Genomic DNA, 144,179 nt, shown 5'->3' on the forward strand with positions numbered 1-144,179 from the left:
AGGTGGGATGTCCACAGTGGGTTGTACCAAATGTGTCAGATGCGATGATTAGAAAACGATTGTAATCGGAAGGATGCAAAGCACGCTTTATTTGTTTATTCCATTGCTCAGCTTCTCTTTAAATTCTTTCCACAAGACAAAGTGCCAGTTGTTATTCAGTTCTCTAAATTCTTGGGGTCATCTCTAAAATTAGAAAAGAAGGGCTTCCCTGGTGGCGCAGTGGTTGAGAGTCCGCCTGCCAATGCAGGGAACACGGGTTCGTGCCCTGGTCCGTGAAGATCCCACATGCCACACAGCGGCTGCACCCATGAGCCATGGCCACTGAGCCTGCGCATCCGGAGCCTGTGCTCCGCAACGGGAGAGGCCACAACAGTGAGAGGCCCATGTATCGCAAAATAATAATAATAATAATAAAAAAATTAGAAAAGAATATCAATATTAAATGTAGGATTAAGGATTAGAAAATATTTCAACATGCAATACATTGCTTCTGGGGTAGGTGTGCCATGCTATTCCAGCCCTAGTGAATAATTAATGCCTTGGACGATTCCTAACACCACGGGTTGCCAGGCCACCAGATAACGAAGCCAGTCCAGGATTTGTCCATATAAAAAGTGTGTTTAGAGGAGCTTCAAGATGGCGGAAGAGTAAGACATGGAGATCACCTTCTCCCCACAAATACATCAGAAATAGATATACATGTGGAACAACTCCTGCAGAACACCTACTGAATGCTGGCAGAAGACCTCAGACCTCCCAAAAGGCAAGAAACTCCCCACGTAGCTGGGTAGGGCAAAAGAAAAAAGAAAAAGCAGAGACAAAAGGATAGGGACGGAACCTGCACCAGTGGGAGGGAGCTGTGAAGGAGGAAAGGTCTCCACACACTAGGAGCTTCTTCACGGGCGGAGACTGCGGGAGGCGGAGGGGTGAGCTTCGAAGCCGCGGAGGAGAGCGCAGCAACAGGGGGTGAGGAGGGCAAAGCAGGAAGATTCCCGCACAGAGGATCGGTACCGACCGGCATTCACCAGCCCGAGAGGTTTGTCTGCTCACCCGCTGGGGCGGGCGGGGCTGCGTGCTGAGGCTCGGGCTTCGGAGGTCAGTGGGGTTGGCGGCGTGAACACAGCCTGAAGGGGCTAGTGCGCCATGGGTAGCCGGGAGGGAGTCCGGGAAAAAGTCTGGAGCTGCGGAAGAGGCAAGAGACTTTTTCTTTCCTCTTTGTTTCCTGGTGCGCGAGGAGAGGGGATTAAGAGCTCCGCTTAAGGGAGCTCCAGAGACGGGCGTGAGCCGCGGCTATCAGCGAGGACCTCAGAGATGGGCATGAGACACTAAGGCTGCTGCTGCCGCCACCAAGAAGCCTGTGTGCGAGTACAGGTCACTCTCCACACCTCCCTTTCGGGGAGCCTGTGCAGCCCGCCACTGCCAGGGTCCCGGGATCCAGGGACAACTCTCCCGGGAGGCCGCATGGTGCGCCTCAGGCTGGTGCAACATCATGCTGGGCTCTGCTGCCGCAGGCTCGCCCCGCATCCGTACCCCTCCATCCCCTCGGACTGAGTGAGCCAGAGCCCCCGAATCAGCTGCTCCCTTAACCCCGTCCTGTCTGAACGAAGAACAGATGCCCTCAGGCGACCTACGCACAGAGGCGGGTCCAAATCCAAAGCTGAACCCCAGGAGCTGTGTGAACAGAGAAAGGGAAATCCCTCCCAGCAGCCTCAGGAGCAGTGGATTAAATCTCCACAATCAACTTGATGTACCCTGCATCAGTGGAATGCCTGAATAGACAACGAATCATCCCAAATTGAGGAGGTGGACTTTGGGAGCAACGATATACATATATTTTCCCTTTTGCTCTTTTTGTGAGTGTGCCTGTGTATGCTTCTGTGTGTGAATTTGTATAGCTTTGCTTTTACCATTTGTCCTAGGGTTTGGTCTGTCCGTCTTCTTTTTTTTTTTTAGTATAGTTTTAGCACTTGTTATCATTGGTAGATTCGTTTTTTGGTTTGGTTGCTCTCTCCTTTTTTTATTACTTAATTTTTTAAAAAAATAATTTTTATTTTAATAACTTAAATTTAATTTCCTTTTATATTCTTTCTTTTTCTCCCTTTTATTCTGAGCCGTGTGGATGACAGGCTCTTGGTGCTCCAGCCAGGCATCAGGGCTGTGCCTCTCAGGTGGCAGAGCCAAGTTCAGGATATTCGTCCACAAAAGACCTACCAGCTCCACATAATATCAAACAGAGAAAATCTCCCAGAGGTCTCCATCTCAAGACCAGCACCCAGCTTCACTTAACGACCAGCATTATGGTGCTGGACACTCTATGCCACACAATTAGCAAGACAGAAACACAACCCCACCCATTAGCAGAGAGGCTGCCTAAAATCATAATAAGGTCACAGACACCCCAAAACACACCACCAGACATGGAACTGCCCACCAGAAAGACAAGATCCAGCCTCATCCACCAGAACACAGGCACTAGTGCCCTCCACCAGGAAGCCTACACAACCCACTGAACCAACCTTAGCCAGTGGGGGCAGACACCAAAAACAACAGGAACTACAAACCTGCAGCCTGCGAAAAGGAGACACTAAACACAGTAAGTTAAGCAAAATGAGAAGACAGAGAAACACACAGCAGACGAAGGAACAAGGTAAAAACCCACCAGACCTAGCAAATGAAGAGGAAATAGGCAGTCTACCTGAGAAAGAATTCAGAATAATGATAGTAAAGATGATCCAAAATCTTGGAAATACAATGGAGAAAATACAAGAAACGTTTAACAAGGACCTAGAAGAACTAAAGACCAAACAAATAGTGATGAACAACACAATAAATGAAATTAAAAATTCTCTAGGCCCTCTGACCCCCGTCCCCCACCGCGGCTGGTGGAGCAGGCGAAATTTGGTTGCTTGTTGGCCTTAACACATGCCTCCAAATTACAAAAGAAGATTTACTACTAGGTACACATAGGAAGAAGCAGGTGTTAATACCACTGGAACTTTGCCTAGCAAATTATTTACATAATCTGGGCAACAAAAGAATTGCTTCAGAGTTTTAGAGAAATATGTTTTGAGGAGCTTCAAGACGGTGGAAGAGTAAGACGTAGAGATCACCTTCCTCCCCACAAATACATCAGAAATACATATACATGTAGAGCAACTCCTACAGAACACCTACAGAATGCTGGCAGAAGACCTCAGACCTCCCAGAAGGCAAGAAGCTCCCCATGTACTTGGGTAGGGCAAAAGAAAAAAGAAAAAACAGAGACAAAGAATAGGGACGGGACCTGCACCAGTGGGAGGGAGCTGTGAAGGAGGAAAGGTTTCCACACACTAGGAAGCTCCTTCATGGACGGAGACTGCGGGTGGTGGAGGGGAAGCTTCAGAGCCACGGAGGACAGTGCAGCAACGGGGGTGCAGAGGGCAAAGTGGAGAGATTCCCGCACAGAGGATTGGTGCCAACCAGTACTCACCAGCCCAAGAGGCTTGTCTGCTCACCCACTGGGACGGGTGGGGGCTGGGAGCTGAGGCTCGGGCTTCGGAGGTCGGATTCCAGGGAGAGAACTGGGTTTGGCTGCCTGAACACAGCCTGAAGGGAGCTAGTGCGCCACAGCTAGCCAGGAGGGAGTCCGGGAAAAACTCTGGAGCTGCAGAAGAGGCAACAGACTTTTTCTTGCCTCTTTGTTTCCTGGTGCGTGAGGAGAGGGGATTAAGAGCACTGCTTAAAGGAGCTCCAGAGACGGGCATGAGCCGTGGCTATCAGCGCAGACCCCAGAGATGGGCATGGGATGCTAAGCCACCAAGAAGCCTGTGTGGCTGGTCAGTATCCACACCTCCCGTCCTGGGAGCCTGTGCAGCCCACCACTTCCAGGGTCCCGTGATCCAGGGACAACTTCCCTGGGAGGACGCACGGCGCGCCTCAGGCTGTTGCAACATCATGTTGGGCTCTGCTGCCGCAGGCTAGCCCGGCATTCCATACCCCTCCTTCCCCCCCGGCCTTAGTGAGCCACAGTCCCTGAATCAGCTGCTCCTTTAACCCCGTCCTGTCTGAGCGAAGAACAGATGTCCTCCTACGACCTACCCAAAGAGGCGGGTCCAAATCCAAAGCTGAATCCCAGGAGCTGTGTGAACAAAGAAGAGAAAGGGAAATCTCTCTCAGCAACCTCAGGAGCAGTGGATTAAAGCTCCACAATCAATTTGATGTACCTGCATCTGTGGAATACCTGAATAGACAACGAATCATCCTAAATTGTGTAGGTGCACTTTGGGAGCAATGATAAATATATTTTTCCCCCTTTATCTCTTTTTGTGAGTGAGTATGTGTATGCTTCTGTATGTGATTTTGTCTGTATAGCTTTGCATTTACCATTTGTCCTAGGGTTCCGCCTGTCGGTTTTTTCTTTCTTTTTTTTATTGCTTAAAATTTTTTTCTCAATAATATTTTCTATTTCAATAATTTTATTTTATTTTTTTTATCTTCTTCTTTCTTTCTTTCTTTCTTTTCTCACTTTTATTCTGAGCCATGTGGATGACAGGCTCTTGGTGCTCCAGCCAGGCATCAGGGCTGTGCCTCTCAGGTGGCAGAGCCAAGTTCAGGACACTGGTCCACAAGAGACCTCCCAGCTCTATGTACTATCAAACGGCGAAAATCTCCCAGAGATCTCCATCTCAATGCCAAGAACCAGCTCCACTCAATGACCAGCAAGCTCCAGTACTGGACACCCTTTGCCAAACTACTAGAAGATAGGAACACAAACTCATCCATTAGCACAGAGGCTGCCTAAAATCATAATAAGGCCACAGACACCACAAAACGCACCACCAGATGTGGACCTGCCCACCAGAAAGACAAAATCCAGCCTCATCCACCAGAACACAGGCACTAGTCCCCTCCATCAGGAAGCCTACACAACCCACTGAACCAACCTTAGCCACTGGGGACAGACACCAAAAACAATGGAACATACGAACCTGCAGCCTGTGAAAAGGAGACCCCAAACACAGTAAGTACAGCAAAATAAGAAGACAGAGAACCACACAGCAGATGAAGGAGCAAGGCAAAACCCCACCAGACCTAACAAATGAAGAGGAAATAGGCAGTCTACCTGAAAAAGAATTCAGAATAATGACAGTAAAGATGATCCAGAATCTTGGAAATAGAATAGTAAAGATGATCCAAAATTTTGGAAATACAAGAAACGTTTAACAACGACCTAGAAGAACCAAAGAGCAAACAAACAGAGATGAACAGCACAATAAATGAAATTAAAAATTCTCTAGAAGAGATCAATAGCAAAATAACTGAGGCAGAAGAATGGATAAGTGACCTGGAAGATAAAATAGTGGAAATAACTACTGCAGAGCAGAATAAAGAAAAAAGAATGAAAAGAACTGAGGACAGGCTCAGAGAATTCTGGGACAACATTAAACAAGGGAACATTCGATTTATAGGGGTCCCAGAGGAGAAGAGAAAAAGAAAGGGACTGAGAAAATATTTGAAGAGATTATACTTGAAACTTCCCTAACATGGGAAAGGAAATAGTTAATCAAGTCCAGGAAGCACAGAGAATCCCATACAGGATAAATCCAAGGAGAAACACGCCAAGATACATATTAATCAAACTATCAAAAATTAAATACAAAGAAGAAATATTAAAAGCAGAAAGGGAAACACAACAATAACACATAAGGGAAACCCCATAAGGTTAACAGCTGATTTTTCAGCAGGAACTCTGCAAGCCAGAAGGGAGTGGCAGGACATACTTAAAGTGATGAAGGAGAAAAACCTACAGCCAAGATTACTCTAACCATCAAGGATCTCATTCAGATTTGATGGAAATTAAACGATTTACAGACAAGCAAAAGCTAAGAGAATTCAGCACCACCAAACTAGCTTTACAACAAATGCTAAAGGAACCTCTCTAGGCAGGAAACACAAGAGAAGGAAAAGACCCACAATAACAAACCCAAAACAATTAAGAAAATGGGAATAGGAACATACATATCGATAATTACCTTAAATGTAAATGGATTAAATGCTCCCACCAAAAGACACAGACTGGCTGAATGGATACAAAAACAAGACCCTTATATATGCTGTCTACAAGAGACCCACTACAGACCTAGGGACACATACAGACTGAAAGTGAGGGGATGGAAAAAGATATTCCATGCAAATGGAAATCAAAAGAAAGCTGGAGTAGCAATTCTCATATCAGACAAAATAGACTTTAAACAAAGACTATTAGAAGAGACAAAGAAGGACACTACATAATGATCAAGGGATCGATACAAGAAGAAGATATAACAATTGTAAATATTTATGCACCCAACATAGGATCACATCAATACATAAGGCAAATACTAACAGCCATAAAAGGGGAAGTCGACAGTAACACAATTATAGTAGGGGACTTTAACACCCCACTTTCACCAATGGACAGATCATCCAAAATGAAAATAAATAAGGAAACACAAGCTTTAAACGATACATTCAATAAGATGGACTTAATTGATATTAATAGGACATTCCATCCAAAAACAACAGAATACACATTCTTACCAAGTGCGCATGGAACATTCTCCAGGATAGGTCATATGTTGGGCCACAAGTCAAGCCTTGGTAAATTTAAGAAAATTGAAATTGTATCAAGTATCTTTTCCAACCACAGTGGTATGAGACTAGATATCAATTACAGGAAAAAATCTGTAAGAAATACAAACACATGGCAGCTAAACAACACACTACTCAATAACTAAGAGATCACTGAAGAAATCAAAGAGGAAAGGAAAAAATACCTAGAAACAAATGACAATGAAAACACAACGACCCAAAAGCTATGGGATGCAGCAAAAGCAGTTCTAAGAGGGAAGTGTATAGCTATACAAGCCAACCTAAGAAACACGAAACATCTCAAATAAACAACCTAACCTTGCACCTAAAGAAATTAGAGAAAGAAGAACAAAAAACCCCCAAATTTAGCAGAAGGAAAGAAATCATAAAGATCAGATCAGAAATAAATGAAAAAGAAATGAAGGAAACGATAGCAAAGATCGATAAAACTAAAAGCTGGTTCTTTGAGAAGATAAACAAAATTGATAAACAATTAGCCACACTTATCAAGAAAAAAAGGGAGATGAGTCAAATCAATAGAATTAGAAGATTCAATGCAATCCCTATCAAACTACCACTGGCATTTTTCACAGAACTAGAACAAAAAATTTCGCAATTTGTATGGAAACACAAAAGACCCCGAATAGCCAAAGCAATCTTTAGAACGAAAAAAGGAGCTGGAGGAATAAGGCTCCCTGACTTCAGACTATATTACAAAGCAACAGTAATCAAGACAGTATGGTACTGGCACAAAAACAGAAAGATAGATCAGTGGAACAGGATAGAAAGCCCAGAGATAAACCCACGCACATATGGACACCTTATCTTTGATAAAGGAGGCAGGAATGTACAGTGGAGAAAGGACAGCCTCTTCAATAAATGGTGCTGGGAAAACTGGACAGGTACATGTAAAAGTATGAGATTAGATCACTCCCTAACACCATACACAAAAATAAGCTCAAAATGGATTAAAGACCTAAATGTAAGGCCAGAAACTATCAAACTCTTAGAAGAAAACATAGGAAGAACACTCTATGACATAAATCACAGCAAGATCCTTTCTGACCCACCTCCTAGAGTAATGGAAATAAAAACAAAAATAAACAAATGGGACCTAATGAAACTTCAAAGCTTTTGCACAGCAAAGGAAACCATAACCAAGACCAAAAGACAACCCTCAGAATGGGAGAAAGCATTTGCAAATGAAGCAACTGACAAAGGATTAATCTCCAAAATTTACAAGCAGCTCATGCAGCTCAATAACAAAAATACAAACAACCCCATCCAAAAATGGGCAGAAGACCTAAATAGACATTTCTCCAAAGAAGATATACAGAATGCCAACAAACACATGAAAGAATGCTCAACATCATTAATCATTAGAGAAATGCAAATCAAAACTACAATGAGATATCATCTCACACCAGTCAGAATGGCCATCATCAAAAAATCAAGAAACAATAAATGCTGGAGAGGGTGTGGAGAAAAGGGGACACTCTTGCACTGCTGGTGGGAATGTGAATTGGTTCAGCCACTGTGGAGAACAGTATGGAGGTTCCTTAAAAAACTACAAATAGAATTACCATATGACCCAGCAATCCCACTACTTGGCATATACCCTGAGAAAACCAAAATTCAAAGAGAGTCATGTACCAAAATGTTCATTGCAGCTCTATTTACAATAGCCAGGACATGGAAACAACCTAAGCGCCCATCATCGGATGAATGGATAAAGAAGATGTGGCACATATACACAATGGAATATTACTCAGCCTTAAAAAGAAATGAAATTGAGCTATTTGTAATGAGATGGATAGACCTAGAATCTGTCATACAGAGTGAAGTAAGTCAGAAAGAAAAAGACAAATACCGTATGCTAACACATATATATGGAATTTAAGGGAAAAAAATGTCATGAAGAACCTAGGGGTAAGATAGGAATAAAGACGCAGACCTACTGGAGAACGGACTTAAGGATATGGGGAGGGGGAAGGGTGAGTTTTGACAGGGCGAGAGAGAGTCATGGACATATACACACTAACAAACGTAGTAAGGTAGATAGCTGGGGGGAAGCAGCCGCAAGGCACAGGGATATTAGCTCGGTGCCTTGTGACAGCCTGGAAGGGTGGGATGGGGAGAGTGGGAGGGAGGGAGACGCAAGAGGGAAGACATATGGGAACATATGTATATGTATAGCTGATTCACTTTGTTGTAAAGCAGAAACTAACACACCATTGTAAAGCAATTATACCCCAATAAAGATGTTTAAAAAAAAAAAATAGAATTAGAAATGAAAAAGGAGAAGTAACAACTGACACTGCGGAAATACAAAGGATCACGAGAGATTACTACAAGCAACTCTATGCCAATAAAATGGATAACCTGGAAGAAATAGACAAATTCTTAGAAATGCACAATCTTCTGAGACTGAACCAGGAAGAAATAGAAAATATGAACAGACCAATCACAAGCACTGAAATTGAAACTGCGATTAAAAATCTTCCAACAAACAAAAGCCCAGACCAGATGGCTTCACAGGCGAATTCTATCAAATGGTTAGAGAAGAGCTAACACCTATCCTTATCAAACTCTTCCAAAATAGAGCAGAGGGAGGAACACTCCCAAACTCATTCTACGAGGCTACCATCACCCTGATACCAAAAGCAGACAAAGATGTCACAAAGAAAGAAAACTACAGGCCAATATCATTGATGAAAATAGATACAAAAATCCTGAACAAAACACTAGCAAACAGAATCCAACAGCACACTAAAAGGATCATACATTATGATCAAGTGGGGTTTATCCCAGGAATGCAAGCATTCTTCAATATCAATGTGATACACAATATTAACAAATTTAAGGAGAAAAACCATATGATCATCTCAATAGATGCAGAGAAAGCTTTTGACAAAATTCAAAACCGATTTATGATAAAAAAAACCTCCAGAAAGTAGGCATAGAGGGAACTTTCCTCAACATAATAAAGGCCACATATGACAAACCCACTGCCAATATCGTCCTCAATGGTGAAAAACTGAAACCATTTCCACTAAGATCTGGAGCAAGACAAGTTTACCCACTCTCACCACTATTATTCAACATAGTTTTGGAAGTTTTAGCCAGAGCAGTCAGAAAAGAAAAAGAAATAAAAGGAATCCAAATTGGAAAAGGAGAAGTAAAGCTGTCACTGTTTGTAGATGACATGATACTATACATAGAGAATCCTAAAGATGCTACCAGAAAACTACTAGAGCTAATCAATGAATTTGGTAAAGTAGCAGGATACAAAATTAATGCACAGAAATCTCTTGCATTCCTATACACTAATGATGAGAAATCTGAAAGTGAAATTAAGAAAACACTCCTATTTACCACTGCAAGAAAAAGAATAAAATATCTCGGAATAAACCTACTTAAGGAGACAAAGACCTGTATGCAGAAAATTATAAGACACTGATGAAAGAAATTAAAGATGATACAAATACATGGAGAGATATACCATGTTCTTGGATTGGAAGAATCAACATTGTGAAAATGACTCTACTACCCAAAGCAATCTACAGATTCAATGCAATCCCTATCAAACTCCCACTGGCATTTTTCACAGAACTAGAACAAAGAAGTTCACAATTTGTATGGAAACACAAAAGACCCTAAATAGCCAAAACAATCTTGAGAACAAAAAACGGAGGTGGAGGAATCAGGCTCTTGGACTTCAGACTATACTGCAAAGCTACAGTAATCAAGACAATATGGTACTGGCACAAAAACAGAAATATAGATCAATGGAACAGGATAGAAGGCCCAGAGATAAACCCATGCACATATGATCATCTTATCTTTCATAAAGGAAGCAAGAATATACAATGGAGAAAAGACAGCGTATTCAATAAGCGATGTTGGGAAAACTGGACAGCTACATGTAGAAGAATGAAATTAGAACACTTCCTAACACCATACACTAAAATAAACTAAAAATGGATTAAAGACCGAAATGTTAGGCCAGACACTATCAAACTCTTAGAGGAAAACATAGGTAGAACACTCTATGACATAAATCACAGCAAGATCCTTTTTGACCCATCTCCTAGAGAAATGAAAGCAAAAACAAACAAATGGAACCTAATGTAACTTAAAAGCTTCTGTGCAGCAAAGGAAACCATAAACAAGACCAAAAAAAAACCCTCAGAATGGGAGAAAATATTTACAAATGAAGCAACTGACAAAGGATTAATCTCCAAAATTTACAAGCAGCTCATGCAGCTCAATATCAAAAAAACAAACAACCGAATCCAAAAATGGGCAGAAGACCTAAATAGACATTTCTCCAAAGAAGATATACAGAATGCCAACAAACACATGAAAGAATGCTCAAGATCACTAATTATTCGAGAAATACAAATCAAAACTTCAATGAGGTATCACCACACACCAGTCAGAATGGCCATCATCAAAAAATCTAGAAACAATAAATGCTGGAGAGGGTGTGGAGAAAAGGGAACCCTCTTGCACTGTTGGTGGGAATGTAAATTGAAACAGCCACTATGGAGAACAGTATGGAGGTTCCTTAGAAAACTAAAAATAGAACTACTGCACGACCCAGCAATCCCACTACTGGGCATATACCCTGAGAAAACCATAATTCAAAAAGAATCATGTACCACAGTGTTCATTGCAGCTCTATTTACAATAACCAAGACATGGAAGCAACTTAAGTGTCCATCAAGAGGTGAATGGATAAAGAAGATGTGGCACATATATACAATGGAATGTTACTCCTCCATAAAAGGAAACAAAATTGAGTTATTTGTAGTGAGGTGGATGGACCTAGAGTCTGTCATACGGAGTGAAGTAAGTTAGAAAGAGGAAAACAAGTACTGTATGCTAACATATATATATGGAATCTAAAAAACAAACCAAAAAATGGTCATGAAGAACGTAGGGGCAAGATGGGAATAAAGATGCAGACCTACTAGAGAATGGACTTGAGGATATGGGAAGGGGGAAGGGTAAGCTGGGACAAAGTGAGAGAGTGGCATGCACATACATACCCTACCAAATGTAAAATAGATTGCTAGTGGGAAGCAGCTGCATAGCACAGGGAGATCAGCTTGGTGCTTTGTAACCACCTAGAGGGGTGGGATAGGGAGGGTGGGAGGGAGGGAGACGCAAGAGGGAAGAGATATAGGGATATATGTATATGTATAACTGATTCACTTTGTTATAAAGCAGAAAGTAACACACCATTGTAAAGCAGTTATACTGCAATAAAGATGTTTAAAAAAAGTGTGTGCGCTCTGAGATGAATCTCAGTTAAGTAGGTTGCTCTACCTACAGCCATGTAGCAGAAATAGTCATTGTTATTTACACTACACCCAATTTCCAAAAATAAATCGAATCCATCCATGTTAAAATCCCCAAATATCATAATCCCAAACAAGAATAAAAGGCAAGGGTCACTTACTAAAAAAAAGAGGAAAGGGGGGAATGGTTACAGTGGAAAACCAAGAATAATAGGAACTACCGTAGTGAGCAAAAATAGCTCTGGGCTCTCCTGCCTTCAGCTCATCAGAGAGAACTCATTGCATATTTCAAAGAAAAACATTAGTTCATAGATAATACGTATGTTATCCTGGTATCTTTGATAAATTGTACTAAGGGAACTTAATTAATACCTTCTATCTCTGTTAGCAATGTTCCACACAGAAAGGCAGATTTGTCATATGTAGCTTTTATCTTACACTGAGTCTCAATAAAGAGTACATGTATTTCTTTAGCTGCCTTAGAAGAATGACGATTGTTGTTAGGATGTTACATTCAGAAATAAAGTTCTGTATCTCATAGGGAAAAATAAAAGATTACATGTAGTATTCAAAAGTTTCTTCTCTCAAGACCATTTCTTTCTCTCAGAGAAACCAATTGTCCTTTGTTATTTAAATGATTGTTAAGGTAACATTTATGATCATGTCGCCAATTTTATAATAAAGATTTATGTACTGCAGTTTCATGAGTAAGTTATTAAACAAAAGCTGTTCTGGACTTGTGTTAGGATGAGTGGAAGAGAGGAAGGCGCATGACAGGCTTTCAGCCTTGCCTGTGCCTGCCTTGCACGGACTCTGTGAGGAAGGCCAGGTCTGGGAAGGGAGCTGGTGGCCGCAGGGGGTGCTCTCTGTTGTTGGCGTGTGGCTCCGAGATCCAGGAGCCCACGCACGCTGCCTCCTCCACTGCCCTGTTTGCAAGTCCTTCCTTGGTTTGCAGTCCCCAGAGATGGGGGCGTTGCTGCCAACGCTGCCGGTTCAAACTAAACACTTAGGGTTTGAAGAGTCGGCTTGCAGGGAGCAGGGTGGGGGTCTCCTTTAGCACTGTGAATGCAGGTGACTGGAACTCAGAAGGAAGAGTAAGGCTGTCACTTAGGAGAAGATCGAGTACTTGGCAGGCGGAAACCATCCCCTCAGTGCTCTTCTGCTTAAGGGGGGATATGTTTTAGTTCCATTTACGCCCCTGGAAGATATACACTATGGTCTTGGGCCAGTGAGGGGTTGAGGGCTAAGTCTTTGTAGTCAGCTCTGGGTGGGGACATTCCCTTCCTGTGACCTTAAGGAGATTTGGGTTTATTCAGTTGGGGATCCCTGCTGTCTATAAAAATCCTTTTGCTGCCATTTGTCGAGCAAATCTATAGTAGGTCTTCACTCCTTTCAATATTATTATTACTTAGGTTAGCCTAAGAAAAGATGAGCTGTAGCAAGGAATTAAAAAAGCCAAAATTCAGGGGGAAAAACCCCCTACTCATGTCTGGAAATAAAACAATTTGGTACACCTTCAAAATACTTTTCTATTCTAGCTCACATTTGGGACCTTTACAATTTCAATTCTTTTTTTTTGCGGTATGCGGGCCTCTCACTGTTGTGGCCTCTCCCGTTGCGGAGCAACAGGCTCCGGACGCGCAGGCCCAGCGGCCATGGCTCATGGGCCCAGCCGCTCCGCGGCATGTGGGATCCTCCCAGACCGGGACAGGAACCCGTGTCCCCTGCATCAGCAGGCGGACTCTCAACCACTGTGCCACCAGGGAAGCCCTGAATTCTAATCTATTTGTCTCCCCACCCACTCGTCCCATCCACCTGTTACCTATCATCTCTCTGTTTGCCTGCTATCTGCTATCTGTTTGCCTATGTATCTATCTATCTATCTATCTATATCTATCTATCTATCTATCTATCTATCTATCTATCTATCTATCTATCTGTCTCTGTCTATCTATCTATCTATCTATCTATCTATCTATCTATCTACCTACCTACCTACCTACCTATCTTATCCTTCCATATATTCACCTATCTTTTTCAATGTCCCATCACATTTCCACTAAAGTCCTAATAGTGGAATATTTGGAATAAAAACAGTACACTGTATCTTTTTTGGCATTTAACTTCCTAACTAGAATGGTAATGTAGGCACAGGGGAGAAAAGAAACCAGAAAATTGTTTTGAAATAGGTGGTTAGGGAGAACAGAACGTTTTCTGCTGTACCTATAATGAAGATAAGGAAAGTTTAAAGAATACATCGCCAGAAAAAAATTTGAGATAATATTTCATAACTTTATAAAAAAGGATACAGGTTATTGATCATCCTCTTCAAATCGACCTTCTCTTTGCAGTAAGGGAACGTCTGCTTTTTACCAACAATACACCAACCTCGGATGCAGAATTCATGAAAGCTTAGGGATCTTGTTAGGGAAGCTTCTGGATATTAAAGGGCAAAATCTGCTTCATGATGATGTAATGGAAGTGATCCCACCTGTAGGGTGGAGTGGTGGAGGTGGGAATTGCTCTCGGTTATGACTCAGTTGTGTCCATCACTCTTTTAGGGAGATTCTGCAGGACAAGGGAACCACCAAGTCCCAGAGGAGCCTGGAGTCAGAGCTGCAATAGCTTATGACCCTGAGGAATTTACTGATCTTCTTGGCCTTATGTGTTCTTACCTCACTCGATTCTTGTGATTAAATTACATAAAGAATGTGGGCATGCTTTTTTACAGGAATGTCTTATGTAAACATATCATTGTATTTCTCTGTCTCGCTTATCATGCATTTTTCTGTGTTTACCGTAGCATCTCTCCATTCGGCTTTTTGTGCACCTACTCATTACCTACTATGTATGTAACCAGACTTGTCTTAGGCACTAGACAAATTTAAATTATTTGTGGTCAAGAATTTGTACAAATATTTCTGTTAGCTTCATAAGTTTTTTCTCAACTTTTTATTACTGATAAGGGGCCAGTTATTTTTAATAGAATATAAACCTATAATGAACATCTAAAACTCTAGGCGTTTACAGATTCAGTTGTATACAACCCCTTGTCCAGAAAGTTTGACCCTTTGGCTCTGAAGTTGCCAGTGAACTGTATGTTTTTCTGCAGCACCAGGGATGGAGTCTTAACAGAGCACAAGTCACTCTGTGTCATGACTTTCTGTGTATTTACATGTCTCTCCTGGGCAATATGTTACCTGTGGGACCATGACTCATTCATCTCTGTGCTCAGCACATTAAGCAGTGCCTAAGTGCCTATTTATTGAACAAATATTTGAATGAATCATTCAAAACCGATTACTTTTGCAAATGTATTTCCCCCAGGTTCCACAGCTTATAGATTTGGGTAAAATGATTAACTATAATGAGATCCATCATGTTGATTTATTTCTACAGTCGTTGACCCCAGTGTGGCTTTCTGGATCAAGATCACACGATGTTCTGTCTGGCCTGCTACACACCTGTGTGAACAAAAATGATGTTCCCTCTCTAACAGACGGAGGATATGAAGGCAGAGGCAAGTCAAGGCCATGTAGATGATTCCTCAATATTAGATCTGTGTGCAACTAAGGGTTCCCACTCTTTTACATTCTTGGCGTTGGGGTCACTTTTGCAACATGCTTGGGTTAACATACAGTGTATTATAACAAAGATTCTGAGTCAAAACCCATACAGCTCTTCATTCAAAAGGGCTGGAGTACAGCCCCATCTTCCAGATAGGTATGGAGTTCAGGGGTCATCTAGCGATCATCGAAATGTCCATCTCCTCTTTAATATTCTCTCATCTTCAAAATCTCATCTGCAAAGCTTCCACACTGGCAGAATTGCCGGAGAGCAAGACTCAGATTCCCGCCCCCTTGTTAATATGATTCCGGTTTGCCCACTCCTTGTTAATATGACTCATGCTAAAATGGGCCATTAATAATACTCCCTGCAAAGCAAATTTAAAGGCGACTACATTTTTGATTATATATGCACACGTGTACAACAATCCCTAAGGGCTTTTAAAGGTGAAGAGAGAGAAAATACCTCCACTTGCAAATGGCAGAAGGGGTTTTGTTCCAACATTTGAAAAGTAATTCATATTTAAAACTAGGACTAGACTTGGAAAATTTCTACTAAGAATGATAGTTTTTTGGGAAAGGTATCACACTGAGAAACCACATAGACTTCCACATGGGGTATCTTTGTGTATCTCACCTTAAAATGTTAAAACTTAAATGTTGGAATAATACATTTCAGATGCATTTGGTCCAGTTTTTTTTTTGCGGTACGCGGGCCTCTTACTGTTGTGGCCTCTCCCGTTGCGGAGCACAGGCTCCGGACGCGCAGGCTCAGCGGCCATGACGCACGGGCCCAGCCGCTCCGCGGCATGTGGGATCTTCCCGGACAGGGGCACGAACCCATGTCCCCTGCATCGGCAGGCAGACTCTCAACCACTGCGCCACCAGGGAAGCCCCGGTCCAGTTTTTGACTCTCAGGATTGAATAAATGGAATCTGTCCAGATTAAACAGAATCAGATCATGAGTGCTGCACATCTAGGGCATTACTGATTGAGTTAGGTGGGCTTCAGAGGCAAAAGACAGATGGTTTAACCACCTCATAATGCCAGAGCTTTGAACTGACTGAGTGCATAGCAATATTATAAAATTGATATTGTACTATAAAATAAAGATAAATGATGCCTTCTCTTAAGAAAAGAATTAAAATACTGATTGTTGGCCAACGCAAACACGACTCTGGTATCCAGAGTAACTTGCTCAGGCAGGGCAGGCTGCTGGGTTCTTGACCTCAGTATCTTTCAGCACAGTGGAGATCTTCCTCACGGTTACTGGAGTCCCAGAGGATGCTGGTTTCCAGGCCCAGGCTGGTCTGGTCCCTAATACCTAAAGATCCCTCAGCCAATAGATAGCAATTTGGGGTACAACCCATAGGCAGAGGAACCAAATAGTCCAAGAATTGGGTGCTCACATTTTGGTCCCTCCTTGTGTAACTTAAGGTGTCCTGCTGCCTGTGACCTTATCCTCTTTTCAAGACCAAAGCTGATACTTGGCTTCCCCCATCACCACTGTTGACACAAGCAGGTTCCTAAGGATTATTTCCAGGCAAAGAACACCACTTTGTCCTTCTTGTTCCTGTGAGACTCAGACACGGGCTCCACCTGGAGAGTCCTGAGTTCCTCCCTGCACCTGAAACTTCACTCTGTTTTTCACTCCCCAGCCCTTTCTCTCTCTTGTCCTTCTTGGCTACCTGTTCGCTTATAGCTTCGCCAGCTTTCCCAGCCAGCCTCTGCACAGATGCTGCAGCCCTCCTGTCTGTGTGGCATGAAGATTCCTTTTTAAAAAAGAAATTACTGGAGGAGGTTCACCTCTTGCTAATTAAGAGCAGTTCATTATTCAGCAGGGATTGCCAGAAAGTCTCTAAAAGAAGATGGGTGGGAGGATAAAGGCTTGGGGTTTGGGGATGAGCGTTAAGCAAGGCAGAGGGTGGGGGTAAAGGGAGGAAAGGAAGGAGGAGGGAAGTGAAGAGACAGTCTTCTCTGACTGGCTATCGCCCACGCCTGACACAGATTATCTGAAAACTGCCTCCTGGCACTGGCTTGATGAAGACCAAAGGGTCTCCCATGGAAAGGATACACATGCTTGCACGAAAGCTGGTAGATGTTTTCAGTGAGTCCTTCTTCATCGAGCACCACGGTGATCTGCCCACAGGCGGCACCGATGTTGTCTGACGAGCTCCTGGTGGGCATCCCACTGACTCTGTAGAACTGCTGGGGGAAAGGCACAGAGCAACACCATTCTCGGAACACGGGGAAGCCACTGCCAGGCTTGGGAACATAGTCTTTACTGTTTCTCTGTTGGTTTAGAACTTGAAACACTTTTTCCCATAGGGACAATGCTACTGTGGGGTAAAGGTTTCTAGGCAAAACCCCACTGCACCCCAAATGGACCCAAAGCACATCGCTAATTATAACTACCTAACCTCCCCACCAAGGAATCCTTTGAGAGGAACAGTTTTTATCCAGAGCTGTAAGTGCAGACTCACACGGGAAGCTTTTTAAGTTCACCCAGAGCCTGACCCTTCCCTTTATTTTCCTGGAGACTCTGATTCATAGATCTGGAGTAAACCCAGGCATCTATGTATCTTTTAACTAATTTTAATATAATTAAAATTTTAATATAATCCCAAGTGATTATACGGAGCACACAGACTAATCCCATTAGAAGGCAATGCATCTGGAACCCTAATTTAAGACACTGCGTCTCCCCAGGGCTGCGGATGAGGAGTGATTCTCAACATTAGCAGCACATTAGAATGTCTCAGAAGCTCCTTTAAAAATAAAATATGTATTTTGTAATAGCTTTACACTTAAAGATATGAAGATAGTACAGAGTTCCCATACCAAGTTTCCCCTATCAGTGACATCTTACATCAGTATGGTACATTTGTCACAATTAATGAGCCAACATTGATACCTTATTATGAAATAAAGTGTATAGTTTATTCAGATTACTTGGTTTTCCCTTAATGTCCTTATTTTGTTTCAAAACCCCACCTAGGATACCATTAATTATCGTGTCTCCTTAGGCTCCTCTTGGCTTTGGCAGTTTCTCAGACTTTGGTTTCCTTCTGACTTTGACAGTATTGGAGGCAGGTATTTTGTAGAATGTCCTTCAATCAGAATTTAGCTGATGTTTCTTCTCTTGGTTAAGCTGGGGTTATGGTTTTAGGGAGGAAGATAACAGAGGTGAAATGCCATTCTTACCACACCGTAGCAAGGGTACATGCAGTCAACATGACGTCACTGTTGATGTTGACCTTGATTGCCTAGCTTGAGATAGTGGTTGTCAAATTTCTCCACTATAAAGCTACTCGTTCTTTTACTTCTTTTTATACTGTACTCCTTGGAAGGAAGTCATCATCACCATGAGCAGCTCACACTTAAGGAGTGGGAAGTTATAAGTTATGCTCCACCTCTGTATTAGTCAGCGTTCTCCAGAGAAATGGAACTGATAGGATATGCATGAATGTGTGTGTGTGTGTGTGTGTGTGGAGAGAGAGAGAAAGAGAGAGAGAGAGAGAGAGAGAGAGGGAGGGAGGGAGAGGGAGAGAGAGACTCATTTTAAAGACTTGGGGCTGGGAAGTCTGAAACCTGGAGGGCAGGCTAGCAGGCTGTAAACTCTGAAAAGAGTTATTTCAGACTTAAGGCAGTATTCCTTCTTCTCAGGGAAACTTCAGTTTTTGCCCTTAAGGCCTTCAACTGATTAGCTAAGACCCATCCATATTTTCAAGGGTATTTTCTTTCCCTTAAAGTTAATCATATCTACGAAATACATTCAAAGCAACACATAGACTGGTGTTTGATCAAACAACTGGACACCAGAGCCTAGTCAAGTTGACACATAACATTTAACCACACAAGCTTCTTAAGGGTGGAGTATCTACATAAATTATGTGGAATTCTTCTGCATAGGAGATTTGTCTATTCTCCTCTATTTATTTATTTATTTAATTTATTTATCTATCCAATCATTTATTTATGTCACTATGGACTCATGGATATTTATTCTATACTTTGAGTTATAACCCAATACTATTACTACTACTACTACCTACCATTGTGTTGCTCAAATTGTTTCAGCTTTGGCCGTTGGGCTCTCTTTCAGTTGGCTTCTGTGTCTCTTTGACATATCCCCATCATTGTGGGTTTTTTCTTGTGTGGGTTTTTTTTTGAGCACTTCCTTACTTTCTGACACTACAAGATACTCCAGGCTCATATTGTATATTCCCTGCCAAGATCAGAGTCAGTCATTTTTCCAAGAAGCACTGCCTCCTCTTATTATAGAATGGTATTAGAAACCAAGATCTGGGTACTCGGTGTGCTCAATGCTACTGAGGTGTCATTGCTTCTAGGGCTTCGTAGCTGACAGAGCAAGGGAAATATGTCTGTATATACTAACCCATGTGTATACACATATCTATAAATATTTCTATATGTATCATCTACATTAAGATACATTAAGCTAAACATGAGTTCAGACTGATGTCTTTGACTCATCCATTACTACATAGATAATTCTAGCCTTTTCTCCTTGCTTGTATGTAAGCTTCTGAGAGTAAGAAATGTAGCTCCCACAATCGGTCTTCCATTTACTTGGTAGTCCAATTCCAGAATACATGTTTAGTGGTATCAAAATAGTTAACCCGTAGCCCTGAGGGAAACTACTTTATGAACTAACATGCAGTGCTTATGTATAGTTCCTTTTGCTTTTAATCTTATATCTCCACTCATTTCAAAGTGACTTAGGTCAGCACTTTCCCCCCACCCCCTTCAGTGAGGTTATTTCATACATTTGTAATACAGTTAAACTCTTTTGTCACAGTCTACATTCTATCCTGGCATTCCCTGACATCCTAAATGATTTCTTAAGATTTGCATACATTAAGGTTTACCCTTTCCACTATAAAATACTGTTGATTTTGACAAATGCATAGTGTCATGTATTCACCATTAGAGTATCACACAGAATAACTTCACCACCCTAACAAATAACCTGTGCTTCACACATTCAACCCTGCTCCCTCCCTAACCCCCTGGCGACCACAGATCTCTTTAGCGTCTCCATAGCTGTACCTTTTTCAAATTGTCATAGAAGTGGAATCCTGTAGTATGTAGCCTTTTCAGGCTGGCTTCTTTTCACTAAGCAATATATATTTACAATTCATCCAAGTTTGGCATGGCTTAATAGCTCATTCCTTTTCCTAGGGAGCTTTTAAAACAAAGCAGATGCACTGGCTCCACTCCCAGAGTCTGACAATTAGTGTGGGGCTTGGGCACTGGGGTGAGAATGGAGAGTGCTCATCCTTTGCTTCCTCTTTACCTCTGTCACAAGTGTGCATGCACACACACACACAGACACACACACACCATCAGTTTAAGTCACAGATGGCTGTGCCAGTGGCTCAAGGCAGGGGTTTTTATGTCTCTGGTGGTTGGAAAGAGGATGACAGGAGATGACAAGATGTTGAAGATTGGTGGGGTGGGGTCAGGTGAGAAATCTCCAGGATGTTGGTGCTTAAAGACTTGGTTGTCTTGCCAGGTTAAGTCTCTTCTTCCTGGTTCACTGGCAAACAGAGGACATACAACTCTTCTCTTCCTCTCCTGTCCCTAAACAAGCACAAGAGGCTTTGGGAATTATTTAGAGGGGGGATGGCTCTGGTTTTTGTTGGAGGAAGTAGGAGCAAAAATGCTCCCTCCTGTGTTCACCTTAAACCTTATAAGAAAGGCAGTTGTCTCAGAGATTACACATGGCAGGGCAATTCCAGAATTTCACTATAGAAGTTGGATTCCAGGCTCTAGGAAAAGAGTAAGATGGAGCCTACAGAGATGGGAGGTGAAGTCAAGGTCTTGTTTACTCAGTCCTGTCCCATAAAGAGAGGGAGAACAATAGTCCAGAAGTTCACTCTTCTCTTGTCACTCACACTGGTTTTTCCATTTTACATCTGGCTGTGTACCAAAAGACTGGTAGAGGGCAGAGATGTGGAATTTCTGAAACCACTGGGTCTTCCCTGGAGCCCTTGGTATGCAAGTTTTTAAGAGATGTGCATGTGTTAGACACAGATGGATACTCCTAATATCTGAATCTGGAATCCATCTAACCAGAAAGTATGTCCATTCTGAGTTTTAATTTTAAGAGAGTTAAAAAAAAATTACTAGGGATTTTTTTTAAATTCCAGGGAAGAATATTACAGTTAGAATACATTTAGCACACTTTTTTTGTCTTCTACTTCTTCAAATGCTGTATAATGATAACTGCTGTATAATGATAATGATAACATCATATCTTTATGATGAGGCATTGGTTGATTCTAAAGTGTTTTATGTGCATAAAATATGACTTTTATTTGCATTAGCAGAGATCAAGTGTTTTTGTTATTGCTGAATTTTTACTAATCCTTTATATGTTGGCAATTGGAGTATGCTAGACATGGTTACTTTCAGATAATCTGATGCCAGGAGAATCCAGAGAGCAGTTGGGCTGACAGAACCAAAAAAGACTTATCTATTTTTGAAAATGGATGCAAATGTGTAAGATGAGACCATTTTTCCATGTACCATAAATGATTTCAAAGAATGAAAGCAACGCTTCCCCTATAGTAGAAGCCATGTAATCTGAGCAGATCTCTGCAAAGTCTGTCCCCATTACTCCATAGTAGAGGCCATAGAACGAGGGCATGATGCCAAAATCCATGGAATCTCTAGCCTTGATTCTACTGAGAACAACAGTGAAGGGATGTAAGGATGTGGCATTTGTGGGGATGGGTGAGGGCTGCAGCTTGGAAAGTATTGGGTTGGCCAAAAAGTTCATTTGGTTTGGTCAAAAACCCCAAACGAACTTTTTGGCCAACCCAGTATTTCCTGCCATGGTATCTAACAGAGCCTTGGTGGTATTTCCCCCCACTTATTTGTTTAATTTTTTTTTTAATGAAGGAATTTAAAATTCCATTCAAATTTTACTACTCAGGGCTAAGTGGACAAAGTCATTATTGAGAATGTTTAAAGGCTTCTTAGGACTGCAGTGCTGAGACAAGCCAACTCTAACCAGCAGTTCTCAAGCTTGGCTGCGTGTAGAAAAACCTGGGCAGCTTGTAAAAACCTCCATCTCCAGGCTGCACCCTGGGCCAATTACATCAGGCTTTCTGGGGGTGGGGCCTGTGCAGCAATATTTTTGGAGGCTCTCCAGACACCAGGTGATTGCAGTGGTCCACTAACATTAGGAACCTCTTTAATAGTCCAATGATTCTCAGCCCTAATTGTAGATTGGAATCACCTGGGGGAGATTTAGACCTATACTGATACACGAGCCCACTTTCAGGGGCTCTAATTTAAGTGGCCTGGGGTGAGGTCGGGGCAGCAGCTAGGGTTGAGAATCCCTGCTATCAAACTTAGATTTTACAGAATGCTTTCAAATACTTTATCTTTCCTAAAAATATTTGAGATAGATATTATTATCCCCAATTTACCTTTGAAAAAACGGAGACTTAGAAAAAGTGATTTGCTTAACATGACAATTGGTACAAAATGAAACCAGGAATCAAGCGCAAATTTTGATGCCCTTTGCTGCTATGCCGTGGTTGCCGTGTGTTAATAAAAAAAATATTTTTGCAAGTTGGATCGTATTTCAAATGCACTAGGATTCTCTGTGACAACCCCTATTTCTTTTTTAAAGGTAAATGTTTCTTTAAAAAGTAAATGATTATATCACCTCACACCAGTTAGAATGGGCATCATCAGAAAATCTACAAACAACAAATTCTGGAGAGGGTGTGGAGAAAATGGAACCCTCACGCACTGTTGGTGGGAATGTAAATTGATACAGCCACTATGGAGAACAGTATGGAGGTTCCTTAAAAACTGAAAATAGGACTACCATATGACCCAGCAATCCCACTACTGGGCATATACCCAGAGAAAACCATAATTTAAAAAGACACATGCACCCAAATGTTCATTGCAACACTCTTTACAATAGCCAGGTCATGGAAGCAACCTAAATGCCCATTGACAGATGAATGGATAAAGAAGATATGTTACATATATACAATGGAATATTACTCAGCCATAAGTAATATTCCATTGGGTCATTTGTAGAGACGTGGATGGACCTAGAGACTATCATACAGAGTGAAATAAGTCAGAAATAGAAAAACAAATATTGTACATTAATGCATATATGTGGAATCTAGAAAAATGGTTCAGATGAACAGTTTTGCAAGGCAGAAATAGAGACACAGATGTAGAGAACAAACGTATGGACACCAAAGGGGGAAAGCGGGGGCAGGGGGGGATTGGTGGTGGTGGGATGATTTGGGAGATGGGGACTGACCTATATATACTAATACATATAAAATAGATAACTAATAAGAACCTGCTGTATTAAAAAAAAATCAAAAAGAAAGTAAATGATTAGCTTCTAATGTAATGTCTGGATCTTAATCATTGCACTTTTGATGTGCTATCTCTGTAAACAGTCTCAAATACTAGCAATGGATATAGGTGGGTCTGACTGAGTTGGGAAGGAAGTGGAGAGAGGAGAGGCATTGGGAAGTCTGTCTCTGGAACCTTCTTCTGGTAGTTTTTGTACTCTTAATCTGAGGAGGAAATGGTAAAGGCAGAGAGCTGTGTAGACCTAGAGGGCAGCCATCTTTTGGTAATGCGAACCGGAATTCCAACACAGCGGGTGGTTTCATCCTTTCAATATTTGAGAATTGGGGCAGTGAGGAAGAATGAAGACGACCTTCCCTCCATACCCAGGGGAGCACGTATTTATAATCTAATTGATAAAAAGTGTAGCAATGAACTCGTGGTTCCACAGAAAAGAATCTTAATACCATAATGCTCAACAAAAATTAGTAGTGAAAAAAATAGTTCCTTCCCATCTGAAGGGTTAGATTCTTTGAATGCCTCACTATAGGAGAATTCCTGGTTAAGGACCTTAAAATTATATGGATAATAATCTTGGGGCAACTCTATTCCCAAGTAACTTCATAAAAGTCCTTATGAATACTTTTACATTCATTAAAGTAATAGAGACAGTATGCTGAAAAAATAAATCCGTGTCTTTCTATAGCTTAAACTAATAATAATAGATCTGTACAGTTATTTTCTATCCCTTTCCTGCTAGAGAATGGTAGGAGTTCCTGCTCTGAAAGTTTCATGAAATACTTATAAAATCAGATTGCTATGTTGCCATAGGAAGAGCCCTTCCTCCCAGGGCTGGCTCTCAATCTGATTGTCTTCCTTATTTTATTTATTTATTATTATTATTTTTTAAAGTAGTTTTTAAGCTTTATTTTATTTTTGGCTGTGTTGGATCTTCATTGCTGCACGTGGGCTTTCTCTAGTTGCAGCGAGCTGGGGCTACTCTTCGTTGCGGTGCACGGGCTTCTCATTGCGGTGGTTTCTCTTGTTGCAGAACATAGGCTTTAGGTGTGCAGGCTTCAGTAGTTGTGGCATGTGGACTCAGTAGTTGTGGCTCGCGGGCTCTAGAGCACAGGCTCAGTAGTTGTGGTGCACGGGCTTAGTTGCTCCACGGCATGTGGGATCTTCCTGGAGCAGGGCTCGAACCCGTGTCACCTACATTGGCAGGTGGATTCTTAACCACTGCGCCACCAGGGAAGCCCTGTCTTCCTTATTTTATGAGTTAAGAGTTGCTGGCCTCTGCCTCTGAATTTCTGTTAAGATCCTAGAGATTTAGAGTAACTTTGATGTGACAGATCTTCCAGGAAATTTTTCATTTGACATGTTTTCCATGGCTGTGCAGTATGTCTTACATTCCCTTTCTAGGACATAGGTTGATTACACAGCCTCAGCTCTGCCCGTGAGACCCTCACCCGTAGCACATCTCAGCAACCATCTTCGCAATGGGAGCACGGTTCTGAGTCATAGATATTATTATCCCAATTTCCTTTATTTCTCCTTAGACTTTCTTGTTTTTTTATTTCTTCACCTCTCTTTCAGTGAAAGTTTCAGTACTCAGTTTCCTCTTTTCCTAACTGCTCCCAGCAAAAGGGATTTCATGGATACCAGAAACAAAATTCCAGAGCAGTGCTGTCCAGTGGAAATATAGATTGGACAAAATTAAAAGTTTTCTTGTAGCCACACTAAAAAGGTAAAAAGAAACACATGAAGTAATTTCACCAATACATCCAGAGTACTATCATCTCAGCATATAATCGATAGAAGAATTATTTTCTTATGCTGTCTTTGAAATCCAAAGTGTATTTTAGACTTACAGCACCTCTTATGTCATAATTTAAGTGCTCCGTAGTTACATAGGCTATTGGCTACTGTATTGGATAGTATACTTCTAGAGGTTTTAAGGAAGAAGATTTATAGAAGGAAATGACACTTCAGGATTTTGTGGAAGGGAAATTTGTAGTTCAGTAAGAACTACTTTACCGTAAATGTCAGCCTACGTTATTGTTTGTTTGTTTGTTTAAATTTATTTATTAATTTGGCTGCATTGGGTCTTTGTTGCTGCGCGCGGGCTTTTCTCTAGTTGCGGTGATCGGGGGCTACTCTTCATTGCAGTGCGTGGGCTTCTCATTGGGTGGCTTTTCTTGCTGCAGAGCAGGGGCTCTAGTCGTGCAGGCTTCAGTAGTTGTGGCTTATGGTCTCTAGAGCGCAGGCTCTGTAGTTGTGGCGCACAGGCTTAGTTGCTCCGCGGCATGTGGGATCTTTCCGGACCAGGGCTCGAACCCATGTCCCCTGCATTGGCAGGCAGATTCTTAACCACTGCGCCACCAGGGAAGCCCTGTCAGCCTGCTTTTAATGGTGATCTTTTAAACTTATAGACCACGTATAGATTCTCTTTAAAGCTTATAATTTTTGGAAAACTTTTAAATCTGTGGGTTTTCTCTTCCTTTTCTCCTGGTTTTCCCCAGTGATATCTACGATACCAATGATAGGCCTATAAACAACGTGTGCATGGAAAAGTGTAGGGCCAAACATGGCTTCCAGAGACAGAGAACTCGACCAGGTGAATGTTATAAGCAAGTGCTTGGAGATATGAATGTCTTAATTGGAGATACTTACTTGAAAAATAAATTGAATCCACACATTGTAAACATGATAGCCAAATAAACCACAGCACCAAATGCACAGCTGCCTTTTTGGATGAGAAGAAACCATTTGTAGACCAATCTGTGGAGTGAAAAATGGGGAGAATCACAAAACACGATGTACTATAGAATATTTTACCTTTTTAGAACATTGTTATAAGTCAATTTTTAGTTTCTAAAATTCTATTCATTATGCAATATACAGAACATGAGTATATTATATCAGCTAAACCCCGTAATTATCTCGAGTTTTAATACACTATCAACAAGCAGTATATAAACAGTACTATCATGCACATGTGTTTCTGTGTATATGCATATGTAAATTCATTGTGACTTATTTATGTTCCTCATGTAAAAATGGCCTTCAGGACTGGTTATTCTATATGGGACTCTGCCTACCTTCCTCTCCTCCTTTTCTCATTTGGCCCTAGGTTAGCTTAGAGTGGTTTTGGCAAGAGTACTTTGGAGGCAAGCAAAAGATGGGAAGAGAAGTCTAGAGGGGAGACCCCCAGGAGTTTCTCTTCCCTCCTGCTGCCCCAGCCCCAGGGCAGGCATCACCAGCCCTCACCCCATCGCCTCTCCACTCAAACAGCACCCCATGCCCCAGTCCTGGAGCAAGAGTGCTTCAGACTTGTTTTTTCTGCTATGTGGATGGGTCCTTTGTGTGTCCCACACTCACCATGATGACTTCTAAGGCCTTTCCCTCTTCCCACAGGGTCCAAATGGAGAAGGAAGAGTATAGAGAATGAGGGCAAGAGTGGAGATGATCTAGAAGGAGCCATGTACCCTTTTCATTTCCCTCATTCCAGGCAGTAAAAGCCCTTAGAAAAACTACAGAAAGGCCACACGGCTGCTTCGTGCCCGAGAGAATGTGGGAAGAGGATGGAGGCACAGCGTCATTCCTGGGACACCATGGTACAAGGACCCTGCCCACTGGAACAAGAAGAGAGGGTGGAAGGAGGAGGGCTGGGGGCCCCAGGCTTGGTGCCCAGAGAAGATAGGGGGTGCTGGCACATTGCACACAAGGGTGAACAATGGCAGGGGGCCCTGTTCGCCCTCAGCCCTTTCCCTCCTCATCCTCTTGAAGCCCCTCTCCTGCATTTCACCCCACACTTCATTCAGAGTCTCCCTCGAAAGACCTGGCCCCCCCTTTTACCTCTGACCCCTGGAGCCCTGTCCCCAACTCTCACCTTCCCCAACTTCCTCCCTGTTGGAGACATTGCACCAAATGCTTGTGTTCTATGGTATTACTGATGCAATGTTTCAGCGTTATTTATTTTTAAAAAATTTTTATTGAAGTATAGTTGACTTATGATATTTTATTAGTTTCAGGTGTACAACATAGTGAGTTGACATTTTTATGCATTACGAAATGATCACCACTATGAGTCTGGTTACCATCTATCACAATACAAAGTTATTACTATAGTATCAACTATACAGGCAGACCTCGCTTTATTGAACTTTGCAGATACTGCAGGGGCTTTTTGTTTGTTTGTTTTTACAAATTGAAGGCTTGTGTCAACCCTTTGTCAACCAAGTCTATATATGCCATTTTTTCCAACAGCATTTGCTCACTTTTTGTCTCTGTGTCCCATTTTGGTAGTTCTTGCAAGATTTCAAACTTTATTATTATTATATTTGTTATGATGACCTGTGATTAGTGATCTTTGATGTTACTATTGTCATTGTTTTGGGGTACCACAAACCACACCCATGTAAGATGGCAAACAATTGATAAATATTGTGTGTGTTCTGACTGCTCCATCCACTGGCCATTCGCCCATCTCTCTCCCTTTCCTCAGCCCTCTCTATTCCCTGAGACACAACAATATTGAAATCAGGCCAATTAATAACCCTACAGTGGTCCCAGTGTTCAAGTGAAAGGAAGAGTTGCGTGTCTTTAAATCAGAAGCTAGAAATGATTAAGCATAGTGAGGAAGGCATGTCAAAGCAGAAGTAGGCTGAGAGCTAGGCCTCTTGCACCAAGCAGCGAGCCAAGTTGTGGATGCAAAGGAAAAGTACTTGAAGGAATTTAAAAGTGCTGCTCCAATAAACACAGAAATGAAAGTGAAACAGCCTTATTGCTGATGTGGAGAAAGTTTTAGTGGTCTGGATAGAGGATCAAACCAGCCACTACATTCTCTTAAGCCAAAGCCTAATCCAGAGCAAGGCCCTAACTCCCTTCAATTCCCTGAAGGCTGAGAGAGGTGAAGAAGCTGCAGAAGAAAAGTTTGAAGCTAGCAGAGGTTGGTTCATAAGATTTAAAGAAAGACGCTAGCTCTGTAACACAAAAGTGCAAGGTGAAGCAGCAAGCGCTATTGCACCAGAAAGCTGCAGCAAGTTATCCGGAAGACCTAGCTAAGATAATTAATGACGGTGGCTGCACTAAACGACAGATTTTCAATGTAGACAAAACAGCTTTCTATTGGAAGATGGCTTCTAGGACTTTCACAGCTAGAGAAGAGAAGTCAATGCCTGGCTTCAAAGCTTCAAAGGACAGGCTGACGCTCTTGTTAGGGTTTAATGTAGCTGGTGACTTTAAGTCGAAGCCAATGCTCATCTACCATTCCGAAAATCCTAGGGCCCTGAAGAATTATGCTCAGTCTATTCTGCCTCTGCTCTATAAATGGAACAACAAAGCCTACATGGCAGCACATCTGATTACAACAAGGTTTACTGAATACTTAGTACTCCTCAGAAAAAAAGATTCAAAATATTACTGCTCATTGACAATGCACCTGGTCACTCAAGAGCTCTGACGGAGATGGACAATGAGATTAATGCTTTTATGCCTACTAATACAGTATCCATTCTGCAGCCCATAAATCAAGGACCAATTTCAATTCTTATTATTTAAGAAGTACATTTCACAAGGCTATAGCTGTCATAAATAGTGATTCCTCTGATGGATCTGGGCAAACTAAATAAAAAACTTTCTGGAGAGGATTCACCATTCTAAATGCTGTTAAGAATACTTGTGATTCATGGGAACAGGTAAAAAATATCAGCATTGACAGGAGTTTGGAAGAAGCTGATTCCAACCCTCATGGATGACTTTGAGAGTACAAGACTTCAGTGGAAGAAGGAACTGCAGAGGTGGTGGAGATAGCAAGAGAACTAGAATTCGATGTGGAACCTGAAGATGCGACCAAATTGCTGCAATCTCCTGATAAAATTTGAACAAATGAGGAATTGCTTCATGTGGATGAGCAAAGAAAGTGGTTTCTTGAGATGGAATCTTCTCCTGGTGAAGATGCTGTGGAGACCGTTCAAATGACAACAAAGGATTTGGGATATTACATAAACTCAGTTGATGAAGCAGCAGCAGGGTGTGAGAGGACTGACTCCAATTTTGAGAGAAGTTCTATGTGGGTAAAATGCTTTCAAACAGCACCACATGCTGCAGAGAAATCGTCCATGAAAGAGTCAATCGATGAGGCAGACTTCGCTGTCTTATTTTAAGAAATAGCCACAGCAGCCCCAGCCTTCAGTGGCCACCACCCTGATCAGTCAGCAGCCACCAACATGGAGGCAAGACCCTCCGCCAGCAACAAGAGTGCAACCTGCTGAAGGCTCAGATGATGGTTAGCACATTTTAGCAATGCATATTTAAAAATAAGGTATGTACATCGTTTTTTTGAATATATTTCTATCGCACACTTAATAGGCTACAGTATAGTGTAAGCATATATAGTGTAAACTTTTATGTGCACTGGGGAACCAGAAAACTTGTGTGACTCACTCTATTGTGAAATTCACTTTATTGCAGTGGTCTGGAACCCGACGCAAAAGGTATGCCTGTACATTGCATTCCTGTAACTTACTTACTTTATAACGTGAAATTTGTACTTCTTTTTAAAAAAATTATTTAATTTATTTTTAAGTTTGGCTGCCTCGGGACGTAGCTGTGGTACGTGGAATCTTCATTGAGGCATGCAGGATCTTTTGTTGAAGTGCGAGGCCTCTTCATCGTGGTACGTGGGCTTCTCTCTAGTGGCGAGCAGGTTTTCCTCTTCTCTAGTTGTGGCGCGCAGGCTCCAGGGTGTGTGGGATCTGTAGTTGTGGCATGCAGGCTTAGTTGCCTCGAGGTATGTGGGATCTTAGTTCCCCAACCAGGGATCAAACCTGCGTCCCCTGCATTGTAAGATGGATTCTTTACCACTGGACCACCAGGGAAGTCCCAAAGTTTGTACTTCTTAATTCCTTTCACTTATTTCACCCATTCCTCCACTCCCTTCCCCTGTGGCAACCACTAGTTTGTTCTCTGTATCTATGACTCTGTTTGGTTATGTTTTTTCATTTGTTTGTTTGTTTTTACATGCCACATATAAGTAATATATGATATTTGTCTTTGTCTGACTTTTAAACTTAGTATAACACCCTCTAGGTCCATCCATGTTGTCCAATCAAAATGCAAAATTCAATAATTTTAATGGTTGAGTAATATTCCATCATGGGTATATACCCTATCTTCTTTATCCATTCAGCTATTGATGGACACCTAGGCTGCTTCCATATATTGGCTATTGTAAATGCTGCCATGAACATGGGGGAGCACACATGTTTTTAAATTAGTGTTTTTGTTTTCTTTGGTTAAATACCCAAAAGAGGAATTGCTGGGTGGTAAGGTAATTGTATTTAAACATTTTTTAAAAGAACCTCCATACTGTTTTCCATAGTGGCTCCACCAGTTTACAGTCCCACCCACAGTGCACAAGGGTTCCCTTTTCTTCACATTCTTGCCAACACTTATTACTTCTTGTCTTTTTGATAATAGCCATTTGACAGGTGTGAGATAACATCTCATTATGGTTTTGATTTGCATTTCCTTGATGATTGGTGTTGAGCATCTTTTCATGTGCCTGTTGGCCATCTGTATGTCTTCTTTGGAAAAATGTCTATTCATGTCCTTAGCCCACTTTTAAAATGGATTGTTGGTTTTTGATAGAGTTGTATGAGTTCTTTATATATTTGGAGATTAACCCCTTATTGAACATATCATTTGCAAATATCTTCTCCCATCAGTAGGTTACCTTTTCATTTTTGTTAATAGTTTCCATTGTTGTGCAAAAGCTTTTTAGTTTGATGTGGTCCCATTTGTTTATTTTTGCTTTTGTTGTCCTTGCCTGAGGAGACAGATCAAAAAAATATTGCAAAAACTGATGTCAAAGAGCATACTGGCTATGTTTTCTTCTAGGATTTTTATGGTTTCAGGTCTTACATTTAAACCTTCAATCCATTTTGAGTTTATTTTTGTATATAGTGTAAGAAAATGGTCTAGTTTCATTCTTTTACATGTAGCTGTTCAGTTTTCCCAGTGCCATTTACTGAAGAGACTGTCTTTTTGCCATTGTATATTCTTGCCTCCTTTATTGTAGATTAATTGACCATATTAGCATGGGTTTATTTCTGGACTCTATTCTGTTCCACTGATCTAAGTGTCTGTTTCTGTGCCAGTACCATACTGTTTTGATTACTATAGCTTTGTAGTATGGTTTGAAATCAGGAGTGTGATACCTCCAGCTCAGTTCTTCTTTCTCAAGATTGTTTTGGCCATTTGGGGTCTTTTGTGATTCCATACAAATTCTAGGACTGTTTGTGAAAAATGCCATTGGTATTTTAATAGGGATTGCATTGAATCTGTAGATTGCCTTGGGTAGTATGGATATTTAAACAATATTAATTCTTCCAATCCATAAGCCCAGTATATCTCTCTATTTGTGTCATCTTCAATTTCTCTTATCAGTGTCTTACAATTTTCTGACTACAGGTCATTTACTTCCTTAGGTAGGTTATTCCTAGGTATTTTATTCTTTTTGATGCTATGATAAGTGGGATTGTTTCCTTAATTTCTATATCTGATAGTTCATTGTTAGTGTATAGAAATGCAACAGATTTCTTTGTATTAATTTTATATCATGCAACTTTACCAAATTCATTAATGAGCTCTAGTATTTTTCTGGTGACATCTTTAGGATTTTCTACATATAGTATCATGTCATCTGCAAACAGTGACAGTTTTACCTCTTCCTTTCAAATTTAGATTCCTTTTATTTCTTTTACTCCTCTGACTGCTGTGGCTAGGACTTCCAAAACTATCAATATGTTGAATAAAAGTGATGAGAGTGGGCATCCTTGTCTTGTTCCTGATCTTAGAGAAGTGTCCAGCTTCTCACTGTTGAGTATGATGCTAGTTGTGGGTTTGTCATAAATGGAATTTAGTATGTTGAGGTATGTTCCCTCTATACCCACTTTGTTGAGAGCTTTTATCATAAATCAATGTTGAATTTTTCAAATGCCTTTTCTGAACCCATTGAGATGATCATGTGATTTTTCTTTTTAAACATCTTTATTGGGGTATAATTGCTTTACAATGGTGTGTTAGTTTCTGCTTTATAACAAAGTGAATCAGCTATACATATACATATGTTCCCATATGTCTTCCCTCTTGCGTCTCCCTCCCTCCCACTCTCCCCATCCCACCCCTCCAGGCTGTCACAAAGCACCAAGCTAATATCCCTGTGCCTTGCAGCTGCTTCCCCCTAGCTATCTACCTTACTACGTTTGTTAGTGTGTATATGTCCATGACTCTCTCTCGCCCTGTCAAAACTCACCCTTCCCCCTCCCTGATCATGTGATTTTTATCCTTTGTTTTGTTAATGTGGTGTATCATGTTGATTGACCTGTGGATGCTGAACTATCCTTGCATCCCTGGAATAAATCACACTTGATCATGGTGTATGATCCTTTTAATGTATTGTTGAATTTGGTTTCCAAATATTTTTTGAAGATATTTGCATCTATGATCATCAAGGATATCGGCCTGTAATTTTCTTTTTTGGTAGTGTTTTTGTCTGGTTTTGGTATCAGGGTATTACTAGCCTTGTAGATTGAGTTTGAGAGTGTTCCTTCCTCTTTAATTTTTTGGAATAGTTTGAGAAGGATTAGTATTAACTCTTCTTTAAATGTTTGGTAGAACTCCCTGTGAAGCATCTGGTCCTGGACTTTTGTTTTTTGGAAGTTTTTGATTACTGATTCAATTTCATTACTAGTAATTGGTCTTTTCAGATTTTCTATTTCATCCTGATTCAGTCTTGGAAGATTGTATTTTTCTAGCAATTTATCCATTTTTTCTAGGTTGTGTAATTTGTTGGCAGATAATTGTTCATAGTAGTCTCTTATGATTGTTTGTATGTTTGTGGTATTGGTTGTAATTTCTCCTATTTCACTTCTGATTTTATTTACTTGGGCCCTCTCCTTTTTTCTCAATGAGACTGGCTAAGGTAGGTTCTCAATGAGACTGGCTAAGGTAGGTTCATCAGTTTTGTTTATCCTTTCAAAAAACAGCTCTTAGTTTCATTGATCTTTTTAATTTTTTTAAAGTCTCTATTTCATTTATTTCCACTTTGATCTTTATTATTTCCATTCTTCTACTAACTTTGGGCTTTGTATAGTCTTCTTTTTCTAGTTCCTTTTAGTTGTAAATTTAGGTTGTTTATTTGAGATTTTTCTTGTTTCTTGAGGTTGGCCTGTATTGCTATGAACTTCCCTCTTAAAACTGATTTGCTGCATCCCATAGATTTTGGATCTTTATGTTTCCATTTTCATTTGTCTTGAGGTGTTTTTTGATTTCCTTTTTACTTCTTTGTTCACCCATTGGTCGTTTAGTAGCAAGTTGTTTAGTATCCATGTGTTTATATTTTTTCCAGTTTTTTTCTTGTAATTGATTTCTACTTTTATACTGTTGTGATCAGGAAAAACACTTGATATGATTTTGATCTTCTTAAATTTATTGACACTTGTTTGACACATGGCCTAGCATGTTATCTACCCTGGAGAATGTTCCATGTGCACTTGAATAGAATGTGTATTCTGCAGTTTTTGGATGCAGTGTTCTATATATATCTATTAAGTTCATCTGATCTAATCATTTAAGGCCAATGTTTCCTTACTGATTTTCTATCTGGCTGATCTATCCATTGATATAAGTGGAACAGTAAAATCCCTTGCTCTTATTGTATTGCTGTCGATTTCTCCCTTTATGTCTGTTAATATTTGTTATATTGTATTTAGTCCTCCTAATGTTGGGTGCATAAATATTCACAGATATTATATCCTTTTCTTGGACTGACCCCTTTATAATTTTGTAATGCCTTTCTTTGTCTTTTGTTTTAGTCTTTGTTTTAAAGTCTATTTTGTCTGATATGAGTATTGCTACCCTAGCTTTCTTTTAGTTTCCATTTGCATGGAATATCTTTTCCCATCTTTTCAGTTTAAGTCAGTGTGTGTTTTTAGATCTGATGTGAAGCCAGCATATAAGTGGGTTTGGGTTTTTTTTTAAATCCATTCAGCCACCCTATGTCCTTTGATTGGAGCATTTAGTCCATTTACATTTAAAGTTCTTATGATAAGTATGTACTTATTGCCATTTTGTTAATTGTTTTTTGGTCATTTTTGTAGTTCTCTGTTCCTTTCTCCTTCTTTTAGTCTCTTCCCCTGTGGTTTGATGATTTTCTTTAGTGTTAGGTTAGAGTTCTTTTCACTTTGTTTTTTGGTATTTCTATTGTGGGTTTTTGGTTTGTGGTTCATGAGTTTCATATACATGTAACTATATATATATATATGTGTGTGTGTGTTTGTTTCAAGCTGATGGTCACTTATTTGAATACATTCTAGAAGTACTACATTTTTACTTCCCTCCAGCCCATGTTTTATGGTTTTGGCATCAAATTTTATATCTTTTCACTTTGTGTATCCCTTAACTACTTATTGTAGTTATAGTTTATTTTACAAATTTTGTCCTTTAACCTTCATACTACTGGTGGTTGATCCACTGCCTTCACTATCTATTTGCCTTTACCAGTGAATTTCTTTTCTTTCACATATTTTCTTATGTCTAGTTATGGCTATTTGTTTTCCACTTAAAGAAAACCCATCAACATTTCTTGTAAGGCTGGTTTAGTGGTGATGAACTCTTAGTTTTTGCCTACCTGGGAACCTCTTTATTTCTCCTTCAATTCTGAATGATAACCTTTCTGGGAAGAGTATTCTTGGTTGTAATTTTTTTCCTTTTAGCACTTTAAATATATCCTGCCCCTCTCTTTTGGCTTGTAAAGTGTCTGCTGAAAAATTGGGGGTTTCCTTGTATGTCACTTATTTTTTCTTGCTGCCTTTAAAATATTCTCTTTAACTTTTGCCATTTCAATTATGACATGTGTTGATGTGGATCACTTTGGGTTCATTATGTTTAGAATTCTCTGTGCTTCCTGGATCTGCATATCTGTTTCGATTAGGGAATTGTTCAGTCATTATTTCTTCAAAGAAATTTTCTGTCCCTTTCTCCCTCTCTTCTCCTTCTCGGACCCCTGTAATGTGAATGTTAGTATACTTGATGCTGTCCCAGAGGTCCCTTAATATATCCTCATTTTTTAAAATTCTTTTTTCTTTTTGTTGTTCTGATTGGGTGATTTCCACTATTCTATCTTCCAGGTCACTGATCCATTCTTCTGTATCATCTAATCTGCTGTTGATTCCCTCTAGTGTATTTTTCATTTCAGTTTTTGTATTCTTCAGCTCTGATTGGTTCTCTTCCTAACTATATGTTGAAGTTCTCACTGTGTTCCTCCATTCTTTTCCCAAGATCTGTGAGCATCTTTATGACAATTAACTGAATTCTTTATCAGGTAAATTACTTATCTCTGTTTCATTAGTTTTTTTTTTTTTTTTCTGGAATTTTATCTTGTTCTGTTCTTTCAAATTCCTTTGTCTCCTCATTTGTTTGGCCTTTTGTATTTGTTTCTACGAATTAGGTGTAATAGTTACTTCCCAGTCTTGAAGGAGGTGGCCTTGTGCAGCAACACCCCTGTGTGGACTGTGTGTGCTGGACAGCTTTGGCAGGCTGGCTAGGGCTGGAGTGGGCATGGGCTGGGGATTTCCTAGGGCATGCTGGGGCTGGGCTGCCTAGGCAGGATGGCTGGAGTGGGTGTGGGCTGGGGTCATTGCTATTTTAAAAGATACTGTGCTTCACTGAGTTCTGGTTAGAAGGGACCTTATGAAATATGATTTAAATGGGGGTTTGTGGGCTTGCCTGATAAATGATTTGTCATTTAAATTATTTCTATGATGAAATGCTTTCTCCACTTCAAGCAAGTGACATACAAGAGTTATCTAGACAGCACCTTCTCCTATAGGTGTAATCCTGCCTCATCAGAGGGGTCAACAATGGAGAGTTACTTGGAGCAGGAAACTCACGTGGGCTGCACAAGGTGTCTTAAATCACTATGAGGCTGTGTCATCTCCAAAGGGAGCCAGAAAGGGCTTTTGTGGTCTTTTTGCCACAGTGACTCCTTGGGCCATCAGTCCTTATGACCTGCCAGTGTTGAGCACTGTGGAGCATTGATCGGTGCATCGAGATAAAGGCAGAAGTTAATGTTGCCAAAAAGGGTGATGATGGGAAAAGTGGGAAAAGTGGTAGCTCTGAGAGGATACCCTCCAACCCTCACAACACTGGCAGCACCAGAGTGGGCTTCCCTGAACTCCACATGTACTTTCTGCCCATCTCAAGGTTGTACCAGCATTAGAGGTGTGTCTGATTAATAACTGTTTAAACTGTAGGCTTTCTCTGTGCAAAGCAGCTGGTTGATATAATTAAGCCACAGCATGTTCTTGGGGCAGAGGCTTTGCATTCCAGTAGTCCGTGGCTTGATTCTGGGCTCCCTGGCTTACTACCTGTGAGACCTTGGCCACCCTATTTAGCATTTCTGAACTGTGATTGCCTCATTTATGAAGTGAGGAGGGTAGCACCAGATCCTAAAGCAGTCCCGAAGATTATGTGAGAAAATTTAGTAACTCAATATGTCATATTGTTGTTATAGTTGTGTTATGTTTTCCAAATGTACCCCTCCCTCTCCCCACTCAAATCTTCCTGCTTATTGGCGGTATGAGTTTGTAAAGCCCAGAACTTCCTTGCTACTCAGATTACACTGGACACAGATATGCTAGATCAGAAATTGTGTTGGTGTCAGAGCAGCCTCCACAAAGGGAAGCTTGGCCTTAAGTTGGAGTTGATGTGATCGAGCCTAGCTCTTTGTGGCTGGCCCGTGGCCTGTTTTTGAGCCTGAATATTGCTTGACAGACAACTCAACTCTAGTAGAGAGGAAACCCACTTCCCTTTCTCAGTTCTCTTTTCCACAGAGGAGCCCTGGTATACTCTGGGAGTGGAACAGCCGGTTTTTAAATGGCGTTGGTACTGGAGACTCTTCTTGGGTTTGCCTTCTGCACCGTGCCAATTTGTTCCAACCAGCTTTCCTTGTTTGTCATGAAATCTTCCACTTCCAAATGGAACATAGCTAATATGGGACTTACCTATAATATGATGAATAAGCAACGATCCATAAAGATCCTTAGGGTGTACTACCTCTCATGAACTGGAGCTTCTTTATCCAGGAAGAAATGGGACCTTAATGAGCCTCTCCCATTGTTGTCTCTTAAGATGTTAGTGGAGCATCTTGGCTCTCAGACTGTGTCAGGGCTCGGAGCTGAGCAGCCTGAAGAAGCTGGGGTGGGAGCACGGTGAACATGAGCAGCAGACAGCATGGGCCCTGGCCATCTGAGATATAGGAGCTGTGAAGTGCCATGAGGCCACATTTGGGTACTTTTGGTATTGGAGTTCCTCTTCATGTGCACAGAAATACAGCATTTAGCTCAGGTAATTCATTATACAGTAGAAAAGTGAACCATTCTCATTGAAATAGACTATGGATTATGTTCAGGGGATGAAAACAAGTAAATTCCAATTCATCCAAAACTTAGACCGCTTTCACAAGTTTTAAACAACTTATATTTTGTAAGAAGGAGGAAGGATACCATATGTCCATTTACTGATGGATAAACCACGCCCTACAAAGGCTGTGTAAAACTCCAAACTGGCCAATTTAGAAGGTCTCTTAATACCACCCTAAAGCTCTTCCCCAAATGGGATTAAATTAAGATACTCATAAACCAGAATTCATTTATTTGAATTTCAGTCTTTATCTTTACATTTATTTATCTGGTTTCTCTCACTGAATATATTTTCCTTCTCCAAAGTAGAAGAAAAAATTGATATTTATCTCTCCCACTTTTCTAGAGAATTAAAAAAGAATACCTGAATGGCTAAAACATCATAAAAATATTTCATAGAAGCTTATGATTTATTCTCCTACACAGATCAAAATTTGACATTGCCTTATTATCATCGAACACTACACATTTTCTCTTCATCTCATCAGTTTTATCTGGATTGGATTCAGATCTTGTTCAGAACAAGAACACAGAGAGCAAGGACAAACTTGTGGGCACATTATGAGGTTATAAGCCCTTTGGAAAGATTTGTGAATGATCTGATGGAATTATATACATTTCAAGAGGTTGGCAATGGGAATTAAAGTGAGCACTGGAATATTAAACTTCACTTGTTATGAGAGTAATAGCTTGTCCATTACTCATGATTTATCAGACATAAAATACATACGTAGTTGTTAGAAGTACAAACTTCCAACTCTTGCTTTATGATAAAATGTATGTGATGTGACTTAGCATGGGATCCAATAAAATGCTGAGGAAAAAGCCAACATGCAAATAGTGCTCTAAAAAATTTAAACAATAGTTTCACTTCTCTTTCTCCAGGCCTTCACTAGCTGATGTCTAAAATAATAAATTTCACAGACATGTTGGAATCACCATTAAATAGGAATGTGAATGCACAGCAGTAGAGCAAATCTCCAGTTTTGCTACAAAGGGTCAAAGAGGTGTAATACCCTCCTCCCCATCATGAAAATGGATATTAAATATACTTTCTAATGGTTAAAATTAAGGGTGTGGTGGGGAAAGAACGAATGGAATACATACTGTGGTGTTCTCCCTGAGAGGGGTTTTCGGGTAGTGCTGAAGAGGATGTAGCTGGTAATAACTGAGAACATTCCCCACATAGACAGAAATCACCACCAGTAAAGTTTTTATTTTAACATCTTTATTGGAGTATAATTGCTTTACAACGGTGTGTTAGTTTCTGCTTTATAACAAAGTGAATCAGTTATACATATACATATGTTCCCATATCTCTTCCCTCTTGCATCTCCCTCCCTCCCACCCTCCCTAACCCACCCCTCTGGGTGGTCACAAACCACCTAGCTGATCTCCCTGTGCTATGCGACTACTTCCCACTAGCTATCTATTTTACGTTTGGTAGTGTATATATGTCCATGCCACTCTCTCACTTTGTCACAGCTTACCCTTCCCCCTCCCCATATCCTCAAGTCCATTCTCTAGTAGGTCTGAGACTTTATTCCCGCCTTACCCCTAGGTTCTTCATGACCTTTTTTTTTCTTGGATTCCATATATATGTGTTAGCATATGGTATTTGTTTTTCACTTTCTGACTTCACTCTGTATGACAGACTCTAGGTCCATCCACCTCACTACAAATAACTCAATTGCGTTTCTTTTAATGGCTGAGTAATATTCCATTGTATATATGTACCACATCTTCTTTATCCATTCATCTGTTGATGGACACTTAGGTCGCTCCCATGTCATGGCTATTTCAAATAGAGCTGCAATGAACATTTTGGGACATGACTCTTTTTGAATTATGGTTTCCTCAGGGGATATGCCCAGTAGTGAGATTGCTTGGTCGTATGGTAGTTCTATTTGTAGTATTTTAAGGAACCTCCATACTGTTCTCCATAGTGGCTGTACCAATTCACATTCCAACCAACAGTGCAAGAGTGTTCCCTTTTCTCAACACCCTCTCCAGCATTTATTGTTTCTAGATTTTTTGATGATGGCCCTTCTGACTGGTGTGAGATGAGATCTCATTGTAGTTTTGATTTGCATTTCTCTAATGATTAATGATGTTGAACATTCTTTAATGTGTTTGTTGGCAATATGTATATCTTCTTTGGAGAAATGTCTATTTAGGTCTTCTGCCCATTTTTGGATTGGGTGGTTTGTTTTTTTGTTATTGAGCTGCTTGTATATTTTGGAGATGAATCCTTTGTCAGTTGCTTCATTTGCAAATATTTTCTCCCATTCTGAGGGCTGTCTTTTGGTCTTGTTTATGGTTTCCTTTGCTGTGCAAAAGCTTTGAAGTTTCATTAGGTACCATTTGTTTATTTTTGCTTTTATTTCCATTTCTCTAGGAGGTGGGTCAAAAAGGATATTGCTGTGATTTATGTCATATAGTGTTCTACCTATGTTTTCCTCTAAGAGTTTGATAGGGTCTGGTCTTACACTTAGGTCTCTAATCCATTTTGAGTTTATTTTTGTGTATGGTGTTAAGGAGTGTTCTAATTTCATATTTTTACATGTACCTGTCCAGCTTTCCCAGCACCACTTATTGAAGAGGATGTCTTTTCTCCACTGTATATTCTTGCCTCCTTTATCAAAGATAAGGTGACCATATGTGCGTGGGCTTATCTCTGGGCTTTCTATACTGTTCAATTGATCTATATATCTGTTTTTATGCCAGTACCCTACTGTCTTGATTATTGTAGTTTTGTAGTATAGTCTGAAGTGCAGGAGCCTGATTCCTCCAGCTCCGTTTTTCTTTCTCAAGATTGCTTTGGCTATTCGGGGTCTTTTGTGTTTCCATACAAATGGTGAAATTTTTTATTCTAGTTCTATGAAAAATGCCAGTGGGAGTTTGATAGGGATTGCACTGAATCTGCAGACTGCTTTGGATAGTAGAGTCATTTTCACAATGTTGATTCTTCCAATCCATGAACATGGTATATCTCTCCATCTATTTGTATCATCTATAATTTCTTTCATCTGTGTCATAATTTTCTGCATACAGGTCTTTGTCTCCTTAGGTAGGTTTATTCCTATATATTTTATTCTTTTTGTTGCAGTGGTAAATGAGAGTGTTTTCTTAATTTCACTTTCAGATTTTTCATCATTAGCGTATAGGAATACAAGAGATTTCTGTGCATTAATTTTGTATCCTGCTACTTTACCAAATTCATTGATTAGATCTAGTAGTTTTCTGGTAGCATCTTTAGGATTCTCTATGTATAATATCATGTCATCTGCAAACAGTGACAGCTTTACTTCTTATTTTCCAATTTAGATTCCTTTTTCTTCTCTGATTGCTGTGGCTAAAACTTCCAAAACTACATTGAATAAGCGTGGTTAAAGTGGGCAACCTTGTCTTCTTCCTGATCTTAGTGGGAATGGTTTCAGTTTTTCACCATTGAGAATGATATTGGCTGTGGATTTGTCATATATGGCCTTTATTAGGTTGAGGAAAGTTCCCTCTATGCCTACTTTCTGCAGGGTTTTTATCATAAATGGGTGTTGAATTTTGTTGAAAGCTTTCTCTGCATCTCTTGAGATGATCATATGTTTTTCCTCCTTCAATTTGTTAATATGGTGTGTCACACTGATTGATTTGCGTATATTGAAGAATCCTTGCATTCCTGGAATAAACCCCACTTGATCATGGTGTATGATCCTTTTAATGTGCTGTTGGGTTCTGTTTGCTAGTATTTTGTTGAGGATTTTTGCATCTACGTTCATCAGTGATATTAGCCTGTAGTTTTCTTTCTTTGAGATATCTTTGTCTGGTTTTGGTATCAGAGTGATGGTAGCCACATAGAATGAGTTTGGGAGTGTTCCTCCCTCTGCTATATTTTGGAAGAGTTTGAGAAAGATAGGTGTTAGCTCTTCTCTAAATGTTTATAGAATTCGCCTGTGAAGCATCTGGTCCTGGGCTTTTACTTGTTGGAAGATTTTTAATCTGAGTTTCAATTTCAGTGCTTGTGATTTGTGTGTTCATAGTTTCTATTTCTTCCTGGTTCAGTCTTGGCATGTTGTACATTTCTAAGAACTTGTCCATTTCTTCCAGGCTGTCCATTTTATTGACATAGAGTTGCTTGTAGTAATCTCTCATGATCCTTTGTATTTCTGCAGTGTCAGCTGTTACTTCTCCTTTTTCATTTCTAATTCTATTGATTTGAGTCTTCTCCCTTTTTTTTCGTGATGAGTCTGACTAATGGTTTATCAATTTTATTTATCTTCTCAAAGAACCAGCTTTTACTTTTATTGATCTTTGCTATCACTTCCTTCATTTCGTTTTCATTTATTTCTGATCTGATCTTTATGATTTCTTCCCTTCTGCTAACTTTGGGGTTTTTTTGTTCTTCTTTCTCTAATTGCTTTAGGTGCAAGGTCACATTGTTTATTTGAGATGTTTCCTGTTTCTTAAGGTAGGATTGTATTGCTATAAACTTCCCTCTTAGAGCTGCTTTTGCTGCATTCAATAGGTTTTGGGTCTTCATGTCTCCATTGTCATTTATTTCTAGGCATTTTTTGATTTCCTCTTTCATTTCTTCAGTGATCACTTCGTTATTAAGTAGTGTATGGTTTAGCCTCCATGTGTTTGTATTTTTTACAGATTTTTTTCCTGTAGTTGATAGCATTGTGGTCAGATAAGATGCTTGATAAGATTTCAATTTTCTTAAATTTACCAAGGCCAGATTTGTGGCCCAAGATGTGATCTATCCTGGTGAATGTTCCATGAGCACTTGAGAATAATGTGTATTCTGTTGTTTTCGGATGGAATGTCCTATAAATATCAATTAAGTCCATCTTGTTTAATGTGTCATTTAAAGCTTGTGTTTCCTTATTTATTTTCATTTTGGATGATCTGTCCATTGGTGAAAGTGGGGTGTTAAAGTCCCCTACTATGATTGTGTTACTGTCGATTTCCCCTTTTATGGCTGTTAGTATTTGCCTTATGTATTGAGGTGCTCCTATGTTGGGTGCATAAATATTTATAATTGTTATATCTTCTTCTTGGATCGATCCCTTGATCATTATGTAGTGTCCTTCTTTGTCTCTTGTAATAGTCTTTGTTTTAAAGTCTATTTTGTCTGCAATGAGAATTGCTACTACAGCTTTCTTCTGGTTTCCATTTGCATGGAATATCTTTTTCCATCCCCACACTTTCAGTCTGTATTTGTCCCTGGGTCTGAAGTGGGCCTCTTGTAGACAGCATATATAAGGGTCTTGTTTTTGTATCCATTCAGCCAGTCTGTGTCTTTTGGTGGGAGCATTTAATCCATTTACATTTAAGGTAATTATTGATATGTATGTTCCTATTCCCATTTTCTTAATTGTTTTGGGTTTGTTATTGTGGGTCTTTTCCTTCTCTTGTGTTTCCTGCCTAGAGAAGTTCCTTTAGCATTTGTTGTAAAGCTGGTTTGGTGGTGCTGAACTCTCTCAGATTTTGCTTGTCTGTAAAGGTTTTAATTTCTCCATCAAATCTGAATGAGATCCTTGCTGGTTAGAGTGATCTTTGTTGTAGGTTTTTCTCCTTCATCACTTTAAATATGTCCTGCCATTCCCTTCTAGCTTGCAGAGTTTCTGCTGAAAGATCCGCTGTTAACCTTATGGGGCTTCCTTTGTGTGTTATTTGTTGTTTTTCCCTTGCTACTTTTAATATGTTTTCTTTGTATTTAATATTTGATAGCTTGATTAATATGTATCTTGGCGTGTTTCTCCTTGGATTTATCCTGTATGAGACTTTATGTGCTTCCTAGACTTGATTAACTATTTCCTTTCCCATATTAGAGACGTTTTCAACTATAATCTCTTCAAATATTTTCTCAGTCCCTTTCTTTTTCTCTTCTTCTTCTGAGACCCGTATAATTCGAATGTTGGTGCATTTAATATTGTCCCAGAGGTGTCTGAGACTGTCTTCAGTTCTTTTCATTCTTTTTTCTTTTTTCTGCTCTGCAGTAGTTATTTCTACTATTTTATCTTCCAGGTGACTTATACGTCCTTCTGCCTCAGTTATACTGCTATTGATCCCTTCTAGAGTATTTTTAATTTCATTCATTGTGTTATTCATCATTGCTTGTTTCCTCTTTAGTTCTTCTAGGTCCTTGTTAAGTGTTTCTTGAATTTTCTCTTTTCTATTTCCAAGATTTTGGATCATCTTTACTATCACTATTCTGAATTCTTCTTCAGGTAGACTGCCTATTTCTTCTTCATTTGTTAGGTCTGTTGGGTTTTTATCTTGCTCCTTCATCTGCTCTGTGTTTTTCTGTCTTTTCATTTTGCTTATCTTACTATATTTGGGGTCTCCTTTTTTCAGGCTGCAGGTTCGTAGTTCCCGTTGTTTTTGGTGTCTGTCCCCAGTGGCTAAGGTTGGTTCAGTGGGTTGTGTAGGTTTCCTGGTGGAGGGGCCTAGTGCCTATGTTCTGGTGGATGAGGCTGGATCTTGTCTTTCTGGTGGGCAGGTCCACATCTGGTGGTGTGTTTTGGGGTGTCTGTGGCCTTTTTATGATTTTAGGCATCCTCTCTGCTAATGGATGGGGCTCTGTTCCTGTCTTGCTAGTTGTTTGGCATAGGGTGTCCAGCTCTGTAGCTTGCTGGTCGTTGAGTGAAGCTGGGTGTTGGTGTTGAGATGGAGATCTCTTGGAGATTTTTGCCGTTTGATATTATGTGGAGCTGGGAGGTCTCTTGTGGACCAGTGTCCTGAAGTTGGCTCTCCCACCTCAGAGGCACAGCCCTGACTCTTGGCTGGAGCACCAAGAGACTGTCCTCCACATGGCTTTTGGGAGGTCTGAGGTCTTCTGCCAGTGTTCAGTGGGTGTTCTATAGGAGCAGTTCCACGTGTAGATGTATTTCTGATGTATCTGTGGGGAGGAAGTTTATCTCCACGTCCTACTCTTCCACCATCTTCTCCTATGTCCACCACCAGTGAAGTTTTATTGTGAAAAACTAAGGGACAACCCACATCTGCAACAGGGTCACCAGCTGTCAGAGAGATAAACAGAAAGGCTCCTTCAGTGACCGAGGGCCTGATGGCACATCTACTATTACACGATTCAGAAGCTACTCTGGGGCAGGGGGAAGCCACCTTCACCATCCTGTCTGGAACATGCACCTGGCTCACCACCAACCTGCAAGCTGCTCTGTAAATGTGCAGCTATGGAAGGCACAGTTATTTGAACGTTAGGATGGGAAATAATCCAAAATATGCATCTCCTGTCACCTCCTTCTACAGATATTTCAGGTGAAAGGAGCTTTAGGGTGCAACAGCTATGTGATTTTGGACAAATGAGCTGCACTTTAGTGGTAAAATCGGGGGACACAATGTCTGCTTCCCCTGTGTTGACTGAGGTGGGGAACAAACGAGATCACAGCTGGGAAAGTGCTCTGGAAGCAGTACTGAGCTACAGGGAGCGGAGTGGCTGTTGTTACTATGACAGCACATAAACAAATGCACTGCGGTGGCAAAGGAGGGAGTGGTGTCGATGCAGCAGCATCTGGGACTGTCCTGCCTGCTGTCTCACTGTGCTCTGCAGGGCTACTCTCGCATCCCCACTGTTTGGTTACCTTTTCCCTGATGATTGGATCTTCAACCCACCATATTTCTTCTTGTCTTTTCTCTTCAGTTATTGGTGCCCTGTCCAGGCAGCCCCAGATATGGATCAGACTCTTTCGTGTCCCTCTGTGTGTAAGCCCTTTGTGGCCTATACCACTGACCTGAGTCCAAGTAGCCTTCAGAGGGTCCTTTAAGTTTGCTGGCCTCAATCCCACTTGGCCGGAAGCAGGATAGACTGTGCTGATGAGCTGTCGGGTCAATGACTTGTTATGGTTACCATAGTGACACTCTTACTCTATAGATCAGGCCTAATGCCAGCTACTCACCTCCTTATAAAAACCACAATAGCAATAACCTTTGATCTTTTATTTTTTATCACATTCAGACTAACCACCTATATATGCTCAGCACCAATATACGAGGAGGCTGGCAAAGAGGTTTTGTCTCAGGTGTAGACTTTAATAGGTGGTGGCACCTGGCAATACTCTGTTGGGGAGATTATGAGATCGGGTCTTAGTTTAGCAGTAAAGAATATCATGATCAGTTAATTATGTCTGCCAGTGATGTGGGAAAAGTTGCCAGAGCACGCATGTCACATGTTTGTCACCTGAGTATAAAAAAGACTGATATCATTTGTTTGTTTACTTTCTTCATCTTCGTGATAAAAAGAAGTGGCTTAGAAAAAAACGTTTGTGAGTATATTTTTGGGTCCTTTAATAAGAACTTGGTTATAATAGTCTCAAAGTCAATAACCAAAATTATTTGATAGAACTTCAAGATTTAAACCAAAAAGGCCCAAGGCCACAGCCATTCTTCTTTCCATGTGAAATAAGAAGACATCTTCCAGGCTTTTTATTCTTGTTATTTCTTCATCTCATAAATGGCCTGGATCTGAAGTCTTCTTAGAGTGGCTCTAAATCTTCTTTCAGAGAACACTACAATTGTTATTATATATATGCATTTGAACAAAAATACACACAGATCAAATCTGAAGTAACTATTTGGAGAGTTCAGGAAAAAATATCTTACAATAACTTACTTTTTTTGTCTTTAAATTACAGGCAGTACTTCCAGGGAAGAGTAAATACTCTTTACTTCTGTCCAAATTAGTCAGATCATTGCTTTAATTTTCCATTCTACTTTGTGGGTACCGTCAAAGCTAATGAATGAGTTTGCACCTTTCTTTCTGAAATTGAGATAAAGATGTATATAGCTAAACAGGAAAAACAGGCTTTACTTAAGGAAGTAGAGTAGTTTTCATGAGGGCCACAAACCACATGCTAGGTAACCAGGACTCAAGATATGTTCCTTTAGCACTCAGCGTCAGCAAATTTGACTCTACTAGTGATAATGAAAGTGTGCAGCCCCTTGAAAAATCTCCTCCGTATCTAGATCATTCATTTCCCATAGCTGATCATAGAGATTGTTAGCTATGATAAATGATAGATTTTGACTTTTTTCTTAGTTTATTACTTCTGATATTAAAAGAGGAAATGGACATAAACTCCATCTTTCAAAATCTGATCATCTCTCATTTGCATTTTTCATCTTTCTGTTTTAAGAATTTGATTCACTTTTATATCTACCCCATAAAATGCTGTTTTTTTTTAAAATAAAAAGTTAAGATTCAGTTCAGTTTAATTTAGTGAAACTACCATGCTCCTATGTTTTATACTTTAGATTATAAGCCAAAATTTATAAGACTAATCCATTTCCTCTAATCAGTGGAGCTACACTCTTTTACAATTTGAAGTGATGACTGGACTATATTCGTATAAAACTAGTTCTTTCCCTGTAGGTCTATAAGTACAACCTATTTCTAGAAGATTCCAAATTTCTCTTACTTGATGCCTAGATTTAATTAACAGTAAATAACAATGTTCAAATCTATACACATGCTACTTAAAAAAATATAGGCCTTGGAGATCAGAAATAAAAAGAAAGCAAAAAATCATTATAATGTATTGTGTATGCAAATATTTAATTTCTTAACTATCTTTAAAGTGGATACCCAGTGCCGTGTTTTCTCAGCATGCAAGGGGAAAGGTCAGAAGTTTGCATGATGAATTCAATAATTGTATAAGAACTCATTTTGAAATGAGGGCCACATTTCAGAGCAATTTAAAAGATTCTTTATCAATTTCCAGAGCAGTTAGAACTTCTCATTTTTAATAATAACTGCCACATATGAAATGTAGGAATGTTGTGCCTCATAAATAAACGCATGAAATATGTGAAATTGAGGCACATGCATGCAAAGGAGGAAGCCTGGCAGCTGGGACACATTAATAATGCCAGAGGGGTCACCATCTGGGCATGTGCAGATAAAACACATCTGCATTCCTGGCAAAGGGCAGCCTGTGCATCTGGATCACATCACCCCGTCCTCCCCACCCACGCATCACGGCAGGAGGAATTTCCTGACGAATAAGATGCTGCTGAAAGGTACCATGTTTCTTCTTGCAGCCATGCACATAATGAATCTGAAAAGAACTGCTAATCAAGTCAAAACAAAGGAATCTTTTCATTTGTCTAATTGTACAGAATGATGAATGAGTCACACAGTATGAAGGAAAGAAAGAAAGAAAGAAAAAGAGAAAGAAAGAAAGTTGTGTTATGTCCATTCCCTTTGCGCTACAAATCCTAAACTATCTGCAACCATTTGTGGTGGGTCTGTGTGTATTTGTATGTGTGGGGCTGGAGGGAGAGCAGAGGGGTGCTCAGAGGTAAGCAGAAAATTATAATTTCCTGGCTCCAGGAAATATTGCTGCTATCAGTTCAAAGTCAATGAAGGAGAGTGTGGACAAATCGAACAAGTAAAAGTACGGAATCCTGGCATATGAAGGGCTCTTAGAAATTCACTTGCTCCATATTTCTATCTTCAAATCAATTGACTGTTGATTTTGCTACTTAAATTCTTAAAGGAGATTCTGCAGTGGCATATATGTATACATGTAAGTATGTATGCAACTATGTATGTATTTGTGTATTAAAAAGATTCGACTAGATAACACTTTATTGGTACAGTAATATGTTTTAGTGTTTCACAGCTATTAATAGGCAGGAAGTTTGATTTAAATAAAGCAAAATTTCAATCTGTGGCAAATTATTTGCCTGTGTATTGAGGCAAGTTAACAGTGTATCTGAAGGTGAAATTCTGTGTATTTACTCATCAAGCCTTCTATTGATTTGAAGAGCAGTAGAAAGATTCTTTTTTGGTGCACCCTCCTCCACTTCCTGCAGATACGAAAAACAGGATACATAAAAGAAGGTGGCGAGGGTGTTGTTGAATGAAATTTTATTTTTAATTAAATGCTGTTAAAAGCATTTGGGAATAATTTAACTTTGAGGCTTTGCCTATGTGTATACTGTATCAACACTAGCAGCTGGAAAGAGAAAAATTCAAATATCCAGATGTTCAGTCTATGCTGTGCTAAAAATGTGATCGTGTATTTGCAAACATTCAGGTATTTAGTAGTATCTCAAACAAAATATGAAAAATTTTCTACTTTCTACGCACACTTTTTGGCATCATCTAGGAGCAGTTTATGTTATATTTTTCAACTTTATTTTCTTAATAACCTGTTTCCTTTGCTTTATGTATTTATGATAAGCTTCTCTGATGTACACAGCTCCTATAGAACATACAACAGAATCAGTCTAGACAAATTAAATGAGCACTTCAGAAGACAGACAAATTTGTTAAAAGCTGTATCTGAAAAAATTCTGAGCTTTTGGATTGGTCTCTCGCCTCTGAAGTACCTGGTCCAAATTATGCATGAAATAATGTGAAAGTAATAATACTTTATGCATAATAAATAATACCTTCAGGGCATAAATATTATGTATAAATAATACCTCCAATGTACAAAGCTGTTCACACACATTATTGTGTGTGTACTTCCTACTTTTTTTTCTAAATTCCTCCCTTTTTTATCTGTAAACTCCCACTCGCACCATTTATCATTGATTGACTGAATTGTTCCATCCCAGTACACAAATATAGGCGTATCAGAATTGTTAACCTGTACCGCATGGGAAACAACCTTACCCACTAGTGATCACATGAAGCTCCTATTGACTTCATCTTACAGACTCCTCTCATTTCCAAAGGTACTCAGAGCAGCACCTTTCCCTCTAATTCCCTTCAATGAGGTTGTTTCACACACTTGTAATGCACTTAGATTTTCTCTTCACGGTCTGCATTTCTCCCTGGGGTTCCCTAAACTTCCTAAATGATTTTTTAAAATTTGCATACCTTAAGGTCTGCTTTTTGTGCTGTATAGTTCAATGGGATTTGACAAATGCATAATATCTTGTAAGCAAAATTACAGTATCATACAGATCAGTTTTACTGCCTTAAATTCCCATTTCACTTCCTTATCCTTTTCCTTCCCTGAGCCACTGGCAACCACTGATTATTTTATTGTCTTTGTTTTTGCATTTTCCAGAATGTCATATAATTGGAATCATACAGTATATAGCCTTTTCATATTGGCTTGTCCCTTCATGTCTTTTTGTGGCTTGATAGCCCATATCTTTTTACTGCTGACTAATGCTTCATTGTATGGAGGTACCACAGTTTGCTTATTCATTCATATTTTAAAGGACATCTTGGTTGCTTCCAGTTTGGGGTGATTATGAATAAAGGTGCTTTAAATATTTTCATGCAGGTTTTTTTGTGAATGTAGGTTTCAATTCAATTGGGTAAATACCTAGTAGTGATCGCTGAATCATAAGGCTATGTTTAGCTTTGTGGGAGACTGCCCAGCTGCCTTCCAAACTGGCTTTACCATTTTGCATTCCCACACAGCAAGAGTTCCTGCTGCTCCACATCCTCATCAGCGTTTGGTATTGTTAGATTTTTTATTTTAACCATTCTAATAAGCATGTATTGGTAACTCATAATTGTTTTAACTTGCCATTCCCTAATGACAAATGATGGTGAGCTTCTTTTCATATGCTTATCTGCCATCTGTATATCTTCCTTGATGAGCTGTCTTAGATATTTTGACATTTAACTGAGTTGGTTTCTTATGATTGAGCTTTAAGTATACTTTGGATAGAAGTGCTTTATTAAGTATGTATTTTATAGTTACTTTCTCCCGGTTTGTAGCTTGTCTTTTCATTCCCTTAACAGTGTCTTTCACAGAGCACTTTTTACTTCAAATAAAATCCAACTTACCAATATTTTCTTTCCTGGATCATGCTTTAAGTGTTGTATCTAAAAACTCATCACCAAATGCAAATTCATCTAGATATTTTTCCTATGTTATCTTCCAGAAGTTTTATAGTTTTGCATTTTACATTTAGGTCCATGATCCATTTTGAGTTCATTTTTGTGAAATACATAAGTTCTATGTCTAGATTGTCTAGATTATTATTAATTTTTTTGCATATGGATAGCCAGTTGTTTCAGTACCATTTGTTGAAAGATATCCTTGCTCCATTGAATTGCCTTTTTGCTCCTTTGTCATGGATCAGTTGACTATATTTGTGGGGGTCTATTTATGGGCTCTGTATTCAGTTCCATTGATATATGTGTCTGTTCTTTCACCAATACCACACTGTAGTCATTACTACAGCTTTATAGTAAATCTTGAAGTTAGGGAGCATCAATCCTCCAACATTGTTCTTCATTGTTGTGCTGTCTATTCTAGGTCATTTGCCTTTTCTTATAAATTGTAGAATCAGTTTGTCAATGTTCACAAAATAGATTGCTGAGATTTTGATTGGGATTGTAGAACCTTTAGATCAAGTTGGAAAGAATCAACATCTTGACAATATTGAACTTTCCAATCCATGAACATTGATTATCTTTCCATTTATTTGAGATCTTCTGTTTTTGCATATAGCTCTTGTACATATTTTGCTAGATTTGTACCTAAGTATTTCCTTCCTAAGTATTGCAAATGGTATTGTGTTTTAATTTCAAATTCCAATTATTCATTGCTAGTATATAAGAAAGTAATTGACTTTTGTATATTGACCTCGTTTCCTGCAACTTTGCTATAATCATTTATTATTTCCAGGAGTTTTTTGTTGATATTTTTGGAGTTTTCCATAGAGACAAACATGTCATCTGCAAACAAAGATGGTTTTATTTCTTCCTTCCCAATCTGTATACCTTTTATTTCCTTTTTCGTCTTATTGTACTAGCCAGGACTTCCAGCACAATGACAAATTGGGGTGATAAGAGGAGACATTTTTGTCTTCCTCCTTATCTTAAGGGGAAAGCATCCAGTTTCTCACCATTAAGTATAATGTTAGGGTAGGTTTTTTGTAGATATTCTTATCAAGTTGAAGAGTTCCCCTCTATTTCTAGTTTGCTGAGTTTTTATATGAGTGGGTGTTGGACCTTGTCAAATGCTTTTTCTACATCCATTAATATAATCATGTAAGTTTTCTTCTTTACCCTCTTGATGTGGTTGGTTGCATAAACTGATTTTTAATTGTTGAACCAATCTTACCTACCTGGAACAAATTCCACTTGGTCATAATGTATAATTCTTTTAAATGCATGGTTTAATTCAATTTGCTTCTATTTTGTTTAGGAATTTTACAATTATTTTGGTGAGAGATACTGGTCTAGAGTTTCTCTTTCTTATAATGTCTTCATCTGGTTGAGGTATTAGGATAATGCTGGCTTCAAAGAATGCGTTCTGAAATATTTCCTCTGCTTCGACTTTCTAGAGAGATTGTAGAGAATTTGTATCATTTCTTCCTTAAATGTGTGGTAGAATTCACCAGTGAAACCATCTGACCTGGTGCTTTATGTTTTGGAAGGTTATTAATTATTGATTCAATTTTTAAAGATAGATACAAGGCTTATTCAGACTGTTTCTCCTTATGTGAGTTCTGGTATAGTTTGAGTCTTTCAAGGAATTAGTCTATTTCATCTAAACTTGTAGGAATACAGTTGTTCATAATATTCATTTATTTGCTTTTTATGTCCATGAGATCAGTAATAATGACCCTTTATTCTTTTCTTATATTAGTAATTTGTGTTCTCTCTCTTATTTTTCTTTGTTATCTGGCTAGAGGTTTATTAAATTTATTGATCTTCTCAAAGAACTAGCTTTTCAACTAGTTTTGAACTCTTCTCCCCTTAGCATGACTTGTAATTTTTGGGTGAGAAGTTCTTATTGAGGTTCTTATTTGGGTAGTAAGAACATTTAGTGTGAGATTTTGTGTTAATTTGGCTAGGAGTTGGGCTGTGTTTGATGTTTGCCATGTGTTAGAGGCTTCAATTTCCATTAGCATACGTGTTTGTGTCTCCCTTTTTGTCACTGGTTTCCCTAGAAACGCATTCTTGTGTAGCTTGCAGCTCTTTCAGCTGTAATCCACTGTTTTCTGGATGCCTGATGATGTGGGGGTCAGGTGATGGGCAGTGGAAGTGTTCTATTATTCTGTGATTAAGGCTTGGTCTTTTAGTAGTCCCCATACTACGACCTTCACAGTGTTTCTGAACTTTTTGTTTTCCCCTGAGGTGAGTCAGGAAGGCTAGAGGGGCCTGGAGTTGGGTAATATCCCTTTCTCCACATTGGCTAAGGCTCCGATAAAATCTTTTCCCTTGCGGTGCAGGTCTTTGTCATGGTGAATACTCTGGAACTCTAGTTCAAAATAATTAACTTTTCCCCTAACCCTGTCAGAAGCACAAAAGTTTTTCTTGGCTTTTTACCATGAGAAGACTTGGTGGGATCCTTGGAGGTAAAACCTACAAAAATATGGGCGGTCCTTAAGACTGTGGCCCCAGGAGTTTCTCACTCTCACACTGGCCTAAACTCTACTCCCAGCAATTCTTCCAAGTTACCCATTAAGTGTTTCCTCCAGTTTATGGCTCTTGCAGCTTCTGCTCCCAATAAGCAGATCTTAGTTTTGAGTTCCTGTATTCACCTGTCTTTCCAGTTTTGTGGGTGATGGCTTTCCCTGTGACCTCAATTCTCTGATAGGTCCAGGAAAAGTCACTGACATTCAGTTTGTTCAGCTTTTTTTTTTTCTTGTTATATGGGAGTGATGACTTTCAAGCTTCTTACATATTAGAGCTGAAACTAGAAGGCCTTCCTATTTTTAAAAATTCCATCATTTTAAAGATCAGGAAACTGAGGCTCACTGTGGTAAGATGAGTAGCTAGAGTTGTCTAACTCCTAAGTCAGTGTTCTTGGCTTCACAGCCTGCTCCTGGTTCCTGGTAATACATCTCACAGAACCAGCCCGGGGAATACTCCCAGACAAAGCAGATGGCAGAGTAGGAGGGTGTGCTAAGGCAGGGTAAACAGGTGTGATGTTTGAAAAAACAATACATCAAAATCTCCTAACAGAGAATGTAAATTAATGGGGGGTGTATTCATTTTAGCTTTACAAAAGCATTCAGAAAAGGACTCTTTTATTAGTAAACTGCTTTTACAGTGTATAATTAAATTTGCACAAATGTTATATACAAGTCATATCCCTTGAATGTATTCAGAGTCAACTAATGGTACTGAACACTCACTGTGTATCTAGAAATTCTCACAGGGAAATATTCTGAATCACAAGTCTGGGAGATGGGCTCTTATCTGCAGTGTTTGCATTTTGCAGATTAGGAAACCGTGATTCAGAGATATTGAAGGAGATGATCCTTGATATGAGAGAAAATAACTAGTGAGGTTGGATTCTTGTCTCTTCTCTGCAACTAATCAGTGATATGACCTTGATCAAGTTATTTAATCTCTCTGAACTATATTTCACAAAGGGAAGAAAAAAATTATTATCTCCCAGGGTAACATAGATAATGTACAAAAAGCACTTATTACAACTATAATAAGATGTAATAGTTATATATAAATTTATATATAGTATTTCATATGTAAGTATATTATTATAGTGATATAATTATTATTATTACTATGGAGTAACTATTATTATAGTAATTATAATTACATTATATATAATAATATACTACTAATATACTGGTGGAAGTTACAATATCAAATCACGGAAATAAACTTCACTATATGGCCCCTTACAGAAAAGAGCCAGTGAGAGGACCTTCAAGATGGCAGAGGAGTAAGACGTGGAGATCACCTTCCTCCCCAGAAATACATCAAAAATACATCTACATGTGGAACAACTCCTACAGAACACCTACTGAATGCTGGCAGAAGATGTCAGACTTCCCAAAAAGCAAGAAACTCCCCACGTACCTGGCCGTGTGGCTGACAGGGTCTTGCTGCTCCAGCCAGGTGTCAGGCCTGAGCCTTTGAGGTGGAATGACCAAGTCCAGGACATTGGACAACCAGAGACCTCCTGGTCCCACCTAATACCAGTCGGTGACAGCCCTCCCCAGAGATATCCATCTCAAAGTTAAGACCCAGCTCCACTTAACGCCCAGCAAGTTCCAGTGCTGGACACCTCATGTCAAACAACTAGCAAAACAGGAACACAACCCCACCCATTAGCAGAGAGGCTGCCTAAAATCATAATAAGGCCACAGACACCCCAAAACACGCCACCAGACGTTAACCTGCCCACTAGAGAGACAAGATCCAGCCTCATCCAGCACAACACAGGCACTAGTCCCCTCCACCAGGAAGCCTACACAACCCACTGAACCAACCTTAGCCACTGGAGGCAGACACCAAAAACAATGGGAACTACAAACCTGCAGCCTGCAAAAAAGAGACCCCAAACACAGTAAGTTAAGCAAAATGAGAAGACAGAGAAACACACAGCAGATGAAGGAGCAAAGTAAAAACCCACCAGACCAAACAAATGAAGAGGAAATAAGCAGTCTACCTGAAAAAGAATTCAGAATAATGATAGTAAAGATGATCCAAAATCTTTGAAATAGAATACAGAAAATACAAGAAACGTTTAACAAGGACCTAGAAGAACTAAAGAACAAACAAGCAGTGATGAACAACACAATAAATGAAATTAAAAATTCTCTAGGACTTCCCTGGTGGCACAGTGGTTGAGAGTCCACCTGCCGAAGCAGGGGACACGGGTTCGTGCCCCGGTCCGGGAAGATCCCACGTGCTGCGGAGCAGCTAGGCCCGTGAGCCATGGCCACTGAGCCTGCACGTCCGGAGCCTGCACTCCACAATGGGAGAGGCCACAACAGTGAGAGGCCCGTATAATGCAAAAAAAAAAAATTTAATTTTTTTTTATTTTAATAACTTTATTTGTTTTATTTTATTTTATTCTTTCTTTCTTTCATATTTTCTCCCTTTTCATCTGAGCCATGTGACTGACAGGGTCTTGATGTTCTGGCTGGGTGTCAGGTCTGTGCCTCTGAGGTAGGAGAGCTGAGTTCAGGACATTGGACCACCAGATACCTCCTGGTTCCACGTAATATCAAACAGTGAAAGCTCTCCCAGAGATCACCATCTCAATGTTACGACACAGCTCCACTCAACAACCACCAAACTACAGTGCTGGACACCCTATGCTACAAAACTAGCAAGACAGGAACACAACCACACCCATTAGCAAAGAGGCTGACTAAAATCATAAGTTCACAGGCACCACAAAACTAACAACCAGACGTGGTCCTGCCCACCAGAAAGACAAGATCCAGCCTCATCCACCAGAACACAGGCACTAGTCCTCTCCACCAGGAAGCCTACACAACCCACTGAACCAACCTTAGCCACTGGGGGCAGACACCAAAAATAATGGGAACTATGAACTTGCAACCTGTGAAAAGGAGACCCCAAACACAGTAAGTTAAGCAAAATGAGAAGACAGAGAAATACGCAGCAAATGAAGGAGCATAGTAAAAACCCACCAGACCTAACAAAGAGGAAATAGGCAGTCTACCTGAAAAAGAATTCAGAGTAATCATAGTAAAGATATCCAAAATATTGAAAATAGAATGGAGAAAATACAAGAAACGTTTAACAAGGACTTAGAAGAACTAAAGAGCAAACAAACAATGATGAACAACACAATAAATGAAATTAAAAATTCTCTAGAATGAATCAATAGCAGAATAACTGAGCCAGAAGAATGGATAAGTGACCTGGAAGATAAAATAGTGGAAATAACTACTGCAGAGCAGAATAAAGAAAAAAGAATGAAAAGAATTGAGGACAGTCTCAGATGCCTCTGGGACAACATTAAATGCACCAACATTTGAATTATCGGGGTCCTAAAAGAAGAAGAGAAAAAGAAAGGAACTGAGAAAATATTTGAAGAGATTACCTTTGAAAACTTCCCTGACATGGGAGAGGAAATATTTAATCAAGTCCAGGAAGCACAGAGAGTCCCATACAGGATAAATCTAAGGAGAAACATGCCAAGACACATATTAATCAAACTATCAAAAATTAAAAACAAAGAAAAAATATTAAAAGCAGCAAGAGAAAAGCAACAAATAACACACAAGGGAATCTCCATAAGGTTAACAGCTGATCTTTCAGCAGAAACTGCAAGCCATAAGGGAGTGGCAGGACATATTTTAAATGATGAAAGGCAAGAAACTACAACCAAGATTACCCAGAAAGGTTCTTATTCAGATTTGACAGAGAAATTAAAACATTTACAGACAAGCAAAAGGTAAGAGAATTCATCATCACCAAAACAGCTTTACAACAAATGCTAAAGGAACTTCTCTAGGCAGGAAACACAAGAGAGGGAAAAGACCTACAGTAACAAACCCAAAACACTTAAGAAAATGGTAATAGGAACATAAATATCATAATCACCTTAAATGTAAATGGATTAAATGCTCCAACCAAAAGACACAGGCTTGTTGAATAGATACAAAAACATGACCTGTATATATGCTGTCTATAAGAGACCCACTTCAGACCTAAGGACACATACAAACTGAAATTGAGGGGATGGAAAATGTTATTCCATGCAAATGAAAGCAAAAGAAAGCTGGAGTAGCAATTTTCATATCAGACAAAATAGACTTTAAAATAAAGACTATTACAAGAGACAAAGAAGAACACTACATAATGATCAAGGGATCGATCCAAGAAGAAGATATAACAATGGTAAATATTTATGCACCCAACATAGGAGCACTTCAATACATAAGGCAAATACTAACAGCCATAAAAGGGGAAATCGATAGTAACACAATCATAGTAGGGGACTTTAATGCCCCACTTTCACCAATGGACTGATCATCCACAATGAAAATAAATGAGGAAACACAAGCTTTAAATGACACATTAAACAAGATGGACTTAATTGATATTTATAGGACATTCCATCCAAAAACAGCAGAATACAGTTTCTTCTCAAGTGCTCATGGGACATTCTCCATGATAGATCATATCTTGGGTCACAAATCAAGCACTGGTAAATTTAAGAAAATTGAAATCATATCAAATATCTTTTCTGACTACAGCACTGTGAGACTAGGTATCAATTACAGGAAAAAAACTGTAAAAAATACAAACATATGGAGGCTGAACTATACACTACTAATTAGCCAAGAGATCACTGAAGAAATCAAAGGGAAATAAAAATATACCTAGAAACAAATGACAATGAAAACATGATGACCCAAAACCTATGGGATGCAGCAAAGGCAGTTCTAAGAGGTAAGTTTATAGCAATACAATCCTACCTCAAGAAACAAGAAAAATATCAAATAAACAACCTAACATTACACCTAAAGCAATCAGAGAAAGAAGAACAAAAAAAACCCAAAATTAGCAGAAGGAAAGGAATCATAAAAATCAGATCAGAAATAAAGGAAAAAGAGGGGCTTCCCTGGTGGTGCAGTGGTTGAGTGTCCGTCTGCCGATGCAGGGGACACGGGTTCATGCCCCGGTCTGGAAAGATCCCACATGCTGTGGAGTGGCTGGGCCCATGGGCCATGGCTGCTGAGCCTGCACGTCCGGAGCCTGTGGTCTGCAATGGGAGAAGCCACGGCAGTGAGGGGCATGCGTATTGCAAAAAAAGAAAAAAAAAAAAAAAGAAATAAAGGAAAAAGAAATGAAACAATAGCAAATATCAATAAAACTAAAAGCTGGTTCTTTGAGAAGATAAAAAAATTCATAAACCATTAGCCAGACTCTCAAGAAAAAAAGGGAAAAGACTCAAATCAGTAGAATTAGAAATGAAAAAGGAGGAGTAACAACTGACACTGCAGAAATACAGAGGATCATGAGAGATTACTGAAAGCAACTATATACCAATAAAATGGACAACCTGGAAGAAATGGACAAATTCTTAGAAATGCACAACCTTCTGAGACTGAACAAGGAAGAAATAGAAACTATAAACAGACCAATCACAAGCACTGAAGTTGAAACTGTGATTAAAAATCTTCCAACAAACAAAAGCCCAGGACCTGATGGCTTCACAGGTGACTTCTACCAAACATTTAGAGAACAGGTAACACCTATTCTTCTCAAACTCTTCCAAAATATGGCAGAGAGAGGAACACTCCCAAACTCATTCTACGAGGCCACCATCACCCTGATACCAAAACCAGAAAAAGATGTCACAAAAAAAGAAAATTACAGGCCAATGTCACTGATGAACATAGGTGAAAAATCCTCAACAAAATACTAGCAAACAGAATCCAACAGCACATTAAAAGGATCATACACCATGATCAAGTGGAGTTTATCTCAGGAATACAAGGATACTTTAGGCAAATCAATCAATATGATACACCAAATTAACAAACTGAAGGCTAAAAACCATATGATCATCTCAATAGATGCAGAAATAGCTTTTGAGAAAATTCAACACCGATTTATTATAAAAACCCTGCAGAAAGTAGGCATAGAGGGAACCTACCTCAACCTAATAAAGGCCATATATGACAAACTCACAGCCAACATCATTCTCAATGGTGAAAAACTGAAACCATTTCCACTGAGATCAGGAACAAGACAATGTTGCCCACTCTCACCACTATTATTCAACATAGTTTTGGAAGTTTTAGCCAGAGCAGTCAGAAAAGAAAAAGAAATAAAAGGAATCCAAATTGGAAAAGAAGTAAAACTGTCACTGTTTGCAGATGACATAATACTATACATAGAGAATCTTAAAGATGCTACCAGAAAACTACTAGCGCTAAACAATGAATTTGGTAAAGTAGCAGTTTACAAAATTAATGCACAGAAATCCCTTGCATTCTTATATACTAATGATAAGAAATCTGAAAGAGAATTTAAGGAAACACTCCCATTTACCACTGCAACAAAAGTATAAAATACCTAGGAATAAACCTACCTAAGGAGACAAAAGACCTGTATGCAGAAAACTATAAGACACTGATGAAAGAAATTAAAGATGATACAACCAGATGGAGAGATAGTCCATGTTCTTGGATTGGAAGAATCAACATTGTGAAAATGACTATACTACCCAAAGCAATCTACAGAGTCAGTGCAATCCCTTTCAAACTACTAATGGCATATTTCACAGAACTAGAACAAAAATATGACAATTTGTATGGAAATACAAAAGACCCTGAAGATCCAAAGCAATCTTGAGAAAGAAAAATGGAGCTGGAGGAATCAGGATCCCTGACTTCAGTCTATACTACAAAGTTACAGTAATCAAGACAGTATGGTACTGACACAAAAACAGAAATATAGATCAATGGAACAGGATAGAAAGCCCAGAGATAAACCCATGCACATATGGTCACCTTATCTTTGATAAAGGAGGCCAGAATATACAATGGAGAAAAGGCAGCCTCTTCAATAAGTGGTGTTGGGAAAACTGGACAGCTACATGTGAAAGAATGAATTTAGAACACTCCCTAACACCATACAGAAAAATAAACTCAAAACTGATTAAAGACCTAAATGTAAGGCCAGACACTATAAAACTAGTAGAGGAAAACATAGGCAGAACACTCTATAATATAAATCACAGCAAGATCCTTTTGACCCACCTCCTAGAGAAATGGAAATAAAAACAAAAATAAACAAATGGGACCTAATGTAACTTAAAAGCTTTTGCATAGCAAAGGAAACCATAAACAAGACAAAAAGACAACCCTCAGAATGGGAGAATATATTTACAAATGAAGCAATTGACAAAGGATTCATCTCCAAAATATACAAGCAGCTCATGTAGCTCAATATCAAAAAAACAAACAACCCAATCCAAAAATGGGCAGAAGACCTAAATAGACATTTCTCCAAAGAAGATATACAGATTGCCAACAAACACATGAAACGATGCTCAACATCACTAGTCATTAGGGAAATGCAAATGAAACTACAATGAAGTATCTCCTCTCAACGGTCAGAATGGCCATCAACAAAAAATCTACAAACAGTAAATGCTGGAGAGGGTGTGGAGAAAAGGGAACCCTCTTGCACTGTTGGTAGGAATGTAAATTGATACAGCCACTATGGAGAACAGTATGGAGGTTCCTTAGAAAACTGAAAATAGAACTACCATACGATACAGCAATCCCACTACTGGGCATATACCCTGAGAAAACCATAATTTAAAAAGAGCCATGTACCACAATGTTCATTGCAGTACTATTTACAATAGCCAGGACATGGAAGCAACCAAAGTGTCCATCAACAGATGAATGGGTAAAGAAGATTTGGCACATATATACAATGGAATATTACTCAGCCATAAAAAGAAATGAAACTGAGTTATTTGTAGTGAGGTGGATGGACCTAGGGTCATACAGAGTGAAGTAAGTCAGAAAGAGAAAAAGAAATATTGTATGCTAACACATATATATGGAATCTAAAAAAAAAAGAAAAGGTACTGAAGAAACTAGGGGCAGGACAGGAATAAAGATATAGACATAGAGAATGGACTTGAGGACATAGGGAGGGGGAAGGGTAAGCTGGGACGGAGTGAGAGAGTGGCATGGACCTATATACACTACCAAATGTAAAATACATAGCTAGTGGGAAGCAGATGCATAGCAAAGGGAGATCAGCTCAGTGCTTTGTGACCACCTAGAGGGGTGGAATAGGGAGGGTGGGAGGGAGACACAAGAGGGAGGGGATATGGGGATATATGTATACATATAGCTGATTCACTTTGTTATACAGCAGAAACTAACACAACATTGTAAAGCATTTATATCCAATAAAGATGTTAAAAAATATGTAAAATTTTTAAAAAAGAAAAAGAAAAAAGCCAGGAACCTCATGAACATGTTCAAAGCTCTAGCTCTGGTTGGTCCTACATAATCTTAAATGACAAGAGAAACAAGTTAAAAGTTAGGTTATGTTTGGATGATAAGGCTATTTAGGTCAGCTTTTGTGGAAACACGTTCAGCAAATTCCATCCCAAAGATATTAAACTGAGCAGTGTATTAGGTTCAGGTTTTTGGATCCCGTTCATGCAGAGCACAATAAAAAAGCTGGAAACCAGTGCTGGAATCAGCTACTGGTGCTCTGGGAACCATTTCCAGGCCCAGTGTTTGCAGATGTCACCAAGAGTTCCTGAAATGGCTGAGTTCTGATGTTGGCTCTTGTAGTGAACCTACAAGTAGGGATGTACAGCATGGGGCAATGTCAAAGCCGCAGTATGGGGAAAGCTCAGCCTCACGTGCTGGATCTCACCTTGAGCTAAAGATTGTCATCAGAGACATGCAGGGGAAGGGGCCTACACCACCTATTCATTTCGGGCAATACAGTAATAGATGGACAGATGGGCAAAGAAGTAGAATATACTCCACTGCATTTTCAGCTGTATCTATGAGCCAACCCAGAAGTGTTCCAATGGCTCCACAGTTCCAATGAGACCCAAATCTGTCCTTGACCCCGAGGGCATCTTTAGACTCCTGGCTTTGTCAAAGTGCCAGACTGGGTCATCTTAAGAGATGCCACGATCACAGTCACCTGGTTACCTCCAAGGTATCCTTAGGACCACAGAGGCCCTCTGGGTAGCCATAAAATAGCACAGATGTGTGACAGAAGGACACAGAAACAGGAAACTCAGGGAGAAGTGGGGTGACTAACGGGGTCTAGTTTTGGGGTGGGGGGAGTGGAGAACAGTCAAAAGCAACGTTCCTGGAGAGGCATTCTAGGCAGTACAACTTGTGTAGTGAGCAACAGGAAACAACTTGGGCAGACCGCTCCAGCTAATCAACAGTTGTAGCCTGAGCCACCAAGGGTCGGAACCTCCAATGGCAACAAGCCCTTCAAGGGACCTCTGACTCATGGGCAGGTGTATCTGTGGTATAGCCAGTGTGTGAACTCCACATTGATGGACGCAGTGAAGAAAATTTGTCCAAGTGGAATATAGAGGGTGTTCATTTTAATTGACAAAGCAATGGTGACATGGCAGCACATGGATGCATTTGCTTAAAATACAAACAAACCCCTCCCCCCCAAGATTCCCCTTTCTAAATAAATGTTCAAAATTACCTAAATTTACATATTATAGGGAACTCAAAAGAATTCCTTTAGATCTCATGCTATGTAGGAAGTAATATTTATGATGAGTAAAAAGAAAATAAAATACTGGTCTAAGCCAGCCCTTCATAGGTCACAGGCAAGTCTTCTTATACACGACTAGTCCAAGACTTGAACCATGGAGAGTGTTAATTGAGGACCTTTCTCCTCTGCAACGTTTCTCCACTCAGGCCATACTCAGGTCTAAACCATTGGTTCTCAGCATGCGGTCCCAGGACCAGTAACATCAGTACCACCTGGGAACTTGTTCATGTGCAAATTATTTGGCCCCTATTGAATCAAAAACTCTGGGTGTGGGACCTGGGAATCTGACTTAAGGAGCCCGCCAGGTGATTCTGATGTGCCCTGAGATGTGAGCACCACTTCTCTCCACATTGCAGTAGCCTGGTCTCAGGTGCAACAAGCCCAGGGTATGACTCTGAGGCCATGAGATGAATAGGCTTCAGTGGGTGTGCTTGTGTGGGATTGGTCTGTGACAACGGGATCCCGCTCTGTGTGGCCAAGGTCAGCGCAGTGTCTGCCTTATCACGCTTCCTTGGATATGGAAACCATCAACGCCAAGACAGTTTATTGCTAATGAAGCAAAGTTAGACAGACTCAGTCTTTTGTTTCTGCCATTCCTAATCCTCCTGTCCTGGGCCACTGGCAGAAGTAGTTCATGCCCAAAAGGAAAATTGGGTTACTTAAACCAGGGTTTCTCAATCTTGGCACTATTGACATTTTTGTCATGAGGAGCTGTCCTGTGCATTTTCAGCGGCATCCCTGGCCTCTACCCACTACATTCCAGTAGCAGCTCCTATCCCCCCTCCCATCCCGCTAAGACGTGACCATCACAAATGTTTCCAGATGTTGCTTCCGAGAGCAAAACTGTACTGGGTTGAGAGCCACCAACTGAAACCAAACCATTTCCTTCAAAGTGGTAACAAAGGAGGGATGTGGTGGGAAGAGGAGCAGGCTTCCAGCGACCCCCGGGGTGACTCACATTGTCGGAATGACCATGCTTCTGTCTCCACTGCACCAGCACTATCTGGGCGATGACCAGGGCACAGAGGAAGATCAAGACCATCTCCACGTGCACGGACTCATGGCCGTGCATCCTGTACATCCTCTCCTGCCGCAGGCTGGAACCAGCAAAGGAGGTCAGCTGAAAAAGCCCTCAACTCTTGCACATTTAGCAGAACAAGAAAAATAGGTGGGATTCATAAGAAGCAACTGGGAATTTCAAATGTAGGGTTTTTGAAGCTTTGATTACAAAGTTTTCCAAAGTCCTTCTTGGTTCCTCCCTTTCCCCGGGCTTGGGGAAGGGACAGCTGAAAGGAGGAGCCTGAGTTTGTCAGCAAAACCAATTCCTCTCAGCCCTTAGCTTTCCTGTGTGCTTTTGGTCTCAGCCTTGTCCTTTCAAGGAAAGTGATGGGGCCAAAAGCTCACTGATGGGCCCTGGGAAGATCTGGGTTCTAGCCCCTGATCTGCCACGTTGATCACCTTGGGAAAGTCACTTATTCTATTTGAGCCTCAGTTTCCTCATTTGCAAATCTCAAATGATGATCCCTCTGTACCTCGCAGGATTGGCCTAAAACTGTAAAGCACATATATATTTTATTTGTACCTAGATGAAGAATAATAATTGCTATTAGGTTGAATCATATGAAATTGCCATTTTTGAAAGTAAAAAAAAAAGCCAGTCAAATATTGGTAATTTCAAGTAATTGCTAACATTCTCAAGTACAAGGATATCCTGCAGATGGTGCCTGTGAAGAGAATATTATCCGCGGGGCTACAGAAAACTCCTGGGTTGTATAAATCATTTTCATTATAAGGAGAAAGAAGAGACCTAATTATTATCTTAGGCACAAACATTCAGAGGATGGCTAAATGCTTCAGTGTTTAGTTGGACTCTTTAATTTTATACAATGGTAGAGAAAACCACTAAAATATTATGTCATCTGGTTTAACTTCCTACAGCAGAAGTGGTCTCAAAGAGAGTCTAGAGCAGAGGCTCTTGACCTGGTCTGTGAGTTGGAAATCACTGGGGAGCTTTTAAAAATCACAGTGCCCAGGCTGGACCCCAGATCAATGAAGTGAGCATTGCTGGGTGTTCTGGGCTGAACTGGGTCCCCTCAAAATTCATATGTTGAAGTCCTAACCCCTAGGACCTCAGAATGTGACTGTGTTTGGAGAGGGTGTCTTTAAGGAGGCAACTAAGGTAAATTAGGTTGTTAGGACGGGTCCTAATCCAACATGACTGGTGTCCTTATACGTGAGGACACAGACTCCCACAGGGAAGACACAAGGAGAAGGTGGCCACCTGCAAGCCACGGAGGGAGGCTTTAGAAGAAATCAAAGCCTGCCGACCTCTGGATCTTAGACTTCTAGCCTCCAGTCTGTGAGAAAATAGATTTCTGTTGTTATAGCACCCAGTCTGTGGTGCTTTGCTATGGCAGCCTGAGCAAACCGATAGAGATTTCCAGGATGGAATCCAGGCATCAGTAATTTTTAAAGTTCCCTGTGTGATTTTAAGGTGCAGCCAAGATTGGGATTCACTGGCCTAGAGGAGAGAGCAGTCTGAGATCAAGATTAGGGAAAAGGGGGAAAAGTATGAATCTTGCCAATCAATTATTTTATAAATACTGGTTAGCGTTATCTTTCATCCCAAGTGGGGAACCATCAGTCACAAAATCTCTCAGTGTCCACTTATGACTGGTCACAATATATATTTAGTCAGAGCACTGATCAGAAAGCACTCCAGGGTAACATTCTGGGACCTTTTAAAGGCACTTGTTGGGTACCTGGGTTGAGTCTTTGTCTTTACCAGCAATTCTACAGAGCTGCTCAGTAAGAGCCCCATCCAAATCCCAGGGGTGCCCCCTGCTGGAGAATGCACAGAAATGAGCCCACAGACCCTCATAAACATTCCTGCTTGAGTTCAACTTTTCTGAGATGGAATCTGAGAATGTTAGTGCTGGGAGGTACCATAGATGTACTGAAACCCCTTCATTTATCAAAGGAAGAAGCTGAAATCCACATCAGGTAAGCAACCTGAATAAAATTACATGGCTATTAGTTTCTGTGTTGGAAGCTGAGCTTAGGAGCCGAGAATGATTTCTAGAAGCTCTTTTAAAAATATATTCATTCTTCTGAAGAAATGGGAAGTGCAAAAAAAATAAAAGGGTACAAGCACTTAGTTATAGTTTTTACAGCCCCAAATACCAAATAACTATTTAATATTCTCTGTAATGAGTGGACTTCAACTTAGGCCATGTAGATAGAAGAGTGAATTTATCATCAGTCTAAAAGAGGGCTTGCATAGATATCAAACAAAATATACTTTATGACATTAATCTATTTTGTGCATATACAGTAAAATGCATCTCAGATGGTTAACCTATGTGGAAGTACTTTGGAAAGTATAAAGTAGTGTACAAATGTAATAAACATTTCTACTTTGATTAGGAATATATTCATAATTGATAACCATAATGCAAAAAAGGAGGAACATTTCACTTTTGTTTCATTTGGTGCCCGTAGGGGTCCAATGGTCCTACAGTAGGTGCCATAGCACAGGGGAAACAGCCTGTAAAGAAAACCAGATGTGTCTTGTGCCTCAGAGGACAAGGACATATAAGGACATGTATTGAGGGACATACACATTTGTGGGACTGCATGGAGCCTACTGCAGAAAACAGATGAAATCCCTGTGGCTTTGGTCTATACAATCACTGTGCACACATGGCCATGCTAACCCACCTTCTATACTGGGAAATTTATAAATAAAATGATGGCTTCATTTAAATTCTCAAACTGTTAAGATGGAAGTCTAATTTTTAGTATACCATCTATAAAAAAATACAAATCACTTACTTCCACTCATCATCTGCAGAAAGCTTTGTCTGAGAGATCTGAAAAACATAAAAATTTTTCTTGTTTTACTTCTCAAAGTTTTCTTGTTTTCTTAGCTTGCATTTTACATTACATGAGAAACCCAAACCATGAAAAAGAGTGATGTTTCTTAGTACTGGAATAATTTAGGATGAAAGTGCTAATAAAATATTTGCTTATGGAACAAAAACACACATACACATACACACCCTAAACAAAACAGTAATCAGGTCACTATTAATACATACTTGATTCTTCTGTCTAAGGTCAGGGAACCAGATGAGGCCCCATTCCTGTGGTTTTGTCTGGCAATTCAGTCAAGGTTGTAGGGAGTGGCCTCCTAATGGGCAATGTTACCCTGGCTTCTGGTATATGATCTGTGAATTGGAGAACCTCTGAAAAACATCTGTTTTGCTGGTGTCTTAAATGATGCCAATGAGTAAATATCATCTCCAAGTTCAAGGTTTTAGAGTCAGAGCTGACCAGCTACTTGTTTGCAGCATTTTTGTGTCCTCCTGTTAATTTAATTTAAACCCTGACCCCAGGGAAGGGGGGTAATGTGGCCTTGCCCTTGCACACTGAGCGGGAGAGCATAGAGACCATCCCCAGGAAGTGCTTTAGGCTGACCTACAGAGTGTTCCCACATGCTGCCTGCCTTCCGTTGGTCACTGGTAATCCACTACCTTGGGTCATTTGAAGCCTTTAAGGCCAGTCTTCGAAAAGACATCATCGTATAACCTTCATGGAGAACACAGGCTGCTTAATCTCTAGTCCAGTAGCATCAAAAGCTAAAAATCCCTAATGATGGCAAAGAAGAGAAGGCAAATAAAGCATCTGTTACACAAATCTGACATTAACCAGCTTTTTTTCCCTTTGTTTTCTTCAAATGGCATAAACAATTCTGACAGATGGAAAGAAACAGCGCCATCCGTATTTCAGGCTATGCTTTCTCTGACTTGAAGTCAACAGGTTCCGTAAAACACCTATGCCTTGGTCGGAGGCTGGAGAGGTTCCCTTATAAGAGATGAAAGCTCCAGGTGATACAGCTAAGCAGAGGCTGGCTGGATGATGCCAGGAGAGGAAGTGGGTGAAGCAGCAGGGGATGCTGGCAGCTTCTCCCGGGCTCTCTGCCCACTGGTGGTCCCACCAGGTGGTCCCTGATATCCAAATGGAGGTCACAGCACCTGGGCTCAAGGCTGCTTTCCAGGAGCAAAACCTTAGTGGCAACCTTCAGGGAAGAGCGGTACCCGAGTCCCCTCCTTTTGTCTGATAGGGCCCACTCGTCTGACATCTGCTTTGGGGGAGAAAACACTGGATGGGCTTGGAGCCCTGAGCCATGCAGCCACCCAGTACCACCCAGCACTAAACATCGAGCTGACTGGGGCTTTGGGTGACCCAGGGCACGTCACCAACCTGTGTTTGTCTCCATTTCCTTCTTAGAGACTGGAGATTGACATAAAAGCTGCTCTTGTCTACTTCACTGGAGTACTGTGAGTATAAATAAGACAATAGATGAGAGTTTTGTAAGAAGGTGCTTCATCCAAGGGCCAATTATCTCAGTAAAAGTTGTAACCAAAGGCTCCCTGGGTCCTTTTCCTTTTGCTATTCAAGATCTTTGGGTTCACAGTGCTTTTTGTTCAGATAACCTTAAAACAGGGAACTGGGTGTTTTGTTGAGAAGATAAATTCCCTTTGACTTTTACAAGCAATATAGCCCCAGGCATAAATGTGTAGCTATCTATCAGATTCTAAGCCTTTTTTTTATTGAAGTATAGTTGATTTACCATATTATATTAGTTTCAGGTGTACAGCAGAGTATTTTATAGATTATACTCCATTAAAAGTTATTACAAGATAATGCTATAATTCTCTGTGCTACACATTATAGCTTATCTCTTATAGCTCTTATAGCTTATACATAATGTATGTATACATAATGTATACATAATGTATAAGCTCTTATAGCTTATACATTATAGCTTATCTATAAGCTTATACATTGTAAGCTTATAGCTTATAGCTTATAAGCTTTGTTGCTTATCTATTTTATACACAGTAGTTTGTATCTCTTAATTCCACACCCCTAATTTGCCCTCCCACCTCCCTTTCCACTTGGGTAACCACTAGTTTGTTTTCTATATCTGTTAGATATAGATATCTATATCTGTTAGATAGATATATATCTATATCTATATCTATATCTTTTCTATATCTGTTAGTCTGTTTCTCAAGTCATTTTAAAAGAACTATGATAAATTATTCTACAGAAGACCAGGAAAGCTTAGGGAGTGGAAATTATAGCTGAAAAGATTTCTGCTAAATATTGGATACAGTTAAGAACTTCCTTAGATCAAGTGATATTGAAACAATATTCTTATTTCCTAGGGAACAAGCACATTATGATAATGATAATGATGTGCTTGGAGACATCTCTTTCCTAGTAATAGTTGCCTATAGTACAATAATTTTTTCTAGGGTGGAATCTACTTTTGGACAATTCTTTTCTGGTATGTAAGCCCATCTGGGATCTTAAGAGGATTTATTTTGGAGATTGAAATGACACTAAGACTTATGCTTATCTGAAGGAGAAGCATACGGATAGCCAGGAAAATTCAGAAGAAGAGTTAAAGACTTGGCCTATGAGCCACTGACATCTACAATACAGCCACAGAAATTAATTGAAAGCATTACTGGCCCAGGAAAAAGAAGACAGATGAGTGAACAGAACACAGAGGCCAGGGACAGACCCAACTCCCTATGATAAGCAGTGAGAAATCAGTGAGAAAGAAATGGATTGTTCAATAAATGGTGCTGAGACCATTAGCTGGTCATTTGGGAAAAATGTAAAGCCGGATCCATACCCGGCTTCAGAAGGATCAAATATTTAAATGTAAAAAGGAAAATCTTAAAAGGGCTAGAAGTAAATATGGGTAAATATTTTAATAATCACGCAGTGAAGAAGGCATTTCTAGGTATGACGTGGAGCCCAGAAATTGTAAAGTAAAAGAATTGATGAATTTTGAGGACATAAAAATCAAATACGTTAAAATCACCGATATTTGAAAGACAAATTAAACTGGAGAAGATACAACATATGTGAAGGCAAGAAGTGAATAACTTGAATAGAAAAAGAGCTTTTACAATTTAATCCAAAAGAGAAAAAACATTGCCAAAGGGCAAGGCACGTGAACAAGAACTTCATAAAAGAGGAAATACAAATGGCTCATTTATGAAAAGATGTTTCAACTCACTAGTAAAAACTTTGGAAAAGCCTTTGTGAAAGAAGACCCTTGGGAAGGCTGCGGGGTGGAGGGGTCCTAGCACTTCTGGAAGTGTGGGTGCAGCTGGGTGAAAACAGAAGGTTCAGTTAAGAGTGGTGGGAGGCTTTGTTGTCCTTCTCCCCTGCACCCCACCCCTAGGGCAATTGGACGGGGCTCCGAGGGCCAGGAGCTGGGAGGGAGGGCGGAGGCATTGAAAGCCTGTGTCTGGAGGAGGGATCCCAGCCCCGTCCTCAATCAGGCCCCACGGGCTTTGCCTTGCTCTACAGGGCCCTGTGCATCTCTAACCTGGAAACACAAAAACTTTTTTTTTGTCTTTTCTAACTCTTAAGAAAATATTTTGAAAGTTTTGTCGCTGGTTGAGTAGAAATTGACAGAAGAGGGCTGGTGTAGGGTGGAGGCCCTCAGGTGGGTTGAGGGAGAAGGGTGGAAATAAAGAACAGCTCCAGCCCTGGGAAATCAGAGATAGAGTTTTTAATTTGTCCACCCCCCCAGGCCATCCGAAGCTGGTGTCTAAGCAGATGGGGTCCCCCTTGTAACTGCACTGCCTCTCTCCCTCCACTGCGGTGGGGTCGTTTGGAAGGAGCTAGGAACAGCCTGGAAATCCTAAGTCTAAGAAGTGAGAAGGTAAGGTGTGCGGGGGGGGCCTTCCTACCCCGGGTCCTTGGGGCGTCTGATGGCACCAGTCCTCCTCCCTGGTTTCCGTGCTGCAGTGGGTTGAACTATGTCCCTCCACGCCCCCCCCCCAACAAAGATATGGACAATTCTTAACCTCTGGTACCCATGACCATTATCTTATTTGGAAATAGAGTCTTTGCAGATGTGATCAAGTTAAGGATCTTGGGATGGGATCATCCAGGATTTACAGTGGGCCTTAAAGCCAATGGCTGGTATCTGTATAAGAGAAAGTCAGAGGGAGATTTGACACCCAGAGACACATAAGCACAGAGGATAAACACGCAGGAAGAGGCCACGTGAAGACAGAGGCAGAGACTGGAGATAAGCAGCTATAAGCCAAAGACACTTGGAGTCCCCCGAGGCTGGAAGAGGCAAAGAAGGATTCACCCTAGAGTCTTTGGAGGGATCATGGCCCAGCCTATACGCAGGTTTTGGACTTCTGGCCTCCAGAACTGTGAAAGAGTAAATTCCTAATTTTTTTTTCCCTTTTTCTATCAATATTTCTTTTATTTTCTGTATTTTTAAAATAATTTTTATAGAGTACAGTTGATTTACAATGTTGTGTTAGTTTCAGGTGTACAGCACGGTGATTCAGTCATACATATACATGTATCTATTCTTTTTCAGATTCTTTTCCCATATAGGCCATTACAGAGTACTGAGTAGAGTTCCCTGTGCTATGCACTAGGTCCTTATTAGTTATCTATTTTATATATAGTAGTGTCGGTATGTCATCTGAATCTCCCAATTTATCTCTCCAGTAAAATTTCTATTGTTATGGCAGCTCCGGGAAATGGATACACGCATGTCCAGCCCCAGCAGGTCTTTATACACTCTGGTTTGCAAGCAGCGGGGCAAGTGGGGAGCGCATGACCCCTGTAAGCTCTGGGTCAAGTAGGCTGCACAGGTCCCGGGTGGACCCTGCAGGCAGGCCTGGCAGAGCAGCTTGGCTTATAGTCTTTAGACATGTGGCATGTGGGACTTTATTTGTACTCTTGCCCTCGGCCTATCAGATGCGGGCCTGACACTTGGCTGGGGATGCTGGCTGCCAGACAGCACATGGAAGACCAGAGGACTCTTTGTAAAACCATCCAGGACAAGAGAAAAGACTTACAGACATGGACCGTCATCATTCTTCCCATGAAAAGGCCCAGGTAGGTCCCCTTCCAGCTCCTGCCTGTCAACAAGTTCTCTCTGCTTACGGGAGCTTCTGAACAGTGTTTTAGTGTCTCCCCTTAAATATAAGCAGATGGCCAAAGATCACCAAGTCCTTGAGTCAGGAAAGGGTTCTGCAATGATGACAAGGACCCCAGGCTTTAAAAATGGAAACAAACAAAAGCTCTTAGAAATGAAAAATTTGAGAACAGAAATTGAAAATCTAATGGAAAAGTTGAAGATAAATTATGAAACTCCCTCAGAAAGAATAACCAAAAACCACCAAAGGAGATGGAAAAGAAGAAAGAAAATATATGAAAATGAGAGGATCTGGCCAGGAAATCTCAAATCCAAAATAGAGTAGTTCCAGAACAAGACAACAAGATAGCTGAAAGTAAGAAATTTAAGAGAAATTCTACAAGAAAATTCCCAAGGATTGAAAGACACCTGTTTTCAAATGAAAGGACTCCCAGGTGCCCAGCACAATAAATGAAAAAAGAGCCACGTCAAGTCACACCGGTTGGAAATTTGAAAATTGTGACTCAGAAGGAAGAGCCTATCCAGAGAAAAAACGCAGGTCAAATGTAAAGGATCAAAACTCAGGATGGCACTGACCCCTGAACACCATCTCCACAAGTTACAAAGAGAGCAGAACAAAGTGTTCAAACTTCCAAGGGAAAATTACTTCTATAGACAAACTACCAATCAAGTCTGGAAGCAGAATGAAGATATTTATGGACATGCAACATTTCAAAAACATTCATCTCCCATGTGTCCTGTCTCAGGACGCTCGACTGAAACAACAGAGTAAAGTGAGAAAGAGAAAAACTGGATTTCCAGGAAAGAGGGGTGCAACCAGCAGAGTCCCCTCCACGTGAAGGAATGCCCCAGGAGGACGGTGGAGGGGCATCCAGGACTGGTGTCTGGGCCTCAGACTGGGGATGCGGCCAGCCTAGACTGGACCAGGCATGGGGGTTTTCACCAAGTGCATCTCCAAGAAAAAGATGAAGTCGAGAGATCAGCCAGTGTTTTCTGGCATGTTGAGAAGATCCATACAATTCAAGGAGTGGGTTTGGGGATGAACGGGTGACTGGTACACAGAAAACTAAGGAAACCAGAACATGAAACTCAAGGGAAAGCAGAATAGTACAGAGTGCATGTGTAGTGACCCGGCTGGGAGTGACTAGTACTCACTTGAGTCGCTAACGTGGGCAGTGAGTGAAGACTTAGCCAAAATGTGTGATGTAACTAAATAGAGAGGATGGAAGAAAGGAAAGCAGTGGGGGTCGGGTGGACAGGCTGGTGGGAGAGAGTATAGTTCTCATCATCCACAGTAGGGAATCAATCAGATAACACCAGTGACTAAAAATCAAGAAATGCTGCGTGATCGTGTTATTGAAGACATGGAACACATACCAGAAAAAATGGGTGGAAGGGTTGAAAATTGTTGCCTCTGGGGAGTGGAAATCAGGAATGGAGAAAGGTGAGTGAAAGTGAGAATGCTTTTTTGGTTTGTTTTAAGTCTTACAGAATTATGTATGAGTCTTTAAATTTGGGATGTACAAAACTTTAATAAAAATTAGCAATAAAAAGAAAAAGTTCCCATAACAAGGTATAATTTTCACCGAAAAGAATGACAAGGGGGAATATAGCCCTCTCACACATGTCACGTGTGGGTGTACATCAAGACAGTTTCTCTGGAGAGAAATTTGGCAACCCATGTCAAAACTGTAAGTGTTTGTCTATTCTAGTGTAGAATGTTCTAGGAGTATTCTCTAAGGAAATGAAGAGACAAGGAAGAACGACACAAGTGTTCATGTAATTTTATTTATAATATCGCAAAACTGGCAACAATCTATGTGTCAGTGTGTGAGGGATCAGTTACTGAGTTATGGTATCTCTCTGCAAAGCAAATCCATGTAGCTCTTTAGAATGATGGTGCAGAGCCATACCTATCAACGCAGAAATATTTCCATGATGTATGGTTAAGAAAAAATGCATGCTCCAAAAACAGCTGTGTATAATATGAACCTATCAGTGTCAATGTGCAGTTATATAGAATGAAGAACAGGGACATCCAGAAGAGAGAGAGATCCGGAAGAGTTACCAAAACGTAGCCATGACCCGTGGGTGGTGCTGGATCTTGGGATATTTACTTCTTTTTTTATATTCGTCTATACTGAATATATTCTACATGAACACGTCACTTAAAAGAAATCAAGCAGTCGTGTTTACTTGGCCCTCTCCTTGCCCCTTCTCCTTGTCTGTCAGTTGCCAAGCCCTTTTCTTCCTATCCCTGCATCATCATTCCAATCGACCTCTCTTCTCCTTGTAAGCCAAATCTCACTTTTGAGTTCTAGATTCTTCTAATGAAGTGACTCCTACACAAATCCACCTGGATGTCCCTCAGGCACACGAACTCAACCTGCCCCAAACCGAATACATTAATTTCACCCGAACTGCTCCCATTTCAGCGCCCCCCACCTCCCCCAATAGCCCCACATCCCATCTACCCAATCGCTTAAAGCAGAAACCTGGGGCACCATTGTTGATCTAACCCTCCGCCTCCAGCCTGTCACGCTCCCGTTGACACTACCTCTAAAGACCTCGCAAACCACTTCTTTCCACCTCTATGGCCTCTATACCATTCATGTTTTCATTCATTCAACAAATATTTATTGACCACCTCCTGTGTGGCAGGCACTGAGTGGGGCTGGCATACAGTGGAGAATAAGACAGACGAGGTTGTGTTCTCATGAATAGAGCCTTGTGTGCGACAGAAAGGGTAGACAATAAACAAATAAACAAAACAATTACCTAATGGAGTAAATCCTAGAAGAAAATAAACACAATGTGTGATAAAGCATAACCGGTGGTGGGGGAGGGGTCCTGACTCTAGATGGGGGGCGGGGAAGGCTTTCTGAGCCAGGAGAGATGGAGATGGAGCCAGACCAGGGTGCTCCCCTCCTCCCGGGGCCCTTGCCTTCGCCTTTCCCCTCTTCAAACAGTGAGGTGATCTTATCAAAAGCCAACTGATCACATTAGCATCCCCCTGACCACCCTTGTTAATGTCCCTCATGAGGCCTCGTGTCTCTTTCTGGCCTCACCTCCGTCCACTGCCCCTGCACACCCTCTGCTCCAACTAAGCAGAACCTTCTGTCTCCTGAATGCTTTTTCTGCACCGCCAGCCTCCCTGTGGGTTGCCCTGGAACCACTTCCTCCAGGAAGCCCTTCAGGTTTGGCCCGTGAACACTGTTGCCACACTGCACCATCACTGATGACTATTTCCATGTCTGAATCTGCAGGAGGGCAGGGCTGGGCCACACCCCCGCCACCACTGAACCCCCACTGGTGCCAGTTCTCATCCTTTCTCACCCCAGCTGCTACCTTTCCCTTTCAACTCTTCCCTCATGACAATCCATCTGATAGAGGAATCTTGCTAAAACGAGTGGCAAAAGCAGAACAGTGAACTCAAACTACTGATGTCCCTAGGGCACATGTGAGCCGGAGGAAAGGGTATTAGGTTTGCAGGGCTGCGTCCAGCGATAAGGAATTCATGTTACGGGAGGAGGACAAAATTCCTGTGCATAGAGGGGAGGGGAGGGCTGTGAGGCAGAGAGCAGTTTTGGGGCAGAGGTGGGTCTTCTCGGGGGACGATAGAGCCTGCAAAGCAGACCTCAGTCAAGCAGAGGAGGGAACACATGAATCCACACTCTCTGCTCTCTTGCACTCCAACTTTGAGGCATCTCAAAAGCACACGAGGCTAGCTGGCTCAGCAGAACCCAGGGGTGCCGCTGAGCTGGGGGGAGGAGGATGGTGGGGAATGGGGCGGACCTCTGCCACAGAGAGGTTGGCTGGGAGCTGCGCAGACTGTGTCCCAGGTCATGGGGTTGTTTGCTCATTCATTCTTTCAGTGAATATTTCTTGACATCCTGCCATTTGCCAGACTTTTTTCAGGGCTGGAAACCCAGTAGCTAGTAAAGCAGATGAAGTGCCTGCTCTCTTGGACCTTGGGAGGTGATGGAGGCTGTTAGAGAAACAAATACACAAATAGACTACTTCAGGTGGCACTGGCGATGAAGGAAAATAAAACAGGGTGAGGTTCAGAGTGAGAGGGTGATATAATATATAGGGGGGTTAGTAAATTTTTACTGGGTGCTCAGTAACCCTATCTATTTTTCTTTTGTTTTCCCCGGCTCTTGTAAAGTCTGGTTTAAACCAGCACCTCTCGAACTTTGATGTGCAGTCACCCAGGGGTCTGGTTAAAATGCAGATTTTAATTCAGTACGTCTGGGGTGGGGACTCAGACTCTCACTTCTAAATAACTCTCGGGTGACACCTTGGCTTCTGGTCCCTGGACCACACAGCTCTGCCTTTGGGGCTAAGGGGAAAGCTGTGGGTCCCTCCCAGTTAACAGAGGGACCGTGCCTCCTGAGGGTGACGGCAAGACAGTGATGTCAGCCTTAAGGGAGAGCAAACAGCAGCAGCAAAAGTGACCCTTGCCAGTCTTTTGGCTCTCCTGGTGTGCAGAGGTCTTCGTCCATAACTCTCTCTGGATGATCCGGGTTTGGAACCAGCAAGGAAGCCATGGAGTTTCCTTAGAGCTTCTCCATTTTGGAGACGAACTCCCAAATGCATAGTGCGGGACACGAGGCCTGCAGCAGCCTAGCTCTCTCCCTTATCTTTTACTACAAGCCTTCATGAACCCTGGATTTCTACCAGGGTCACAGTGAGTACTGCTCCTTCTCCCCTTTCCCCAGGGTCTCCATCCCCCAACAATGTTCTTCACCTCCAAGCAATTTGGTACTGCTGTTCCATCCGTTTAGAATTTCCATTCCCCTCATGGCCACAAGGTCAGATCTCACCCATCCTCCGAGGTCCAGCTCAAATGCCATGCCCCCCACCAGCCTTGCCCATCCCCTCTGCCAGGAGCAATCCCTTGCTTCTTAGAAATCCTACAAAGCTTCACTTGAACCTGTTTTTGGTTCAGTAATTTCTTCCTCCCCTCAATGAGCTGTGTCCTAGTTCTACTTTCCTTCCAGGATGTGAGCTCCAAGAGGAAAGGCCCACCTCTAATCATATTCTTCCCCCACTCCCTACCCCAGTTCCCAGTACCTGGTCATGACCTAAGAATTGTCCTATGAATGAAAAATAAATGAACGATTGGGTTTGAAATCACCACCAGCAGGAGGAAGAATGTGCTAGCCCAGTGATTCTCAAAGCTCAAGCAGTAGCACCCCCTGGGAACTGGTTAGATTGCAAATGGTCAGGCCCTACCCCAGAGGTGAGGCTTGGAGACCCTGGAGGCAGAGCCCAGCAATTGATCTACATCTACTTTTTAACCAGCCCTCCAAGTGGCTCTGACGCTTGCTCCAGAGTGAGAACCATAGAGTTGAGCCTGATGTACACCCATCATTCCTCAGCTGCCCTCCTCCAGTGCCTTGGCCTTCACCCGGTTCCGCCAGGGAGCAAGGAGGAGAGAGAGGGGTGCAGCCAGCACGGAGGGCAGGGAATGGATAGGGCTGAGTAGAAGGCTCATGCTGGAAGAGACAGAGTGGGTGGGGAGACATGGAGGGAAGGAGGAGAGAGGAAAAGAGGGGAAGGGGAGAAGAAAAGGAAAGAGGCAGAGAGGGAAATGGAGAGGAGCTCGGCCTCCTGGGGTGGGGTGGGGCGGGGTGAAGAGACAGCATTTTCCAGAAGGTCATCCCTCCCTCCATCCCCAGCCAGTTCACACCGGGTGCTGGCAGGGGACCCTGGAGACCTATCTATGTGGCCTCCCAGCCCCTGTGCAGGCCTTGGGACCTCAGCCCGGTGTTCCCCCACGCCCGCGCCCCACACCCGGTACTTGCTGGTGCTGAGGGGGCGCCTCCAGCCCCGGTGTTGCCCACGTGGCCATACCTCCAGCGCACACAGCTGCTGCCGAGGGTCTCCGAGTCTGCAGGCGGGGGCTGCCCAGATGCCCAGCCCCAGGCAGTGCGGTCCCGGTACCAGCACAGGGAGCCTCCTGCAGAGCAGGGACGCTCATGATGGTCACCATCACCACTGAGGAGACTCTCAGGGTCTCGGGGCCCTCTGTGGTGTAGCCATTCCATCAGCTGCCTTCACTAGTGAAACGTCCTGTGCCACCCCCCCCACACCCCACTTCCCATGCTCTGGGCTGGACCCAGCGGCTCTGTTACCAGGCTACAGGAAGGATAAGATGTAGGGAGTCTAAGAGTGAGCAGTGGAGATGAGAGAGGAGCGAGGACGAGTGAGGTCACTTTCTCCTCAGTTCTCTCCCTCAGAAGTGTTTATCAGAAGACAAGAGTTCAGGTGATGGTCCGTATGCCCAGAGACTGACCCTCTGCTGCCTGCCCAGCTCCCTACCCCTTCTTCCTCAGTTATCTGCAGCCTCAGTCAGGTGGGACAGCTCCCTGGTAGAGTCCCATCGGCCCCTCCACAGATGGCAAAGGAGGGAAACTCCACTGTGGGAGAATGCAGAGCCCCTTCACCAATGTGCTCCTCCAGGACCTGGGCCTTCCCCTGGGACATCACTTGAAGTCTTGTCTTCTGGGTCCAGCCCATGTAATTTGCAACTTTGTTTCCCAAATTGAATGGTTGGCAGCTGACTCCATCATCAATGTGGAAAAGATGAACTTTAGTTCTGTTGTTTAGTGGTAATTTCTTCAGCATGTTAGCCCCAGTCTGCTGACCCCATCCTCTCCTGGTCTAGAGCCCCGAGGTGATTGCAATGATGTAAGAGAAGAAATGAGATAATGTCATAAAGGTGCTTGAAAAACAAGGTGGAATCAAGCCTAGATAGGAAAATATGGTATATTGTACAGGAAGAGAGAAATAGACCCATGGGTTGGAGGAGAAAGTCTCCAAATGGACACATGCATTGACAGGAACTATTTTTATGAGAAGAATGGCAAATCAGCAGGGAAAGGATAGACTGGGTAGTAATTAGCTTATCCATGTGAAAAAAGTTACAGCATAACAAGACAAACATGGTTTAAAAAGCAAAACTTTAAGAAGACAATTTAAAAGAATATCTTTGTCATATCTATATAGTAAAGATATATTAAACAAGAGTCAAGAAGAACAAACCATGAAGGAAAAGATTCATAAGTTAGTCTACATTAAAATGTAAAATTTCTGGGCTTCCCTGATGGTGCAGTGGTTGGGAGTCCACCTGCTGATGCAGGGGACATGGGCTCGTGCCCTGGTCCGGGAAGATCCCACATGCCACAGAATGGCTGAGCCCATGAGCCATGGCCACTGAGCCTGCGCATCCGGAGCCTGTGCTCTGCAATGGGAGAGGTCACAACAGTGAGAGGCCCACATACCACACACACACACACACACAAAAGTAAAATTTCTGTACAATGGAAAGTTGCCATTAAAAAGAAGCAAGCTGAGAGGAGAGACAGCAGAAGCAAGAAGAACTACAATTCTGCAGCCTGTGGAACAAAAATCACATTCACAGAAAGATAGACAAGATGAAAAGGCAGAGGGCTATGTACCAGATGAAGGAACAAGATAAAACCCCAGAAAAACAACTAAATGAAGTGGAGATAGGCAACCTTCCAGAAAAAGAATTCAAAATAGTGATAGGGAACATGATCCAGGACCTCGGAAAAAGAATGGAGGCAAAGATCGAGAAGATGCAAGAAATGTTTAACAAAGACCTAGAAGAATTAAAGAACAAAAAAACAGAGATGAACAATGCAATAACTGAAATGAAAACTACACTAGAAGGAATCAGTAGAAGAATAACTGAGGCAGAAGAATGGATAAGTGACCTGGAAGACAGAATGATGGAATTCACTGCTGCAGAACAGAATAAAGAAAAAAGAATGGAAAGAAATGAAGACAGGCTTCCCTGGTGGCACAGTGGTTGAGAGTCAGCCTGCCAATGAAGGGGACATGGGTTTGTGTCCCAGTCTGGGAAGATCCCACATACCGCAGAGCAGCTGGGCCCATAAGCCATGGCTGCTGAGCCTGTGCATCCAGAGCCTGTGCTCTGCAATGGGATAGGCCACAACAGTGAGAGGCCCGTGTACCACAAAAAAAAAAGAAATGAAGACCGCCTAAGAGACCTCTGGGACAACATTAAATGCAACAACATTCACAATATAGGGGTCCCAGAAGGAGAAGAGAGAGAGAAAGGACCAGAGAAGATGGTTGAAGAGATTATAGTTGAAAATTTCCCTAACATGGGAAAGGAAATAGCCACCCAAGTCTAGGAAGTGCAGAGAGTCCCATACAGGATAAACCCAAGGAGAAACACACCGAGACACATAGTAATCAAATTGGCAAAAATCGAAGACAAAGAAAAATTATTAAAAGCAACAAGGGAAAAATGACAAAAAATATACAAGGGAATTCCCATAAGGTTAACAGCTGATTTCTCAGCAGAAACTCTACAAGCCGAAAGGGAGTGGAATGATATACTTAAAGTGATGAAAGGGAAGAAACTACAACCAAGATTACTCTACCCGGCAAGGATCTCATTCAGATTCGATGGAGAAATCAAATGCTTTACAGACAAGCAAAAGCTAAGAGAATTCAGCACCACCAAACCAGCTCTACAACAAATGCTAAAGGAACTTCTCTAAGTGGGAAACACAGAGAAGAAAAGGACCTACAAAAAACCCCCAGAACAATTAAGAAAATGGTAATAGAAACATACATATTGATAATTACCTTAAACGTGAATGGATTAAATGTTCCAACCAAAAGACACAGGCTCACTGAATGGATACCAGAACAAGAACCATATATATGCTGTCTACAAGAGACCCACTTCAGACCTAGGGACACATTCAGACTGAAAGTGAGGAGATGGCAAAAGATATTCCATGCAAATGGAAATCAAAAGAAAGCTGGAGTAGCAATACTCATATCAGATAAAACAGACTTGAAAATAAAGAGTGTTACAGAGACAAAGAGGACACTACATAATGATCAGGGGATCAATCCAAGAAGAAGATATAACAATTACAAACATATATGCACCCAACATAGGAGCACCTCAATACATAAGGCAACGGTTAACAGCTATAAAGGAGGAAATCTACAGTAACACAATAATAGTGGGGGACTTTAACACCTCACTTACGCCAATGGAAAGATCATCCAAAATGAAAATGAATAAGGAAACAGAAGCTTTAAATGACACGGTAGACCAGATAGATTTAATTGATATTTATAGGACATTCCATCCCAAAACAGCAGATTACACTTTCTTCTCAAGTGTACATGGAACATTCTCCAGGATAGATCACATCTTGGGTCACAAATCAAGCCTCAGTAAATTTAAGAAAATTGAAATCATATCAAGCACCTTTTCTGACCACAACACTATGAGAGTAGAAATGAATTACAGGGAAAAAAGCGTGGAAAACACAAACACATGGAGGCTAAACAATACGTTACTAAATAACCAAGAGATCACTGAAGAAATCAAAGAGGAAATCAAAACATACCTAGAGACAAATGACAATGAAAACAGGATGATCCAAAACCTATGGGATGCAGCAAAAGAAGTTCTAAGAGGGAAGTTTATAGCTATACAAGCCTACCTCAAGAAACAAGAAAAATCTCAAATAAACAATCTAACATTACACCTGAAGGAACTAGAGAAAGAAGAACAAACAAAACCAAAAGTTAGCAGAAGGAAAGAAATCATAGAGATCAGAGCAGAAATAAATGAAATAGAAACAAAGAAAACAATAGCAAAGATCAATAAAACTAAAAGCTGGTTCTTTGAGAAGATAAACAAAATTGATAACCCATTAGTGAGACTCATCAAGAAAAAGAGGGAGATGACTCAAATCAATAAAATTAGAAATGAAAAAGGAGAAGTTACAACAAACACTGCAGAAATACAAAGCATCCTAAGAGACTACTACAAGCAACTCTATGCCAATAAAATGGACAATCTGGAAGAAATGGACAAATTCTTAGAAAGATATAACCTTCCAAGACTGAACCAGGAAGAAATAGAAAAATATGAACAGACCAATCACAAGTAATGAAATTGAAACTGTGATTAAAAGTCTTCCAACAAACAAAAGTCCAGGACCAGATAGCTTCACAGGTGAATTCTATCAAACATTTAGAGAAGAGCTCACACCCATCCTTCTCAAACTCTTCCAAAAAATTGCAGAGGAAGGAACATCCCCAAACTCATTCTATGAGGCCACCATCACCCCAATACCAAAATCAGACAAAGATACTACATAAAAAGAAAATTACAGACCAATATCACTGATGAATATAGATGCAAAAGTCCTCAACAAAATACTAGCAAGCACAAGCCAACAACACATTAAAAGGATCATACGCCATGATCAAGTGGGATTTATCCCTGGGATGCATGGATTCTTCAATATACGCAAATCAATCAATGTGATACACGATATTAACAAATTGAAGAATAAAAACCATATGATCATCTCAATAGATGCAGAAAAAGCTTTTAACAAAATTCAACACCCACTTATGATAAAAAGTCTCCAGAAAGTGGCCATAGAGGGAACCTACCTCAACATAATAAAGGCCGTATGTGACAAACCCACAGCAAACATCAATCTCAATGGTGAAAAACTGAAAGCATTTCCTCTAGGATCAGGAGTGAGACAAGGATGTCCACTCTCACCACTATTATTCAACATAGTTTTGGAAGTCCTAGCCACAGCAATCAGAGAAGAAAAAGAAATAAAAAGAATACAAATTGGAAAAGAAGTAAAACTGTCACTGTTTGCAGATGACATGATACTATACATAGAGAATCCTAAAGATGCCACCAGAAAACTACTAGAGCTAATCAATGAATTTGGTAAAGTAGCAGGATACAAAATTAATGCACAGAAATCTCTTGCATTCCTATACACTAATGATGAAAAATCTGAAAGAAAAATTATGGAAACACTCCCATTTAGCATTGCAACAAAAAGAATAAAATACCTAGGAATAAACCTACCTAGGGAGACAAAAGACCTGTATGCAGAAAAATATAAGACACTGATGAAAGAAATTAAAGCTGATACAAACAGATGGAGAGATATACCATGTTCTTGGATTGGAAGAATCAATATTGTGAAAATGACTATACTGCCCAAAGCAATCTACAGAATCAGTGCAATCCCTATCAAGTTACCAATGGCATTTTTTACAGAACTAGAACAAATCATCTTAAAATTTGTATGGAGACACAAAAGACCCTGCCAAAGCAGTCTTGAGGGAAAAAAACAGAGCTGGAGGAATCAGACTCCCTGACTTCAGATTATACTACAAAGTTACAGTAATCAAGACAATAGGGTACTGGCACAAAAACAGAAACATAGATCAATGGAACAAGATAGAAAGCCGAGAGATAACCCATGCACCTATGGTCAACTAATCTATGACAAAGGAGGCAAAGATATACAATAGAGAAAAGACAGTCTATTCAATAAGTGGTGCTAGGAAAACTGGACAACTACATGTAAAAGAATGAAATTAGAACACTCCCTAACACCATACACAAAAATAAACTCAGAATGGATTCGAGACCTAAATGTAAGACCAGACACTATAAAACTCTTAGAGGAAAACATAGGAAGAACACTCTTTGACATAAACCACAGCAAGATCTTTTTTGATCCACCTCCTAGAGTAATGGAAATAAAAACAAAAATAGACAAATGGGACCTAATGAAACCTCAAAACTTTTGCACAGCAAAGGAAACCGTAAACAAGACGAAAAGACAACCCTCAGAATGGGAGAAAATATTTGCAAACTAATCAATGGACAAAGGATTAATCTCCAAAATATATAAACAACCCATGCAGCTCAATATTAAAGAAACAAACAACCCAATCCAAAAATGGGCAGAAGACCTAAATAGACATTTCTCCAAAGAAGACATACAGATCGCCAAGAAGCATATGAAAAGCTGCTCAACATCACAATTATTAGAGAAATGCAAATCAAAACTGCAATAAGGTATGACCTCACACCAGTTAGAATGGGCATCATCAGAAAATCTACAAACAACAAAAGCTGGAGAGGCTGTGGAGAAAAGGGAACCCTCTTGCACTATTGGTGGGAATGTAAATTGATACAGCCACTATGGAGAACAGTATGGAGTTTCCTTTAAAAACTAAAAATAAAATTACCATATGACCCAGCAATCCCACTATGGGCATATACCCAGAAAAAGCCATAATTCAAAAAGACACATGCACCCCAGTGTTCCTTGTAGCACTATTCACAATAGCTAGGTCATGGAAGCAACCTAAATGCCCATCAACAGACGAATGGATAAAGAAGATGTGGTACATATATACAATGGAATATTACTCAGCCATAAAAAGGAACAAAATTGAGTCATTTGTTGAGACGTGGATGGATCTAGAGACTGTCATACAGAGTGAAGTAAGTCAGAAAGAGAAAAACGAATATTGTGTATTAACGCATATATGTGGAACCTAGAAAAATGGTACAAATGAACCAGTTTGCAGGGCAGAAATTGAGGCACAGGTGTAGAGAATAAACGTATGGACACCAAGCGGGAAAAGCTGTGGGGGGTGGAGGTGTGGGTGTGCTGAATTGGGCAATTGGGATTGACATGTACACACTGATGTGCATAAAATTGATGATTAATAAGAACCTGCTCTATAAAAAAATAAAATAAAATTCAAAGAAAAAAGATGTGGTATACATGCACACACACACACACAAATAAAAAAATAAAAATAAAAAGAAGCAAACCTTGGACTAAGAGAATATATTTGCATTTATCTAGCTGTCAAAGGATCAGTGGTCAGAATAAACAGAACTGTTAGAAATAATTTTTTTCAAAAAACTGAATCATTAGAAAAGGTCAAGGGATGTAAACCAATTGGAAGAAATAGTTATGAGATGTTTTTGTAATTTAAAGAGAATTAATTACTGCATTTATGTATATAAGAGTTAATCTAAAGTGCATGCTTCACGGAAATGCCTTGTATATGTTAAATTACTGAAGGCAAAGTGCGTCCCTTCCACCTTCCCACCCATTCCGACCATCTATTACTTTCCCCATTCTCTGCTGAGAACAACCGAACTGCTGATGGCTGATGGTGCCCCCTAATTGTTTGATCTTGCAAAAGACCACTATATTGCTTTATAAATGATCTTTTTCAAGTAACTTTCTTTTTCCCTGTGCCCCTTTCCTCTTTCTCATACCCTTTTCATAGTGATAGATAAAATTTGTATTTCATCCTCATCATTACAGCTAAAATGGGTGATTCAGGATGTCTTCAGCCAGGTGCAGGGCCGGTCACGTGGAGTAGGAAGCTGGAGGGAGGGAGTCTAGGAGCCTAGCGGGGCCTCTCCTCTGTGAAGGCCTGGCAATGGCAGATTCAGTCTAAATGGGGCAGGGGGGTCAAGTTCAAAACCATCCAGGCAATGTGAGTAATCAACTGCTTGCCTGGTCTCAAAAATCAGTATTAAAAGAGGCGCCAAAAGTTCTGCACTCAGTGATTCTTGGGGTCAGGGGCAGCCTGGGTCATTGATGGGGGCAGTCATCCCTTAAAGGAAAGCGACCCCAAAGCCAGGTTCTACCTTGGAAGATGGAGTGACTGCATAGAGATAATTAGGCTGACTTTCCATCCCAGCACTTCAAGCCCCATCCCCCCATCTGCCTCTGGATGATAGGTTAGTCTTCAGGTGTAGACACTGGCAGAAATCACGCAAGCTCGTCTGATTTCCGACTGCCTGGGCTCCTGACTACAGTAGCAGTGTTCCCAGGCCCCTCAGCCTCACGGGGTAGACCTTTGCATTTTCCTTTAATTAAATCTGCTTTTGCTTAGTAGTACTCAAGACAAATGAAAGATGCTCAACTTTATTATCTCATCCTTTAATTATTAGTATTGTAACATTATTGACTTCTACTTTTTTGGCTAAAGTGTTCAGTATTTAGCTATATTATGGTTACATGGAGTTTTGTGAGCTGGCGTGTGGCCCTAATCACCATTTATAACATCGCTGCTTTGGGAAAGTGTATTCTGCCTTTCAAACCACAGCCTTTCAAACCACAGCCTTCCAAACGCACATTTGGAACACAATCCACTTGTGAGCTTGGAACTCTCTGTACTGATGTCTCTTGGCCCAGGGCAACCCCACTACCAAATGACATGTGGTTTAAAGTTCATGTAACAGCTGGTTCATTTAAATAATGTTAGCTGGAGCTCAGCTTTCAGGTTCTCAGGTTTCTGGTTAATTTAAAATCGAGGTGGCAGCAGAGTCTCAGTGATCAAACAATAGCATGTATGGGGCTCCCGCTTCCTATATAGAGATGGCACATCCCCACTCTTCATGGTTTTCTCTGCAGGTTTTAGGACTAAGCCTCTTCTGAGGGCAAGCTTTCCAGTTCTGCTGAATAACTGATCTTGAAAAAGAAGACCTCCTTTTAAAAACCAACTATACTTTGAAGCCTGAAAGTTCAACCTGGGTCATTTCGGTTTATTGAGTACAGGGGCCCTCTCAGCAGGAGGAAAAACCACATTTAAATCCTTGATGGGGGTTCTTCCCTCTCCCTTCTCCTTGTTTTCCTTTCCTGGTGCCTCCTCTAAGAAGTCTCATCTTTACTAAGTTAGAAGCCAGACATCCTGTCCCAGGCAAGCCAGCCTCTCCCCTGTCCTATCAAAAGAGTTAATACTTATCAAACACCTACAGCATGCCATGCTTTGGGCTAAGCAGGCTACATGTCTAATATCATTTAATCCTCAAAATGACCCCCAGTGACAGGAATCAGCATCTCCATTTTGCAGATGAAGCCATATACGTTAGAAGAGGGTAATTGTTTCATCTAAGAATGCTGAGCTGAGACACTGCCCCACTAGTGCCCTAATCCCTGGGTGGGGTGGGAGGTCCCCTGCTTCATGCGGGTGCCTCCGGGAAACCCCGTCCTGGTGTGGAAGTTGTATTTGTCATTTCTAGTTAAGACCAAGGACTTGCCGTCGTAATTCCTCTACCTCAGGTTAATTGCCAAGATCACGTTGCACCTTTGTTCCACAAAAGTCACATTCTCGTGAAAGAGAAGTACTAACATTCCTATTTTCTCTTGACTTTAGATATTTGTCCTACTTGGGGGCTTGGAACAAGATCAGTTATAAAAGCAATGCCAAGAGGACACAGTTATTATTTTCTGGAGTAAAAAGCCTTCCACTGTGCCTTTCTGGCCTTACTTACTTTGCTCCCTGCCTGCCATAAAAGCTAAGACTTTTTCTAGTGCCTACCAGCGCCAGGTACTTTACATACACTCAATCCTCAAAACCACCCTATGAGGTAGGTGTACTATTCTTACCATTACTTACAATTAAGGACAAATAAGGGCTTCTGGGCCATCCTCTCTGCTTATAATGCCCTTTCCTGTCCTCATTTGGATCTTCCCAAGTCCCACCCCTCAGCCAAGGGCCTGGACAACTTTAGTCTCTCACCAGGCTTTCCCAGATCCCAGGTGGGAACACATCTCTCTCAATCCTGTGCTCCCACAGCTTTTTGCATTTGCCTCTCTATTCCAGACTGTTTTGTGTTCAAGGTCTGGCACATATGTCTCTGTCAGCCACCAACTGCAAAGACTTGGCGAGCAGAGACCCATTCTCATCTTTATTCCACCTCTGCATCTAGCACGATGCCTGGCCTGGAGCCAAATGGAATTAGTAGTGTGGTCACATTCCCAGGACGGATATTTTCTTTTTTTTTTCTTTTTTAAACATCTTTATTGGAGTATAATTGCTTTAAAATTGTGTGTTAGTTTCTGCTTTATAACAAAGTGAATCAGCTATACCTATACGTATATCCCCATATCTCCTCCCTCTTGCATCTCCCGCCCACCCTCCCTATCCCACCCCTCTAGGTGGTCACAAAGCACGGAGCTGATCTCCCTGTGCTATGTGGCTGCTTCCCACTAGCTATCTATTTTACATTTGGTAGTGTATATATAGGATGGATGTTTTCCCTTAGCCCATAGCCTGCAGAACTTCCTTCAGGAAGGGGACGGAGCTGCTGTCACTGTGAACACAGACTTTTGCTATCTACCCACTACAGAACAATTGAGAATTCTGTACATCGATACGGGCTTAAAATAAGAGGCCTAAACTGTGCCCTGAACATAAATCCATCCAGTTCAGAATGTGGGTATACTACTTGCTTTATGATGTGGCATTGTTCACCAGGGCAGGGACATACTTTTGCCATCACTTAGAGATGCTGACATGGGATTGGGAGAAGGAAAGCCGTGCCTGGTTAAGGCTTGAGTCTGTTCCATTCTCCTTGTTATTTTATCCTTGTGTCGAAGGAACATAAATTTTGGTGTTCAGCCACATAACTGCTGAAAATATGTGGCACATGAGTGTTGATGACATAGTTGCTTTCCTAATTTATTCCATAAATGCAGTAATCCTAGCACATCATATAATAGTTGGAATAGTGCATGGATGGAAATAAAACACATATTTATATTATTTTAGAGTATGAGAGAAATGGAATATTAGTGTCTTTGGTTGGTTGTTGTTGATTTCACCTTTTTTGCGGGGGAGGATGAAGGATTTCAATTATTCCAAGTAACTAAATGGTTATAAACAAAACTTCGGTGCTGGGCATGTTGTCTAATTATGGCTATTTTTAAATTTTAATATCTTGGCATAAAATTACTTATGTATGTTTAATTTTTATAGCAAACATATTTTGCTAGGTCTCAAAAGAAGGAAAATTTTAGAAGCTATCCTAGATACAATAGTTAGTGTATAACTCAGGGAATAGTTTGACTTTACCAGTTTAAGATTTTCCTTAAGATATCCGCCAGAATGACCGTAGTCTTGGGGATGACTTTAAGAGAAAAACTCAAAGGAAGTTTCATGTGGAGACAAGTGTGTGTGATCCCAGTGCACAGCAAGACTTGAGTCCAGGTCCTACTTCCACTACTGGCTCTCTAGAAGTTTTGGAGACAGGGTCTTTATCATTTCCCCTTAGTTGCTATTGTGTTCATATCCTACGGCATTATTAATGTGAAATAAGGATGAAAAATCTCTTGGGAATATGTCGTCTGGGTGAAGAGTCAGGAAAGAGAATGGTCAGAGCTGGTAACATGAGCCTGAAAAACTTGATCATTTACTGGACTTGGGGGAAGTTAATTATCTTTGCTTTCCAAATAGCTGAGGAATGGAAAGGACAGCAGCCAACTAGGAATAACTCCCAGTGAGAGCTATTCATAAAAGGAAGATAAGGTTGTGGAAGGTGAAGTTAAATTTGGTTTAACACATGTTGATTTTTTTTTCAAGTATGTTCAGTATCATTTTATTGACATCTGAATACATAGGTTGAAATAACTGGAAAAAGATGTCGAAGGCAGATCATGGTAAGACATACATTGAACAAAATGATAACAATAATAAAAATCAAGTCACTGATTGCATTGATATGTTATACATTGAGTTAGGAATTTCAGATAATTAATTATTTATAGTCATTTGTATCTTTGCATATTTATAGCAGTAATTCTGTGAAATGGATTAAGAAATGCTTGTTCCAATTTTACAGATGCATAAATTGAGGATATATTTTAGGTATTTTATTTAAGGTCTTATGGATTGAGTGTCTGCCCTTCATACAGACTTTAGTTAATTTAACACGTGTTGATTTTGAGGTCTCTCTAGGCCACGCAGGCAGAGTAGTCCACAGTGAGAGAAAGTCCACTCAGGAGAGAAAGTCCACTCAGGTCTCTCTAGGCCACGCAGGCAGAGTAGTCCACAGTGAGAGAAAGTCCACTCAGGAGAAAAATAAGGGATAGAGATAGAGGTCTGGTGTTGGCCAAATTCACTCTATAGAATGAATGGCATTGTCTTGAAAGTCAATGTGAAAAAAGAAGGCAGCCCAGGAGTATAGTTGATAGTTAAGACAGTGAGTTTCAGAATCAAACAAGCTGCAGGTGTCACTTACAACATACACACTGTGTCACTTTAAGTCTTGGGATACCTGACATTTTTTTTAATAATAGACTTGAGATATAATTCACATACTATACAATTCACCCTCTTAAAGTATATGATTCAGCAGTGCAACTATCACCACTATATAATTTCAGTACATTTTCATCACCCCCAAAAGAAAACCCATATTCGTTAGATGTCACTGCCCATTTCCCCCTTCTTCCACCCATTAGCAACTACTAATCTACCTTCTGTCCATACAGCTTTGCCTGTTCTGGACGTTTCATATAAATGAAATCATACAATATGTGACCTTTTGTGTATAATGTTTTCATTTAGCATAATGTTTTAGGTTGTAACATGTAACAGTACTTCATTTCTTTTCATGGCCAAATAATATTCCATTATACAGTTAGACCACATTTTGCTATCCACTCAGTAACTGATGGACTTCTGGGTTGTTTCTACTTTTTGGCTCTATGACTGATGCTGCTATAAAAAATTCAGATACAAGTGTTTTTGTTTTGTGGATATATGTTCTCAGTTCTCTTGATTATAACATCTAGTAGTACAATTGCTCTGTCATATGGTAACTCTATGTTTAAGATTTTAAGAAACCGCCAAACTGCTTTTCAAGTTAGCAGTACCATTTCACAATCCCACCAGCAAAGCGTGAGGGTTCTGATTTCTCTACATCCTCTAACTTTCTGTTTCTAGCCATTCTAGCCATGGTCGGTGTGAAGTGGTATCTCACTGTGATTTTGATTTGTATTTCCCTAATGACTAATAATGTCAAATATATTTTCATGTGATCATTGGCCATTTGTACATCTTCTTTGGAGAAATGTCTTTCCTTGCCCATTTTTAAATTGGGTCATTAGTCTTTTTATTGTTGAGTTTTAAGAGTTCTTTATATATTCTGGATATCACTCCTTTAGTAGATATATGATTTGCAAATATTTTCTCCCATTCTGTGAGTTGCCTTTTAATTATTTTGATGGTATGCTGTGAAGTGCAAAAGTTTTAAAATTTACCGTTTTTTCTTTTGTACCATGTTTTTGGTATCATATCTAAGAAATCATTGCCTAATCTCAGATTGTAAAAGTTTACTCCTGTGTTTTCTTCTAAGAGTTTCATAATTTTAGTTCTTATATTTAAGCCTTTGATTCATTTAAAGTTAATTTTTGTGCATAGTGTGAGGTAGTGGTCCAACTTTATTTTTTTTGCATGCAGATGTGCAGTGTTCCAGGTACCATTTGTCGGAGACTATTCTTTCCCCATTGAATCATTGTCTTGGCACCCTTGTCAAAAATAAATAGACCAGGGCTTCCCTGGTGGCGCAGTGGTTGAGAGTCCGCCTGCCGATGCAGGGGACACGGGTTCGTGACCCGGTACGGTAAGATCCCACATGCCGCAGAGCGGCTAGGCCCATGAGCCATGGCCACTGGGCCTGCGCATCTGGATCCTGTGCTCCGCAATGGGAGAGGCCACAACAGTGAGAGACCCACGTACCACAAAAAAATAATAAATAAATAAATAGACCATAAATATAATGGTTTATTTCTGGACTCTCAGTTCCATTCTTTTGACCTACAGTTTTATTCTTCTGTCCTTATGCCAGTACCACACTGTCTTGATTACTGTAGTTTTGTATTAGGCTTTTAAATTGGGAAGTGTGAGTCCTCGAACTTTCTTCTTTTTTTCCAAGATTGTCTTAGTTATTTTTGGTCTCTTGCATTTTCATGAGAATTTTAGAATCAGCTTGTCAATTTCTGCAAAAAGTAGCTGGAATATAGATAATATATATTGAACCTGTAGACCAATTTGGGGGAGTATTGCCATATTAGCAATATTAAGCCTTCTAATTCATGAACGTGGATGTCTTTTCATGTATTTAGTTCTTTCATTTGTTTCAATGATGTTTTATCAAATTCAGTATAGATATCTTGCACTTCATTTGTTAAACTTATTCCTAAATATTTTCTTCTTTTTAATTCTATGGTAAATGGAATTGTTGTCTTAATTTCATTTTTGGATTGTTCAATGCTAGAGTACAGAATTACAATAGATTTTTGGATGTCTATCTTGTATTTTATAGCCTTGTTGCACTCACTTGTTAGTTCTGATAGTTTTTTAGTGGATTTCTTAGGATTTTCTGTGTACAGGGTCTTGTTATCTGCTAATAGAGGTAGTTGTTTTATTCTTCCCTTCTGATCTGGATTTTTGTGCTCTTTCACTCTCTTCTTTTCCCTTCCCTCCCTTCCACCTTTCACCTTCCTTCCTTCTGTCCCCCTCCTCTCTTCCTCTTCTTTTTTTTGCTGTCCTTTTTTCCTTGTCCTGCTGGCTAGAATTTTCAGTAATATGTTGAGTAAGAGTGCTTAGGGTGGATATTACTCTTTTTTCCCCCGATCCTAAAGAGAAAGCATTTATTGTTTTCACTATTAAGTATGATGTTAATTGTAGATGGCTTTATCAGGTTGAAGAAGTTCCCTTTTATTCCTAGTTAATTAAGTGTTTTTACCCAAAAGGGTGCTGAATTTTGTCAAGTGTTTTTCTGCAACTATTGATATGATCATGTTGTTTTTGTCCTTCATTATATTAATATAGTGTATTACATTGATTGATCTTTGTATGTTAAACCAAGCTAGCATTCCTAGGATGAGCTCCACTTGGTCATGATGCATAATCTTTTCAATATGTTGTTAGATTGTTGAGGCTTTTTGCATCTATATTCATAAGGAATATTGGCTGGAAGTCTATTTTCTTGGGATTTCTTTGTTTCATTGTGGTATCAGGGTGATATTGGCCTCATAGTATGAGTTGAGAAGTGTTCCTTCCTGTTCTATTTTTTGGGATGAATTTGTGAATGAATGGTGTTTGTTCTTCTTTAATGTGTGTTAACATTATCTAATTTATTGGGTTAAAATTGTTCACAGTATTCCCTTATAACTTCTGTGAGGTTGGCAGTAATGTCCCTCTTTCATTCCTGATTTTAGTAATGTGGGTCTTATCTCTTTTTATTTTGGTCAGTCTAGCTAAAATTTTGTCAGTTTTGTAGAGTTCTTTAAACAATCGACTTTATTTTCATTTATTTTTTCCATTGTTTTTCTATTCTCAATTTTATCAATTTTTTCTCCAATCTGTGTAACTTACTTTCTTCTGCTCACTTTGGGCTTAGTTTGCTCTTTTTGTTTTTTAAGGTGGAAGATTAGGTTGTTGGTTTGAAATCTTTCTTCTTTTTTAATATAGGCATTTACATCTATTTCTCTCTGAGTGTTGCTTTAACTGCATCTTACATGTTTTGGTATATTGAGTTTTCATTTTCATTCAACTAAATTTCAAACACACTTAGAAATGTGATGTTTAATTTTCACATATTTGTGAATTTCCCAAATTTCCTTCTGTTATTTATTTCTAATTTCATTCTTTTGTGATTGGAGAACATTCTTGACATGGTTTTGGCCCTTTTAAATATACTGAGCTTTCTTATATGGCCTAACATATGGTCCATCCTGGAGAATGTCCCGTGTGCATTCACTTGTGTGTTGAGCTTGAGGATTTTGGGGCTGATCAAGGAAAGACCGGAGCATGAGATGGCTGTGGTGCACAGTGAGCTTATTGGGCAGTATTTGGACAGGGCTGCATGAGAGGGGAAGAGCCTCACAGCAGAAGATCTTCCAGAGACAGGGGCCACCATCCAAAAGGGGAAGAAGGTAAGTGAACTCCCAGAGAAGAGGGAAATGGAGAGGGGGCTTATGTGTCAAGGTGATGTCACTCAGCAGCAAGGTAGGGGGGTTTCTGAGTCAGAGAGCTCTGAGGGGCAGCAGTGGTTCCGGGTCCTTTACACCTACAGGGTTTGTCTTCTCTATGGCTTGCAGATATTGGGTGCAGTTTTGCAGGGTGTACAAAGCAGGCAGGCTCTAAAGGCTAAAAATATGTTTACTTTGGATATATTTTAAAGCAATTGGATATGTAAGAGTTTGAGTTTGGCTTTGGGTTGATGGTGCCAACTTCTTGTGAAAAAGTAAACAACATGAGGGCCAATATACAGGGGTCACTTATAGAACAATTTGAGAAAAATGTGTATTCTGCGGTTGTTTGATGGAAACTTCTATAGACGTTTGTTTGTCTGGTTGGCCTATAGTGTGTTGGAGTCTTCTGTTTGCTTTTGATCTTCCAGCTATTTGTTCACTCCCTTGCTGAAAGTGGGTTTTGAAGCTTCTATTATTGTTGAGTTGTCCGTCCACTTTGTCCCCTCCCACTTTCTCCTTTGCCTAGATAACTCCTTTTCATACCATAAACAGTCATTCAGGATTCAGGTTTTGGGTCTGGATCTGCTAAGCAGGGGGTAACTTTACTGGTTTGGGTTGGTTTTAGTTTAAATTTTATTTTCTAGTCTTTCATCACAGGCCAGTGTGCACATTCTAATCCCCCGAAGGACAAGAATTTAAAGGAGCTAGGTCAGGAAGCATGAAGGGACCATGGTACAGTCAGAACCTCTCCCCTTTCCATATCAGCAGTAAGTCAGTGTTCAGATTGTTAGAAGTCCAAAACACTAAAAATATTGTTATGACCTCCCCACATCACCCCCATATTTTCATTCTGAAAACAAACAGAAAAACCCCCCAAAACAAAAAAACCCACTAGCTTATTTAAAAAGGTATAAGTAAGCATACAATGGTTTGGTTTTCTTCTATGGTGACTATGTTGACGCTTTTAAAAAAAATCAAAAACCAAAATCAAATGCTTTTCCCCCAATTGTCCTGTTTTTAGAAATCCCTGCTTTACTGGCACGCTAAACACAATGTGTTGCCCACCATAGAATCAAGCACTGCAAGTCTCCTTTGCCCGCTAGGGCCTGGGTAGCAAGCATCTGGGGTGTGGCTACCACTCCCTCCTCCCAAGCCCATGGTAGATACCATCAAGGCCACATGTATATCCTCTTGCACTGAATGTCTGTTAATGTCTTTACACATTTTCTAAATGCATTGTTTGATTTTTTTACTTTTGACTTCTGAGAGTTCTTTATATATTCTAGATACAGGTCTTTTGTCAAATATGTGGTTTGCAAGTACTTAATCTGTAATTTATCTTTTCATTTTCTAATGGGGTCTCCCACCACCCCTATGTTGAGGTATGATTGACAAACAAAATCGTACAATATTGAAAGTGTACAATGTGATGATTTGATATACATTTAATAGGGTTTTCTTGAATAGCAGAAGTTTTACAGTTTGAAGAGGTTCCATTTATCAGGTTTTCCTTTCATGGATTGTGCTTTTGGTATCAAAGTTAAGAACTCTTTACCAGGTCCTAGGTCTTGAAATAATAAATTTATCTTCTGTTTTTTCAAAAACTTTTATAGTTTTACATTTTACATTTAAGTTCATGATCCATTTTGTGTTAGTTTTTGTATACCGTGTAAGGTTTAGATTTTTTTGTTTTGCCTATAGGATATTCAGTTGCTCCAGCACCATTTGTTGAAAAGGCCATCCCTACTCCATCATGTTGCTTTTACATCTTTGTAAAAAATGAGCTGGGTTCATTTCTGAGTTCTGTATTCCATTCCATCAAGCTATGTGTCTATCCCACAGTACCATACTGTGTTGATTACAGAAGCTCTAAAGTAAGCCTTAATATTAGGAAGAATGATTTTTCTTGCTTTATTCTTTTTCATAATTATTCTGGCTATTCTAGGGTCTTTCCCTTTCAATACAAATTTTAGAATAACGTTGTCCATATTTACAAAGAAGCTTGCTGAGGTTTTGATAGAAATTGCATTAAACCCTTAGATCAGTTTGAAGAGAGCTGACATCTTCACCATGTTGAGTCTTTCAATTTATGAACATGGTATGTCTCTCCAATTATTTAGGTCTTTTTTGATGTCTTTCATCAGTATTTTGTAATTTTCAGCATACAGAACCCATACATGCTCTGTTACGTTTATACCTAAATATTTTAATTTCTTTGGAGCAGTTGTAAATGGTATTGTGAGTTTGTTTTGATTTCTACTTGTTTGTTGTTAGTATATATAATTACAATTGATTTTGTATGTCAATCTTGTGTCCTAGCTCCTATCCATTCCTAGTTTGCCAAGAGATTCTATCATGAATAGGTATTGAATTTTATCAAATGCTTTTTCTTCTGCATCAATTGACACGATTGTATGATTTTTTTCTTTAACTTGTTGACATGGTGGATTACATTTATTTTTGAATATTGAAACAGCCTTGCATACCTTGAATAAATCCAGTGTGTTTGTAGTATATTATTCTTTTTACACATTGCTGGATTTGATTTGTTAATATTTTGTAGAGGATTTTTGTGTCTAAATGCATTAAAGATATTGGTCTATAGTTTTCTTTTTTTGTCCTTTATTTGGTTTTGGTATTAAGGCAATACTAACCTCATAAAATGAGTTGGGAAGCATTCCCTCCTCTTCTATTTTCTGGAAGAGATTATGTAAAACTGGTGTCAATTATTCTTTAAATATTTGGCAAAATCCTCTAGTGACACTTTCTGGGCCTAGAGATTTTGATTTTTAGTATTATTTTAATGTGAACTTATCTGTACCCATAAGAACAAATGGAACCCAGGAAGACTGTGTTCAGGAAAGTCTGGAGAATTTTGGGTCTCAGTTAATATTGTATGTCACATGTGTATATGACACATTAGCCTGTGTTCTTCTTGAGAGTAGCCATGTATGTTGGTCATTGTTGGGACCACAGCACCTAGGACAGCACCTGGCACATAGTAGGTGTTCAATGTAAGACTGCTGAATAATTGAAACGACTCTCAGCACTCTGCTGCAGATTGGAAGCCTGATGCTGTTAGAGGGCAGCATGGAGGCACCCAAGTCTTCTTTGGGGGTGGAAAAATCTTTTGGGAAGAAGGGAGGAGTAGATAGTACTTATGGTTCCATTTTTTCCCTCTTATTTGCCTAAGCTGCTTCCAAGCAGGCCGTGATCAGCCATAACACCTAGAGCAACCCAATGTGCTCAAGAATTTGAAGAGCATATGGGGTTGCTGGTGGGGCAGCAGAGTCTGTCGGGGTAGGACTAGGGTTGGTTGCAGACTGGTGTTCCTTCCTGTTCTGGGTGCCTCCTTACACAGAAACAAGCTCTGAGAATTCCACCTTAAAACAGACGATGAACAACAGATGAGAATGTATTGAGATTAAGCATAACTCATAGAGTAATAATTCTTAATTATTTATTGATAATCAGGCTTGCAGAAACTATTGACTTGCCTAGGTCTCTCTGAATTTCGAAAGCTACACCAAGGTGCTTGCCACTTGAACTGCAGTTTCTAGTCTGTTAAGTGGTTTGTTCTGACATCCCTTAGATTATACAGTTATAGATTTCCTGCCAGAGCTACATTTGTGTGTGGGTGTACAAGAAAGCACATGCATGCATGAGGAAGTGCATAGGTTTTTAGATATTGCTACTGGGGAGCCAGTTAATGACAGTAAGTTCTCGTGCTTTGCACATTTCATGGTATAGCAGAATGTCTGGGTTGTTAAATTAATAATTATTATTACTCTCTACTGGGACGTCTTGGGACAGTTAAATTCTTTGGCTTTTTCTTCTAATGCTATCTGTATTAACTGCTATTTTTATCAATAGATTTTTTTTTTAGCACCTATCTATCTGCATTATTCTCTGGACAATCATGGACAACTTTAAGAAATATTTTATTATGCTCACTTGCTCTTTGTTTCTAAGTTAAATGTGAATTCATTTGTTTGTAATTTGAGGATGTGGGGATTTTATTGATTATAAAGGCAATGGACCTTATGCCAGGTTTATTTGTAGTGTCTAGAACAATACCTTCAGCACGATAATTGCACAATGTTGATTCGTCAATATGTAAAACTGATGATAAATACTTAATTTCTAGGGCTCTGTCCTATTAGAAAATATTCTGGTACAACTCAGTGAAAGTTTTCTCCTTTCAAGCACCTTTACCTGAGCTCGACCTGAACCAAACATTCTATTTTCTACCTGAGTTAATCCACTCTCTCCTTTATGCCATCCCTTGGCATGTGCATACCTCCCTCTTAACACAGCATGTTGGAATTATTTGTTTGCATGCCTCTCTCTCTTACTGGATTGAGAGTTCCTTTTGGGAAGGATCCGTCTATCTTTAGTGCCTAACACAATTTCTAACTCTAGAATAGAAGCTGAAGGAGGGCAGGATCACTGTGCACCCACCACCCAGAACAGCGCCTGGCATGTGGGTAAGCACTCACTACCCATTATTGAGTGAATACATCAATGGTGGTAGGTGGTGCTCAGAAAATCTTTGCTGAGTTAATGAATTAATATGTATTTGTGCAACAAGTTTCATGGGCAAAAATCACACTGTTTCATAATCCAGAGGCAGTGACTGCATGCGGGATACATATGCCTGGACTTGCTTTCCAAGGTGACCCCTCCCGCCATCAAGAACATTGAATACCTGGTAGTAGACAATATTTGAAAGGTAAAAAATCAAATTATCATTTGATGACAGAATAGGGAATGAAGACTGGAGGGTGCTGTTAGGTAAAATGGATCTTTTTTAACTCTATGAATTTCAGTGCATGTAGACAGAGCCTTTGAACACTTAGGAAATGTTGTCCCAAAAGTCTTATAAATGTGTTCTTGTACACAACTCATTTCTCAGGTTATTTAGGAAAGGGAAGAGGAGTTACATGTGTAGTAGATGTGTAGTTTTTATATCTCTAAACTTTCCTGATCTCCTATTTGGGGCATTTTAGCAGTTTATTAACAGGTCATGAATCATCTTAGGAAACTCAGAAATCCAATGTCTTCTGATGGCTTGCTTTCTTTTTACAATAATGGGTGAACATTTGTGTTTTTAATCTGCCTATGAAAGAAATCTAATAGTTGAAAAACTAATTAAGAATACAGCCATGAGGGCTTCCCTGGTGGTGCAGTGGTTGAGAGTCCGCCCGCCGATGCAGGGGACACGGGTTCGTGCCCCGATCTGGGAAGATCCCATATACCGCGGAGTGGTTGGGCCCGTGAGCCATGGCCACTGAGCCTGCGCGTCCGGAGCCTGTGCTCCGCAACAGGAGAGGCTACAACAGTGAGAGGCCTGCGTACCGCAAAAGAAGAAAAAAAGAAAAAGAATACAGCCATGATTATTTCAAAAATGAGCCATATATATTTGAATCATCATGCAAAAGAAAACAATAAAACAGAATGAAAAATGAACCAAAAACCTACCTGCTCTGTCCAAACATGTCTCATTGGCTTATAGGCTTGCCAAAGATGGGAACAAGATGTGTGTGTGGGGATTGGAAAGTCCATAGAGAGACCCATAAGGCAGGATGCAGGCACGGGAGTGATGCCTCTGCTACTTCTTTACAAAGCGACCAAAGGAGACTGTCTGGCATTAACGAGCTCTCCAGAGCTGGAAAGTTTGCATCCCTTAACACCGGCAGGTGGCTTTTGTTTTGATTGGAAAGGGGACATTCAGACAGGTCAGTTTCTTCCAAATTGTTTCTTTCCACTACTTTTGCATGTGTTGTACTTATTTTCACTTTCTAATTCCTAAATCCTTGGTCTACTTTCTTTTGTCTTTTATCTTCTCTCTCTCTGTCTCTGTCTCTCTGTCTCTGTCTCTCTCTCTCTGTCTCTCTCTCTCTGTCTCTCTCCTCTCTCTCTCGCCTTTTCCAGGGTTCCTAGCTTCCTGTTTCAAATGTTTACAATGAGTAATGGTCTTGATCATGAGTGTCCCTCTTCCAGTCCATGCGTGCCTTTTAGGAAGAGGGTTGTGCCATGAGTTTGTGGAATTGGTGAGAAGCAGAGTCAGGTGGTAATCCAGAGAAAGATGAAAGGAATTGTGCAGCTCAGGTAGGCAGAGGGCTCTATTGACTTTTGGAGCTAGAAGAGCTGAAGCGCTGTAGAGAGATCATGGCTGTATGTTGAGGAAACTTTTAAACTAAATCAACAAAATGCTATCAGATAAAGTCTTCACACGAACACCACTAAAGATTTCAAATTTGCTGAGGACACTCTGTTGTTCTCATGTATTACCTGTCCTTATACTTCAAGTAACTTACCAGTTGTAAATATATAATTGTAATTGAGGTTGTTTTCTTTCACCCTCTCATGTAAATGCCATGAGAACAAGGACTGATGTACATGTCCACAGCACTTAGAACAGGGCCAGGCATGCAGCAGATGCCCAATGAGTATTTGTTGAATAGATGAGTGCCACCCTGTTCCTATAATCCATCCTGGATTAAATAGAAGATAGAATTTGTCATCTGAAAGGTCTGAGTTTTAGCTCTGACTCTACCTTGTGGCAGTGGGTCCACGCCGCTTAACCCCCCTGAGCCTGTTTCCTCGTGTGTTTAATAGAATTTCTCTGGAGGCTCCTAAAATAGAACAACGAAGCGTTTGGATGGAAGCTTTGTGGATGGATGCCCTTCTCACCTTCATGCTGTTTTTTCACCATCCCCTCCCTACCCTCTGCCTTCCAATGGCTACTCTTCAAATCATGGCTCTGTTTAGCTGAGTTGAAGTGGGGAAAGAATGAATGTTTTTGCAATGGTGATTCTTTTTCATTATAAACATCTGCAGAAATGAAAAGCACAACTGTCAAGCTTGTGAACCGTAGGCTAAGACTAGTGTCCCCACGATCTGCCGCGGGACTGTTGAGACCAGACAATAGCCTGCCCATCCCCGTTTCCCAGCAGGGTCCGCAGTGGTAAAACCTGAGTGAGATGGGAGGCAGGAGTGGGTGATGGGAGGTGTGGGGAAATGCACTTTCTGAGTCACAGAGGAAATGGGCACTTCAAACTGCGGGAAGGCTGGGCCTCAGGACAAAGGAGGTGACAGCTTTTGTTCAGCTCCCTTCCCAGCTCCTCCCACGAAGAAGACAAGACACAAGACCAGGAGTTGGTAAAGCAGGAGGTAAAGTTTATATACAAGAATATAATGTTTATCTGAAATATTTACAGTGTTGGTTAAAGCAGTATTTTTACAACTTTTTCAGGTCAACTACTATGTATATTACAGGTAAGCTACAATGGTTTAATTTGCAAAATTAAGTAAAAAAAATGTTTTAAACAAAGCTTAAAGTACTCGGGTCAATCATAACATCAGTCTGTCTTGCCCTTTATTTGAAGAACTCATGCTACGGTGGTTAATGTGGTTTTTATAAATGGAAGTACTCTACCTGGAAATGCAAAATGCAATACATGCTAGAGTTGTAAGTTCCCAACAGGGATGTAAAATGACAGGTGAATCATTATAAGACTTAGGTGCTGAGTGTCAGGCTGGAGCTGAGAGAGAAGTTGAGATAACAGCCAGCTTTATCTCAACTGGGTTTTGGACCCACAACAGAAAAGTGAAAGTTTGGGCCACATAGGAAAGTAAAGCTATTTGCACATTATGGCAACCTCAGCAGAAAGTGAAACTCGGTTGACCCAAACCAAACAACCAAAAAAAATAAAACCCAAGTCACAGTTGCACGTATTCAAAACTAGCTTTTCAGTGAGCTATTTTAAAACTTCATAAAAATCTTCGTGATTTTATTAGTTGGAAGATTTCTACAAGATTTGGGTGGGTTTTTCCTTTATGTGAAAACAACTATTTGTTCCTGAGGCCTCCTGAGGCCTTATAACTCAGAAAATGCCAGGGCTGCAAACGTGCAAAAGACAGGGGAAAGCCGCTCCAGGCTGGGGCTGGAGCTGCAGGGACTGTGCTTGGGAAATGAGTGCTGAGGTCCCACAGCAGAAGTGGAAAGGGTCAGCAGAGCCCGGGGGATGGCCCCGGGACTAGCACTGCAGCTTGCGGATGCTGCGGGAGATGCGCTTGAACTCTCTCTGCCCCTTCTGCCACCGCTTCACAGAGGTGATGACTAGCTCTCCGCCCAGTTTCTGCCCCATGACCAGGTAGGGCGCGTTGATGTCATTCATCTCCTCGCACGTGCACTGCAGGCTGTCTTTGAGCCACAGCACCGACTTCTTCAGGTCCCTCTCGGACACACCGTTCAGCTTGTAAATGGTCTTGCTCTTGGTCTCCAGGATGATTTTGGTATCTCTGTTGATGTAGGTGATCTCCTTCACTTTTATTTTCAGTGCTACGAAGACAAGAGAGGACAGAGTGATAAGGAGGGAACACATCCCACTGCATATTTGTGACTCGGCTTGGGAGAGGGAAGAAGAGCTTCCCAGGGCTGATGGGACTGTCAGGGGCTGCGGGTAGGGGCTTGGGAGCTGAGGGCAGCAGGTGACTCCATTTCTAAAGCCTCAAAGGGTTTGTCAGGCACTTTGTTTCAAACCAGCCATCCTTTAAAAACTCTCTTTGCGGGGACTCAATTGACTTTTCTTCCTTGCCCTTGTGTTCTTGTGTTTGTACGTAGGCTGCCTGTGGTGTGTGCTCTCCTTGACAAATGACTTTCCCTATTGGAAACTTCAGCATGAAAAGAAATGCCTGACTCTTAGGTGAAACACGATCCTTCTGTGGCCGTAAACGTTAAACTCAATTTATTACGTCGGAGAGGTTTTTGGACAAACCTGTAAGGAAATTATATCACAAAATCATTGTTTTCTAAAGAACAAACTACAAGGAAGGAGAATTGATCTTACAGCTGCATTTGATTTGGTAAAGTAACTCAGAAAAAACAGCCAAGACTCTTTTTAAGAGCACAACATGTTTAGCTGTAAAAGTGTTTTTCTGAAGACCTCATCCTCATATGCTATCATTTGCCTGTCCGAGGCCAAGGCGTTTACAGATCATATATGTACTGTTTCCAAGATGGATAAGTAGACTCATTAGAATGCTAAGACCAAAAGTAAGTGGTTTACGATAAAAGACACATTTTATAGTCATGAACAGTATGCTTTGGGAAAGACAACCCTACAAACATACATGCTGGAATTAAATTTCAAGACCCCATGAGGCAGGGAAAGGATAGAATTTTAAGGTTGGAAGGGATCATCCAGTTAAAATCTCTTCTTGGTACACAAAGAATCTGAAATCCAGAGAAGTTTAGTGACGTAACATGAGGTCACCCAGTTAGACTGTGCCCTGGCTGAGTCTAATTCTCAGAACTCTGGTCCCCAAACCTCCTCCTGTAACACCACTGTGATCTCTTAGGCATAGTATTGAATTTCTTGTCCTGGCTGGTGCATTAATATGCCCACTGTAATGTGTCTTCCGACCCTTGGTGACATTAACAATTGTTCCATAGAGATGACATGCAGGTGTGACTTCTTGACTCTGATGGAGTTTAATGCATTGTTTAAATTAGTAATAGAGGAAGAGGTCTTTTGTGTGTATATCACTGTTCTGGAAATTTCTTCCTCTTTCTTTCTTTCTCTCTCAGAAGGAGAATTTGACTAAGCATGGCTTTTCTAGGCAACCAGGAAATGACTGAGGCTCAACCAGGTAAATCAAGGATACTGGGACTTGGCCAACCATTATTTGTCTGATATGCATCTGGGCTCTAGTACTGAGTTCTCAGGGTTTATCATGAGATAAGCCACGTGGCAATGTCACATGGTCCTATGGCCTCTGCCTAAGGGCTGGGAGTGGGGAAGGTATATGGTGGGAGAAGTGATTGTAATGTTACCTGGGAGCCTCATCCATAGCACAGACAGAGCATGTGCGAGATTTCGCCTGGTCAAATTAGACATTCTTGAGCTCCAAATATCAGAAGAACCATCACTTTTAACAAGGGGGGAGATTTATTACTCATCTTTCTCTAGCTATGAAATAACCAACTTTGTAAGAGCTTACCATGGGAAAACTTCAGACATTTCCTCCCTGGGTTTTCAGCTGGGACCAAATAGAGGAAATCAAACCCTCAAATAACTTTTCCTGCCCTGCAAGATGTGAACGGGGATGCCACACATGGTAGGAGGCAGGGGTGTTGATACTGTCTGCTCCAACAATAGGCTGCATACAGAGGCAGGCAGTTCTGGGCTATTCTTTCTTCACCAGTACTTTCCCCACTGTAGTAAGGAGGTCTTCTCCATCCTCCCTGTACTCAAAGTGCAGTGGGGAAAGTGTCATGCTTTCATGGATGATTCAGATTTCTACCCTTGTTCCTTCTACCCTGTCATTACTCCCCCAGAGTACAGAGGCGATGTGGAGAACCACCTATAAACCAGTATAACACGCACCCCCTACAATTTAGGTTCATTATCCCCTTTGGGACAAACTGAATGTGGAGAAATAGAAAACAAAGCTTGTGAGGTATCTGCATGTGTGATACCTTAAGTGTAATGACTTCCATATTGTTTTGAAAGGCTCTCTCCTCTAAGGAGAGAGAACGTTGAACACACACACACACACACACACACACACACACACACACACACACACAAACATTTTTTGGCCCAGGTCTTGATACAGCATTCTTAGGAAGGAGGTCTTCTGTAAGGTAAGCCACAAAGCAAGCAGGTAATGTGTGTGTGTGTGCACGTGTGCTCTAATTTCAACTTTTATGGAGCTCCACTAAACTTCTTCATGGAAGTCAGGAGAGTGATCTGTGCTAAATCTAGTGCAAAGGCCATAACTTGCCAGAAGAAAATGATATTTTATATACATTTTTATATAAACTTTATTAAAATTATATTAAAAAATTTTGTCCTTAATCAAATCCTGTAGCATGGAAGCTAAGAACCGTGTTTTGGGCAAGGCTCTGGAGCTTTAGGGTTGCTGCTGCCAACATGCCTGGCCCTCTCCTACTTTGAGAGTTGTATGTATTAGAATATAGACATTTGAAACCCTATCATCTATCTGTGGCTCTCACTGAGGGGAAGGACTGGCTAGGACTCAGAGTTACCTCCTTCCTTTCCCCTTCCTCAGCTGTTTGAATCTTCTCCTATAGCTACGGCTGTCCCAGGACCTGCTAAGGTTAAGACCAGGACCCTTCCTGCAAGAGACCTGGGGTTGTAAGGGGCAGTGATTGGGTTGTTTCCAGTTTCAGGGACCTGGCCAGGTCTGAGATTTCTGGGCTGGCAAGCTGTAAGGAGAGGGTGGGAGAGCAGTCCTCCACAGTGGGCGCTGGAGTGATTTCTCTGTCTCCAGGACTTAGTTGAGTATGTAGAAGTGTTCATACAGATCTGTTACAGTCTGTTATTGTTTGCTAGAACAGGGACCACATCTGTTTACCAGTAAATTCAACCTTCTGCCTGAGTAAATACTTTTAAATACCAACCCCTCAAACACACCCAAAAGTGCCTGCTCTTGGAATGGGAGGAAAACACGAATGTCTCAGGTGTCTCGGCAAAGTTCCTGGCCACCCCCAACTCCTCCCCCAACACAGCACTGATCTGTATCTAGCTGGCTCCTCTGCTCCCCTTGGAGCGCTGAGGACACAGATGAGGTGCTGCTGGAGCTCTGGGTGGACAGTCTCCAACCCTCCTTCCTCTTATAGTTCTTTCTTAAGGGGAATGACCCGCACGCCGTGGAACTTGGGTAACATACCTCGCACATTATTTACTGTCCTCCAGAACCTTGTCATCATGGCACCTTGCATGTATCTTGCCAAAGTAAACTCCTAGCTTTATTGTTTCTTCTTTTTAAATTTAAGGAAACTCTCCCCGACATATTATTAACCAGTACCTTGGATATACTCACTGATGGTGGAACATGGGAAGCAGAGCATCATGGGTTACGAGTAACGTAAAAATATTTGTTTGGCACTGGAGTAAATTTCAATTTTTGGCCAACTCCATGCCTTGAATCTGTTTTGCTGAGGCTAATATTTACATGTTCCCATCCCTGGGACACATGTTAAGTGACTAGAAGAGAACATGGTCTGAGATTATGCTTGTTGGCAAGAAAAAGCCATAGTGAAATGAAAAATGTGCCATCGGAAATTCATAACGTGAACAACTCTCATTATTTGATAATTGCTTAACAGAGCAATGACTCTCACCTAAAAGGATACAACTCGATACAAGACAGTTACATAGGGAGGAAACTAGGATAACACAGATAATTAGCTCAAGGAAAGATGATCTGTGATGATATGTCACCCAAACTTTATCTAGTAACATCTTAAAGAATTGTACCTTTAAGTTGTACTGGGCAATAAAACTTCTGTTGTTGGTGGTGTATTACTTACCAAAATCATTTTTACAAAGAGTTTCCATTATGTCGTTGTCATCTTCGTTTTTATTTTTGCAGGCTTCACATACCTTTGGAGCTAGAAATGTGAAAAGTTCGTAAGTTTGCTTAAAACGAAACAGCAGGTGGCATTTGTACACAACTCACAGGGGCTCATTCAGGCAAGAGTAGCAATTGTCCTGTAAGACCCCAGCTTCTGCCTCATTTGTGAAAGAGGGACCACTCATTCCTAAGAGAGTCTCCCATGCCTCCCATCTTTTCGACAGGCAAAAATGCCCACATGCTGTGTTTCATGTATGACGACTCCCCAAGCAAAGGGCGCCCTGGCGGAGTGTGCAGGTACAGCCACAGGTAACAGAGACAGGCTGCAGCTTTTCACTCCTCCTCCCACTCCTGGGACAAACTCGGTCTCTGAAAAAGTTAGTCCCAAAGCCTCTCTGGGGAGAAAGCACCAAAAGACCCTTAAGGGATTTTGGAAAACTAGCAACCACAAACTACGGCCAGAAGATCGTCTTTCTCAGCTGCAGGTCACTGGTGCAGCCTGGCCTCTGCTGGGCTCTTCAGCTGACCTGTCTCTCGGGGGAGTCATTTCAAGATATTTTCAGGTCTGGACAGGGTGGGGTGGCTAGCATTGTAAGGCTCACATCTGGGTTCTTCCCCCTTGGAAGCACACCTTGCTAATGACTATAGCCTGCTCTAAATGGTTCTGTATCACCTCGTGCTTTCTGCCAAGTTTGTGCTTGAGTTAAGCAGCATTTATTTCACTGTTATCTTCATCCCTGGTGCAGATTCTTCTTGCCTCTCTTTGCCTGTTTCAAACTCTCGAAAACAAACAGACAAAACAACAGCAACAACAAAACCCAAACAAACAAAAACCCAAAGCTTCTCCTGAAGCCAGTGAAAATCTGACCAAACCCAGGAAGGTGCACTAGCACTGCTAAAGGCTCCTCTAAAAGAGTCTGATTCCTTGGGAAAAGGGAAAAAAGAAAACATTCATTTTCTCCCACTTATAAATGCACTAATGCTGTCTTTAAAATTTAGGTGAAATTTCATTAATATGAAATTGCATTTTCGCAGGGAAAAAAGAACTATATGACTCATTTTAGAAGTTATTTATCAAATAAGAAAAAGCGCAGAGCAGATTTTGAAACACGTAAACTTTTATTTTGAAGGGAGAAATGACTTTTTCGAGAAATGTAATATATAATGTTGGTGGGACTGTGAAAAACAAAAACAAAAGCAACACACATAAAACTGCCCTTAACTCCTCTGTCTCAAACAAAATGAAACTTTTCCAATTAGGAGCTCTAGGAGTGTATATAAAATGTTACTAACCTGTGTTGGTTGGTCTGTGGTATATGTTGGACAAATGTTTGAAATATGCCAAACATTTGCAATAAATTATAAATCTAACCAATAAGATGATTGCAAACTCACGGTGCCTGCCAGGAAAGATTGCTAAGCAACTCTGCATTTTCTTTAACTAATGATGGCTGTAGGAAAACAATTAGAGATGGAAAGGGAGATGCTGGTGGAGCCCTGAAAGGGATTAGGAAGCCCCCTTTCCATCGCGGGGGAACCTAAATCAGCTCAGACACATTGTATATGTTTTCCTTTCAGGAAGACTATCAAGCGCCCATGAGGTTTTCATTGCTTTGATGGTTTCTGCACAGGAACTCCCCCCCTATTTTCTAAAAAACTTGGGAAACTCTCTTTTGCACGATTTTCTCCAGTTAATTAAAACCACTCCTAAGATAAAAGCTGATTAGTGATAGAAAAATGATTTCTGGAGATTCCCTTTGTGCCCTCTTTCTTGGACCTCTGGGCAGTTAACAACCAATGCTCAATTTTCAACACGCATGAGCCAGTCCTGCTTTTTATTTACAAAGCCTAAATCGGCAAAGAACAGAGAGTGCCTTAAAAGACTATCTGTTTGCACATTTTGGCGATCGTGCCTGTAGGGAATGTCCCTGTGCCTAGAATCCTGCCCAGTGGTAACAACGTGCTGCGTGAGGCTGAGGCCAGCGTGCTCTGGCCAGGGTGCTCACCGCCAACTCCTCCTAGCAGGACCACTTCCAACACTCTCAATTGCAGCCCCCGTGCTAGCATCTTCACAAAGAATTGTACATTTATCTACACGGGAAAGATCTCTTCCAGTTCTACGTTTTCTCCCCCCACCCCCCTTTTAAACTGTCCCTAAGAAAGAGCAACTGGTACAACTCGGGAAGGGAATGAGAGACTTGGGTGTGTGTTTGGGCGGGGGGGTATCTCAGATTTGTCACGATGACACACCAGGGCAAGGAGAGCGGCTGCCCTGCCCGGGACTGGCACCCCCGGCGGGGAAGCATCGGGATGGTGGGCGGGGGCCGGAAGAACACCCCCGGAAAGTCTTAGCGGAGCTGGTGGGGGGGGGGTGTAATAAGGAGGAGGGCTTACCTTCCTCGGTGGCCGGCAGGAGGTGGTCGCTGCTAGCGAGGGGGATGCAGAGGTCGTTGTCCTGGGGGAAACGGTCGCACTCAAGCATGTCGGGCCAGGGGAAGCCGAAGGCGGACATAACCGGAGCGCAGCGGTCCTTCACCTGCACGCAGAGCGAGTGGCACGGCTGGATGGTTTCGTCCAGGTCATCGAGGCAGACGGGGGCGAAGAGCGAGCAGAGGAACTTCTTGGTGTCCGGGTGGCACTGCTTCATGACCAGCGGGATCCAGGCGCCCGCCTGCTCCAGCACCTCCTTCATGGTCTCGTGGCCCAGCAGGTTGGGCAGCCGCATGTTCTGGTACTCTATGCCATGGCACAGCTGCAGGTTGGCCGGGATGGGCTTACAGTTGCTGCGCTTGTAGGAGAAGTCAGGCTGGCCGAAGAAGAGCCCGCGCGCGAAGCCCAAGCAGCAGTGCGAGGCGAGGACGAGCAGCAGCAGCGACCCGGGACCCTGCGGCATCGTGGGCGCGCGACCCCCGGTGGGGCGGAGGGAGCCAAGGCGGGGAAGCGCGAGACGGCAGGGGCCGGGAGCTCTTTCCGGCCCGCTCGTTGCGCTCAGCGCGGCTCGGGGCCTGGGAAGCGGGCGGTGGGAACGCCGGGACGCCGGGAGCGCGGACTGTGGGGGCGAGGTGCTGTGCGTTCGGCTCCGCGCAGCAAGTCCGCGCGCAGCTCCAGGGGACTCCGACCCGGGGGAACAGAGTGAGCCACTGCTGGGGCCCGGCCAGCGTTTTCTTGGCCTTTTTTATGCAAATCTGGAGGTGGGGGGAGCGAGGGAGGAGCCAGTGGAGAGTAATCCGAGGAGGTTTGGTCACTATTCTCTGGGTCTGGTTTTCTGTTGAGAATGCCCCTCACGCGCTCCCTGGAAGGAAATTCTGGCTGCGCCCCACAGGATGCTGCCAAGCGCGCGCTCAAGGACTGCTGTAAACAACAAACAAACAAATAGACTAGCCTGGCAGCTGCGCCCCAACAGTGGGCGTGCGGAGCACGGGCTGCGGGAGATAGGGGGACGTGACCAGCGGCCTTGTCGCCAGGTCCCTGAGGGAACGCGCTCCGCCCCCGGAGGCCCGGGCGTGGGTTTGTTTCACCCCAGCACGAAGTTTCAGCTCGAGCCCCGGGTCTGCTGGGCGGAACTGCGTTCCAGGCAGTAGCGAGCCAGCAGCCGGCAGGCTCTTTGTGCCCCTGGCCCGCGCCCGGGACCTGCCCGCCCGAGGCCGTCTCGGCCCGGTTGCTCTCCTCTCGGATCCCCAACCACGGTTCCCAGCCTGGCCCAACCCGTACAGTGACTCCCGCCTGCCCTTTCAAATATCAGAATTTATATAAGTGGAGTCGTATGAGCAAAACTTGTACATGAAAAAGGAAATATCAGTAAAACCTTGGGGGTGTTTTGCTGGGGTAAGTCTAGAAAATTTGGCCATTGTGGAAGCGCCTCTACAGAGTTTCGTCAGAATCACACACGACTGCCCACCATTTCCCGGTTTGGGAGAAGAGACCTGCCCTTCCTGCCTAAAGGAACGGGTTGACTCAAGCCTCGAAGGCACCACGCGCCCTAACCCACTCTCGCCCTGACGGCGGGCGCTGAGGAGTGTGTGCCCTCAGGGCACGGTTTGGAAAGGCTGGTGCCCGGCACAAGGGACTGGTAGAAAGTGCCCCAGGTGGGCAGGCTGGGAAGGGGTGGGGGCAGAGGAAGAAGCCCTGCTTAGACATACACGAAGCCTGGGCAGAGGCGGCTCCTTCACGCTACATATGCCGGCGGTCACCGGGTGTACGGAGGCTAACAGGCAGAGGGCCTGTGCGGTCGCGGAGCTGGGAATCTCTTGCCCCGGAGGACTCCAAACTAAGTTCACAGCTGTAAACCGGCACTAGGGTGTCAGCAGGAGGAAGGTGTGTGTGTGTGTGTGGGGGGGGGCTCCTTTCTTCTAATCGCCCTGAGTTTCCCCTTGTGGCTGATCGTCTCCTGCGTCTCAGCCACCCCCCCCCCACTCCCCGCAGGTTGGCGGTGCAGCTCCAAAGAAAGAATCCCCGGAGAGCGAGACTCCAAGGTTCTTTCATATGGAAGGTGGGCGCATCGTTATCACTTCCCGGTCACTTAGAGCCATCGGTGGGCTCCGTCCGCAGCTTCTCTATTTCCCTCCTTCCGGAAGATGCTTTGGCCTTGGCGGCACCCCAGGCCCAAGTCGCCCAGCTAGCTTTGTGGTCCCACTGCTTAGAGGAGGGGGTTAACGTGGGATGGCGAAAGCCCACTTAGTGTTTTCTCTTACCCCATCCTGGCCGTGAACCCACCAGGAAAATCGCCACCTGGAAGGAGAGTATCTTTTGATTTTGACCCAATAATTTGGGTCCTTAAAACCCCAGCTTGCGTCTTGTCTCCTTTGACGCTGGTGCTCTGCAGGAGAAGGGCCGGGGGCGGCAGCAAAAGTCCGCTCTTCTGCCGAATGGGTCCTGGGTCTTTTCGTGTCTAACTAAAGCACTAAGATGCCTAAAAGCCCCGCTCCCCAGTACAAATTACTTTGAAAAGAAACCTCAAATAAAACGGAAGCACACCGAACCAAGCAGCTAATCAGAGCCTGAGCTCTGAGAGATGCTAGGACTTGGGCCCGGGGCTGGGATGAAGGCCCTCCCGCCTCCACCGACCCCAGCCCCAACGCCTTCCCCTGGGTCCCCTCCGCTTCTCAGAACCCCTCGGGGGTCAAGGAGCCCGAAGCCGGTCGGGCTGCTTCGAGGCGGTGCGCGGCCGTGCGCCCAAGAGAGGCTGGGGGCCCAGGAGCCCTTGGGGCCCGCGCGGCCGGACGCATTGTTTCGAGAACCCGCTGCCTCACTGGCCGCCAGGGGGCGTCGGGAGCCGCACTAGGGGCTCCATCTCGGCCGCGCCTAGTTTCGCGCTCTGGCCTGCCTGGTTCCGGGGTCGCGGCCCCTCCATTCACCCGCGCAGCTCAGCCTAGACCTCACTCTGCACAGGCTGCGTCTTCCTCCCCCACCTCGGGTCGCGGCCCACTTCCTTTCTCTTCCGCCGCTCGTTAGCGCCTGGCCAAGCGCGTGCGCGTGTGACAGGCGCACCAGCCAGACGAGCAGACTGCAGACGAAGAGGAGAATAACCTCTCACCGAGGCCCGGACGCGAGCGCGGACCTTTGTCTGTGTGACAAATGCTCGAACACAGATGCTTGGCGCGTCTCCCCCGCCCGGGTCGCTGTGCTACCGCAGAGAGATGGGCGCACGTGGTGTAGCCCAGCGGCGCCTTCAGTAACCCGGACTCTTCTGCCCTCCATGCCGGCCCTTGGGCCTACAGGTCTCCTCCGATCCATGCAAGTTATCAAAATCCGCCAAAGGCTTTTGTTTTCCACAAATGGAGAGTCAAATGCTTACCCCTCTCACCCCTACACCCCCCACTCCTCCGGGGTCTATTTAGTACTTGCCGTTTTTTAGGAATGGAAACTATTCGCCCAAACCCAGGATAAGTAGTGGGGGTGACCACTCCTCTGAGGGCCGAAGTACCCTGCCGGGCGACCTGCTTAAAGGGGTGGCCCATGGGCCCCAGGTGACGGGGTTGGGCGTGCTCCCCCCACCCCCCGACGATGAACTACACTCCACCCGAATGCTGCAGGCCTGAGAACCTCAGCAACCCCGTTCTGGATTTGGCCCCGCTTCTCTGCTTGTTTTCTGTTGTCAAGGCACTAAAGAATCTTGAGGCACAAAGAAAGTTCCTGCCAATCTCGCCAGAACAATTCGGCTGCTTGGTTAAACCTGTGCCGTCTGGAAGAGTTTCTGGGCAGGCAGGACCCTCATTCTGCGGCCCAGAGATTCTGCCCTGGGGCTGGGGGCGGTCTCCAGGGGGCCTCCAGACCCCTGCGTCTGCTCTGCTTCGGCGGAGAACCGGGGAAACCGAGACTTCCAAACCCCCTCGCCCCCCCCCCCCCCAGAATAGTTGAGTAAAGGCGTTCAGACTCTTATTTCCGAGAGGGAGTGCAAGCAAGAAGGGGGTGAACGACACGTGTGATAAACCGACGTCTTAATTTCTCACAATCCAGCACCGGTGGAGGGGCAACCTCGAACTGGAAACAAGCTTCTTAGCCCCCACTGGATTGGAAAGCTTGGTTTTTGACGCTCCCTGTTAAAATGCACGGCCTCTTGCGATTTAAGCCTTTACAACAACTCGTGAGTGGGGAAGAATGCAGTTACAGAGGGCAGGCCTGGAGCGCCCTGGGTAAGCACGGAGAACGACGCCCCGCGCCGAAGCCCTAACAGACCGGCTGAGCGCTACCCCGGAAATCCTCACTACCACCCGGCAGGTGGGTGTGATTATTATCATTTTGCAAATAAGTAGTCACGAAGACACTGAGGCACGGACGGGTTAAGGAACTAGAACTGGGTCACACAGCGTGTGGCACAGCTGGTGGTGTTGCACGTGCCTCGGCTGGGAGAGGTTCCTGCCCCGGCGGCTGTGGGGATGCACCCTGACCTGTCAGGACAGCGCGGTGGTTTGGCTTTCGTCCACGCGCAGGCCGGCGGGGTGGGTGACGTCACCTTCTCCTAGTGGGACTGGGGACACGGGCCTTCCCTGCTCCCCGGGGGCGGAGCAGCGAGCCAGCCCCAGCATCTTTCGTGGGATTCGCGGCAGCCATCTGGGGGCGCCATTACCCAAAACAGATAGTTTCCCCAAACCCTTTTAGGGTTGCAAATCGGCTTCCTTTACTCTGTTGAGGCTCTGAGATCTTTTATATTTTTACACGTTGGGCGTCAGGGTGTTTTGTTCGTTTGTTTTTTACATCTGCAGCGGGAAGGGATTACCTGGTTGTTTCGCTTTTGGCGCTCCCCTGCACCCACCGCCGGGACGCCGACTGCCGCTGGACGTGAAGGTGCCCGGCGCAAACGCGCTCAGGGCAAGTGCCCGCAGCTCCCCTGCCGCCCACTCTGTGCTCCCCTTGGGCCCTCGGAGTCCAAGGGTTCAGTCGCGGATTTCCAATACCGAGGTCCGTGCCTTCGACCGCAAAGCCTTTGCCTCGCATTTTAAGAAAAGTCATTTTAAGAGAGCGAACAGTTTACCAGCTGCTAACCCAAGCTCTCGCGCTTACCTCCTTCGTTAAGATTTAAGGGGCTGATGGGCCCCAGATCCGCGCTGCAAGAGCAAACGAAGGGTCCAGAGAGGCTCAGACTCGGCGAGCTGGCCGAGGAAGGGAGCGGGAGGGGCGGCGGAGACTAGACTGTGGTCGGCGCTTTACCGGAGCACAGGGCTCGGGGCGACGATTCCCTGCGGGCGAAGCAGGAGTCGTCCGCGGGCCCTACTTGGCAGCGAAGGAGCCCGCCGGCGAGAGCTGTAATTGCTCGGGTCTGTGTGAGCTCTCTGGGGGTGGAGGTCCAAAGCCAGTGCGAACCCCTGGTTCCCGAGGCCTCTGGGTACCGAGTACAGTGAACTAGCTCTTTGAGAAAGCCCTGAAGGCATTGTGGATGGATACTTCTGGAGCTCAATAGAAAACTATTGAAAAACAGTCGCTCCAAAATGGTAAAAAACAATTACACCTACAATGGTCATCTACTAGTGCAACAGATCATTTTCTTGCTCTTCCCCAGTCACTGGAGTGTTTTAGTCAAAGCTGACTTGGGATGGACTGAGAAAGCTGTTTGACAGTAGACTTTTCTAAGGAAAAGCTAGAGGCACATTATGGAGGCTGTCTGCCTTGGGAGAGACCAATTTCCATTTCTTCTCTTGTTCCCTCAATGGGAAAATGGCCCTAGACATTTTGGGAATAAGGATGGAACTAGGGCATGGTATGCAGGGCATGCAGGTACTTGCATCCCTGGGCTGCTTCTGCTTCAAAACAAAAACAAAAGAAAAAACAAAAAGAAACCCACCCAACCAAACAAAAGCACCTGAGGTGGTTCAGTGTCCTGGACCTCTGGGAAGGAGATTCTATTTCTGTGCAGTGCAGGTATCCTCCCAGCAACTTTTTGTTTACAGCAGAAAGTCTCAAATTTGCTGGACCAGTAGTAACTCCTTGGTCTTGGGGGTTCAAAAACTTGGAGCTCGTGTCACCTGTGTACAGCTAGTCCATTTGGCATTCTTAAAGAAATACTGAGCACAGCTGGTATGCAAGGAACCCTGTGGATACTTTCCCTTTCCTCTCCCCTGCCCCTTTCTTCCCAATTTTCCTGTCTCTTTCTGGGGTCTCAGTAGTTCATTGCTCACCGATGTGTTGCAACTGCTGATGAGACTCTTGAAATGAAGCATCTCCTAATTGCCCACATTAGGAAATCCTGAATGGAAAGTGCAGAATCCCAAGGCCGTTCATAGAGGGCGGTCCAGAAGCCACAGAGTGCCTCTGGGAAGAAAGACCTGCTCCATTGTCTGATTTGAACAGCAGGGGTCACTGGCTAAGCTGGTGTTTCCCTCTGGTGGGAATTTACTGCCATCAGATAAGAGCACAAAGTCAATACAATAAATTCTGTTGGCTCTAAAGCAACAGATGGAATCTGAGTTCCTGCACACATGTACGGTCTTTCCAGATACAAATCCCAGAATCAAAAGCCCTTTGTCATTCTTACCGAACTGACTTTTAGGGACACCTTTTCATACTCTGTGTGTGTTTGTCTGTTTGGGTCTTTCTCTATAATGGTAGATTTTTATGTTGCCCAAAATAAGACATTTGTCAGATTCATTAAAGTGATTCATCCTTTTATGACATACTCAGTAAGTCACAGGTCTTCACAGTAACAAAGAAATCTGTAAATTAGAAAAAGCATTTGTTTTTAGTTAATTTAGGGCCAATAGTGTAACCTGTAACTTCAAACTACAGTATCCAAACACACAGACTCAGCACTCTGAATGAATTCATTGGCATTAAATGTTAAAGTTTCATTAGCAAGCCTAATATTTCTTAATAGCTTGTAAATCTCCAGTGGTACAATAGGGAGTGAAATATTACATAGAAATAACAGTTCCAAATGTTAAATTGGGTTTCTGGGAGATGGCCAGTCTGTGAAGTGTGTAGGGATCCTCTTAGACATGTCATCCACAGCTTTGCTGTTTTCCCTTAGTTTCCTTGAAATCTTAATTAATTAAAGACACTCATGACAAGTTCTGCCCTGGAAGAAAATAAAGAAGAAAAGAGCGCTTTTATGAGTACAGTTAATTTATTATTATTTGTACTAGTTCAGAAACCCTTTCCATGTCCAAGTTTGTCTGGATTAGAGCTTCAAAATGAGCAAGATTATCAGATGTTTTCTTTTATCAATTTTCCCTGGAATAAACAAGCCTTTAACTCTAAGCTGTTTGGTATTATTAAGTTGAAACTTTTACTTCTTATGCTAGTTATCGTTGCGTTCAGAGCAGTTGGGTGTGGTGGGAGGGGGGAAGATGGAGGGGGGCTGTCAATTTTGCTCGTACCCTGCCTCACAACCAGATTTCTTTTATTTTGGATTTTTATTTATTTATTTATTTTTTTGGTGAAAGAATGTATTATTCCCTAGGCTATTCTCATGGTATCTAACAGACTTAGCCAGGTAGTCACTGAATTATTTCCATGGAATGTTGCCATATCACGAGAGGCAGGACAAATATTCTGCACTGCTCTTCTTTTTAACCATAGATGATGTAATTACAACCTAATGCCATAAAGAAGTAATTCCTCAAGCTCCTCGGGGTTTAATTCTATCCATCCAATCAAAAGATTATTGGGCCTCTACCACATACTGTGGGAGTAATCAAAAGGTCCCCACCTTTAAAGGGTTTATGGTTTAGTATTTGCAGGTAAAGGTAAAATTTCCACTTCCCTGCATTTAGCTTTAAAGATGAAGATGGCACATATTTCTGAGGATAAAGACTTTTCCCCACTGCACTTGGATAAAAGGCTGTGAAAGCTATGAAGATTCTCATAGAGCAAAATATGTGTTGTAGGTCATGTCTGAGAGCCTTAGTTCCTTTTCGAATTGTGATAGAATATAGTCATAAGCCTTATTAGAAAGCAGGCAGTCGGAAAAACCTTCTGTAAAAGATCTTGAGAGGAACAGATGGACCAGCTTAAGCTAACAAAAGGAGATTACATTCTGTCCAGTTTATGAAGTTACTTTCAGAGAAGAATATTCAGTGTCTAAGAAACTCTGGACTGTAATAGTTACATGGGAAATTCTCATTAACCACCAGATAAATGATGTATCCTGCACAGCTGCATTTCCCAAATCAACAGCAGACAACTGGATAGAGGACTGAAGGAATGAATTGAAAATTAAATCAAGTTAATATGAAACTTTCATTTTTACTCATGAATTGCTCCCCCCCACCAATGCCTATTGTTTGTAAAGGTAATACAAGTAAAAAATTCAGGCAACACAGAGAATTATAAAGAGGAAAGTAGAAATCTTTTAATTTCACTGTCCTGATTTGCCAAAAAATGAGAAACATAATTGTATTTTTCTAATGTAAGAGAAAATGAATACACACAAAGCTTTATAAAAATGCAAACATACATACTGTTTATAACAACTTTCCATATGTCAACAAATGCTGATCTATGTCATAATAAATTACCTTTGAATGTAATATTTGAACCATATTCAATTTCATGAGTGAATTTCTCTGCATTGATGTTTCCTCTCCAGTTTCTTACCGGCTCATAAGTGGCACTGCTTTTGTAGTGACTGATTTGTGCCTATCATGATTAACATGGGTCTGGGTAAGCACCTCACTGTCCAGATTTCTTCCAACATATTAGTTTGATCGTAATGTCTTCTGGCATTTGGACAGGTTGGCCACAACGCAGAAACTGTTTTTCTCATATTTCCCATATCAACTTGGTTGAAAAGAGGAATTTTAGATTTGCAATGAAAAAAAAAAAAGCAATTGAGCTTTGCTTTTAACCTCAAAAATGACGTGGTTAGAATTTGAGAAGGGTTAGCTCTTATTTTTCTGAGCCATTTTTCCCATTCACGTATTTCAAATATCCCTTTGTGCAGAGAAGAATGTACTTTGGGAACCAGAACTTTCTGGTTCTCGGAGAACATCCTTGGAAGGCTCAGTTCTGTCTACCACGAGGGTGATCCACAGGGAAGGTGAGGGGAGGATGAGTCATGGATAAGGGCTGCCACTCCATGAGTTCATGTTTTCTGGGAGAAGAATGTGTTCACTCTCAGATGGGTGTAGGGTTTTTTAATTTTATTTTATTGAAGTATAGTTGATTTAAAGTGTTGTGTTAATTATTGCTATAGAGCAAAGTAATTCAGTTATACATATATATACACATTCTTTTTTAAAATGTTCTTTTCCATTATGGTTTATCATAGGATACTGAATATAGTTCTCTGTGTTATACAGTAGGACCTTGTTGTTTATCCATTCTCTATATAAAAGCTTACATCTGCTAACCCCAACCTGCCACTCCATCCCTCTCCCAACCCCGTCCCCCTTGGCAACCACCAGTCTGTTCTTTATGCCCATGATTCTGTTTCTGTTTCATAGGTAGGTTCATATTTTTCATATTCCACATATAAGTGATATAGTATTTGTCTTTCTCTTTCTGATTTACTTATATGATAATCTCTAGTTGCATCCATCTTGCTGCAAATGGCATTATTTCATTCTTTTTTATGGTTGAGTAATAGTCCATTGTATATATGTACCACATCTTCTTTATCCATTCATCTGTTGATGGATATTTAGGTTGCTTCCACATCCTGGCTGTTGTGAATAGTGCTGCTATGAACATAGGGATTCATGTAACTTTTTTAAAAAGTATTTATTTATTTATTTGGCTGCACCAGATCTTAGTTGCGGCATGCAGGATCTCGTTCCCTAACCAGGAATTGAGCCTGGGCCCCGTGCATTAGGAGCATGGAGTCTTAACCACTGGACCACCAGGAAAGTCCCTGCATATATCTTTTTAAATTATAGTTTTGTCTGGATATGTGCCCAGGAGTGGGATTGCTGGATCATGTGGTAATACTATTTTTAGTTTTCTGAGGGACCTCCATACTGTTTTCCACAGTGGCTGCACCAACTTACATTCCCACCAACAGTGTAGGAGGGTTCCCTTTTCTCCTCTCAGGTGGGTGTAGTTTTGGAAGGAGACAGTGTCAGGATAGGTCTGACACACTCACATGAGTGGTGCTCTGTCTGTTCACATAGTGTGTGCCTATAAGACCTTTAGTAAGGCTCCTCACGCTGGCATGAAATAGCTGGACACTGTCTGATATGTTGTGTCTATCTATGTTCTACTTCTAGAATCAATTTAGCTAAAATAGATTTTTGATTTACAAGATGTAATGAACTGTCCTTTATGGGCGAGGATGGTCCTATTGAATATTAATCATTAAGATATGTGCCATCACTCGCTTTTATAGAAGTCAAGGGAATGTCCACTTAGTTATGTAAATTATCTTTCTCAGTTTTCCTTGTAACACACATTAGTACTCATTTTGAAGATGGTAGGGTTAAAATGATGTTTAGCCATTGACAAAGCAAATTGACTGGTTTACTTAGGAATTACACACATGGCCCTGGGCTTCAGTGTGATGCAAACCATGCATCACATACAATACCACATCAGTCAGGATAGGCTAGGTTTTACTGCTATAACAATCATCACCAAACAACAGAAGTCTGTCTTTCACGAATGCAAAGTTTGTTGTGGGTCAGGATCAGCGGGTCTTCCAGGGCAGCTGTTTTCTCCGCTCAGCATTCCCAGCTGCTTTATTTTATGGCATTTCCATATCAAGATGTGCTCCCATAATCACTTAACAGGCAAAGGGCTGGTGAATCCATTACTGGAAGTAAATGCTTCCATTGGGAAATGATACATGTCACTTTCACTCACATTCCATTGGCCAAAATGAGTAAGAAGGTCACCCCTGACTTCAGAGGGTCGAATGTGCACTCCTGCCCTGCGGCTGGAAGAATTGGATGTCAGAGAACGGTAGCAACACCTATCGTGTATATGGACACACTCCACATCTAATTCCATGCTTTGTACCGTGCTTAAGCTGCTATTGTTAATCAATAAATGTCAAGTAATAAGTAAATACTGGTAAAGTTTATATATTATAATATGCTGTAAAGTTGAAGTTAGTGAGAAAATCGACAATTGGAAAATATTACATGAACCTTTTTCTATGGTTATGCTTTGATTTGTATCAGAGCAGAATCTATACAGCAAGCTAGGTTATGATCTGAGTCCACTGCATTTTAACTGGCATTGTCAACTTACGTGAAGAAATAAAAATAAGCCGCTGTTGAGAAGTCTAGAGAAATATAAACCTGCTCTCTGGAATTGAGAGGCCTGAGTTGATGGGTGCTATAGAATTTCCTCTACATTTCTAATTGGTAATTTTGATGAACTCCTATAGGTGTTTCCAGTAGTACAGGAAATAAGAGCATTACCTAAAGGACCTATCTATGGAAATTTGCTTTAATAATATGTTTCCATTATGTAGCTTAGAGAATGATTTCTCTGGGAGAATGTAATCTGGGAGAATAAAACTCTTAAAGAAATAAAATGACTTTGTGAAATAATTTCTTTTAATAAAATAAAATCCTTGAGCAAACTGAAATCTGTCAGGGCTCTAGCCAGGAATACATATAATGATGTATTTTGTATAACATGCATTTCTGGTCTTCACGGATTAGATTTTTTTGGTGGCATTTTAAGGTGATCCGGCTATGCAAATATGTTCAATGAAATGTAAATTGCCAGGAAATTAGATAAAGATGGCAGATTGAGGGAAGGAAGAGAAAGGAACCCTCTGAACTATTTTGAGTCTCTTGTTTTCCATGGACCGAGGAATGCCAAAAAGAACAGGCTTCAAGACTCCCCAGGGGAGGGGAATCAGAGTCTTTCTTGTCACAGAGGGGGAATGAGGATTGCAGATGTTTTCTTAGAGACTCTTGCAACAGGGTTGCAACCCAAGAAAGCAAATCCTGTGGCTTAATTTGAGATATCCATTTGATACTGGGAGAGATCAGCTTCTCCCAGGTTGATTCCTGGGGCTGCCTGATGGTCAAAACTCAGACTGCGTTCAAATCTAACTTCACTGTTTTCTAGCTGAGAGATCCTGGACAAGTTACCTGAGCTCTTCGTGCCTCAGTTTCTTCACCAGTTGAACGGGATACTAATGTGCCTGGTGAAAGGAATAAAGCACTTAGCAGTACAGTTAAGTACTTTATATAAGTACTGTTTATTATTTTTGTTCTACTAGGTAGTCATTAGTGCATGATGTCAGCCAACTCTAGCCACAAGGCTTCCTCTGGAAACTTCTCGTGTGTGTAATGAAGTGTTAAGAGACTTGCCCAGGTCACAAAGAAAGCCCTGAATCATTAGGAGAGGCAGAGTGCCACTCAGCTGTGAAAGACGGGGCCAGGGGTGGACTCCACACCTGCATCCCGGGAAGGGGCAGGCAAATCCAACTTACACTTTACACAGGTTCAAAAGAAAATCAGACTCACTAAGTTGGAAAGAGATCTAATTATTTTTAAAATGTTGTTACTGTTGTTGGAATTTGAATTTGAAGTCAGAATTGTATTCCAAAATAGATGACAAGTAGTTGAAATATTAACTGAGGGAAACAGTTTTGGCACTTCAAGAAAAACCCTTGTAATTAATCTTCACTGGTAATCTCAGGGTAACTGTTACTAATTAGAAACACATTTTCTCAGCCCATCCAGAGTCTAGGCCTGGGGATGGCAGGAGTATATTTTTTGGGTACTGCCACAGCCCCAAGACTTAGTGGTGTGTCGTGCATACAGCAAGTGTATAATCAAAGTAGTTTGTTACTACTCTGCAGTGAGAGTAGGACACCAAATCCTAGACTTCAAACATAGAACAGAAGGGTTTCCTCGAGCAGAGCCATGTCCTTTTCCAATCACACGCTGGTGTTCAGAGACAATCCAAGTGGGAAGAGTGAACTTGGGTCTGACAGGATGAGCCTCACATCTGGCCCTTCACCCTGGGCCTTCACCTTCTCCTTCCAAAACAGTAGACAAACAGTGCTCGTAGAAAAATGATTCAAACAGCATAAGAGTGTAACCTTGTAAAACCTACCAGAGCAAGGGGACTCATGTTTTGCAGACAAGTTCATACTGAGTGTTATTCTCAGCATAGAGACTTCAAGTCTCTTTGGGTACAGATGATATAATTCTTAACTCTCCATTCCTATTCCCACCCCACCACGCTGACCAACATGGTTTTATTTATCCATTACCTACCCTCTTAGAAGGCTAACAGGCGTAGAGGTGTTATTTTATTATGTGACTAAAACTTGGTGTTTTTAAAAATTGTGGTAAAATATATATAACCTAAACTTTACCATTTAATCCTTTTTAAAGTGCACAGTTCAGTGACATTAAGTAGATGTATTAACTTTTTTTTTTTTTTTTTTTGCCGGACGCGGGCCGCTCACTGCTGTGGCCTCTCCCGTTGCGGAGCACAGGCTCCGGACGCGCAGGCTCAGCGGCCATGGCTCACGGGCCCAGCCACTCCGCGACATGTGGGATCTTCCCAGATCGGGGCACGAACCCGTGTCCCCCGCATCGACAGGTGGACTCTCAACCACTGTGCCACCAGGGAAGCCTGATGTATTAACTGTTTGATCAAAGTGCCATTCACATTTTGGGGAACCTACTGTTCATTAGCATTTTTACCAAACAGAGGGTACAGAAGAACAAGGACACCCTTATCATTTAATGGGTTCTCTCAGCAACAGCTTTGTAAAATGATTTGTTGGTGTAGGAAATAGAATTTATTGACCAAAATGAAAATGTTGTATTATCTATCAATAGCCACTATTCTTGCTATTGTCTTCTTACGACAGAATTGGTTAGACTGGCTAATAACTTAACACAGGTCACAGTTCCCTAAGGTGAGTTGACTCTTTACAACCAGCGAGAGTAGATGCAAATCTGCTGACTCTTGAGCCTGGCAGAAGAGTCTAGAATACTTGTAACTGTAGCTGTTCAAAGATCATCTCAGCTCTCTGTGACTCTGACAGTAGAGACAGGGGTTCATCGCCCTCCTTCTCCTCACCTAGAAAGACAACTCCCAGTCCTTTCCCTCCCACTTGGTAAGGTCCCATCGGTCCTTCAAGTTCCATTTCAAATACTCATCTCCAAAAAGTGGGAGAAAGATGATGGCAGCAGTAAGACGCTGTGTGTTTGAGAAATTAAGGAGTCAAATGAAGGAGGGGCCAGAGGTCGTCAAGTGAAAGTATTTAAATATGTTTCTGTTTTGTTTTAAATTTCTAGATAGGAGACCCCGAAGTATATTTGATGATGGAAGAGATAATTGTCTTCCATGGATAAGTTGAAGTTTGTAGAGAAAAATGATAGAATCTAAGTGTTGGAAAGAGGTTTGAGACCAGCTGGTCCATTTTCCCACCCAGTGTGATGTCCCTGACAGGGATTCACCCAGTTTCTCCTTGAACACACACGGGAACGAGGAACTCCCTCATTAGCTCCTTTTTAAGGTCATCTAACTCCCTTCACTGTCTCCTGTGTTCACCAAGGAACCCTGGTACAGGGAAGGATGCCGTATTAGTCGGCCAGGGCTGTCATGACAGAATACTATAGAGTGCGGGCATTTAAACAACACAAACTTATTTTCTCACAGTTTTGGAGGCGGGAAGTCCAAGATCAAGGGGGCAGCAGGCTTGGTTTCTGGAGGCCTCTCTCCGTGGCTTCAGATGCTGCCTTCTCACTGCCTCTTCACTGGTTGTGCCTCTGCGCACGCACACCCCTGCCCTCTCTTCCTCTTCTTATAACACCAGTCATATTGGATTAGGCCCCCCACCCCACCCTAATGGCCTCATTTTATTTTATCACCTCTTGAATGACCATATTTGACAGTGAGCTCCTGAATGACAGGAATCCTGCCTTCTCCCTCTTGGGCTACCAGAGTCTAGCATGGTACCTAGTGCATAGTAAGCACTCAGCTCTCAAATGAACTCTAGTGAAATAAACTGAGATGGATCTCTTTATTCTTTGGGCTCCCCTGTTGGAAGCCAAAGCAGATTAGATTAAAAACATTGGAGATGTGAGAGGACAGCCTCATGAGGGCACCTGGGCACATCAGTACTTTTGCTGCTTTGAAAGTGAGATGATTTTCCACGTGGTTTAGTGCCTGATCCCATCAGGCAGGCCTTACGTGTGTGATTGTCTTTTGGGATTTCATACTTATCAGTAATGCAATGAATTTTCATTACAGTTGAAGGGCATTCTTATTGGAAATAGGTGCTGATTATACTGTGATTTCGTATTTCCAAATGGCTAGTGGCAGATAATTGCAGATGTTTGATAAAGCAAACAGATTTGCTCTACATGCTTCAGTGAGCTGCTCTTTCTATTCTGTGTAGACAAATGTTATTTATTTATGACCTTTGGGTAGGTCATTATAATCTAGATTACTTATATTCAATGAGGCATCCTCTTTTATTATGTCTTTGCCCTTCTCATTTAATGATATTTACAAACTCTTGGGTGTAGTAGGTCCTTATTTAGCAGCAGAAGATTCGTCCTGCTTTGTTTGACTAATGATGCATCGCTTGTTTTCACCCATGAGTGCTCAGTTGGTGGAGCCTGCATCTGGCTTCCCTGTTTGTTCTTAGGTGCATTTCTTCCTAATGTCACTGATGTCCTTCTGTAGTAGGCACTTAACGTTTTCTCTGTTTGCTTCTGTTCTGATGTTCCTTCCTACTTTTTCATGTTGCTGTTAATTTTGAAAGGTCAGTTGTTAAAAATAGATCTAGCTCCATAAAATAAATATTTCAGTGCATGTGTTATTTCCATGTTTACTACCAATTTTTTCACTTGGACCCAGTTAGATGAATATGGAGGATAAAGGTTGTCCTTATTTGGCAACATAGAGTGATGATTACTCTCCTTGGCCTTTGAATATCACACACCCGACGATAAGGAAGTAGTCCTCTAGAACTGGGAATAAGGCACAAATACATTCACAGACTGCATTATTGCTTTAAGCCATAAGAAACTGTGTTAATGATTAAGAGAAAGGCTGCCAGTTCTGGGAGAACTTCACCTGTTATTTATGCAGTAGTTATAGGACGGTTTCAGTATTATATCCCGTGTGGCTTGTGGTTCATGGGTCACACTGCTTAATACCTGGAACCACAAGGGACATCTGTGAATCCACTGTCCAGTTCCTAAGCTAAAGCCACAGGCAAAGAGACCGTTTGTTGATGGGCAGATTGTTACACATATTAGCAGATGAAATTTATTCTAATGTGGAGAAAGCTCGATGTTGGGGGTATCTAAAAATGACATTAATTTCCATAAACACTTTATAAGATTAAACAATGAAACCTCACATTGGATGTGAAAATAAAATAAATAAGAAAAATAAAAATAGTGGCAATCTAGTAAAGTTATAACAGTGAAATACTTTTGTCAAAGGAATAGAAAATCCTCAACAGAAATATTAGAAAAGTATGTAAGCAATCTTACTTTAGGGAATAAACAATTAATGATGACCAGTGTTTTATTCCACAGAACTAAATAGGGTTAGAATAATAATTTGAAATTTCTTCTCCACATGGAACTTACTTGGCTTCTCCATATGGAACAAACTTTCAGAAATTACTCTGAACAATACCTTGCTAATTTTTTTCCAGATTTGTACATTTCTGACTTTTTACACCTTTACCTACTGTACAAAATATGGGTACAAAGTATGTATAGTTTTCTTAGAACTGATAACATGGTAGTTTTCATATGGGAAGGGTGGTTATCAAAGTTTTGTAAGTTTGGAACCCTGTTGCATTCATTTAGCTGTTGGCAGAGGTGATGGTATGTGGTTGGTGGTGGGGTAGGTGTCATCGAGAGAAAGAATAGACTCTTTTCCGTATAATCTCCTTGTTAAATCTTGTTTTGGTTATATAACTGAATATTGACATTCAACCCCTGTGTTCCTGAGCCCGTGGCTGGTGATTACCGGGCTCCTGTGAGGAGTTCTCTGGGTGGCCCAGATCTTTGCTGTGATAGTTCAGTGATGGCAACAATACTGTCATGCTCTGAGGCTTGTAAGAAACTTGTGGTGCTCCCCTAGTAGACTGATAAATAGGTTTCCCCACTCTGTCCCTTAAGGTGATAACTTGGGGACATTTTCAAAGGGGACAGGCTGCCAAGATTAGGCCTCCCGGTGTGTTACCTCACTCTTGAGAAGTTTCAGCAAGTTATTGAGCAATTTCATTTTTTTTTTACAAGGAAAATTTCAATTCTCCATTCCTGGACTGTTCTACACACATTATGTGGCGACCTCATCTTTTGCTTAGGCTGTCACTGCACCTGTGACAGGCTGAGCCGAGTGGCAGCCTGGAGTGATAACGCACAAGTAGATCCAACCAAATTTGGCTTCAAGGCCTACAAAACATTTCACTGACATGAGTTTTCCAAGAGGAACAAATATTCTGATTAACTGAATATCTGAAAAGGTTTGTGCATCACCTTCTAGTGTCCTTTGGGTTGGCCTTGGAGGTTGGGAAGGTGACCAGATGGTCATATTGTGTAGAGCATTTATGTTCTTCTTCGATCACCAGCTCACCTCTGGGCTCCTGGGAGCAGTTTCCAGTGGAATGGAGAGCAGAGAGAATCATAATTACGTCTCAGCCCTGGTTCATCACTCAACAGGGACCTGTATTTCTACATGTGCCCTTATAAATCTTTTAGCTAAAACAGGGCTCAAATGTAAAACTCAGTTCCCTAGGGAACTTTTTAATATAAAGTCTGGTTTACACTGATTTTTTTTAACTTTCTGACAAGTATTCACTCATGATAGTTACAGATTTAGTACAAAGTCTTATTTATTTTGCACGAGACTAAAAACAAAAACAAAAAACAACAAATGAACGAAAAGCAGACACATCCCTCGAACACCTTACAACATATAGATAAAGTTACATTTAAATTTATATCAATGAAAATATAGTTTAGAAGCTGGTAGAATATTCAGAGGAAGCATAATATCTCTGGGCAATGCTGCCATTGTTACTTTGCTTGGTTTTGCTTTTCAACTGAATAATGTTTTTACCTACTTATAATACAGCCCCCAAAAGGGATAAAGTAATGGAAATGTGACAATCTTGTCCTTTCTGTTTTTCTCAAAAAAAATTGCTTGTTTTTAATGTCCTGTGATAATCATAAAACCTCATCCTCGTTCAGTTGGGTTCATAACAGGTTAAATCCTGAGTAAGTAGTATTCTAGAGTTAATCTCCTAAGGAGCTCTACCCTGATGTTCTGACTACCCTTGAAAGGAGAGATTCTGTCTGGTCAGCACTCTGGGAGCCAAGTGCTCTTTTAAAATCTGGGTTGGTTGATGCTACATGACAAGATCCAGACAGAGTGATAAATTACTCATAAATGAAAAGAGAGAAAATTATTGCAGTGATGGTCACTGGCTATGATCTCGGTAATTCCAGTGCTATAGCTGTTCTTTTAGCTACAGATATTTTTTATACTGAACATCTGATTCCCAAGTTGAACCTCTGAATTTGAATGGCAGAATAAGTTACAGGAAGCTGTTAGGAAAAACTATGCTGTCTGGAAATGAACCTTGGGATCTCTAGAATCCTATGAAGAAATAATAGAAAACCCAGGGACCACTAAATGCCCTGTGAACTGCTGGGAAAAATACCTTACATTTTCTGGAAGAAAAGTAACTCTCTGTATTTATGTAATCATTTCAATTATGAGTCTGCTTATTAGCTATAAACCCCAGAAGTCATGAGGTTAATAGAAACCTTTCCAGAGACATATACATTAAACTTGCAGAGTAAGGTCATACATTTGTGGAATTCAAGGTTTGTTGGGGTGGGTACCTGTCTCACATTAGAGACTATGTAGGGAACACTGGCTCCTGGCACATACTCTTTTGGCATCTGTATTCTTTTTGTTTGCCTCAAATCCCATTTGTTCCTCAAACCAGCAGAAGCTATTTAAGCCTAAAGGGGTGGATGCCTCCTACACCTGGCATCATATAAGCAATAAGACGTGTTCCATTTCCCTAATTAAGAAAGGACCTCAACAGGCAAGCTTGTAGTATTAGTGATATGCTTTTATATTTTAGTACACTGCTTATGTTGGAGTCATTTTTTGAGTGTTTTTGTTGATTTACTTTGAATTTCTAGCTTTTAATTCAACTCAGGTCAAAATTTCTTTGCTGTTTTCAATATGTGCTAGGCACCGTGTTCAAAGGCTGTAGAGGATGCTGTAAATAAGACAGAAGAAATACACGTAAATAATTAACATATGAAAAAATTTCAATCTCATGAGCAATCGATAAATATGCATTCAAGTAAGATTTTTCCCTTCTATCAAATGATCCAAGATTAAGAAAAAAGGATGTCGGGCAGGCGATGATGCTAGGGCAGTCGGCTGTACTGCACTGAGACTGTCATAGAGATACAGACCACAGGCCCCCAGGGGAGGGTCAAAGCTGGAAACATCAGGGAAAGTTTCTGGAAGGATTTTGGAGGAGAGGTGGAATTTAAACAGATGGAGGATGGAAATGGAAGGCGAAGCGCAGAGCTCCATGGAGGGCGGTGGTTTTTCATCTCCCCATGTTTTGGAGGTTTATCTATCTTGAAACGTGAGCTCTGTCTCATTCATTTTAATGTTTTTATAGTATTCCATTGGACGACTATATAATTTATTCACCCATTCTCCTACTGATGGACAATTAAATTGCTTCCAAATTGTTGTTGTCACAAACAAAGCTATTGTGAACACCTTAGCATATGTTTTCTCTTGCACACTGGAGAGTTTTTTTCAGGACATGTACTGGGGGATAGGATTGCTGAGTCTTGGGATGTACTAGACAGTCCAAATTGCTCTCCACGTGTCTGTGCCAATCGAAAATCCCACCAGCAATGTTGGAGGGCTCCTATTTTCCCACACCCTCACATTTAGTGTTGGCAGACATACATTTTTACCAATTTGATGGGTGTGAATGAATATCGTATTAATTTTTTTTCAATTCCCTGATTACAACTGAGGGTCAACATATATTTTGTAATATTTATGGGCTGTTAAGATTTCTTCTTGAGCCAGTTGCGTGTTTTCCCCTATTTTCTATTTTTTGTCTTTTCTATTTCTTTAGTTGACTTATAGATCTTCTTTATATATTCTGGATGTCATGTTATTAAAAAAAATCCATGAAATAAATTGCAAGTATTTTCACTTTCTCTGGATCTTGTCTTTTAAATTTTTATAATTGTCTCATTTCATCTAGAAGTAACTTTAATTTAGGCAAAACTATAATTCTTTTCGTTTATGGTTTATGTTTTCTGTGACTTGGTTAAGAAATCCTTTCAACATAACTTCATAAGAATGTATCCTAACATTCTGTTTAGAAATTTTGCTTTTCATAGTCTTTAATTGACCTGGAATCGCTTTTTGTGAATGCTCTGAGATAGGGTTGTAATAGCCAACCCTTCAAGTCCATAGATAATTCTTTTTATATTTTATTTTTATGTGTTATCACATACCAGGCAACTTTATACAGACTTCGGTGAGCAAACACGGTGGAAATCCTCTCGATGGCAAAGTGTGTCCAAGTATCCCTGGAGTCACAGGTGTTCTAGAAGCAGCTAAAAAATGGTGACTACAGATCTGATTGAGTTTGAATTCAAGCTCTCTCACTTATAAACAAAGTAGGGTAAAAAGAATGTTAACAAAATTAATCAAAGTGAAAAGAGGTTGATATTGAAATAAATATAATTGGATAGAAGTTTGGGGCAGAAATCTGAGCTGTCTGTATCAATTTAAAATGGTTGGAAGAGCTGGACCATAAGGCTCTCACTGGACTCTAGAAATACTGGAATGAAATGAAGAGGACCCTTCATCACATGCAACCCAAGAGCCTGGACTAAATAAATAGAACAAAACAGTATCAGTGAGGAGCAAGTTACGTGAAAACCATTTATTCTTGGGAGAAGAGCTGTTAGCACATAGTTCCAGGGCTTGGCTCACTCAACCCCATTCCCAACCGGCTTGTCCCTTGCTCAACACGCACTTCTCTTGGACATGTTCTGTCTGGGGCGGCCACGTGGCTCAGTGATGGCCAGTGATTCAGGTGCCCAGCACCCATTCCCAGGCAAAAAGACCAAGCTGCCTGGGGAAAAGGCCATTAGCCTTCACATGATCTCGCTTCCTGGAGAGTGGATTTGGCATCTGGAAGAGCAGTGGCCGTCTGGTGATCCTGAGGACAGAGACTTGTGGCATCCTGAGCTCCTCTGCCAGCCTGGTGTTCCTACCCTTAGACTTCCTGTGGCCAGAGACAAAGTAAACCCATATCTGGGTAAGGCCTTGTAGTGAAAGTTTTTAGTTTTTACATTCATTTATAGCCAAACACATTCATTCATTCATTCAGTATTGGTTATCACTGAAAACATTTACAGTAATGGGTGTGAGTTAGTGAGGTGAGGGAGGATCCAACAGAGGAAGGGAAAAGAGAAGACAGAATGTGTTCCTTGTGTATCCAGAATTTAACTTCTAATAGGAGGAGTAAAACATGACTACAGACTGAGAGGCAGTTTATGATAAGTAAGTGCCCCATGTGCCAACAGTTGGTTCCAAGTTTTCCTTAGGTGATCTTTCTACAAACATCTTGGATTCACTGCAGCAGCTTGGGTGCCACAAAGATATTTTTGTGCATCAAATACTTAGTCCTCAGAGCACATGTCATGTGCTCCTAAAGTCACATTATAAATACTCGCAGGACTATTTTGTAGTATGAGATGTTCAACAGTGTATTTTCTTCTACAAAACAATCCATATGAAGTTCCTTTTGGAACTCTAAGGCATTTGCTTCAAGAGACACAAGCATTCCAATCCACCTGTTGTAGCCACAGGATGGTCTCTATTCTATTGGTGTGGCTTTGAAAGAAACAAGCCTCCTGCTGCTATTCCATGTCACCATCTTGTGCAGGCAACGCACAGGAGACAAGGAGACAGAGAAAGGCACACTTACAGCCAAGGCTCAGAGGCAGGATGTAAACTCCTGGCATCTTGTTGTTTTGTATCCTGGTATCCCTCATCATGACTAATTTCTTGTTTGCACATTTCAGGGGCTCAAAAATGTTTTCTCATTCTGATTGCACATAGTTTTATTTTCCAGCCATAATTTAACACACACACACACACACACACACACACACACACACACACACACAAAGATATAATCCAACTTCTTGCATTACTGGCCAGTCCTAGGTTTAGATTTGGCAGTGAACACTTGGTCCAGTTTCTGGTTCCCTGACACAGATGAATGAATTCCCAGCAAGGACAGGTCATGCCACCTGCCTTCCCCACAGAGTGTCCTTTGGTTCTGGTCAAGGGCTGAAGACAGGGTAGCAGGGGGAGTGGCATGGATAAAGGCATGAGCATGGAGCAGCCCAGCCCTGGGTCATCCTTGGCTGAAAGAACCTCCAGGAGCATGAGTTGAGGGGCACTTAGGATTGTTAGTTCTCCTCAGATTTCATTAGTGTCCCTGTGAGGCTAGTATCAAAGGTTTTGTGGCAAGCCTGGTCATGCCTTGAATGTGTGGTTTGTGACTCAGGCTGCTGCATGGTCTATCCCTGGCACTTTCAATCTGGCCAGGCCTGGGATAAGGCTACAGAAGAATCAATTGAAAGTATCAGGGTGCAGGACTGAAGTTAGGTAGGAGGTTTGCCAATTCATTTCTACGGCACTGAAATGTCTTCCCTTGGAAAATCCTCCAACTGATTTCCATGCCATACTCTGTTAAACTTCTCAGACCAAGATGGTTTATCTGTGGGAATAGGATGCCGTGGGTCTTGAGGTTTTGATCTCTAGCTTGTGGAAACACACTTTGGGATGATGTGGTTTTAGCCTATTTGGCTTTTCCCACCTTTTTTTGAACATTACCCTTCTTGATTAAAAAATGTCATGCTTGTAAGATCAAAAGTTGGTGATAAAGATTGTTAGTCCATATGAAGTCATTTAAACTGTTTTTGTTTGTTTCAGAGATTGCTTAGTCCATCTGTGATTGCCTCAGTGCAGTTTCCTTTGATATAAACAGAAAGACTTTAAAAAATTGGATGAATGCCAGCGTTGGTTAACATTAGAATTGGCTCATGTTGAAGTTCATATTGACCTCAAAGTGCAACTTTATCTTTTGAGGTTGACTTTGGGGAGGCTAGATATTGTAAGTTTCCATGGAGAATACTGCTTGGTTGACTTGTTTTTCTTCTCCATGATGTTTGAAGGAAAATCTCCATGACCAGAAGGCTTACTTCCTCAGACAAAGTGGTGGTCCATCTGCAGTATCTCTGGCTGTATAATCCCGAGGTCAATTAATCAGGCACCCAGCCCTCGGCTGGGAATTTAGTGCTTCTGCTGTTTTATAGGCGATGTACCTGAAGTCCCAAGAGGGCCAAACAACTTAGCTGTATCACTAGGAGATGAAGCTGATAGTGGTATGGAGATGCAATAGATGTGGGGTGGGGGCAGGTCCTAGAATTCCTGATTCTTATTTCAAGTCCACAAATCCATGGAAAGCTGGCCATGTCAGCCTGTCCAGTGTTCCTGATGCTGGCCTATGAGAATCCGAGACTGAGGACCAGGCTGGATGGTGAGGGAGACAAAGCTGGTCTTGCTACTCTCTCTACTCTCAGGCTACCCCTTGTCTTTCAAAATCTCCTTATTAAAATAGTAAAGAAAAATGTCCCTGTATTTTCCTCTAAGACTCGAGTCAACTATCCTCCATGTCTTCTTCATTGACCTATACTTTAGTAATCTCTCTTTACCATATTTCTAATCTCTCCTTCTTTGCTGGGTCTTCCCTGCAGTTTACAAACCTATTCAAGTCTCTCCTATATTAAGAAAAAGACCTTTATTCTGCATCCCACTATCCTTTTATTCTTTCACAGCCTACCTTCTTGAAAGAGTTGTCTACACTTTTTTTTTTCATTTTTAAAAATCGAAATATAGTCAATGTATCACATTGTGTAAGGTTAAGGTATACATGTTGATTCGATACATTTATATTTTGCAATATTATTGCCATTGTAGTATTAGCTTCTACACTTATTTTTTCCACTTTCTTACCGCTAATTCATGTTAAGCCCTCTGCAGTCCTTGCCTTGATCTTTCACTTAACTGTCTGTCAAAGGTTACCATGATATCCTGATTATCAAGTTGAATAGATTCAGTTTTGGATCTCCTTATTTGACTTCTCTATGATATTTAACAGTTTATCACTCAATTTTTTTTGGGGGGTGGTTAATGCAGATAAATTATAAATTATAACATTTAAGGTAATGTTTAGCATCTTTTTATGTTAATCTTCATTCATTAGTATGCATATTAATTGAACTTAAGTTACTAAATCCTAGTCTTAAAAATACAATTAATAGACTTTATTTTTTAGAGCAGTTTTGGGCTTACAGAAAAATTGAATGGAAAGTACAGGGAGAGTTCCCATATGCCTCTTCTTTCCTCTCTCACAGTTTTCACATCTTGCATTAGTGTGGTATATTTGTCACAACTGATGAGCCAATATTGATACATCATTAACTAAAGTGCATAGCTTACATTAGGGCTCGCTCTTTGTGTTGTACGGTTGAATGGGTTTTGATAAATATATAATGTCTCGTATCCACAGTTATGGTACCAAACAGAATAGTTTCACTGCCCTAGAAGATCTCCTGTGTTCCACCTATTGACCACCCCCCTCCCCCCCTGCCCTGAACCTGGCAACCATTAATCTGTTTACTGTCTCCGTAGTTTTGCCTTTTTCAGAATGTCATATACTTGGAGTCACACAGTGTGAGCCTTTCCAGACTGGCTTCTTTCACTTAGCACCATGCGTTTAAGGTTCCTCCATGTCTTTGTGTGGCTTCGTAGCTCATTGCTTTGTTATCACTGAGTAACATTCCATCGTGTGGATGTACTCCAGTTTGTTTATCCATTTGCCTGTTGAAAATATTGTGGTTGCTTCAAGTTTTGGCAACTGTGGATAAAGCTGCTAGAAACATCCGTGTACAGGTTTTCTGCTCATTTGGGTCATGGCCCCTCAATTTTGAAAGCCTGTCCTTCCTGACTTCCACAGGTGCCCTTCTCCTTTGATCCCCTCCTGTTCCCTTTTGCTGTTGCCTCCTTTGTCAGCCTCTTAGATGGTGCTGTTTCCCCAGAGCTCCGTGTTGGGCCTTCTCCTATTTTCAGTATATCACACACGTTTCCTGCACAGTTTTGTCCACTCCCAGGACCTCAGTCATCACCTCCCAATGTGCCCTAAGCCTATATTTCCATTTTAGATATTTCTCTTGAAAGAAAGTGTGCACTTCACTTTTTGAATGTCTCCTATAGGGAGATGTGGGCGACACCCCAGAGAAGAAGGACGTCCAATTCTGGAGACTGTTTCTCATAAGGAAGGAAATATTTCTGTGTTTCTTTCATACATGTATGAGCACTGAGGCTTTTCTACCATATTTCTTCTAACGCAGGGTTTCTCAACCTCAGCCTCGTTGACATTTTGGAGCAGGTAGTTTTTCACCGGTGGGGGGACCGTCTGTGCCTTATAGGATGTTTAACAGCATCTTTGTCCTCTCCCCACTAGATGCCAGTGGTACCTCCCCCTTTCCCCCAGGTTGTGACAACCAAAAATGTCTCCAGACGTAGCCAAATGTCCCTGGTCGTAGGGTTGGGGGAAATCACGCCTCCCCCCACCAACAACTGCTCCAGTGGATTATGCTTCCCACTGCTCTCTCTGTCTTTGCTCACATTTCTGCTTCTTTCTGCGTTGCTCTTTCTTGGGTGAACACCTGAGAGGCTTCTACTTACGTTTTAAGTCTTGGCTTACCTCATTTACGAACACTTTTCTCATCTTCCTTTCCCTTCCTTTCTCTGTAGAATTCCCTCTTCCTGGTGCCTCACTGGCTTCCCCTGGGCATGGTGTTTGCTTGTTTACCCACGTGACCCCTTTCTCTGCATGGTGAGATGGCTGGGGGTTGGCATCATGCTTTAGTCTTTGAATCCCTGGCACTTTCACAGTGTGTGGCAATTCATGTGCCCAATTAATACTGTTAAATAAATGAACCATAATGGCCCCTTCTGGTCAAAATCCGCTATGAGAAATTCTCATAACACTATGTACAGCTCCTTCAAAGCACTTACTACAGTTACAATTTTTCTTTCTTTCGTTTTTAGTGTGATTATTAAATTACTGTCTTTCCCCCTCACTAGGCAGACCTTCAAAAGCTCCATGAAGGCAGAAGCTATAGTTGTTTTTGGTCATCACTGAGACATGCAGTACTTGGCAGCCCTTCACAGGGGCTCAGAACATTATCTGTAGAATGAATATATGATCTCATGAAAGAGTAACTGTGGGAGGTTCAATCTGGGCTTATTAGTAACAACAACAACAGCTACTACTACTACTAATGTTAGTTTAAAAAGCATAGGTATTATTCTCAATTAATCACAGAAACCCTGGTAAAAAGGGATCATTTCTATTTTACAGATGAGAAAGCTGAGGAAGCTCAGAGAAATTAAACATCTTAAGGTCTCATACCTCATGATAATTGTATTACAGATTTTGCACCCCATATTTCTTGTCTATACAGCCAGATTTGGGGACATGAGTAAATGTTTTCATGGCATATTAAGTGAATGAGTAACTATGTGATTACTCTGTATTTCTTGTGTATCAGTTCAGAGAACAAGAGTGTTTACATCTAGATGAGAAAATGTCACTGGAATTTACATTAACTGCTCACGGCCCCTATCAGCCCTGTAGGAACACAAGCATTGTCTTTAATTCATATTCCAGGGACAGCCAGAGAGGGTCAATACAGGGAGTTTTATGGGTCCAGTGGAAGCAACTACCAAGTGGGAGAAGAATTTTGATGTTTTGAAGAATAAAATACTTTCTCTGTGTTAACATTAATGTAAATAATTGACAACCTGAATGAGATAAAGGAAGCTTGATGGGACCAAGAATAATACAGACACATTCATCCTGTCTTTTCCTACCACTAGAAACATGGGGTTTGTAACCTTTACCCCCACTAATCTGGAAGTAGTAGAAATACTGAATTTACACGTCTGAGAGCCTATTGTAGGTAAATTATTAATATATTCCTGAAATAAGTATGGACATGAGTACATTATGAATTTGAATGCTATAGAAGACCAGCTGAAAGTCTTCTGTAGAACATTGGAATTCCCATGTCACATCTAAATGTCACTGACTAATCACTTTTTACTCAAGAATGGTGGGTTGAATCCTGAAAATATATGTACATGGAAAAGGTAAAAAGGATGTCAAGTCTGTACTAATTCCCTTTAGAAGATGCATTAGAAGTGATAATAGATTCTTTTTTTCTTAATTGAAGTATAGTCGATTTACAATGTTGTGTTAATTACTGCTGTATAGCAAAGTGATTCAGTTATACATATATATATACATTCTTTTTTTAAAAAATATTCATTTCCATTATGGTTTATCATAGGATATTGAATATAGTTTCCTGTGCTATACAGTAGGACATTGTTGTTTATCCATTCTATATGTAAAAGCTTACATCTGCTAACCTCACCCTCCCACTCCATCCCTCCCCCAAACCCCTCCCCCTTGGCAACCACCAGTCTGTTCTCTATGTCCGTGATTCTGTTTCTGTTTCATAGGTAGCTTCATCTGTGCCATATTTTAGATTCCACATATAAGTGATATCATATGGTATTTATCTTTCTGAAATGAGGATAGATTCTTCACTGGGTGGATAAACATTACTACCTAATACCTCTTTGCATCACCATGCTGGTTCAATGAAGGCATTCAACAGTTATTTGCTGAATAAAATGGTAACTCTATCCTATCATATGAATGCCTGACTAGAGAAGAATTTCCCAGGCCAAGAAAGTAGCCTCTATTCCAAGTGATACTTGCTGGGGTGTATGGAAAGTTGTCTGTGATGATACCGAATCATAGTCTATACCATATCATTTTACATCTGACAGAAGAAGGATGGTATCAAAGGGAGTATGAGAAGACATGTGGGGTTCCAATGGAACTTTCTTGACATTTGGCCCACCTTTGAGACAAATGGAAAGACTGATGGTAAATGTGAGTGAAGGGAGGCGATTCTAATGATATAATATGAAAGCACGAGGTATCGATCTTTGGGGTACTGATCATTGATTGATTTCTTGGTGAGATCCTTATCACGAGATGACCTTGTTGCTGAAAATTACAGTATTGGGAAAACATATAACCACTGATGAAAGCATGTGAAGATTTACTTTGTGTGAATGTGTGTGTATGATAGATGGAGATATTGTCTCTCTAACAAGGCAACTGTTTCTTGTTCTTGAGTCAAGAGTATAATGGAAACCCAAGGGAATTTCTCCTTAGCCAGAAGACCCTTTTATTTTGTCCTTTCTGAACTTATATTCACACTTTTGACCACACACAGGCAAATCCAAGACAACTAGATATAACTTTCATAGACTGGAAAACCAGAATGAATTTGTGTACATCTCAACTTAAAAGATCCTTTTTAAGGTAATTAACTTTGTGATGTTGGAAGGTGTTATTTCAATCACAAAGCATTTGTAAGGTCTATTATGTGTGAGATTAATCACATGTAAATATGTGGTAGAAGTAAAGCAAAATGGACCCAGTTGTGGGAACCAACCCAATGAGGAGAGGCCGTGTTTCACTTTTCTAAGCATCACCAACAGAGCTGCTTATTCTCTGAGTTTGGAAGAGATCCAGTGGGACTTAGTTTTATGACGTTTAATGTAAAGGTGTTGTATTTCATGAGATGAAATCATAACACAGTGGGTTGCAAGAATTTTGAGAGATTATTTTTTCAGAGTGTTGGCAAGCACCATCCTCTAGAGAATTTTGTGTCTAAAAGAGAAATATAGATCTTCTTTCACAGGATTGAAATGATAACTAATCGTTAATCCTTTCTGGATGGCCAGGGTTCGACTGGTTAGGTTGACTTGGAATGCATGTAGTAGGTCTGGCCTCTCTGGTTGGCCTTTTTTGCATCTATGGCTTCCAATGCATCCTAAAATTTCAGGGTACATGGGCAATGTATTTTGGGGAACCCCCACTCCTAACCCATGATTAAGGATTTTTGTATTTATTTATAGGTCATACTTCACCTTTAGGCTTTGCACACAGTTTGATTCTCCATGAATTTTGACAATCCACATGAACATTTGGCCAAGTCAAGAGAATGCTATCGAGCTCGCTCTCAGGTTTCTTTCCTCTCCTGCAATTATTATGTTTTCAGCTGAGAAAAGTTCCCTGTCTCTATTTTAGAGAAAGCTGAGCCAGTCCCTTGACTTAGGTTTGACCTTTTTTTTCCTTTGTTCTGGAACACATATAACTGTCCTTAGGCTAAACATCTCTCTACTTTTGTGACCATTTCATCTCCAATTTCCTTGCAATGCAACATCTTGGACCAGGTTTCTCATGAATGGCAGGAGGGAAACAAGACACTGTGGGGGGAAATCTGGTGCCTGTTCTGATTTCCTGATTTCGATGTGTATGGAAGGGAATTTTCGTTCTCTGTAGCTAAGAGCCTTCTTGAAACGTGGTTCAGGCAAGAATGTTTTGGAAGTGCAATTAATTCAGCATGGGAGTCTAGCGAAAGTAATGTATGCCCCATTGTATGTAGCTCTTTTCCCAGGGAGATTTTTTTCCTCCCTCGTTTCAGAAATAATAGATGCAATCTTAAGACTTTAAAAACATTCTGCAGGGGCCTACATATCATCTGTAGTGATAAAGAGCCGTGCACATCAGCACAGATGTGTTTGTATCAAATCGTGTGGGTGATGTACCTCATGTGGAGCCTCTAGTGAATTCTCATGGTAACACGGATGAAATTAGTGTTGTGGAGGAAGGGAGGGGAAAGTTTTGCGTTATTACCATCAAGGAACAAATGTTACATAACTTATCTTTCTCAAATGCTTTCCTGCAAATTCATGTCAGAGCGGTTGTCATCTGGAGAGAGTCCAGCTGAGGGGGGTAATCAACCAGAAGACCATGCTCATTTGCAGCTGGAGACTATCCCCTATCACCTTGTTTCCCAGACTCACCTGCTCCCCCGGGGAGTGTGTTCACTGTGGCGATTCCTGCAGACTCATCAAATCAGAGTCTCCAGTTGAGGAAATGGACCAGCTGATTGCTATGATCAGGCAAGTCTGGCAATTACTCACCTCCTATAATGAGGACAGGCATTTAAAAAGGGGTAGGTTTTGTGACTGGGTGTGTGTGGGGGGTCGGGGATGGGCATGATAAATACTGAGTAACAGTCGGAGGAAGCTTTCTGCCTCTGTTGAGAAGATGCTGAAAGAACGTTGCTCTCCTGTTTCTCAAAGCTCTCTGTCATGCCCCACCCAGTGTATTTCTCTCAAAGTTGGTCCAAGAAAGACCTTTGTCTTTCCTAAGGAATGCTTTGTGTTTTTTCTATGAGAATCTTCCCTCTTGTTTCCTCCCCAAACTTCAGTTGCCAGAAAATGTGACACTGGTTATGTTCAGTCACAGGTACCACAACCATTATGATGACTGGCCTTTAGATTTCCTCTTTCTACCCTTGTGTTACCTTCTTTTTCATCCTTATTTTGAGGTATTTTATGATATTTGTTTTGTAAGTGACTTCTAATCTTTTTTTTTCCCTGAAAAATGGCAGAGTATGCATACAATAAATGGAACTATTAATTACTGGTTGTTAATGCAGGAAAAAAAAGGACAATGATTTAAATGGTTCCCAATTTAAACCACTTTCATTGGGACTCTGACTGCAGTTCTAACCTTACCAAACAAGTACGCACTGCATCCCCGTTCCTGCCAGTGGCTAAAGTGGGTTAGTGAGAGAACCAAAGAGGCCGAGGCCCATCACAGATATTTGGGAAAGTGCATTTGCTGAATCAATTGACAGAATTTGCTTATGCAAATAACACTTCCGTAAAGGTCTCTTATTCAGGTACGGGTTTGACTAGAAATATGATAGAAATACTCAAATGAAAGGCAAGCCCCCACCCCACCCCTCCCAGCAGCAGTCCCTGTCAGAGGCAGTCACTTTGCACTGTTTCAGTTTTCAATACTGTGGCTGGCCGCCTTGATGATTCCATTGTCTTGAACTAGTACTCTTCTAGCACTCTGTGCAGTTTTGAAATTTCACGATGCTATTTCTAGGTCAGCCCACTTGTGTTTTCTGTGCACACGCTCCATGGGGCCTTACAATCAGAACACTCCCTTTCTTCAGGTTGGGGGTGTTTGATTATCATTTCCCTAATAATTTCCTGCTCTCCGTGTTCTCTATTTAGGAAATCCTATTGGATCATTTTTCTTAGTGTCTCTTCTTTCTGCTGTTTAGGGAAGAAATTTTTTTTCCTTGAAGGTAAATGCGGCTAACCTACTACTGAGAGCAGGGTACCTGGAATAGCTTTCCCCTTGATAGATATCTATCCAATTCCTTGTTTTCAGCTCCATTTGTCAGACCTGTCCTGTATCCTCCTTGACATCATCTTTAGGTTTTTGTGGGAAGGTGCTCCCACAGCTGCAGCCTTGTCCTGTGAACACTTGGAGCTGCGACTCTTTCTCTGTTTCTTCCATTGACTTGCCTCCCTTGGCTTTCTCTTTTCAAAATGTGTTTATGGGTTTATTTCTACATGGATTCCTTTACTTTCACCAGGACCTTGGTGTATGAGGCAGAGAAGGTTAGATTGTGCTATAATAACAAACAAATCCTGACATCTCTGTGGCTTAATATAGTAAAGGTGTATTTCTGCCTCATCCAGAGTCTAATTGGTTGATCCTGTTTGGGCATCTCTTCTGGTCAGCTGTCCTCCAAGCTGAGTCCTTCACTTCCAGCCATGCAGGCAGGAGAGAGATAGCTAGAGCTAGAGCGGCTTTACAGAGAGGCCTTGAAGTGCGGTATAGCGCCTCTGCCAGCGTTAACTGGCTGGACTCCTCAGGAGAAGCTGAGAAATGAAGTTTAGCTGTGTACCCAGGAAGGCAAGGAGAACTGGATACAGATGGCCCAGAACGGTTTCTACTGCATTCCGTCAGCACGGAAGCCAGGTGTGTGTGTGCATGTGTGTATGTTCAATTTACCACCTCGAACTAGGATTTTTTGATTGATTTTTTTCCCCAGTGAGAATCAGAAGGCTGTCGCCAAGAAGTAGCCAAGGATGAACCTGGTGAGCAGGCTTCTCCAGAATTTTTTGGATTTCTAGATTTATTAGGCTGAAAATAAGTATAGCTTATAAATGATTTCTTTTAAGGTATACTTAAAAAGAAACTATAAATGGAATACCTTTTCATCATGGAGAATATCAAATAAAAAGAAATAATCACCATTAGCTTCATCTCTCAGACAAAACAGTGCTAACATTTTAATATATTTCCTTCCATCTTTTCTAGGCATAATATATTATATATAAACCTTTCATTCTGTATCACCATTCTATGAAGTGCATATATCATATTTTATCATAGCTTTTTTATTGGATCTTCAGATTATTCCAACATTTTGCTCTTATAAGCATTGCTACTGTAAACTTTTAATACTCTTATTTTTTTCTGCATTTAGAATTTTTCCTTAGAAATGGAATTTCTGATTAAAAAGTATAAACTTCCTAAGGCCACTAGATATATTTTACCAAATTGTTTTCCAAAAGGGTCTCTGAATTTACTCTTCCACAATGTTGAGTATTATTGTTTTGTTCCTCTAGTTTTGTACATGAAAAATGTAAATTTTGTTGAAGCGTTAACTATGTAGAGAGAGGAGATTTCTCTTTTTATAGCCAATTACGTTTCCTCTTTTTATATTGTTTGTTCAGGTAACGTTTACATTTTCCTACTGGAAATCACTGATTTTTTAAAAATGAGCTCTCCATATATTAAACCTAGTATTCTTTGGCTAACTAATTTTATCCTGTGCTAGAGGTTTGTTTGAAAACACACCGACTTGGTTTCAGTTAGCCAAGAATTGATGGGTAATTTATCTTCTCTCCTTTGCTTTTTTAGTGTAACAGAGGAAAAAGCTGTAAATTCACTTTAGGGAACTTACAATTTCTCTTTTCTCTTTCAAGAGGTTGCGGACAAGAACTATCTGAGAAAGTTTGTTTAACAATTTTGTTTATAGTTAGAGGAGTGAGTGGAGAGTATAGTTTAATGGGGAAAGATAAGGCAGTCTTAGGGTTGAGAGATAGGGGTGTGTGTGGCAGGGGTGAGGGGAAGCAGAGTAACTGGCAGAGAATAAAAGGCGAATCTTGTTAGAAATTTAGAGGTGAAATGGCTGGGGGTGGGGGGAATATGTAGGGGGAAGAAGGCTGTGTCAGACCAGGTCATGAGACTGGGAAGTTAGTTATGAAGGAATGACCATGAGAGTTTATTGCAGAGACAGACTGGCAGAGGTCTGTCACAATCAGGGCTCCAGCTAAAGGCAAACAAGGGACTTAATGACTGTGAAAATCATTAGGGAAAAATGCAACCTTGTCAGTCTTTTATACTTCAGTCTCAATGAGCTAATGACGTCCTGATTCTTTCCCGAGAACATACTCTGTTAGGAAGGAGGGAACAAACTCAAGACCCCTGGAGACTTGTGGCCAGGAGATGACACTGAAGAAAAAATAGGTGGAGAAAGGGAGAGGTGGGAGGGTCAAAGCTGTATTTTCCCTATTTGGTTGGGGTTCGATGACTCAGGGTAATGGGCCCGGGGTAGGGGTGAAGCCGGAAAGGGGGACTGTAAGGGACGGTGCATCTGCAGACGCTGTTACCTGAGGAAGCGCTGGGGAAAGTGCCATGGCTCCGAGAGAAGCAGTGGTTTCTGTGGTGGGTGGGATGCAGCTGTGTATGAAGACCGTGCCGAGTGGAACCAGCTGCCTGAGTTGCTTCTCTGGCCAACAGTGTCTCAACAACATCTGTGGATGCACTGCATTTCAGAGGCGAAAACCGCAGGGATAGATCAACAGTGGGATTGTCAGGGATGCCTCTGCTCCTAATTCTTGCTGTGTCGAAACTTGCCAACTCTGCCAAAAGAGCCCAAGCAAAAGATACAGCCGATTTACTGTGTCTAGGTTCAGAGTAGAAGTTTATATTTATGTTGGTCAGTGATACAGAGAGAGCCAAAAATATGACAGCAGGAATTAAATGTCAAGCTAGATGTGTCTTGTGTGACCATTTCTGGGTGATGTTAAATAGTACACTATCTTTGGTTTGGAAGCATATTAACTTATTTGGAATATTTTTACTGGAGTGGTAAACTCTGGTATTGAGGGCTCCATTAATAATTCAACTTAATAGCTCGACCCTACATAGGGTGAATCTTGTTTTGTACTTTAATAGGTGAGAGAAAAGAGTAATTTTTTCAACTAATTTCCTGATTTCCAATTACTGTAGACCTCTTAGAGCAATCAGAACTGTTACTGCCTGGAAGAGGCGTGGTGAACAAAAGTGAGTCACTGGATTTCAAATAAGTGAAATAATCAGTATTAAATGCCTCTATGTTGGATTTCTTCCTTATTCTTTTGAAGCTCCAGTAAAACTTTGTAATCTCTTTTCTCATGCACTAAATTATGAGTATACTCTGGAAAGTATCTCATCATAAAGCAGATATAATACTGGCTAATTTATATTACAAACTGTTAGGAACCATTGCTTTTCAACAACTGTTAACTCGTATCAATAATTTGTATTCAATAACCTAAACACATACATAAATAAATGATATCCTATTGTTCTAATTTCAGCTGCTGCCCCAAAGCTGAGAACAAAGCAGTAAGTAACTCCTACTTTCCAAAGAGGGGGCCAGAGACCTCCCTGCTGCACTGAGTGAGAGGCTAGCAGAGCCAGTCACGAAAACCTGTCACCCGCTCAGCCTATCCAGGATAAGGCTAGACCTTCGGAAGATGGGTTGGAGACAGCCATCAAAGTAAAGCGTAAGGAGTTCAAGATAGGGTTGTGCCAGCCTAGGAGGTACTGGCTGTGTGTGTGTGTGTGTGTGTGTGTGTGTGTGTGTGTACGCGCACGCACACTTGTGCATATGTGTACGTATTTCACAGGAGGAGGTGAGCGTAGCGCTTCAAGGGAACTGCTCTTGGAGGTCGGGCACCCTCTTAAAGAAGGAGAGCTGCCTGACAAGGGGGATAGCATGGCAGCAGCAGGGCCTGTCCTCTCACTGGAAAGAGTGGCAAGAAGATGAATTTCCCAGGGGCCAAGTGCACACTGAGTATGGACCCAGGCTTGAGTCATTTAATGGGACCTTTCTAAGAGGATGAGCTGCAGGCCAGAGGCCCAGAAGCCACTTAAGAAGGTTTAAACCTCATTCACAACTGATGTTCAGACCTATCCTGATATGACGGACTGACTACACTATCCAACTAACTATCCCTGTAACAGTTCCCCCACTCCTACCCCTTG

At 41.4% G+C, this 144,179-nt stretch overlaps 2 protein-coding genes across 2 annotated transcripts; both read right to left on the reverse strand.

Annotated features, from left to right (window-relative positions):
• Positions 1 to 509: 509 nt before the first annotated feature.
• Positions 510 to 78,312, reverse strand: RNF175 (ring finger protein 175). Its single transcript, XM_065877206.1, is given in 11 exon segments — positions 510 to 629; positions 4,613 to 4,619; positions 14,225 to 14,326; positions 17,556 to 17,686; positions 22,068 to 22,191; positions 26,519 to 26,626; positions 39,439 to 39,546; positions 45,307 to 45,353; positions 64,272 to 64,410; positions 67,148 to 67,185; positions 78,121 to 78,312. Coding segments are annotated over 11 exon segments (1,116 nt in total).
• A 22,819-nt stretch (positions 78,313 to 101,131) lies between these two features.
• Positions 101,132 to 109,493, reverse strand: SFRP2 (secreted frizzled related protein 2). The gene is made up of 3 exons (XM_065877727.1): positions 108,755 to 109,493; positions 106,317 to 106,397; positions 101,132 to 102,317 (listed from the first exon to the last, which is right to left on the reverse strand). The coding sequence occupies exons 1-3, from the start codon at positions 109,251 to 109,253 to the stop codon at positions 102,013 to 102,015; spliced, it is 885 nt and encodes a 294-aa protein (XP_065733799.1). The 5' UTR covers positions 109,254 to 109,493; the 3' UTR covers positions 101,132 to 102,012.
• Positions 109,494 to 144,179: the final 34,686 nt, after the last annotated feature.

The sequence above is a fragment of the Phocoena phocoena genome, chromosome 5, assembly GCF_963924675.1.
Source record: "Phocoena phocoena chromosome 5, mPhoPho1.1, whole genome shotgun sequence".
Classification (NCBI taxonomy): domain Eukaryota; kingdom Metazoa; phylum Chordata; class Mammalia; order Artiodactyla; family Phocoenidae; genus Phocoena; species Phocoena phocoena.

Coding starts and splice junctions, on each gene's coding strand:
- SFRP2 (XM_065877727.1), bottom strand. CDS start 109,253: ATGCCGCAGGGTCCCGGGTCGCTGCTGCTGCTCGTCCTCGCCTCGCAC. Junction 106,398..108,754: donor CCTGCCGGCCACCGAGGAAG/GTAAGCCCTCCT, acceptor TCACATTTCTAG/CTCCAAAGGTATGTGAAGCC. Junction 102,318..106,316: donor TCTTTGTAAAAATGATTTTG/GTAAGTAATACA, acceptor TTGTCTTCGTAG/CACTGAAAATAAAAGTGAAG.